We start from the raw sequence: 126,571 nt of genomic DNA on the forward strand, positions 1-126,571 counted from the left end.
GATTACTTTCTCACACTAAATCGCCGACACGGACGTGTCAGCGATTCACAGTGTGAGTAAGTAAGGGCAATTAAGGGGAAGCAGCGCTTGTATGAGCGCTGCACCCCCTTCAAAACAGCTGATTGGCGGGGATCTCAGGAGTCGGACCCCGACCCATCAATGTTTAGGGACTGGACAACCCCTTTTAAGCCTACCATGTGGTAGGCTTGGATACAGGGTCCAACAAACCGTATCACACATGCACTTGGGTATCTAAGCCTACCATGTGTGTTAAGCTGTTTCACATAAGGGTTGCTCTTCCATTGAGGGGTTCCGTCTGAGGTTTCTGTCAGGTAACCCCTCAACAGAACGGCAAACTGAAACCTTAGCTTCCATTTCCCTCACCATTGATCTCCATGGTGATGGAAACGTTGCTAAAGGTTTTCGTTTGTCACCATTGTGACAGGGTTCCGTTGTTCTTGACGCAACCAATAGCGCAGTCGACTGTCACAACGGTGACAAGTGGAAACCTTTAGCAACGTTTCCTTCACTATTGAAATCAATGGTGAGGGAAACGGAAGCTGAGGTTTCAGTTTGCCTTTCCATTGAGGGGTTACCCGACAGAAACCTCTGACAGAAGGGCAGCGGTGATGTGAACAGGCCCTTATTAATCTTGGTTTTTATGTGTTTGTGTTCTTTTAAAGGTTTGGTTGCTGGACTACGTTGGATTCGAGGACTACTTCGATTATGGCCTTTTTTTATTATCAATAAAATGGTTAAAGAGGGTTGTGTTTGGGGTTTTTTCTATGTGCTTTTATTTTTTTTAAACTTTATTACTACTGCCTTATTAATAGCTGCTGGCTGATTGACAGTGTCCATTACTAAGGCAGGGCTTAGTGTTAGCCGGTGAAGAGGCTAACACTAACCCCCATTATTATCCCGGTACCCACCGCCACCATGGGTACCGGGAAGAGCCGGGTACGATCCTGTACCCGACCATCTGTAGTGATGGCCAGGCACTGGGGTGGCCGCAGGCTGGTATTATTAGGCTGGGAAAGGCCAAACACAGTGGCCCTTCCCACACTGGTAATGCTAGGCTGCTGTGCTGCTGCTGTGTTGTATCTGGCTGGTTATAAAAACCATCATTTAAAAAAACTAAAAAAATAATAATTGTAAAGAACGATGTGGGGTTCCCCCATTTTTATAACTAGCCAGATACAACATAGCAGCAGCAGGATAGCATTACCAGGGTGGGAAGGACCACTGTTTTGGGGGCTTTCCCAGCCTAATAATACCAGCCTATGGCCGCGCCAGTGTCCAACCACCACTACAGGTGGTCGGGTACTGGATCGTACTCGGCTCTTTCTGGTACCCCTGGTGGCTGTGGGTACCGGGCTAATAATGGGGGTTAGTGTTGGCCTCTTCATGTCTAACATTAAGCCTCGCCTTAGTAATGGACGTTGTGAATCAGCCAGCGGCCATTACTAAGGTGGTAGTAATAAAGTTTAGAAAAATACAAAAGACAGAATTTTTTTTTTATTTAAATAAAAATCCAACACAGTCCTCGTTATGCATTTTATTGAGAATAAAAAAAACTACGTCATCGAAGTAGTCCTCAAATCCGAAGTAGTCCAACAACCTAAGTTGGAAAAAAAACACAAACGCATAAAAATGATTAGTAACACATAAAAAAGCAAAACAATTATTATTCTTACCTTTCCTGGGTCCAGTGCTGGAGCCGCAACGTCAGCGAACTGGGCCCTATATCTAATCCTATCATGTGTGATACTGTCTACTGAGCCACTGTATCTAATCCTATCATGTGTGATACACCGCTGAGCCACTGTATCTGATCCTATGTATGTGTGATATGGCCTGCTGAGCCACTGTATCTAATCCTATAATGTGATGCTGTCTACTGAGTCACTGTATCTAATCCTATCCATAGCTATAGGGTCGTAGTGCTACAGATATGCTGTCTCCTACATACACATACATACACGCACACATTTTTTTGGGGGTATATGTTTTGGGGCTATTTCCCCTGACGTTTAACAACCTTAGTGACTCCCCTGGATGCTAGTGCTGCATCGTTGGGTCACTTAGGAGACCCAGCAATGCAGCTGAAAGCCATGAGAAGTTTGGGGGGGCCCAAGAAGAACCTTTGCATCTGGGCCCATGATCCTTTAGCTACGCCCCTGATTAGGCAGCAAGTGAACAGTCAGTTCTTGAAGTTGATGTGTTGGAAGCAGGAAAAATGGGCAAGCATCAGGTTCTGAGTGACTTTGATAAGGACCAAATTATGATGGCTAGAAAACTGGGTCAGAGCATCTCCAAAATGGCAGTTCTTGTGGGGTGTTCCCGGTATGCAGTAGGTTGGTACCTACCAAAAGTGGCCCAAGGAAGGATTATCGGTAAACTGGCACCAGGCTCATGGGTGGCCAAGTCTCATTGATGTGCATGGGGAGATAAGGCTAGCACGTCTGGTCAGATTCCACAGAAGAGGCACTGTAGCCCAAATTGCTGAAAAAGTAAACGCTGGCTACTATAGAAAGCTTGTTATGTTTAAAACTGTGTAGCCACAGAGTAGTCAGAGTGCTCATTCAGACCCCTTTCCACTTCCAAAAGCGCCTGCAATGAATAGATGAGCATCAGAATTTGACCATAAACCAATGGAAGAAAGTGGCCTGGTCTGAAGAATTATGTTTTTTCTCATACTTCATGAGGACGGCCGGGTGCATGTGCATCGCTTACCTGGGGAAGAGATTGCACCAGGATGCACTATGGAAAGAAGGCAGGCCAATGGAGACAGTGTTATGCTCTGAAGCAAAATAGTACGTGTAGTTCTTCAGCATACATTCAAGTTAAAAGCATAGAAGTTTGATTCATTAATGAATGGAGTGTACTCCCAAAGAAAGTTCCACTTACACGGTTCGAGCCTGTGTAACGCTCTGGACAACGGTTTACTGGGAAACCTTGGACCCTGGCATTTGTGTGGATGTTACTTAGACACGTATCACCTTCCCAAACATTGTTGCCAACCAAGTACACCCCTTCATGGCAATGGTATTCTCTAATGGCAGTGGCATCTTTTAGGCTGCAAAAATTGTTAAGGAAAGGTTTAAGGAACAAAGAGTTCAAGGTGTTTAGTTGTCCTCAAAATTCCCCAGATATTAATCCGATCGACTGTGCTGGAAAAACAAGTCCAATTTAAGAAATCCCACCTCGCAAGCTACAGGACATAAAGAGGTATTCACAGAATCAAAAATTATCACCTATCCACGGGATAGGGGATAATTGTCTTATTGCTGGGGGCCCCACCGCTGGCACCCCAAATGATCGGAGGTCCCGAACTTCTGTTCCTCTTCACTGCACCTCCCACACTGAGGAGAAGCTTGAATGGAGAGGCGGTCGAGCATGTGCCAGCCGCTCCATTTATTGCCTATGAGAATGATGGAAACAGCCGAGTGCTGTACGCTGCTTTTTCTATCATTCCCATAGACTTTAAATGAAGCAGCAGCACGCATGCCTGACCACCGCTCCATTCCATGTCCTCCTCACCCCGGTCAGACAATTATCACTCATACCATGGATGGATTATTATTTATTGTGTTACGACCTCTTTAAAGGATGAGCGCGACATTTAATATTAGAATTATTTTTGACAACCCTTTTCAACATATTAAGCTCATAGAAATGGGTCCTTAGCTAAAGAGCCCTCCCATTAACTAGAACGGAGTCCATTAATAGAATTGGACACAAATTACATTTGTGCTTTGCAATTTTTCATTTTTTCCACTACACAGTGAGCAAGACCGTTAGTCTATGCATCACTACAGTCCTTTTTCAAAATGTTGTGGTATTTTTAATAATATAATGTTCATTATGGGTCAGATTATACCATGCGCAAAAAGGGCTGACATAACCCTCTCCCTACTTGGTCTAAATCAGTGCTTCACAAACTGAGGCGCCCCCCAGTGGATGGTGAGGCACAGCTGGGGAGGCAGTTTTGACAGAAGTGATAATAATCTGCACAGTCCTTTCTGATTTCGTAACCTAATTGATTGCTTTTGTGCTTATTTGAATGTTATTCTAAGTTCAGGAAACAAATAAAACATAAATTGAGATCTACTTTTAATTTTGACATGGACTTGAGAATGACATATCACTGTTATTTTGATACTACATGGCAGTAATATGTGTCTGTTTATAGCTAACCAGGTAATAAGGCACAAAGACTTATAAACCATACTAAGAAAGTAAGAGATCTATAAGCAATTGTTGCGTGTTTCTTCCAAACAACTTTCTAAGGCTTTGGGTCGCTGGTCCCAGACTCTCCCTTCCATGTCCACTGAGGATCACGAGGTGCTATTAGACTCTCTGATTGGTCCTTTGATCTCAGCCATAGACCGTCTCATACAGGTTAATTTTTTTTCATCAGATTTACTACACTCCTAAATTATTTAGGATGGAAAGGGCCTCCTCCATCTTCCCTCAGTGTCTCCGGTTGGATGACTCTTTTTTTACACAAGTTCTACGGACTTGACTTTTGGGTGGAAGTTATGACATTTATAGAACTGAAAGTAGGTCTCCCGCAAGTTCTCAATCTCAAAGTCTGTTTACTTATGCTTCTAGGGGAGCTTATAAAGCCTCCAGCGTCCAGACCTCTCATGATGCTTCTCTTGTTTTACGCCAAGAAAACCATTCTCACACATTGGAAGAAGTCCAAGGTCCCTACGCTGCAGACGTGGAAAAAAAAAAGTACGAGATTGTACCCAACTAAAATCAGTAGTTTTAAGGCTGAAGTAACTTTGACTTGATGTTCAGTCTTTTAAAGTAAAGATATACCTTGGAGTTACTTGAACCCATTTATAGAAATCCATTTTCATTATAAGAACTGTGCTTTAAACAAATCAGGCATAATGATAACCCTGCAGGTCTTAAGTACGTTCAATTGCCTCTGTTATTAGCAGAATACGGACACCATTCCAAGCAGTCTGTATTCTGTTAAGGAGGCACTCAGAAGGGTTGTTGTTTGAGTCAATGCTTATTGATACTGCTTTCATGGGCAGTCTGCATCTGTCTTATTTATTTCCCAATGTATAGAACTAATATATACTAGAGCGCTGTACAGAGATTGTCACCATTCACGTCAGTCCCTGTCCCCAATGCGGCTCACAATATATGTTCCCTATCTCAGACATGCACACTTAGGTTTATTGGCTTCCTATGTAATTATACCATCAGTATGTTTTTGGACAGCAGGCGAAAATCTGAGATCCCAGCGGAACCCGTACAAACACAGGGAGAACAGACGCGCTCCATGCAGAACTTATCCTTGGTTGGATTTCAACCCAGGATTCCAGTGCTGCAAGGCAACAGTGATACCTTTAAGCCACAATGATGTTTGCACCTGAAGTTATCGTTGGTAGTTTCCTCTTGTAAAGGAGGAATAACAATAAACTAGGAGAGAAAATAAAATGTCATATGTAAGTTTGATTTCTATATTTAAAGTGTCTTTCTTGCTTGGTAGAACAGACATATTACACTGAACAATGAGGTGATACATATAGTGCGGGATAAATGAACTAAGCATTGAAAGTAACGACTAAGGGGCTGTAAGGGTAAGTTCACAGAACATCAGAAGCGTTTTCGCAACATAAATTGACATGCAGCAAGTCAATTCTCGCTTGTCTTTTGTGCTGTTTTTTTTTGCAGCGTGTGGATGAGAATTTTTGAACTCTCATCCACTTTGCTGCTACAGTAAACACTGCTGAATTTCCGCACAGAAAATTCTGCAGTGTTTACTCTACATGTGAACTGGCTTAAAAGTGACAAACACAGATGTGAGTCATTACTGTGTGGCTTTCGCTCCCCTCCCCCACATACTGGTAGAGAGGGTCCTAGTTTGGATGGCATAGTTTTAAGGTCTAAGAAAATTCCTGAACCATCATGTGCCAAAATCTTAATAATCAGAAATGCATTGTAAAGTGCTGGTTGCATTTCTCTTTAAATATCATGTAGGTGAAAACACGATTTAAGGCTATTTCGGCTGTAGGAAAATCTATAGAATGATTAAATGCGGTAAGAGCATTAATTTATATGGATGGATTATGAGGAGCAATAAAAAAAAAAGAGAATTAAAGCAGAGATTACTGCACATGAAGCAGTAAGAGGATTTCAAGGATGGGGGTTATATAGATAGAAGATACATCCTCCCAACTGGAAATATACCCTGCCAACAGAAATAATAACATATATGTGAGGGGGAGGGGGGCCTGCAACTTTTGATGCTCTGCAAAAGAGGCTGTAGTATCCACTGCTGGATAGGCCCATTTTTGTGACAAGCAAAAACCAAGTGCTGCATTAAAGTATACCTAAATTTTCAGAATAATCTGTCATATGTGTGTACATAAGGAATAACACTATTTCTGACCATAATATGACTTGTTTCCTGCATTTTTTGGCAGTTTTCTCCTCTGCAGGTTCTCTTTAACTCTCCGTTTTCTCTGAGCTAGTGGGTGAAGTATAATTGCTGTCATGTCTTCTATACACTGCACACATAGAAGAGAATCCTGCTCTCTTATCTCTATCACATATATAGAAGATGCAGCAGCATGGAGGAAATTATACAGCAGTAATGAGAGTATAGTTGAGAATCCAGCACTGGGATGAGATAGAACACTCTTTCCCCCTTTCTTCCCCATAGACTTCTATGAGCAGCGTCTGTTTCTCTCTCTGCTCCCTCCTCCCCTCTCCATAAACTTCTATGGGCTGTAGCATCTGTGTTTGTGTCTCATCTCTTAATGCTCTGGCTACCTCCCCCTGCTTCCCTCCCCTCCCCATATACTTTTATGGGCAGAATCTGTGTCTGTCTCTCTGCTCCCTCCTCCCCTCTATATAAACTTCTATGGTCTGCATCGGGTCCATGTCTCCTCTCTCTCTCTCTGCTCATTCCCTTCCTTCTCCATAAACTTCTATGGGCAGCAGTATCTGTATCTCTCGCTGCTCCTGCTCTTCCCTCCTGCACCCCCTCCCCTCTTGATACATTTCTATGAGCTGCATCTGTGTCTTTTCTCTACCCTCTACATAGACTTCTATAGGCAGTGTCTGTGTCTCCTTTCGGTCTCTTTGCTCCCCCTTTCATTTCTACAGACTTCTATGGGCAGCAGAGTCGGTGTCTCTCTACTCCTGCTCCCCTCTCCCTATAAACTTCTATGTTGAGTGTCTGTGTGTTGTTCTGTGTGTCATTCTCAATGCTCCTTCCTCCTGCTCCCCCTTTCCTCTCCATAGACTTTTATGCACAGCATCTGTGTTTTCTGCTCATGCTTCCTCCTACTGCTCCCCCTCCCCTTTCTATAGATTTCTATGGGCAGCGCATCTGTGTCTCTTTCTCTCCCTGTTCCCTCCTCCTGCACCCCCTCCTCTTTCCAAAGACTTCTATTGGCAGGCAGTGAAGAGACACACCCCTACTTTCTGTAGTCTGTCTCCAATGCTCTGTACCTAAAGATGGATTTTGCTTGACAACGGGGTGGAGGGCAGATTACAGTAAGGGAGACACATAATGGCAGTAACTTCACATAGAATTTGCATGGATAAAATGACTACATTTTAACAGTAATTAAATTACAAAGTTGATATCTATTAGGTATACTATTAGATTAGCAGAAGTTGCTTATTAAAAATGTAGTGTCAATTTAAATGTGATTTAATAATGTTTACTTGTAGGATGAAAATAATTGACAGATCTATTAGGCTATGAATAAAATTACAGATCTACAGAACTGCTAGAAATATGATGATGAGGGATAGCAGTAGAAAAAATCTTTTAGAGTGGCATGCAGATTAATATCCCACTTCGGCTTCGCGGAAAGCTGAGTAATAATGTAAAACGGCATAATAATGCCTGCCATTAGTGCAGGGCACCCAGAGCTAGCACAGAAGCGGAATTGCGAAACAATTTCATATAGGACAACACAGGGACTAATATTTCAGGTTTCATGAGGTACATGCCTATGGGCCACCCTTACAGAAGCTTATAGTTAATGCATTTAAAAGTTGGTGCTGTAGTCACTATTCAATACTTCTGTACATGTGAGGTAGTAGCCAGTTGTATAACTTAAAGCTCCCGGCCCCCAATGCAAAATAAGAGCCCTGCACCTACCATGTGCCATTTATAATAAAGATGTTTTCCTATGCCCTTGGAGGCAGCTCTATTTAAATATATCAATACAGGGAGATACAATAGATTACAATAGAGAGAGATAGCCATAGAAGCCTATCCCCAAGGGATCTGATTATCGAACTCAACCTAAATAATTACATGTTAACATGTTTTAGAGCCCAAGGAACCTATTCGATTCTCAGTGCCAGGGAAAAAATACTTTTTTAATGAACCTACATGCTAAGTACTGGTCTTCTATTTGTATATTTTGGTAATGTATTAGTCTATAAAATCTAATATTTTAATAGTTTTGCCTTGTTGATCTAACAAACTAAAAGGTTCTTGGGAGTGCTGCTTGGTTGTGCTAACACTTGACTATAAGACTGAAGTGTGAATACATTGGCCCACATCAATTAAGCAGTTTACACAATTGGTTAAAGAGGCTCTGTCACCAGATTATCAAATCCCTATCTCCTATTGCATGTGATCGGCGCTGCAATGTAGATAACAGTAACGTGTTTGTTTGTTTGTTAAAACGATCATTTTTGGCCAAGTTATGAGCAATTTTATATTTATGCAAATGAGCCTTTCTAATGGACAACTGGGCGTGTTTTCTCGTATTTCCAACTGGGCGTGTATTGTGTTTGTAACATGTGGGCGTGTTTACATGTTTTACTAGCTGGGCGTTGTGAATAGAACTGTATGATGCTGACATATGATGCTGACAAACACTTCTATTCACAACGCCCAGCTAGTAAAACAAGTAAACACGCCCAGTTGGAAATAAGAGAAAACACGCCCAGTTGTCCATCAGAGAGGCTCATTTGCATAAATATAAAATTGCTCATAACTTGGCCAAAAATGATCGTTTAAAAAAAAAACAACACGTTACTGTTATCTACATTGCAGCGCCGATCACATGCAATAGGAGATAGGGATTTGATAATCTGGTGACAGCCTCTTTAAGTGCAACAAATTTGCAGTAAAATTTGCTACTTTTCTTTTCACCAAAATTGGAAAGTAAGGCTTCGTTCACATCTGTGCTAGGGCTCCGTTCCGATGTTCCATCTAAGCTTTCCATCTGAACGGGACCCTGACTGACACAAATGGAAACCAAAAGTTTCCGTTTCCATCACCATTGATTTCAATGGTGATGGATCCGGTGTCAATATTTTCCGTTTTTCTCAGATGTTCAGGGGTTCCGTCGATTTGACGGAATCAATAGCGTAGTCGACTACGATATTGATTCCGTCAAAACGACGGAAAACATTGGCACAGGATCCGCCACCACTGAAATCAATGGTGATGGAAACGGAAACTTTTGGTTTCCGTTTGTGTCAGTCAGGGTCCCGTTCAGATGGAAAGCTCAGATTGAACATTGGAACGGGAGCCTAGTGCAAATGTGAACGAAGCCTTACTAGAAAAATGGGCATGGTTTCCAAGGAGACATAGTTTTGGCCACATTCATTAAATCTGTACCTGCTCATAGCAGGCAAACAATTTATTTTCTGTCTTTTAATTAGTTCAAAATTCGCCAAATTTAATAAAAGGTGAGCACCTTTTAATAAATCTGGCGCAAATTATTCCCATTACCTCCGTTACTAAGACTGGCTTAAAATTAGTCAGTCTTAGGCCCCATGCACACAACCGTAAAAAATCTCAGTAATTGCGGACCGTAACATGGTCCGCAATTACGGACCCGCCCGGTTCTATTGGCCGCAGACATCTTTCCATATCGCTACGGAAAGGTGTCTGTGCCGTAGAACCGTGCGGGGAATTATGGAGCATGTCCTACTTTTATTCTTTTATGGGCGGTGCTCTTCTACTTTGTATGGGAGCATGGCCCGAAAATCCGGCCTGCGGCGGCCAGCCTTGCCCGCAATCGTGGGCTATGATTACAGCAGTGGCGTAACTACCGCTATAGCAGCCGTAGCGGCTGCTACGGGGCTCGCGGCATGAGGTGGTCCGTGTCGCCCGCCGGCACGGGCCCCCACCATGGCCGGAGGCTCCGCTAGCAGCCGCTATGGCTGCTACAGTGGGACGCCACTGAACACTACGGCAGAGCAGGGAGGTATCTCCCCGCTCTGCCATTAAAAAAAGACATGTATCCCCTATCCACAGGAGAGGGGATACATGTGTGATCGCTGGCAGCGATAGGGAGAACGGGGGACTGAAAGTCCCCTGAAGTTCTCCCTCACAAACCTCGGACTTCCGGGGTCTGTGTCGGCAGCTCCGTAGAAATGAATGGAGCGCCGGTCGCGCATGCGTGACCAGCGCTCCTTTCATTTTTATTGAGCTGCGCAGACGCCGGAAGTCAGAGGTTAGTCATGGAGAACTTCGAGGACTTCCGGTCCCCCGTTCTCCCTATTGCTGCCAGCAATCACACATGTATCCCCTATCCTGTGGATAGGGGATACATGTCTTTTGTCTTTTCACACTGTAGGTCGCATTTTTTTGGGGGGTTGGGGACGCTGTATGGCGTTCCCTACAGGGGGGGGCTGTATAGCGTTCCCTACAGGGGGGGCTGTATGGCGTTCCCTACAGGGGGGGTGTATGGCGTTCCCTACAAGGGGGGGGGTGTATGGCGTTCCCTACAGGGGGGGCTGTATGGCGTTCCCTACAGGGGGGGCTGTATGGCGTTCCCTACAGGGGGGGCTGTATGGCGTTCCCTACAGGGGGGGCTGTATGGCGTTCCCTACAGGGGGGGCTGTATGGCGTTCCCTACAGGGGGGGGCTGTATGGCGTTCCCTACAGGGGGGGCTGTATGGCGTTCCCTACAGGGGGGGCTGTATGGCGTTCCCTACAGGGGGGGCTGTATGGCGTTCCCTACAGGGGGAGCTGTATGGCGTTCCCTACAGGGGGGGCTGTATGGCGTTCCCTACAGACCGCCCTGTAGATAACGCCATACAGTCCCCCCTGTAGATAACCCAATACAGTCCCCCCTGTAGATAACCCAATACAGTCCCCCCTGTAGATAACGCCATACAGCCCCCTCTGTAGATAGCGCCATACAGCCCCCCCTGTAGATAACGCCATACAGCCCCCTTTGTAGATATCTACAGTGGGGGCTGTATGGCGTTATCTACAGGAGGGACTGTATGGCGCTATCTACAGAGGGGGCTGTATGGCGTTATCTACAGGGGGGACTGTATGGAGTTATCTACAGGGGGGACTGTAAAAAAGGCACTATCTACAAGGGGGGGGGGTTGTGTGACACCCAGGAGAGGGGGGGCCCCAGTCAAAAGTTTGCTATGGGGCCCAGTCTTTCCTAGTTACGCCCCTGGATTACAGGCAAGGCCGTGTGCATGATGCCTTAGTAAATTTGGAAAGCTATTAACACAGAATTCAGTAGGTAGTAGCAGCTTAGCATTTCTAGGGTGTGTGAGATGTTTAATGCTCAATTTATACATGAATGTGTGATTGACATGAGGAATAATGCTCACACCCCATCACATGTGGTACAGTATATATGTACATGGCAGGATCGATTCAAAACTTTTTGATTTTCAGTATTCTCTCTGCTTATGACACCCATCTGTAGAATTCCTCTGAATATTTTCCTGCAGTGAAAAATACTGTTGAGTGTCCGATGTCCTGTCCTTCCAAAAATGAAGCCCCTATGGTTTTCTCGTTCTTCTAAGCTCTCCTAAACCTGTTGTTTCTATTTGTGTGAATGCTGCAATCCTACCAAGACACTAAATTCAATGTCCTGGGTTATATTGGACTGGAATCTACCTTTTGTAGCTTACATTTAGACCATTGCCAAATAGTATAGCCTTTACCGAAAGAACATGCAGCCTTACATCACTATTATGACTGCTAAAACAGTAATCCAGCTCCTAATATTTTCTCGCCCTGACTAACTCACTACTAACTGGCATTCCACTAAAGAAACTGTCTCTGCTTCAATATATCATGAAAGCAGCCGCCAGGGTTATCTCTCTGTCTGCAATTATACTAACGCCAGTGCTCTATGTCGCTTATTACACAGGTTACTTATTTCTACAAAAGAATTTAAAACTCTGATAATTATCTACAAAGCGGTCTACCATGCTGCACCTTCCTCCACCTCTTCTCATCTGTGCGTACCAATTTAGTTATGCTCTCTATTCAGTGACCTAGCTATAATCCTCTATCACAACCTCTCAGGTCACCAGACTAAGGGGGGATTCACACGAGCGTGTATTCGGTCCGTGCGGGCCGCGTGGTTTTCACGCGGCACGCATGGACCAATACAAGTCTATGGGGCAGTACAGACAGTCCGTGCTTTTTGCGCAGCGTTTGTCTGCTGCGCAAAAAGCGCAACAGGTTCAATAACTCTGCGTATTTCGCGCATCACGCACCCATTGAAGTCAATGGGTGCGTGAAAATCACGCGCACCACACGGAAGCACTTCCGTGGGACGAGCGTGATTCGCGCAACAGCAGTGAAAAGGATGAATGAAAACCGAAAAGCACCACGTGCTTTTCTGTTTCCGAACATCCAAACGGAGTGTCTTTGCGATGAGCGAAGCCGGACAAGCGTACCGAACTTCACCGGGTTCGGCCAAACTCGTTTTGGCCGATCCCGGCAAAAAAATTATCGGTACGCGACGTCGGGAGAGATTCACTGTGCATGGTGCTGAAAGAGTTAAACTGTTTCAGCACCATGGACAGTGACTTGCGATCCCAAAATACATGAACCTGTAAAAAAAACCGAAGTTCTAACTTACCGATTACTCCTGTCTCCTTCCTGCAGTCCGACCTCCCGGGATGACACTTCAGTTCAAGTGACAGCTCCAGCCAATCACAGGCCAAGCACAGGCTGCAGCCAATCACAGGCTAATAACAGGCTGCAGCAGTCACATGGACTGCCGCGTCATCCAGGGAGGTGGGGCCCGATGTCAAGAGAGGCGCGTCACCAAGGACGCGTCACCAAGGCAACGGCCGGGAAGTTCTCGGTAAGTAGGAACTTTCTCTTTTTTTTTACAGGTTTTTCGCTGTTGTGTTCGGCATTCACTGTCGAGGGTGCTGAAAGAGTTAGCTCTTTCAGCACCTTGGACAGTGACGGGCGTCGACAAGCCTCATCTCTATGATGCCGGCTGCGCGAAAATCACGCAGCCGCGCATCAGACACGCATGACACACGCAGCTGTCAAATGGTTTTTGCGCTCGCAAAACGCCGCGTTGTTTGCGCGCGCAAAAACGCAACGCTCGTGTGAATCTCCCCTAAAGCCGAATAGTAGCCATTTATGATATATGCCAGGAAAGCAAACAGATATCATAAAAAAGGAAGCCTAGACTGCGCCATCAGCAGCATGTGTCAGCTCTAACTTCCTGGCTGCTTAACCCCTTATAATGTCATGGACAAAAACCCCTCTCTCTGCAAGACCATCAGCGCACCAACGATGTGTTTGCAGGTATTGGCGGAAGTTTAGTCTCCCCTTAAAATGTGCACAGTACTCGTCTATTGCAATGTTCTTTTTGGGGGTGTATGACTGTTCAAATGTGGTGCAAAAAGGATCAATGACTGGCCTGATTTTGAATAGACAGTCATATGTGGCGTCATCATTAGAATGCAACAATTTCAGATTTCAAGACGTGTACGGGTCATTGCCATGCGGTAAATGGGGTGCTGTATAAAATGTCTGTACTCCAGTATTGCCTAATCTCTGGCTTATTTACTAGGCCCATATGTAGTACAAAGCCCCAAAATGTCATCATCTCCACTACTTCTATGGGGGTCCACCTAGCAAATGAGGACGTGGGGTTCTAGGCTAAAAATTGCTGGGCGTATAAATTTGTCTGGGCCAACATTAAATTAACAAAATCCGACTTCCAGTGGGCGGGACATCCAGGATGGCCACGTTTTAGAAGGGCTCCCTGCTGCCGTGGCTGGATTCGGCTGACTGCCTGGACACAGGGGACGCGAGTTGTCCCCGAAAGTCAACCACAACACAAGCAGGTCCGGTCAGCCCCGGGAGCGATCATTTGGCCACGGAAGCCTGCCCAGAGACAGGGCACAAGGACGCCGCTCGTGGAGGAGGGGCTGGATCCCGCCATCTTGGAAGCCAGGACAGGAGACACTTGGAGCTTCCACCCCAGATTGTCTGCTGTTTGTGGTGAACGGAAGTGCCGCACCTAAGCCTGGCAGCCAGACAGAGTCTGGAGATACCGCAAAAGTCCTCCTTGCTTGCTCCGGTAGGAGAGCAGAGAGGAGGGAGAGCCCAGAAGTAAAGCTAGCTGGCCTGCAGATCGTCGCTGAGACCTGGGAGGCCTGGCAGGCATTCTGGAGAGAGTGGAGGAACGGGGGACCGCCTGATACTGCTCGACACTGTCAGATAAGTCTCACAAAATCTCCCTGTCCCTTCTATATAGGCGTAGGCGAGAAAGAAGAAAGCACGGCGCCACATAGTGCAAAATAAATGCTAGTAACAAATTAACCAGCTGCATCCAGATCCAGTCCGGTAAACCATAAAGGTTACCGCAATTGATGAGAAAGATTAAAACAAACTAAAACTAATACACATATAAGCAATTATGTGTATGAGGACCAAAAAAGGAGGCGCTGCTGTAGGTGGGAGATAACGATGATGACCAATAGGTAACGATAAATAAATGGATTTAATAATGATAGGCAGGCAACGCGTTTCAACGTTGGACTAACGTCTTCATCAGGCCAATAATAGCAGGACACAATGGGACCTCTATTTATAGAGGTTAAACATACAAACAGATACCAAAAAATGGAGCAAAAGACCATGAGGTCAAAGCTCACCCATGACGTCACAGTAATACATGGAATTACTCATAATAGAACAGCAGTGTAAAAAAAAACATACCATAAAAGTTAATAAAATCTTAGATAGTCCAATTTTGATAGAAGGGAGAAAAAAATAAATGAAAAAATGAATGGTAAAAAGAGATTAAGATTTAAAAGGTTGTCTACACAGTGGATGTCAGTATCATGCATCAGAACGCCTTACAGCCCCCCCTGTAGGGAATGCCATACAGCCCCCCCTGTAGGGAATGCCATACAGCCCCCCCTGTAGGGAACGCTATACAGCCCCCCCCTGTAGGGAACGCCATACAGCCCCCCCCCCTGTAGGGAACGCCATAGAGCCCCCCCTGTAGGGAACTGACATACGCTCCATGCTTTGCTTATGACGGTCTCCTGGACCTGCAGTGGCAGAATAATCTTCCATATCATCTTCTGTTGTGTGATGTTTCCCCATGGTTGAACTCCACGTATTACATGATGGACAGATTGTGCAAATAATGCACAAATATTGCAGAGCTGTCAATTATTACTTAACGCAGAACCGCAGCAAAGTAGTGAAAGCATTCTGCAACTATGGTTGATTGTGAGAATACCTCCTGAAAGCTGGCCATACACATCAATTGAATATTTGTTTGGCCAATAGCTGGGTGACTAGTCGGCTAAATGTCCCAGCTCCAGAACTCTGATGTGAATGATAATCTCTGTACAGCACTGTGGAACAGGTTGGCGCTATAGAAGCAATAAGAAATAGAAATAAAAAACTCCAAAATGACTGACTATTGTCTTGACTTCCTATCTCCATTTGGAGAAGGATGACCAAATTTACATATAAACAAATTTTCACCATAAACCAAATGTATTTTAATATTATTGGCTTTATAGAATATGTTCCTGGATGAATATATAATTGATATGAAGACCCAGATTTGAGTCTCTGGGCATTTGCCCCATGAACAATTCCCATTTCATAAGAGTACTATGAAGTACAATATATTTGTTTGTTGCTCAAATATGGAGGTTAATGGAGGGATCAGAATGTTGTAACAAATGTTTCCGTTTACACGGCTTTAAATATTTCTACTGAAATGCTAATAGTTATAGTTTTACCAGTTTCAAGCCCATATTAAAAGCATGCAGTAAAGTCATCCAGTTTAGAAAAACCATCTCCAATACAACATACATAGGGAATTCTGAGTTAGTAGAGGGGGTCCCCTGTTCAGGATCCTGATCTCTTGGGTACAAAGAGAATCTTTCACTGTGGAGAACCTATCCTATATTACACGGACAACCCATTTAATTTAATTGGCACTGTGTAATGCAAAAAACTCCCCTGTGTTGGCACTGAAGGGAAATTGAATTGTTACAGCCAGGTTTCCCCACAGATTACAAATGATCACTAGTGGTCAAAGTATTGTCAAGGGACCCTTGTAACAAGTCAAAATTTACTAGAACAGACAACCCCTTTAAGTAACAACAAAGTTCTCAATATGGTGGAGTGGAAGTCTTCCATGACTAGCTACATAATTCTGTTTTGCATGTACGAATCTTGGAAAGGACTGCTCCTGTTTTTGTAGTCTTGTTCCAGGAAGATCTTTTCAGATCTAGATGCTGCATTCATTTATTTCCATCTTCAGTAGAATTTCTTAGTGGCTGATTTTGTTTGGCTTCTAATAAAGAAAAAAAACATTAATAAACAAGATTGTCAAATTTATTCCACAAAACAGATCTCTTTAAACATTAAAGTGAATGTTTATATTTGTACATCTTCTGTATTATCCATAGCATATTACTTACTGATTCTGGGGGGTTCCGACTGCTAGGACCCCCAGCCATCGTTAGAGTGAAAGGGCTGTATCAGTAGTCAACCGCTGCTGCACTTTCACTGATTCTACCTCTTGGACACTCAATGTGTAGGAAACTGCAACAGAGCCCTCACTCACTTCATTCCTGAGGTTGGACCCCCACTAATCATAGTGTTATGGCATAGTCTAGCGATATACCATAACATTACATGATGAGAAAAGTCCTTTAGTGCATAATTAAATGTAAACTTATGGCTCACCTTTATTCAGCAGCATGTATCACTGTATGGGTATGTTCACACAGAGCGTATACGCTGCATAAAAGCACAAAGTATATCCACCCCGATCTCCGCATGGAATTTCCGGCCGAAAAACCGCACCAAATTGTGGTGAAGTCTTTCTGCCAGAATGTCTGCACGTAAAAAGAAAAAAAGTTTCAAACCTACCCGTAGCCATGGCGACATGTCCCTCTGCCATCCTGCAGCCTGGCCTACTGAGATGACGTTTCATCCCATGTGACCTCTGCAGCCTACGACTGCAGCGGTCACATGGTATAAAACGTCATCCCAAGAGGCCAGCCTAGACGAAGTAGCACAGAATTCTGGTTAAGTATAAGATTTTTTTTTTTTTCTGAGTTGCGTTTTTGCAGCAAAATCGCAGCTTTTCTGTTGCAAAAGTCGCAACATCTGCTAATTGTTGCGTGTTTTATGTCCCTGTTGAATTCAATGATGAAAACCTGCAACAAAAAAGCAGTGATTCCGCAAATACAATTGACAGGCTGCGGATTAAAAATACACACCGCAGGTCAATTTCTGAGCATTTTTTCCGCTTATCATTTACGCAGCGTGTGGATGAGATATAGTCAAATCTCATCCACTCTGCTGCTACTGTATTATACTGCGGATGCCTAAATCAGTTGCGGAAAATCGGCAGTATTTACGCTACGTGTGAACACGGCCTATTAAGTAAGTTGTTCAGCATATTCCACGGACTCCTGGAGTGAAGGGATTCTTGTGTTGCTCATCAATTTCCGCGACTGAACACGCCTCCAGGAGCGTGACGCTGAGAGGCGTCGCACATTGCCCAGCAACTCCGTGGCCGGACCCGCCCCTACGAATGTGACGTCGTGATTCAACGTCATCGACGGGTGCCGGAAGTGAGGAGGACCTTTGAATGTAATAGACCACATGCAAGACTTAGGCTGATAGTCCCATACGCTTATCACAGCCCGTCACTACTGGGAGCTAGTTAACAGGTTCCTGGTTGAATCTGCCTATTGTACCTAGATCCCCTGATGAATCCAGCGACATGGCTTGGAGGAAACGCATTGGTACAAAGCGAGAGAGTTAAATGTATAGGGCTTTTTAAGGGATCAGGTTCCTGGTGGGTTCGTCACTGAAGGGATGGGCACCCTATATGGATGAAAGCATAAAGTTAGCGCTCAATAGGGAATTATTGATTCCCCCTCCAGCTGTGACACCATACCGTTGCACTTCCTAGGCGATCTGAAAAAACTGGTAAGACTATTCCTTGTTTTTGCCTAAACATGATGTTTAAACATGTACATGATGTTTAAACATGTACATGTTCCCTTCATTCAGGAATATAATTGCATATGATGTTTAAATAAGGACATTGTAGCTATTGCCTAACTTTTAAAGTGAGAAATCCTCATTTATTTTCCCCACTTGCACTTATGTGTTATTAGGACTATACACTCTTTGGACTATTATATGCATTATCAATGAAAAGTTTAATTTAATAATAAATTTCATTCACCCCCTTAGTACTGTGTTTATATTTGGGGAATTTTGGGTGGTATGTATTACAAACAGACGCATTATTGGTTGTTTCTCACTGTTATGGGATGCCACCTTTGCCAGTCCGTGAAATTTCTGATCTGCTAAATCTTCTCTTTGTCAACTGTTAGGGTCCTTTAACACCGGCCCATTTTGGCTGTAACAATGAGCGCCGATCAACAAGACAGCTCGTCGATCGGCGCTCGTTTGCTCCTTTCACAAAGCGCTATTATCAGTAATGTATGGAAACGAGAGCTCATTACTACGATCGTTCATCCCCATACATTTCTATCATGTCAGCAGCACATCTCCCGGTTTACACAGGAAGATATGCTGCCGACAACGGTAATATTTTAGGATGCATAAACGATACAATCAGCTCATGAACAAGTGTTTCCCTGTTTACACAGGGCAATGATCAGGAACGAGCGTTCTGTTAACGCTTGTTTGCCCGATAATTGCCCTGTGTAAAAGGGCCATTAGTGCGAATATCGTATTTGTGATAGGGTTAGACATCTTAGTTCCAGTAAACTGTAATACAGCATACAAAAACATTTTGGTCAATTGTATGCTACCAATTTTGTAGCAACGGTTAGGGAAAGGGCCTTTCCTGTTCCAGCATGACTGTGCCCCTGTACATAACGCAAGGTTCATAAGGACATGGTTTGATGTGGAGGAACTCTAGTAGTCTGCTCAGAGCCCTGACCTCATCCCCCATCGAACACCTTTGGGATGAATTGGAATGCCAAATATGAGCTCATCAACATCAGTTCCTGACCTCACAAGTGTTCTTTTGGCTAAATGGGCACAAATTCCCATAGATACACTCCTTAAACTTGTGGAAAACCTTCCCAGAAAAGTGGAGGCTATTAAAGACACAAAAGGGGCCCCAACTCCATATTAAACACCCATGGTTTTTGGAATGAGATGTCCAACGAGGTCATATGGATGTGATGTCAGGTGTCCACATACTTTTGGCCACATAGTGTATTTGAATCTACTGGAATTCCAACCAAGGAAATCATTCTTAGCCATCCATATAGTAGTAAAAGTTTATTGCTTTAGTTTATTGCAGCGAATATTAATCATCATACTACAGTAAGGGGCCGTTCACATATGCACAGCGTCCGCTTCAGTTTACCTCCGGTGTGTTGAAGAACAGCTGGTGGCTAACTGATGCTAGAACGGATCCCATAGCTTTCTATGGGATCTGTTCTGGCATAGGGGACATCCGTTGTGGCGCCGTACGGCGCTGGACCTCCCTGGGAGCCGGATCAAAAAATGTTACCTGCAGTGTTTTTGGTTCCGGCTCCCAGGGAGGTCCGGCGCCGTATCTACTTTAATGGTGGCTGGATGTACACCGGGTGCTGCCGCATCCACCTTCCGGCAGCACCCGGCGGGAAGTTGGATGCGAGTGTAAAGGATCTGCCAGGCACAGCGGGGTTAACTCCCAGAACTAATCAGTCAGCACCTGAGAATACATCCCTGAGACTGACTCCTGCTTCCACCATTCAGGCTGGCAGGCTTAGGAGTGGGAGAGCCTATCGTAACCTGGCCAGACTCAGCTAGCTCCCGCCCTCGGTCTATTTAAGCCTGCACTTCCTGTCCCTCGGTGCTTGTTATTGCTTGTGTTTCCCTCCTTGTGGTTTCCTGGCCCAGCTACAGCTCCTGCTATTTTTGATCCTGCTCCATACAGACCCTGGCTTACCGACTACTCTTCTGCTTTTCGTTTTGTACCTCGCACACTCCTGGCTTGACTCGGCTCGTTCACCACTCTGGTTGCTCACGGTGTTGCCGTGGGCAACGGCCCCTTTTCCTTGCTTGTGTTCCTTGTATGTTTGTCGTGTTTGTCGTGCACTTACTGAGCGCAGGGACCGCCGCCCAGTTGTACCCCGTCGCCTAGGGCGGGTCGTTTCAAGTAGGCAGGGACAGAGTGGCGGGTAGATTAGGGCTCACTTGTCCGTCTCCCTACCCCCTGCCATTACAGCGAGCTAGGAGCTGAATCCCCGGTCATAGCATTGCCGGGGATTCCACTCCAGAGCCCCTGAAGACTACCCACCCGTCCCGTATTTAGAGGGACAGTCCCGGATTACAGGCGGTGTCCTGCTGCTCTGTGTGGCGGGGGTATGTCCTGCTGTCAACTGTGTTTGAGTTCTCAGGACGCAGACACAATTGAACTTAATGATGAAGCAGGGAATGATCAGGTGCCTGCTTCAGCATGAGTTCAGAGTGGAGGAGCAGAGTGAGCTCCCCCGCTCGCCAAGAATACCCCGGGCACAGTGCTGTGCTCGGTGAAGCCCTTGACAGGCTAGAGGGAGCTCTGAAGCTCCCTCTAGCAGAGGAATCCCCGGCCAGAGCATTGCCGACGCCGTGGCCGGTGATTCCCTCACGGAGGACCCCTTTACTCAACTGTCCATGTATGGACAGTGACGCCAGTGGCTACTCCTTGAGCGGAATCCCCGTTGCCGACTCTGGCCGGGGATTCCGGCCAGATTATCGGCAACGGGAATTCCACTCAATCAGGCGGGCTGTGTGACATTATCTACAAGGGGTACTGTGGCATTATATACAGGGGGTACAGTGGCATTATATAGAGAGGGCATTGCGGCATTATCTACAGGGGGTTGTGTGGAACTATATACAGGGGGTTACTGCGCTATTGATTCCGTTGAAAAAACGGAAACCTGCCGGAACGGTGACAAACGGAAACCATTAGCAATGTTTACGTCACCATTGAAACCTCCGACGAACCCCTCAACGGAAAGCCAAACAGTTAGGTTTCTTTACTCTTACAATGCAACACTCACAATGTTTTAGGGGCGCGCTTACATCAGGAATTACATCAATTTAAATAAAACAAAATAAAGAGATAATACTTATGAAAACATTGGAGGCTAATGATCCTGTACTCAAGCTTAAATCCCTTGTAAGACCATACGGAATGCAGTTTTGCGCACCACATTGTAAAAACGATATTGGAGAGCTGGAAGGCGGGCAACTATATTATCAGATGGGATGGTAGGCCTCTCTTACCATAAAAAATGGAAAAATTGGGCTTGTTCGACTTGGAAAAAAAACGCCTTAGAGGTGATGTCATTAATATAAATATATATGGGGTCAATACAAAGAACTAGCACATAATTTATTCTACCTAAGCAATTATGTAACTCTATTATTATTTTTATATGTAATTTTTTCTGAGTCTCCATTTTTATCATTTTATATTATGTACCTTATTATCTTGCCCGAGCTGCTGCTCTGGGCTGTGAACAGCCGTTCCAGATATTTGCTTTACAGAATATGGACATAGAAGTCAATGAGTCTTTTGATTAAAGTTTCCTATGGGAGAGTGTTGTGGGCATACTATTGTCAATGGTGTGATCATGTGATATCTGCCTCCAGCTATATAATAAAGGTGTTACCTTTCATTTTAATCCTGCCTGTGGTGATAATGAGATGAACTCTGAACAGAGATCTATACAGAACAAGAAGTGTCAGTCTATTGGGAGAAAACACTATTTGCCTATAAGGCAGCTAACCCTATTTTCCACACTACTAACAGAAGGTATTGAGTTGTTCTACCTTTATTAAAGGCACGTAGCCTACATTCTAAAAACAAACCATGAGCCCAGAAACGCTCATATAGATATAATGGTCAGTCTCTGCCAACAGCAGTTGAATTAATATACTGTCTATACTAGTGGGAAGCGTCTGCAGATCGCTATCCCAGAATTGACTATGAGCGGATATGTTACCCCTTCCTGACATTTGACGTATCCATACGCCAAAGTCGGGTAGGGGAAGAACCCGCTCCATATGATGCCGGTGTCGGCTGTATGTTACAGCCGACACTTCAGTGTAACGAGTGGCATCGCGCTCGAACGCGATTACCGCTCGTCTAACTCGTTAAAGGCTGTGGTCAATACCGACCGCAGCATTTAAATCGTTAGAAAGTGGGGGGCGACACCCTCTAACAGCTCATCGCGCCCCCGCAACGCGATCGCGGGGGGCACGGGCGATGGTTGGTATGGCTGCCTGGGGGCCTAATGAAGGCCCCCAGGTCCGCCATCTTTGTGCACCTATTATGCCCTGCCTCCAGCAGGGCTTAATAGAAGCCTGTCAGAATCACAATATACTGCAATACATTAGTATTGCAGTATATAGTGCAAGCGATCTAACGAGCGCTGGTTGAAGTCCCCTAGGGGGACTAATAAAAAAAGTAAAAATGAGTTGAATAAAGCTGTTTGTTTTTTTTATGTAAAAAAAAAATGAAAAATGAAGTTAAAAAACCCCCCTTTTCCCATTTTCCCCCTAGAGCATAGTAAAAAAATAAAATAAACATAATTGGTATCGCCGCATCCGTAAAAGTCTGAACTATTACAATATATCATTATTTAACCCGCCCAGTGAGCGCCGAAAAAAAATTGTTAACGCCAGAATCTCTATTTTTTGGTCACCTAATCTCCTACAAAAAAAATAAATAAAAAGTGATCAAAATGTCGCCTGTACACCAAAATGGTATTAAAAACTACAGCTTATCCCGCAAAAAATAAGCCCTCATACCACTTAATCGACGAAAAAATAAAAAAGTTATGGCTCTCGGAATTTGGCGACACAAAATACATTTTCTTTTTTACACTTAGGTTTTTACTTGTAAAAGTAGTAAAATATAGAAAGACGATGTATATTTGGTATCGCCGTAATCGTACTGACCCACAGAATAAAGTTAACATGTTGTCTTAATTGCACAGTGAATTCCGTAAAAAACTAAGCGCAAAAAACAATGGAGGAATCAGTTATTTTTTTCATTTTCTACCCCACAAATAAGTTTTTTCCCGTTTCCTAGTACATTATATGGCACAATAAATGGTGCTACGAAAAACTACAACTCGTCCCGCAAAAATCAAGCCCTCATAGGACTAGATAGACGGAAAAAGAAAGAAGTTATGGCTTTTGGAAGGTGGGAGGAAAAAACGAAAATTAAAATCTGAAAAAGGGCTGCGGCGGGAAGGGATTTAAAACATTCAATAAAGCCCCCCCCCCCCCCCCCGGCATGGGATAGAATAGGACTGCTAGAAGAGACCGGCCATTACATCTATATGTGATAATTCTCAGTGTCTAATTGGAGTTAGGCTTATACATAAGATTCCATTGACAGGCACAAAACTAACGTTAACGAATTAACCTGTAACATTAATGTGGGCGTTCTTTACAATATGGTGCCTGTGGACTAGTTTACACTTTTTTATAGGGACTATGCATACTCCTTTTGACTTATTTGGCTGATGAAGTAAAATGCTTACAATGGTACAACACCCTGGATAAGTGTTTAAATATGGTAAAATGATCTCCATTTGTTATGTATTATTCCTCAACATCTGCTTTTAGGTGTTATCATAGGTTTATTCAGACATGTAACAAAAATGAAGGAAAATCTTTCCCAAAAAAAAAACCTTTGGAAAAGCTTCCCTCATCCCTAGGATGGGATCTGATACGGTTTTTGGTTCTGAATATAAAGATTCCACAAGGTCTTAAGTTCATAACTAGGTTGCGGCTGTTATTCGGTGTGAGTTTTGCCCTTTCTTATGCTACTAAACGTGTACGTTGTTCTTCTCATTTGATAAAAGGTGTAATATGGCTAAATCAGTTCCTAATATTTTAGCTTTTAAATATAAAGTAACATTTGTGATTTCATCTTTCTAGCATTCAAGAAGTCTTGATGTCTACTAACTTGTTATTCCAAGACCATCTGTCACATTGTGTCATATGCAGTTCCATGAATACATTACTTGTGTCAAGTGGTTCCGTTCATCGGCTTACTTGTGTTTATTTGAACAGTAGATCTAATCTTGTACTATTTTTTTTTTATTCTCATATAATTCACATCACTTCAATATACAGGTAAAGGGAACCGCACAGCTTAAATTCAGGTCTACAGTATATTTTGACTTTTTCATCATTGGAACATGTCACCCTTTTATTTTTATTTTTTTACACTTAAGATATTACACATATTCCTGACACCTACAATTCTTAGCTCCTGCTAAACTGAAATTTCTCACCAATCTATTTCCTACCGTATTTATCTCAACCTTTCAGTTATAAAATGCTGCCAATAAAAGCTACTCAACCCACAAGGGTGCTCCAGCAACCATTCAGGCTATGTCTTTTTTGCCTTGTCTGAATACTTTTCACAATATTATAGTAACATTGTAGTTGTTCTAGTTACTCTTTAAACCACAAATCTTCATGAGGGGCAATTCGCCATTAAGATCAGCTTCGGTTTTCAGGAGAGCCGCCTTGTGTGCATTGAAGTCAGTGCACGTTGACGGATTTCAATAGGCCCTCTATAATACTTTATCATGCCTGCACATGAAATAAACATTTAAAGGGATTTTCCATCGAAGACATTTATAAATGTCTGATAGATGGGAATCATACCTCTGCAATCTCCACCTGTTGGGAGAATGTGGTCCACTGACCCCCGTTCCGTCAGGCAAGGTGGGAAGCAGCAACCTCATCCAGCTAAAGGCTTAATGGTGAGGTGGCAGCGCATATGTACTTCTCTCTCCATTCAAGTCTATGCGAGTTACAGAAAGCCAAGCAATCTTTCTGTAACTCTCATAGCTAAAATAGAAAGTGCACGTCGACCACTGCCACCATCAGTCTACGACTCGACGCATCCATTTTGCCTAGGAGAGCGAGGGTCAGGAGACCCTAGTTCTCACGATTTGTGGAGGTTCCAAATATGAGCCATCTACCTACCAAACATTTATGGCATATCCTGCGGATAATGGAAAAACCCTTTACGGCCAGTTTGAGATGGCCATGTTAAGGTCACATTTTACCATCTGTGATAGTCACAAGGCCCAGACCTGCCAGCTGTACTGAACTGAACTTGGGTTACCATAAGATTCATAGGGCTTGCAGTCATAACAGAGATGTTAAAATGGGTCCGTATTACTGCAGTATAAAACTGGCCTAACTTGTAGTTCCCCACCAATAACAGATGATGCCACCTCCACAATCATCTTGAAGGGATTGTACAGGATAAGAAAAAACATGGTGGCTTTCATCCAGAAACAGCGTCACACCTGTCCATGGGTTGTGTCTGGTATTGCAGATCAGCTTCATTGAAGTGTATAGGGCTGAACTGCAATACCACTGTCAACCTGTGGACAAGTGTGGCACTGATTTTGGAAGTAAGCAGCAGTGTTTTTCTAATTCTGTACAACCCCTTTAATCTGGGGAACCATCATAAGGTCATTTTGACAAATTATCAGCAAGATTCATTATCAGACAGAAGCTTTAGAATGACTAGAACTCATCTGATAGGGTTAAACTTTATTTTAATCCAGTTTCCTGAGAAACAGATGTATGTATGATGAAAAATACCTGTGTCTAGTACTACACAAGACTTTTAACAGGTAGGTCGGGTCTGAAATTTCACATTTAGGGTAAATCTGAAGGACAAGCCGATGGAACTTGAAAATCAAGTCATTATTTCTAACAGCTAAACAGCATTTCTGATAACATTACATTAGGAATTGCTATTTATGCAAAGTTTACTTTATTTAGTGATAAATGTGCAAAAGGGAAGTAGTTAACATAGACTCTCAAACTAAAATGGTATGGATGATAGGGAGGGAGAAGGAAATGTGCGCTCTCCAGATGGAACCCCTAAATAAAACACCATCTGTGACCAGAATACATTAATGACAGCTCTGGCGGGTGTCTATGTTGAGCAGTCGCTTACTTATCACTTTGTACAGATTGTTTTAGGAATCCAACAAGATGTGCGTTATTGACAGGGCTATACTACAATCTTTCTGGCCAACCGACAGCGTAACAATTCCTGTGCCACATCACAGAATGGTATAGAATGGAACAGTCTGTCATCAGGAGAAAAACATGAGCATGTGGTATAATAAAGAAACATAGCTCTGATCATTATGGCTTATGCTACATGAGGACCTATAGCAGATGGGTGCAGAACTGACTAGAGGCCCAATCTCAGTGTTTAATCCTAAAATTGAGAAAGTCACCACTTTCCCCTAATAGAAAAATAAGTTAAAGAGAAATTAACGTGCATTACAACAGAAATATCACATGCCACATACCAGCACAATATATTTAATATATAATAATAATATATAGGCTACATAGCAGAGTACCCTCCACACAGCCGTACCATAGAACATATTAGAGACCTACACTAGCATCATGCAGTGCACTGGTCCAGTACAACAAACACACTTAACATGTTTTCCACATATCGTAGCAGCCATCTATCATCTGAGCTTTATAGAATTTCTATACCCAAATTTAAAACAAGTATAAGGGCTTTGAGAAACACAAATAAAAGTATAGGTTTACCTTTCATGTATTCCCTCAAGCAGAAAGTCATTGCTAGTGTACAGGCGTTCATTACCATATAGCAATGTTTTACAACTAGGGTTTACTGCAACACTAAGGTTTCTTACAATCTGGTCAGGGGTATCCCAAAACACAGCAGCGAGACCTATCACTATACAGCAGAGATAGCAACTGATTTCACCCTGCTTAAAAATGCTTGGCAAAACAGTAAACACATCTAAACAAGATGAGAGTTCTAGGCAAGAATTATAGAACGCTTTACTCACACCTAGATTATCTTCCTTGAGGTAGGAATGGTCATAGTATTCCCTGGGAATGGAAAAATTGTACAGTAGTTTTAAGTTTGGGAATCACTGCCATAGAGAGCTGTTTATAGCGTGATCCTGGGTTCTATTACAAACATATTGGCGGTAGTACAAATTATTAGGGCATACAAAATATTAAGGGCATACACAAAATATTGTAAAGGGGAGTTCTCACTATTCCCCAAGGGAGAAGCCATACACTTAGACAGATACATACGTGGATGCACAACACATACACTTGCCCCTCACGATCATTGCCCACATAATAAAGCTAACAAAAGTGACAACGATGACTCCATATCAACACCAGCCATACTGCTCTCTATGCTCAAGGGAGGGCATACCTTCCAACTTTCTCATGGAGGAAAGAGGGGTGGCTTATTTTTTAGACTTTGTCTGTGCCCTTAAAACGGATATTATATATATATATATATATATATATATATATATACATACATACACACACATACATACATACATACATACATACACACACACAACCGTTCAAAAGTTTGGGGTCACCCAGACAATTTTGTGTTTTCCATGAAAACTCGCACTTATATTTATCAAATGAGTTGCAAAATGACTAGAAAATATAGTCAAGACATTGACAAGGTTAGAAATAATGATTTTTATTTGAAATAATAATTTTCTCCTTCAAACTTTGCTTTCGTCAAAGAATGCTCCATTTGCAGCAATTACAGCATTGCAGACCTTTGGAATTCTAGCTGTTAATTTGCTGAGGTAATCGGGAGAAATTTCACCCCATGCTTCCAGAAGCCCCTCCCACAAGTTGGATTGGCTTGATGGGCACTTCTTGCGTACCATACGGTCAAGCTGCTCCCACAACAGCTCTATGGGGTTGAGATCTGGTGACTGCGCTGGCCACTCCATTACAGATAGAATACCAGCTGCCTGCTTCTTCCCTAAATAGTTCTTGCATAATTTGGAGGTGTGCTTTGGGTCATTGTCCTGTTGTAGGATGTTGTTGGCTCCATTCAAGCGCTGTCCACAGGGTATGGCATGGCATTGCAAAATGGAGTGATAGTCTTCCTTATTCAAAATCCCTTTTACCTTGTACAAATCTGCCACTTTACCAGCACCAAAGCAACCCCAGACCATTACATTACCTCCACCATGCTTGACAGATGGCGTCAGGCACTCTTCCAGCATCTTTTCAGTTCTGCGTCTCACAAATGTTCTTCTGTGTGATCCAAACACCTCAAACTTCGATTCGTCTGTCCATAACACTTTTTTCCAATCTTCCTCTGTCCAATGTCTGTGTGCTTTTGCCCATATTAATCTTTTCCTTTTATTAGCCAGTCTCAGATATGGCTTTTTCTTTGCCACTCTGCCCTGAAGGCCAGCATTCCGGAGTCATCTCTTCACTGTAGACGTTGACACTGGCGTTTTGCGGGTACTATTTAATGAAGCTGCCAGTTGAGGACCTGTGGGGCGTCTATTTCTCAAACTAGAGACCCTAATGTACTTGTCTTGTTGCTCAGTTGTGCAGCGGGGCCTCCCACTTCTCTTCTACTCTGGTTAGAGCCTGTTTGTGCTGTCCTCTGAAGGGAGTAGTACACACCGTTGTAGGAAATCTTCAGTTTCTTGGCAATTTCTCACATGGAATAGCCTTCATTTCTAAGAACAAGAATAGACTGTCGCATTTCACATGAAAGCTCTCTTTTTCTAGCCATTTTGAGAGTTTAATCGAACCCACAAATATAATGCTCCAGATTCTCAACTAGCTCAAATGAAGGTCAGATTTATAGCTCCTCTAAACAGCAAAACTGTTTACAGCGGTGCTAACATAATTGCACAAGGGTTTTCAAGTGTTTTCTAATCATCCATTAGCCTTCTAACACCATTAGCAAGCACAATGTACCATTAGAACACTGGAGTGATGGTTGCTGGAAATGGGCCTCTATACACCTATGTAGATATTGCATTAAAAACCAGACGTTTACAGATAGAATAGTCATTTATCACATTAACAATGTATAGAGTGTATTTCTGATTAATTTAATGTTATCTTCATTGAAAAAAAACTGTGCTTTTCTTTAAAAAATAAGGAAATTTCTAAGTGACCCTAAACTTTTGATCGGTAGTGTGTGATTTTATATATATATATATATATATATATATATATATATATATATATATCAGACAAAAAATGGCGACAGCACCCTGCGACACTAATGCCACCTAAACCACTAAATATAAATAAATATGCACTAAAGCTAAATCTACTTACAAATAGGGAGGTTCTTAGTGCACATTTTGATCAAAAAGTGTTAGCCCACCTGCCACGACAAGGCGACCTCTGTAAGGTGGGAACCTACGCTGCACATACACCCAGAACTGGGACTAAGCCTACATATATACCTGGGGATGGTAGGATCCAGCATTGAACTGATTAAAATCACCCAGGGCAGAATGGGAGGAGTGCAAGAACAACAAGTGGAGGCAGTCACTAACCCCACATATATGGATCACATAAACACAACAAAAATTGAACAGCACATTCCAACTAAATGATACAAAATGTATGCAGGTGCAAGAACACCTATGACTGCAGAAATACAGCAGACAAAAAATGGCGACAGCACCCTGCGACACTAATGCCACCTAAACCACTAAATATAAATAAATATGCACTAAAGCTAAATCTACTTACAAATAGGGAGGTTCTTATATATATATATATATATATATATATATATATATATATATATATATATATAATAAATGTACATAAAAATATACTGCAATATTACCACACTGTCCCTGGATAAATAGTTAACACATTGTGCAGATTCAAGTGTCATACAGGTGCCAGCATCCATGTAAAGCAATGATAGTAGATAGCACATCCAGTTAGTGTCATACAGTGCCCACATAAAACCATCAATAGTAACATGCTTTGCCAACATAAAACTAAACTGTGCCCGGAGAGTGCCATATTTTTTCAACAAGAAGCCTAACACTGCAGAAATAGACCCAGTGTCCACTCAGTGCTACATACTGTGCCAGCCAAGAGCCAAATGGTGGCCAGAGAGGGTCATACTTTGGTATTGTATGGGCACTGTTTGGCACTATGTAGGCAAACAGTGCACACACAATGCCAAACAGGGCATATCTTCATTGCCAAGATACTAAGTGCATTATAGTGCCCATTTAGTGCCTAAAGTAGGGGCGCCAAAGTTAAACTTATAATTAATAGTGTTTAAAGAGGCTCTGTCACCAGATTATAAATGCCCAGATTATATTTTGAAAAACTATAATTTTTGAGCAAGTTATGAGCAATTTAAGATTTATGCTATTGACTTTCTTAATAGACAACAGGGCGTGTTTTTAATTTTTACCAACTGGGCGTTGTACAGAGGAGTATATGACGCTGACCAATCAGTATCATACACTTCTCATTGTTCCAGCCGAGCTTCTTTCACTGCACAATCACACTGTAACAATGGGCTGGAACAATGAGAAGTGTATGACGCTGATTGGTCAAAAATGATAGTTTTTCAAAATAAAAACCACTGTTATCCACATTACAGCGCCGATCAGATTATGTAGGAGATAGGGCACTTATAATCTGGTGACAAAGCCTCTTTAAAGTCCTACATACAGCCCATCACAAAGCAGATACCACTTACCTGCACAGCAGGAGAGTTATGCTGCCGTCTGCTGGCAGCAGTTGGTAAAAGTAGTAATGCCTCATTGAAAATACTAGTCTTTTTGTCCCAAAGTTTCTCTGAGCTATTGTGACGTTTAGTACCTTCCAACATGGCGGAGGGGTCACTTGTGAGGGCCCTTAAAGGCTACGTAAACTTTTGAGCACATTTTTAAATATATATATATATGTATTTCAGGTAAGGAGCGGGGAGCAACTAGACAAGGATTGCTACCCAACTGCAAGAATATGACACGAGAAGAATTTTTGATAGCAGCTATAGGTCCAACAAAACCAAAAATTACCAACAGCATTGTGCAAACATATAATATACAGAAAATAGTCTTTTTTTTTTTTTATTATGTACAAAATTTCTTTAAATCTGAATCTTTACTAAAAGACCAGAATCCCTCACAGTTTTGATGCACTTTTTGTGTCAGTTTTTTTAGACAAACACAGAAGTGGACACAAAAGAAATGAGGTTCATCAGTCTTTTCTTCCTTTTGAATCCACTTCTGGCTTTGGCTCCAATCACTGACCCAAATTCGGCCACAAAAACTGCATCGTGTGAGTGTGTGTGTGTGTGTGTGTGTGTGTGTGTGTGTGTGTGTGTGTGTGTGTGTGTGTGTGTGTGTGTGTGTGTGTGTGTGTGTGTGTGTGTGTGTTTTAATTAACTCACCTCTTCAAAAAGGACACGAAACCCCTCTGTACAAATAGTTGTTTTTTTTACCATAGATGATGATCAAGTCCACGCACTGGCGTAGCTATAGGGGTCGCAGCGGTCGCAATTGCGACCGGGCCCCGAAGCCAGGGGGGCCCACGGCCCCCCGCACCACATCAATAAAAAGTTTCTATAGTAACTCGGGCCGCGGGCCCCTGTTACTATAGTAACATACTTTACTTACCTTCCTGGTTCCGGATCGCAGCGGAGGTCCTGACGTCACAGTGCTATGCCGCCGCGCACAGCAGCGAGACTACAGAACTCCCGCCGTGGCCGAAGAGGAAGGTAAGATTAGCCCTGACTGGCGGGGTCCGACTCCCGGGACCCGCCAATCAGCTGTTTTGAAGGGGCCGCAGCACTCGTACGAGAGCTGCTCCCCTTCATTCCTGTCACTTCATTCCGGTCACACTGTGAATCGGTGTCGGCGATTCACAGTATGGGCGAGTAGTGAAATGAAGGGGAAGCAGCTCTCGTACGAGTGCTGCGGCCCCTTCAAAACAGCTGATTTGCGGGTCCCGGGCGACACATCAGCTATTGATGGCCTATCCTGTGGATAGGCCATCAATGTTTAGGGACTGCACAACCCCTAAGCCTACGATGTAGCAGGCTTAGGGGGCCCATGAGACAGGATCACAGATTGTGTGATCCTGTCTGCTGGGCCCTGTATCTAAGCCAATCACATGGTAGGCTTAGATACATGGCCCATGCGTGATCCTGTCTGCTGGGCCCTGTATCTAAGCCTACCACACTGTAGGTTTAGATACAGGGCCCCAGCACACAGTAATCTTATACTGTATAAGATTACTGTCTGCTGGACCCTGTATCTAAGCCTACCTTGTGGTAGGCTTAGATACAGGGTCCCACAGACAGTATCACACATGGGCCCTGTATCTAAGCCTTAGGGTATGTGCACAGACACTAATTACGTCCGTAATTGACGGACGTATTTCGGCCGCAAGTACCGGACCGAACACAGTGCAGGGAGCCGGGCTCCTAGCATCATACTTATGTACGATGCTAGGAGTCCCTGGCTCGCTGCAGGACAACTGTCACGTACTGAAAACATGATTACAGTACGGGACAGTTGTCCTGCAGCGAGGCAGGGACTCCTAGCATCGTACATAAGTATGATGCTAGGAGCCCGGCTCCCTGCACTGTGTTCGGTCCGGGACTTGCGGCCGAAATACGTCCGTCAATTACGGACGTAATTAGTGTGTGTGCACATACCCTAACACATGTGTTACTAATCATTTTTTGTGTGTTTTCTTACAGGTTCGGTCGTTGGACTACGGCGGATTCCAGGACTACTTCGATGACAGCTTTTTTTTTTATTAATAAAATGGTTAATGAGGGTTGTGTGGGTTTTTTTTTATTTCAATAAAATATTTTTTCTATGTCTTTGTGTTTTTTTTTTTTAAACTATATTACTACCGCCTTAGTAATGGCCGCCGGCTGATTGACAGCATCCATTGCTAAGGCGGGGCTTAGTGTTAGCCGGTGCAGAGGCTAACACTAACCCCCTTTATTACCCCGATACCCACCGCCGCCAGGGGTGCTGGGAAGAGCCGGGTACCATCCAGTACCTGACAATCTGTAGTGATGGTCGGCCACTGGGGTGGCCGCAGGCTGGTATTATCAGGAGGGGAAAGGCCAAAAACAGTGGCCCTTCCCATCCTGGTAATGCTGCCTGCTGCTGCTTTATTGTATCTGGCTGGTTATGAAAATGGGGGGGACCCCACGTCATTTAAAAATAAAAAAATAATTGGAAAGAACGATGTCGGGTCCCCCCCAAATTTCATAACCAGCCAGATACAACACAGCAGCAGCAGGCAGTATTACCAGGGTGGTAGGTGCCACTGTTTTTGGCCTTCCCCAGCCTAATACTACCAGCCTGCGGCCACCCCGGTGCCTGCCCGTCACTACAGATGGTCGGGTACTGGTTTGTACCCGGCTCTTCCCAGTACCCCTGGTGGCGGTGGGTACCGGGGTAATAATGGGGGTTAGTGTAGCCTCTGCATCGGCTAACATTAAGCCTCGCCTTAGTAATGGAGGTTGTCAATCAGCCAGCGGCCATTACTAAGGCGGTGATAATAAAGTTTAAAAAGATACAAGCACATAGAAAAAACACAACCCTCATTAACCATTTTATTGAGAATAAAAAAAACGCCGTCATTGAAGTCCTCGAATCCGAAGTCCAACAACCGAACCTGTAAAAAAAACACAAACACAAAAATAATCAGTAACACATAAAGAAGCAAAATTATTATTCTTACCTATCCTGGGTCCAGCGCTGGAGCCGCAATGTCAGCGAGCGGGGCCCTGTATCTAATCCTATCATGTGTGATACAGTCTGCTGAGCTGTGTATCTAATCCAATGATGTATGATACTGTCTGCTGGGCCCTATATCTAATCCGATCATGTGTGATACAGTCTGCTGAGCCACTGTATCTAATCCTATCATGTGTGATACTGTCTGCTGAGCTGTGTATCTAATCCTATCATGTGTGATACTCTCTGCTGAGCCTTGTATCTAATCCTATCATGCGTGATACTGTCTGCTGAGCCACTGTATCTAATCCTATCATGTGTGGTACTGTCTGCTGAGCCACTGTATCTAATCCTATCATGTGTGGTACTGTCTGCTGAGCCACTGTATCTAATCCTATCATGTGTGATACTGTCTGCTGGGCCACTGTATCTAATCCTATCATGTGTGATACTGTCTGCTGAGCTGTGTATCTAATCCTATCATGTGTGATACTGCCTTCTGAGCCACTGTATCTAATCCTATCATGTGTGATACTGTCTGCTCAGCCACTGTATCTAATCCTATCCATAGTTTATAGGGTCGTAGTGCTATAGATATTCTATGCTGTCTCATATACACACTTTTTTTTGGGGGCGGACACATATGTATTGGGGCTATTTCCCGGACATTTTAAGCCCTGAGGGTATGTTCACACGGCAGCGTCCGTTACGGCTGAAATTACTGTGCTGTTTTCAGGAGAAAACAGCACCGTAATTTCAGCCGTAATGGCATGTGCAGGCGTCTTTCGCTGCGTCCATTACGGAAGTAACTGAAGCTGGTTTTCCATGGAGTCCATGGAAAACGGCTCCATTTACGTCTGAAGAAGTGACAGGCACTTTTTTACGCGCCACCTTTTGACAGCGACGCGTAAAAAAAAATGACCGTCGGCACAGAACATCATAAGACCCATTCAAATGAATGGGCAGATGTTTGCCGACGCTTTTGAGCCGCATTTTCGGACGTAATTCAATGCTAAAACGCCCGAATTACGTCCGTAAATAGTGTGTGTGAACCCAGCCTTAGTGACGCCCCGGCTGCTAGTGCTGCATTGTTGGGTCACTTAGGAGACCCAGCGATGCAGCTGAAAGCGGACCGTCGGCCATGAGAAGTTTGCGGGGGGGGGGGGGGCCCAGTAAGAATTTTTGCATCGGGCCCATGAGCCTCTAGCTACGCCCCTGAGTCCACGGTACAGTTTAGTATTGAAATATTTCCAGAGGCAGAGATATCCCATGAAAAATCTTTGACTAAATATTGTTACAGGAGGAAACTATTCTAATCCCATTTGTCACTCTTGCATTATTCAAAATACGGTGTAGTAATAGTTACAAGTTTATTCAAGCAAAAAAGATACTATGAACGTATAACCTTGTCTGATTGGGCTAAAACAACATGAAATGCTCCTCCGGGAGAGAGAACTAAATATATAAATATATATATATATATATATATATATATATATATATATATTAGCTACGGTGGGGCTTTTAGAGTTTGTATATATATACAAACTCTAAAAGCCCCACCGTAGCTAATAAGTCAGTACAAGGCCTCACGCACGTAGATCGTATGGCGGCACAAGGTGCTTCTGCGGTTTCTTATTATGGAGTCAGAGCCCCTTCAAGTGCCACAATATTCTCCCCTAAAAGGCAATTCTTCTAGGAGAGAATATCTCTCTGTATTACAGCATCGTGGTGGAACATGTTATGGTTTACGGAATTAGCGCGAAAAAAACCTGTGTGTGCCTCCATATTAAATTAATGATATAACATACGCCCAAAAATTTCTATGGGTGCTATATTACAGATCCATATCACATGAATCTGTAATAAGGTCGTGTGATTGAGACCTAGATTTATTAAATATAATGGTCATACTGGTTTAGGTTATTAAATGTTTTGCAAACAAAGTGAGAAATAAATTGTTCCTCTTCAACTAGAATTATTTATAGAAAAGTGTTAACGCCACAGCCCGAGATGAGGAATGACATGGAGAGACTGCAGCCTAGTTGCATTTCCTCGCCTCTGCTGTCAGTATAGTTCCAATCCAGCATATCTGTCTGTTTCCTAGGGATGCACTGTCTACCAATCTTTTATTACACTGTCTTTAAAGATGCATTTTAGTGTTTCTGACTGGAGAAATGGGTTGGGACTATTATTGGCATGTGAGTTATTGTTTTGCGTCATCAGGAGTATCTGATTCAGTAGAAGAAACTCGGAACTCAGTGAGTCACCATGTCCACATGACAGGCGCATAGTCTGAGGATGTAATGTTGTTATATTGGAAGTCCAATACAAAATAATAGTAAATGTGTGTATACAAGTTGGCGCTTGTAGTGAATGCACCCCATGTGTCCAAAAGTTGCAGATGGTGGAGATATTTTTAATTTCTGTGAAGATAGAAGAACATATAAAACCCATGCAGATGTTTCTCTTGGTTGGATTCAAACCCAGGACCCCAGTCCTACAAGGCAACAGTGCTAAACCCTTTGGGTTAAATGAAAAGTGAAAATCTCCTCCAATATTCTGGTAAAGGACGAAAGGTACAAAAATGGAGGATCTTGCAAGGCGCTGCTACGTGGCTCCCTCTCTCGGGCAGAGCCCACAGCGACTGTGGGCTCGGCCCGAGAGAGGGAGCCACGTAGCAGCGCCTTGCAAGATACTCCCTTTTTCTACCTTTCGTCCTTTACCTGATTAAGCGGTGACCGTATGGTTTACCGGTTTGGATCCCGGCAACAGAACTTGTGGATTTTCTTACAGATCACCTTTCCAATTACTTTATCCAAGTATTACCTGGGTGAGCATGGTATATTACCATCGGTAGTTTACCTAACCCGATTGACCTGCACTATGTGGCGCCGTGTTTTTTGTTTTTATTTCCTCCAATATTCTGCAAAGTCTTACATTATATTTTATTTTTAATTTGTTTCTGGTTCAGTTCCAATGTTCACTATGGTGAATCTACATTTATTCATATATATATATATTATGTTATCTGAATTCTAGTATAGTGTCTTGTGAGAAGACGGAATAGCCTGCTGGTTACATAGAGGAAAGTGGATTCTATAAAGCAGTAATACTGAAAAGTCATTAGAGGGGTTACAAAACTCATACTGGGACCACTAATAATAGTTTGAAGTGAACATTTGTTTGGCTTAGGCTGAATAATCAAAACACACATACGTATGTTGAGATCATTCTGTTTTGCCGTCTGTTCCCCCTAAAATCATGGTCTAGTTTATTTTCAGCTGTTTAAAAAAGAAAAACAGGAATAGGGAGAATAAATTATAAATGATTGGGAATTTTTGCCAATACAGGTTGTCAAAGCAATCTGTTATACTAAAAGATAAGCTGGACAAACACTTGAGGCAACTGTTGGCCGAACAGCTATTTCTCCCGTCTCCACCATAAACATACAAACTCGGTGGAGCGTGCATGTTCAATTCAATGAGCAGAGGGAATGAAGCCACTGCCAGACACCTCCCGCAGTGGTTTATCTTCCTTCGGGACAAAGATTTGGGTATGTTAAAATCGAACAGGCCCCATCTCTTTCCAACCGACATATGTGATTAAGGGGACCCCATACCCCTGAGATTGTCGGCCCGCTAAGCATGTGGCAAACTTTAACTTCATAATTCCCTATACATTAAATTGTGTGAAATTCTACAAATCCATAGTTGGTTGATGGTCGATGAAGACAGAAACCCATCGAGTTCATTCTATTACTTTCTTGCTTTGTTGATCCACCATTTGTTCTCAGGAAAAGGGAGGAATCCTTCCTGACCGCAAAAATGGCAATTACAAAACATTTCTAGGTCATTGACCCGTGTCTCACTTTCAGTGTTGATGATGAATCCGTCCTCCTTCTAGATACAGAATATGCCCCTTGTTATTGTTGAAACCCTGGATATAAAAAATATAATTGCCTGTCTCCTGGTGAATCATCATTGTTTATAGGGCTCACACGAATACCGATTTAACAAGCGCCTTGGGACAAACGCACTTTACAGGAAACTGTATAGTGCGAGCACTTGGAACCAATTCATTCAAACTATTTGGACATATTTTCAACATCTGTGTTTAAACCGTATCTGTCTCATCTATTTAATAAGGATGTCGACTTCTGAACCTTTTAAATCCTAATAGGACGTGTCCTGGAACATGAATTGCCTCGTACACGTATGTGTTTATTGTTTTATAGTGGTACAGTTATGGTAGGTATGATGTTGGCAGCAAATATAGAACTTTTTTTCACTTAGTATGTAGCACATTTGTCAACATAACCCAGGCACATAACCTTACATATAACCACATTAAATATTAACACTAATAGACAAAAGTATTGGGACACCTACCGGAGCTTTATTGACATCCCATTCTAAATCCATAGGCATGATTAGTCACTCCACAGAACACGTTTCCATTGCTCCAGAGTCCAATGGCGGCGTGCCATCAAACGCTTGGCATTGTGCTTGGTGATGCAAGGCTGGCATGCAGCTGCTTGGCCATGAAAACCCATGCTATGAAGCTCCTGGCGCACAGTTTTTGTGCGGATGTTAATATCAGAAGAAGATTGGAGTTCTGCAGTTACTGAATCAACAGAGCGTTGGTAACTTTTATGCACTATGCGCCTCAGCGCGACCCCGCTCTGTAACTTTATGAGGTCTGCCACTTCGTGGCTGAGTTGCTGTGGTTCCTAAACGCTTCCACTTTGCAATACCACTCACAGTAGATCGTGGAATATCTAGGATAGAAGAAATTTCACAAACTGACTTGTTGCAACGGTGGCATCCTATTACAGAACCACGCTGGAATTCAGTGTGGCAATGGGACTAAACGAAACACCGGAATTCAATGATTAAGAGGTGTGTCCCAATACATTTGGCCATAAAGTGGATATATTTTCCTGCCCAGCGTGGAAAGTTCTCGAAATCCTTCTTTAGTATATTATCTTCTGTGTTTATTTTCCTATATTTCTGTATCTGCAAATATGGAAATGTACTCTCTATGCCATCTACAATGTCATTAAACAGACAAGACCAAATAAAATAACTGTCTCTTCCCAGCTGAGTGCAGGACTAGGTCTGAAGAGGTTTTTAGTCTCTGTATGTGTACACCAATATTTTCATCCGCTGACATCAAAGAGATCTTAAAAGGATGAGGAATTGGAACAAATACAAAGTATATGGAAAGTTGTAGAACGATTCATAATGTAGGGATTAAGCGGTGTCGGCATATAACCAGAAAACTCCTTAAAGCCACATTAGTACATTTATCAATGTATAAGAATAATTACTATTATTTTACCTTTAGTATTATTTTATATTCGCAGTCTATGAATCAACTTTTTTTGTGGAGATTTAGCAAATGTTTTTGAAAAATGCTAAATATATTTACATTTTCTTGCCTAGTGTACATCTAGTTTACAACGTAAAGTACCTTTTTTCCAGGTAGCTGTGTTATCAATTCATTTTATTTTCCTTGAGTTAAATGCAATTTTGTTGACTATGACTAAAGGGCCTTTTACACTGGGCAATTATCGGGCAGACAAGTGTTCAATAAACTCTCGTTCCCGATAATTGCCCTGTGTAAACAGGGCAGCGATCAGCAGATAAATAAGCAAACGCTCGATCATCTACTGATCGTATCGTTTTAAAAAAACTGAAATATTATTGTTGTTGGCTGCACATCCCCGAGTAAACAGGGAGACGCGCCGCCAACATGATGATAATGTATGGGGACGAGAAATTGGAGTAACGAGTGCTCATCCCCAAACATAGCTCCTTGTGACAGGAACAAACGAGCGCCGATCAATGAGCTGTCTCGTTGATCGGCGCTCGTTGCACCGGCCAGTATTAGCCGGTGTAATATGGTCTGAAAGGTCTACCAACAGTCGTATAAGACGTAGCTGAAGCTGTTATGAAGGCCTAGGGTAATCGGGATCCCTTGAATCTTCTGCAGTGAGCCCCTTGTACTTATGGCCGGATTACGACTATTCAGATGATGTAATCACTAGGAAGTAAAGGAATAAAATCACTGTAGACCAAGGTATTTAGAGGTAAACCGAACTCACCTGTAGAACAGGAAAGCCACTGTGCATACACTCTGAAGAAAGAGAAATGTGAGGAAAACTCCACTGGACACACAGGAAGAGTGAGCATTGCTTGTGGGACATGGTGATGTATGTGAACTAGCCTAGAAGAATAAAAGCTGTTAATCTTCATACATTCAGAACACTATACAATTTATTCATTGTAGGTTTCTAATATAATCTAGACCAATAAATGACAAATTAATTGCCCTAAAGGGAACCTGTCAGCAATATGTAGGCAGAATTATTTAGGGACAGGTGCCCTGAACCTATTGAACAATGTTTTATTCTGAAGCGCTGTAGCTAGGGAGAGACCTGTCAATCATGCTGAGCTGCCTAGTTGACACTTCTTCTTGAGCATGGCTTAATACGGCTGCTTACTAGTGTTTACCTGTTTTCTCTAAAAGCCCACAGTGCATAAAGCAGCAGTAAAACATAGTTCAATAGGATTGGGGCACTTGCCACTAAATCATGCTACTTGTGGTTGGGGTAGCATGATCTTGTCAACAGGTTCCTTTAATTACAAAAGTAATATTTTCACTATCTCTCAATATAGTCGATAAGATTTCCACAAAACGTTAATATATCAGTTACTCTATACAGCAGATTCTCAGCATTATGTTCAAGAACTACAACTCTAAGTTTGCAAGGAGACGGCTTTAAAAATAAGTCAATGAGTTAAATAACTGTAGGCGGTCTGCTACTTTTTAGAAGACCGCAAAGGACATAAAATGAAAATTAGGGGCTACTAGGAAAGGGAACTGGCCAAGGAGAGTTAAGTGGCATCCAGGGCTACCCAGTATAAGAATCATGGATTTCGACTGCACAAACTGCCTAAAGTTACCGCAGGCTACACGACATTCGGCACCTTGAAGTCTGGGGGTCTTTTGTGAGGCGTACAAAAAGGCATGCAACATTGAGAAAAAGGGTGATTTTTAGAAGGGAGAGCCGAGGAAGGGCAGACTAACTTTAAGAAAGTGATGAAATCTCCCTGCCATCTTGCATTTCTACTTATTTCTAACAGTATTTATAAGGTTTGTATTGCAACATTTTACAATCATTTTTTTGTAACATTATTATACCGTACCATTTTCATTAACGCGATTCAATCATAAAGAAAAATAAATAAATACACTCTATCCGTCTATCACTGGACGGCATAATTTAATATATTTAATACGAGTTTTCTTTCCCCGCCATATTAGTTCATTTACTATTGATTCCAGCATGTTAAAAATCTTACCTGGAACCCAAACTGGGGAATTGCCAACTATATGCAAAACCATAGGAAGTATAACCATTTTTATCAGGGTAATCCCCGAGGCCCTGGACAGAGGGAGACAATTCCAAGGCCTTACCTTACTTCTTAAAGTACCCATTAGGGGGAGAATATTTAAAGATGTATAATCCTCAATTAAAAATAAAATACTCAAATAGCAAATATGATCCACAATTTGGAGATCTCTCTGCACTTGATTGACTGAATCTACACTTGAGAAGCCGAGGAATATTGATTTGGAACAGTTTATCTGGATGCCCAACAGGGCCCCAAACTCCTGATACACACAAATGAAATTCTCCACATCCGACGATTGCCTAATATACGTCAGGAGCATACAATGAAAATTTTTGCTCCTCACCCCTGAACAGAAACCCCCTGATATAAGGTTCTGCCCTTATCTTTAACGCAAGACATTAAATAACAACTGCAAATAAAAAGGGGATAAAAGGACATCCCTGTCGGGTACCTCTGGCTAATACAAGAAAAGGTGAATTTATCTTACTCACATCCACCTGAGCCCTGGGAGTCTTATACAAGAGCTTAATCCAGGAGACCAAATTTTCCCCAAACCTCTGGAGAATTTCCCACAAAAACTCCCAGTTGACCGAATCAAACGCCCTTACTGAATCCGTTGGGAGAAGTCCTCCTTCCAACACATAATTGTCTCCATATTGCAAATTAGTAAAAACTTTACGCAAATTGTAGTTGATCGCTTTTCCTGGAATAAATCCTGTCTGGTCTGTATGTATAATATTCCCAATAACAGAGGGCAACCGATTTGCCAGGACCTTCGCTACCAATTTCATTTCACAGTTTAGGAGAGAAATCGGACGATAGGACGATACAAGAAGCGGTTCTTTGTCTTCCTTCAAAATTACCTGCCACTCTCCTAGCTTGACGTCTCTCACCTAGATTATACAACACGACCTTACCTAAACTGAGGTTCTGTGATGGGTCCCTATCCTAAAACCACAAAAGAGGCTGAGCGAATTTCACTCCTATTACAGACTATACGATACACCCCCTTCTTTTACAGAATCTAACGCAGACTCTTTCCTCCTACATGCACTCCGAAACATCTAACGCAATCTGAGAAAGATAAAATGGACTCTGCGTTTACACAGGAAGAAATAAATGAGGCGATCACATCCCTCCCCCCTAACAAGGCCCATGGGCCAGATGGCTTTACCTTAGCATATTATAAAAAAATCTAGAGACATCCTAGCGCCCCATTTGACAAGCCTTTTTAACGCTTACAGAGTGGGTATCCCTTGTCACGATGCGGGGTGTGGACCCACTGGGCCGTACCGCGTAGCGGAGATGGCAGCTGGCCAAACCGGAAGGTACACAGTTCAATGGTTCAGCGAGAGTACCTGAGGCAATCGTAGGCAGTGGCGAGGCGGACACGTCCAGAACCAGGCGGTGGGAAGTCGTTCGGTGAGGCGTAGCAGGGTAGCGTAGACTGTAGCACAGCACGGCAGGAGCACTAGGTAGCACGGAAACAGGATACGGGATACGGAATACAGGAGCAAGGTACACTGGGAGGCTGGAAGACACTGGGAGACCATGAGCAATACGAACAATGGGAAAACTAACAACGCTCTGGCAAAGGGCAAGAGGGCAGAGCTCTTTTTATAGCCCAGGGCATCCTGGGCCAGATTGCAGTTTTTCGCAAAACGCGCGCACTTGCCCTTTAAGGCCGTGCACGCGCGGGCGCGCGCACCCGCCGGAGACACTCGGAACCCGGAAGAGAGTGCCGGCGCCTGACTGGGGGACGACGCTGCAGGCAGGTAAGCTGTACATGGCCACGGCCGTCGGGGTTAACGACCGATCGACGGGCCGTGGCCATAGACGTTACATCCCTGTTGCACACACAGCTGATATGGCCTATATACACAAGATCATACGGATGTTGCGAACTACAGGCCCATTTCGCTTATCAATGTGGACCATGAAATAATGACAAAAATACTGGCAACACGTTTGAATACTTTTATTTTGGCTTATATACACAAAGACCACGCTGGTTTTACTCCACTTAAACAAACGTGATCAGACCAGACGAGCGATAGACATCATTACAGCAAAACATTCCAAATGGGATGGGAAAGGTCCCTGCCAGGGTGTGTTGCTGGGTCTTGATCTTCAGAAGGCCTTTGATTCTCTCTCCTGGGACTATTTGTTCTACATACTTATTCATATGGGATTTGGGCATAACTTTCTTAACCTGTTACAGGGATTGTACTCTTCTCCTAAAGCACAAATATGTACCAAGGGATATCCTATCCTCATTCCATATTAAAAGAGGAACGCTACAGGGATGCCCTCTCTCCTCAACCCTCTTTGCAATAGTGATGGAACCGGTGATGAACCTTTTTAGACAAAACCAAAACATAAAGGGCATTACGATGGGTCCAATTGAACATAAATGCGCGCTATTTGCGGATGACATCCTGCTGTTTAGAGTCTCCTCTTACCTCATTACTCAATTTATTCCATACTTTAACCCCTTTGCGCTCAGCGACGTAATATTCCGTCGCGCCGACCGCCCCGTTCGCGCTTAGCGACGGAATATTACATCACAGGGAAAATGCATCGCCATTTTCCACCGGCGCGTGCACGAGCTGTGACAGCTGCTGTTTCCGACCGCAGGCTATCACAGCTCAATACGCTGGGACCTGTCGCGATGGTCCCGCCTCCACGATCGCCACTATTGGTCTGTCAGTGAATAACTGTCCAATAGTGGCGATCGGTCTCTTCACTTCCTCTCCCTGACATCACATCCTGCCACACCCGCCCTGAACGCCTCTGTTGGAGATAGCGAGGCGTTCAAAGCAGAGAGAAAAAAAGAGTGAAAAAAACACTTTTTTCTGCTTCCCACCTCCCCAATCCACTACCCAGTCCTGTACCCTTCCTCCTTGTGTTCCCCCCACGTTTTTGGTCAGTGATCTCCTATCACTGACCACTTCTTAGTCTTCAAGACCAATTTCTTGGTCCCTGGGGATTATTTTTTTCTTTTTTTTCTTTATAAAACAAAAAAATATATAAAAATTAAATAAAATAAAAAAACTGTTAATTTAGACAATTTAACTGGTTAGTTTAGTATTAGGGTTAGTGTCAGGGAACTGTCAAAAAGCGTAGTTAGGTATAGTGTCAGGGAATTTAGCGTCAGGAATCCATCACCGTAGTTAGATCTAGTGTTAGGGGTCCATCACCGTAGTTAGGTTTAGTGTCAGGGAAACTCGGAATAATCTAGATAGGTTTAGTGTCAGGCACCCGTCACCGTAGTTAGTTTTAGTGTTAGGGAAGCCTGGAATAATCTAGTTAGGTTTAGTGTCAGGGATAAGTCGCCGTAGTTGGATTTAGTCTCAGGGAAGTTCAAATAAAATCTAGTTAGGTTTAGTGATAGGAACCCTCGCCCAAGTTAGGTTTAGTCTCAGGGAAGCCCACTCGTTCTATAAAAACACTAATTTTTTGGGCTGGTTTAGGTGGGAAGCAATCAAACATGTCCCAACAGACATTTAGTGCCGAAGAGGGATATTAATTTCTTCCCTCCAACTCAGAGTTGTCGGATGGTGAGACTCGGTTTTATTTATCCACCTCCTCATCCAGTAATGAAGAAGAGGAACCCCCTAGGAGACGCCCCAGGACCACCACTGCAGTTGAAGCCAAGCGAAATGACCCCGCCGCAGTTCAAGTCCCCGAGCGAAGTGACTCCATTTGGACCCCCACACCAGACATTTACGAACCCCAAATCCCAGAGTACATGGGCAGCTCAGGGATAAAATTTAATACGGCAGGGCTCAGTGAAATTGACTTTTTCAAGTTCTTCTTCACTGATGACTTTATAAATCTTATGGTCTCCCAGACGAATTTATATGCCCAACAGTATATTACGAAGAACCCCACATCATTTTATGACCAATCCCACAGGTGGACCCCTGTAGATGCAGCAGAGTTGGGCAAGTTCTGGGCACTTGACTTGAACAAGGGGCTTCTGAAAAAGCCGTCCATTAGAACCTACTGGAGCACGGACATCTTATACCACACCCCGATGTACCGTATGGCCATGTCCAGGATGTGTTATGAGGCAATACTTCGCTTCTTACATTATACGGATAATGAGCAGTGCCCACCCCGAGATGACCCCAGTTTTGACCGTTTGTACAAACAGAGACCCCTATTAGAACATTTCAGTGCCCGGTTTGCCCAAGCATACACCCCCGAGAAGTGTATTTCTGTCGATGAGTCCCTGGTCCATTTTAAAGGGAGGCTTCAATTCTGCCAGTACCTGCCGAGTAAGAGGGCAAGGTATAGCGTGAAGATGTATAAGCTGTGCGAGAGTGCATCAGGGTATACGTACAAATTTAGGATATATGAAGGGAAGGACAGCAGTATTCAGCCCCCAGAATGCCCCCCCTTACTGGGAATTAATGCAAAAATTGTGTGGGATTTGGTGCACCCACTGCTGGACCAGGGTTACTAGACCACCTCTACCTGGATAATTTTTATACCAGTGTCCCACTCAAGTGCCTTGCTTCCAGAAGTACTGTAACATGTGGCACTGCTTGAAAAAATCTGAGCGGCCTCCCTAAGACTCTGCTTGGGCAAACACTCAGAAGGGGTGAGAGCAGGGCACATTCTAGCAGCAACATATTGTGTGTCAAGTACAAGGACAAGAGAGATGTCCTTGTATTGACAACAATACATGGCCACACCAGTACCCATGTAACTGTATGAGGTACCAGTACAGAGACTCTCAAACCAGACTGCATCCTGGACTACAATAGGTACATTGGAGGGGTTGACTTGTCAGATCAAGTCCTGAAGCCCTACAGCGCCATGCTGTGTGGTATAAGAAGCTGGCCATGCACATCATACAGATGGCATTGTACAATGCGTACGTGCTACGTCGATGTGCAGGCCAGAGGGGAACTTTCCTGGAATTTCAAGAGGTGGTTATCAAGAACCTAATCTTTAGGGACCAAGAAGAGGGAGAACCCAGTACTTCTGGAAGCGAGGCAACACGCATCGTACCAGGGCAAAACTTTCCAGGAGAAGTTCCCCAAACTGGCAAGAAGGGAAAAAGTAAAAAGAGGTGCAGAGTCTGCTCAAAGAGGGGGATAAGGAAGGACACAATATACCAATGCGACACGTGTCCCGAAAAACCAGGGCTCTGTATGAAAGATTGGTTTAGAATTTATCATACATCCCTTAATTTTTAATTTACCCTGATGCACTCCGAACAGCTTATCCCCCTCATCTTTCCCTTCTGAGCCCTGCCGTGTGCCCAGGCAGCTGATAACAGCCACATGTAGGGTATTGCCGTACCCGGGAGAACCCACATTACAGCTTATGGGGTGTATATCTCCGGTGGTACATGCTGGGCACACTATATCTGACACTGACATGCCATATATATATATAGAAAATTGCAAATCTCACTCTGCACCATCTGCTGTGCATTATCTTTTACACAGTACCTGTGGGGTCAAAATGCTCACTACACCTCTAGATGAATGTCTTAAGGGGTGTCGTTTTTAAAATAGGGTCACTTCTCGGGGGTTTCAATTGTATTGGTACCTCAGGGGCTTCTGCATACATGACTTAGCACCAGAAAAGCTTCAGTAGCCCAAATGGTGGTCCTTTCCTTCTGAGCCCTCCCATGGGCCCAAACGGCAGTTTATCACCACAAATAGGGTATTGCCGCACTAAGGACAAATTGGGCAACAAAATGGGGTATTTTGTTCCCTGTGAAAATAAGAAATTTTGATCAAAAATGACATCTTATTGGAAAAAATTTCATTTTTTTAATTTCACAGCCCAATTCAAATAGGTGCTGTGAAAAAACTGTGTGGTCAAAATGATAACAACAACCATAAACGAATTCCTTGAGGGGTGTAGTTTCCAAAATGGGGTCACTTATGGTGGGTTTCCATGGCTTTGATACCTCAACACCTCTTCAAACCTGGCATGCTGCCTAAAATATATTCTAATAAAAAAGAGGCCTCAAAATGCACTAGGTGCTTCTTTGCTACTAGGGCTTGTGTTTTAGTCCACGAGAACACTAGAGCCACATGTGGGACATTTCTAAAAACTGCCGAATCTGGACAAGACATATTTAGTAGTATTTTTCTGGTAAAACCTGTTACAGAAAAAAATTTGAATAAAATTGAAATTCAGCAAGAAAAATGAAATTTGCAAATTTCACCTCCACTTTGCTTTAATTCCTGTGAAACGCCTGAAGGGTTAAAAATTCTAAATGCGGTTTTGAATACTTTTAGGGGTCTAGTTTTTAAAATGGGGTGTTTTATGGGGGTTTCTAATACATAGGCCCCTCAAAGACACTTCAGAACTGAACAGGTACCTTAAAAAAAGGCTTTTGAAATTTTCTTAAAAATATGAGAAATTCCTATTTATGGTCTAAGCCTTGTAACGTCCAAGAAAAATAAAAGAAATTTAAAAAAAAACGATGCCAATCTAAAGTAGACATATGGGAAATGTGAACTAGTAACTATTTTGGGTGGTATAACAGTCTGTTTTACAAGCAGATGCATTTAAATTCTGAAAAATGCTGTTTTATTCAAAATTTTCTCAAAATTTTGCAATTTTTCACCAATGAACGCTGAATATATCGACCAAATTTTACCACGAACATGAAGCCCAATGTGTCACGAGAAAACAATCTCAGAATCGCTTGGATAGGTTTAAGCATTCCGACGTTATTACTACATAAAGTGAAATATGTCAGATTTGAAAAATGGGCTCTGAGCCTTAAGGCCAAAACAAGGGTGCGCCCCTAAGGGGTTAAACCACTTTAGTAAGTTGTCTGGGTTGATAGTAAATAACCATAAATCTGTGGCGTTGAATTTGGGCTTATCAGATAGGTTGATAAAACTCCTTAAACTTAATTTTGATTTTCAATGGCCACTAATTCCATCACTTACCTGGGAATTAAATTGATGTCCTCCATATATACTGTCTATAAAGCAAACTGTCCTCCCAAGCTTAGAAAGTTGGAGGCAGACTTACAATCGTGGTCGCATTACTCGCTATCTTGGTTTGGCAGAATAGCTGCAATAAAAATGACGGTTGCCTAAAATCTTATATCTTTTTCAAACCTTACATATAAGGATTATTACCAAAGATATATTGGCTCTACAATCACATATTGTGTCTTTCATATGGGGCAATAAAAGTTCCAGAATAGTGAAAAAAACAATGTATACCCTGCAGATCTCTGGGGGACTGGGGGTACCACGCCTTCTACACTATTTCCATGCTGCATGTCTAGTACAAATGACAGACATTTATCTAAGTCCCACTTCCCCCAATGGGTACAGATTGAAGCCACCCTTTCCCTCTTGAAACAATTCTTTGGCTTCGACCTCAGAATAGGCCTACAATACTGGCTCCTGTCCTTTCTCAGATGCTGGCTCTGTGGGACACCCGATTGAAGGTACATAAATGTGTCTCTCCTCCTGCACCGCTAACCACTATTTGTTATAACCCTGATTTTCCACCAGGCCTTCAGCCGGTAGCCTTTCAGTGGTGGATTAACAAAAGCTTCTACAGAATTAAGGACTTTTTTTGAGTGGCGACATGAGGTCCTTAGAATATTGTCAGCAGTCTCATGCACTCTCTTTATCTGAAGTCTAGTGATACCAACAGATTAGACACTTCCTCCAAGCCTGGAAATCCAATCATGACGATATTTCTACTATGACACCCTTAGAAAGGTTATGTTGGACCTCTTCTACTATGGGGGAGAATATCTTGTTTATATGCTGAACTGGTCACCCCGGGAGGTAAATTGCCCAATATATTAACACAACTTTGATTGAGGCAGGATACAAAGTTCTTCTCCGTTGGTATATGGTCCCACTTAGGTGCCGTTCACATATGTCCGGCGTCCGCTTCAGTTTAGCTCCAGCGTGTTGCAGAAAAGCCGGAGGCAAACTGATGCTAGAAAGGATCCCATAGTTTTCTATGGGATCTGTTCTGGCACGGGGGACATTAGATGTGGTGCCGTACGACGCCAGACCTTCCTTGGAGCCAGATCTAAAAACATTACCTGCAGCGTTTTTGGTTCCGGCTCCCAGGGAGATCCGGCTCCGTATCATATCTATTAGCGCCACTGTAGCTCCCTGAAGGAGCGGATGCCCCGTGTGGCCGGGGATTCCACTCCTGGATTGAGCGCTTGATGTCTCTGTCCATATATGGACAGTCACATCAGGAGCAACTCCTAAAGCGGAATCCCTGTACACAGCGTTGCCGACTCCTGGACTGAGCGCTTGATGTTTTTGTCCATAAATGGACACAGACGACAGGGGCTTCTCCTGGAGTGGAATACCCAGTCACAGCGTCGGCAATGCGGTGAATCCGCTTCAGGAGTTGCCCTTGATGTCACTGTCCATATATGGACAGAAACATCAAGCGGAGCACTCTAGGAGCAGAATCCCCGGCCAAAGGGGGATTTCGCTCCATCAGGGAGCTACAGTGGTGCTATCTACAGGAAGGGGGGGTGCTACCTACAAAGGGGCTGTGGGCTGTGCGGCACTGCCTACAAGGGGGCTGTGGGCTGTGCGGCGCTGCCTACAAGGGGGCTGTGTGGCGCTGCCTACAAGGGGGCCTGTGTGGCGCTGCCTACAAGGGGGCCTGTGTGGCGCTGCCTACAAGGGGGCCTGTGTGGCGCTGCCTACAAGGGGGCCTGTGTGGCGCTGCCTACAAGGGGGCCTGTGTGGCGCTGCCTACAAGGGGGCCTGTGTGGCGCTGCCTACAAGGGGGCCTGTGTGGCGCTGCCTACAAGGGGGCCTGTGTGGCGCTGCCTACAAGGGGGCCTGTGTGGCGCTGCCTACAAGGGGGCCTGTGTGGCGCTGCCTACAAGGGGGCCTGTGTGGCGCTGCCTACAAGGGGGCCTGTGTGGCGCTGCCTACAAGGGGGCCTGTGTGGCGCTGCCTACAAGGGGGCCTGTGTGGCGCTGCCTACAAGGGGGCCTGTGTGGCGCTGCCTACAAGGGGGCCTGTGTGGCGCTGCCTACAAGGGGGCCTGTGTGGCGCTGCCTACAAGGGGTCCTGTGTGGCGCTGCCTACAAGGGGACCTGTGTGGCGCTGCCTACAAGGGGGCCTGTGTGGCGCTGCCTACAAGGGGGCCTGTGTGGCGCTGCCTACAAGGGGGCCTGTGTGGCGCTGCCTACAAGGGGGCCTGTGTGGCGCTGCCTACAAAGGGGGCTGTGTGGCGCTATCTACAAGGGGGCTGTGTGGCGCTATCTACAAGGGGGCTGTGTGGCATTATATACAGAGCGCACTGCGGCATTATCTACAGGGGCATGTGTGGCACTATATACCGGGGTGTGTGGCACTATATACCGGGGGGTGTGGCACTATATACAGAGGGGTGTGGCACTATATACCGAGGGGTGTGGCACTATATACAGGGGTGTGTGGCACTATATACCGGGGTGTGTGGCACTTTATACCGGGGTGTGTGGCACTTTATACCGGGGTGTGTGGCACTATATACCGGAGGGTGTGGCACTATATACCGGAGGGTGTGGCACTATATACCGGAGGGTGTGGCACTATATACCGGAGGGTGTGACACTATATACCGGAGGGTGTGACACTATATACCGGAGGGTGTGACACTATATACCGGAGGGTGTGACACTATATACCGGAGGGTGTAGCACTATATACCAGGGGGTGTGGCACTATATACCGGGGGGGGGGTGGCACTATATCCCGGGGGGTGTGGCACTATATACCGGGGGGTGTGGCACTATATACCGGGGGGTGTGGCACTATATACCGGGGGGTGTGGCACTATATACCGGGGGGTGTGGCACTATATACCGGGGGGTGTGGCACTATATACCGGGGGGTGTGGCACTATATACCGGGGGGTGTGGCACTATATACCGGGGGGTGTGGCACTATATACCGGGGGGTGTGGCACTATATACCGGGGGGTGTGGCACTATATACTGGGGGGTGTGGCACTATATACCGGGGGGTGTGGCACTATATACCGGGGGGTGTGGCACTATATACAGGGGGTGGCACTATATACGGGGGGAGGGTGGCGCTATATACAGGGGGGGGTGGTACTATCCTTTAGAGGGGACTGCGGCATTATCTACAGGTGGTGTGTGGCACTGTATACAGAGGGCACTGTGGCATTATCTACAGGGGGTATGTGGCATTAAATACAGGGGGGTGGCACTATCAACAGAGGGCACTGTAGTATTATCTACAGGGGGTGTGGCACTAACTACAGAGGGAACCATGGCATTATCTACAGGGGGTGTGTGGCACTATATACAGAGGGCACTGTGGCATTAGCTACAGGGGGTGTGTGGCACTATCGTGTGAATCCCTGCATGGTGTGGGGTGGGTAGGAGATGCAGGATGGTATTGGGTAGCTATAAAGGTGCCAAAAACGATCTACTCACTGAAGTTAGGGCTAGTGTTTGGCGTCTTTTCAGGCTGCTTCGAAGATTTGATCTGAGGTCAGTGGACCGCAGCTGCCTACTGGGCTCTCTCTATTGGCGCCGGCCTTGGCGATGCGCTGAATATGACACACGTGAAATTACAATGTGTGTGTCAGACTTCAGTGTAGCACCAAGGTAGGAGCAGAGAAGGAGAGCCCCAACATGGTACACAACAAGTATCTAATCTATCATGTATAAAATAGATCACAAACTATCCACCACACTATCCCGCACATTTTCAGACCCTAGACTACCTTTTTAGTGGACCATTGTGGTAAAACGGATGTTAAAAACGGATTGTAAAAACCGTTGACAACTAACGACAACTGATGGTTTTGTAGTAAAAATCGTGAAAAAGCCTGATGGCAACTGATGCATTTTTTTAAACAGTTTTTGCATCAGTTGTAATCACATGAGAGACAAAAAAACTGATGTGGACACAACTGACATATGCGAACACACCCTAAGGGATGGTTCACATCAGTCGACTGCACTAATGCTTGCATCGAAAAAACGGAAACCTGCCAGAATGAGAAACGGAAACCATTAGCAATGTTTCCGTCACCATTGATATCAATGCTGATGCAAACGAAAGCTGTGGTTTTCATTTGACTTTCAGTTGCGGGGTTCCACGACGAAAACCCTGGACAGAAAGCGACCGCTGATGTGAACCAGCCCTTAGGCGGGATTCACACGACCGGGTCGTTCCCGAGCCCGAGTGTCGGCCGGTAAAATCGGCCATTTTGCCCGGCCGGTTTGCATAAAGTTATGCATCCGTGCCGGGCCGGGCAGATCCGGACAGTGACATCAGCGGCAGCTCCTGAAGGGGAATCCCCATGTGTTCGGGGATTCCGCTTCAGGTGTTTCCCCTGATGTCACTGCCCAGATATGGACAGAGACATCAAGCGCTCTGTCCAGGAGCGGAATCCCCGAACACACGGGGATTCCGCTCCTTCAAGGAGCTAAAGTGCGGCTAGCACATAGCAGAGCGGGGAGATACCTCCCCGCTCTGCTATAGTGGCGTCGCTACAGTAGTAGCAGCCGCAGCAGCAGCAGCTGCTGCTACTACTACTACTAGCGGCGCCATCGAAGGTGTCGCCGAGCCAGGGTGCTTTTAACAAGCAGGGGAAGGGAGCCAGCGCAGCGCTCCCTTCCACCTGCTGTACACCCCGGCCCTGCAACACAGTGTACAGCGATGCCATTCGTCAGAATGGCATCAACTCCTCCTCCTCACATGCACTCTGCGCTGTGAGGAGGAGGAGATAGAGCGCAAGCGCCGGGAAACCCGGCCATCACTCGGAACACATTCCGGTGATGGCCGTGTAATACCCGGCCCCATAGACTTGTATGGGAGCCGGGCGGCCGGGTGCCCGGGCAAAGATAGAGCATGTCCTATTTTTTGACGGCCGGATTTTCCGGCCGTCAAAAAAATCGGTCGTGTGAATAGCCCCATTAGGGGTCTATCATTCCTAATGCAGCCGGGTGCCGGCCGATTTATGAACGGCCGGCACCCGGCCGGGAAACCCTGCCGTGTGAATGAGGCCTTAGACTGTCACGCATATTTCAATCCAGTGATCCAACTTGCTTTAGACAATGCGGACAGATGGGTTCATTAGTTTATACATGGTGGGAAGGCCCAACAGTGACCAAATTCTTGTCGGAAATCCAAACAATCATCTCCTCTCTTACTGGGATATCCCGGACTCTTGATATAGCTACTTGTCTCCTAAATGGTCCTATATCATCAGCTCCTAAATATACACACAAGCTTATACAATATATTATTTTGGCTGCTAAGAAGACAATAGCGAGAGCTTGGAAAACTCCCATTATTCCATTTCCCCTTGTTGAGTCCAAGCGGACGTGGATTATGGTTAATGACCATCTGAGTAGTATACTTTCAGGCTCTCGAGAGCAATTTGATAGGATTTGGGACCCATGGAAGTCTCATATGCCACCTTGATTCTCATTTTATATGTCTTTCCCCCTCTGAAGGGGTAGCCAGATACTTGGAGCACCCTCCCCCCTTTATCCCTTCCCTTTTTCCTATTGTTCTACTTTTCTCTCTTCTTCTTTATTGTATCTTTTTTGTGATAGGTTCCTGAGTTCCTTGATTGCATATCACTACCTATTATGCAATATAGATATTCTGAATGTATTTCGGTCATCCTCCCGGCACATACAGGAGCTGTGACAACTGCTGTCTCATACAGCAGTTGCCGCAGCTCCTTCAGCAGGAACCTATCACAGTGTCCTCGCTGATTAACCCCTTAGAAGTCACGTTCAATAGCGATCGCAGCTTCTTAAGGGTTAAACCACCATCGACGTGCCGCTACATGATAGCGGGCATTGATGGTTGCTATGACAACCAGAGGCCTAACAATGGCCTCCAGCTATGCCACCTACGGAGCTTTCTGTCAGTGAGTAGCCGACAGCTCTAATACACTGCACTACACATGTAGTGCAGTGTATTAGAATTGCGATCAGGGCCTCCTGCCTTCAAGAGTCCTGGTGGGACAAAATAACAAAAAGTTTAAAAAAAGTTGTGTAAAAATAAAAAAATAAAAGTTTTAAAGTAATAAAAGTAAAAATCCCCCTTTTTCCCTTATCAGTCCTTTATTGTTACATTTTTTTTTAAAAGAAATAAACTATACATAATTGGTATCGTCGCGTTCGTAACGGCCTGGGCTACAAAAGTATTTCATTATTTACCCCGGTGGTGAACGTCATAAAAGAAAATAATAATAAACCATACCAGAATCACAATTTTTTGTCACGTCAGGTTGCAAAAAATGAAATAAAAAGTGATCAAAAAGTCGCATGTACCCAAAAATGGTACTGATCGAAACTACAATTCGTTATGCAAAAAACAAGCCATCACACGGCTTTCTTGATGGAAAAATAAAAAAGTAATGGCTCTTAGAATATGGTAACACAAAAAGTAAATGATTTTTTATAAAAAGTATTTTATTGTGCAAAAAAAACAAAAAAAAACATATGGTATCGCCCCGCAGAATAAAGTGAATATGTAATTTATAGCGAACAGTGAATGTTGTAAAAAAAAAAAAAAAAAAAAAGGAATTAAAATTAATAGTAGAATTGCTGTTTTAAAGTCACCACTCCTCTTAAAAAAATAGAGCACCCCATGAAAACAACAATGAATACCTCAAAGGGTCTAGTTTGCAAAATGGGGTCACTTTTAAGGGGTTTCCCCTGTACTGGTACCTCAGAAGCTCTGCAAATGCGACATGGCATATAGACAATTCCCCCTTAGCCGTGATAGAACTTGGCGAACATGCTTCCGATGTATCAACAAATCAGGTGAGTAAATCAGGATGTCGTCCAGATAGACCACCACACAGACATACAGTAGATCTCGGAAAATGTAATTTACAAACTCATGGAACACAGCCGGGGCGTTACATAATCCAAAAGGCATCACAAGGTATTCATAATGGCCATCTCGAGTGTTAAATGCGACTTTCCACTCGTCACCCTTGCGGATACGGATCAAGTTATAAGCTTCGCGTAAATCCAGCTTTGTGAACACCTTGGCCCCACGGATTCTATAAAAAATTTCTGAGATAAGTGGTAGGGGGTACTTATTCTTTACCGTAATTTGGTTCAGACCTCAGTAGTTGATACATGGCTGAAGAGATCAGTCCTTTTTCTTCACAAAGAAGAATCCAGCTCCTGCCAGAGAGGCTGACATGCGGATGAACCCTCTCTCGAGGTTCACCTTAACATAGGCAGACATGGCTAGTGTCTCTGGGAGGGAGAGAGGATAAACTCGACCTCCAGGTGGCGAGGCATCAGGAAGTAATTCAACAGGGCAATCGTAGATGCGATGGGGGGGGGGGGGAAGAGTCTCTGCCTCCTTCTTACTGAAGACGTCTGCAAAACTGGCATATTGGGACGGTAGACCGGAGAGTGACTAAGGCAGTGGAGGCAAAACAGGACGAACCTGTGGCAGACAGCGGGCAAGGCATTTGGGGCTCCGTTGGAGGACCTCTCCAGAACTTCAGTCGAGAACCGGAGCATGTAGGCGAAGCCAAGGCAGGCCCAGCAGGACAGGGTTGATGGCTTTAGGCAGGATGAGGAAGGTGATCTGTTCCAATTGAAGAACACCGATTTGTAATGTCAGTGGTTTAGTGATAAACACAATAGGATTGGGCAATGGTAGTCCAGTCACAGAGGCAACAGCCAGGGGTCTCCCTAGAAGAACTGTGGGTAGACGTAGGCGGTCCACTAAATCCTGCTGGATGAAATTTGCTGCTGCTCCGGAATCAAGATAGGCAGAGGAGAAGTGTGATGTCTCTTCAGAGATGATGGTCACAGGAATAGACAATTTGGAAGAGGTTTTGACGTTTGGCGTTGTCCCACCGCAATACAGACACAAACCTGAAGAGCGTCTGCGCTGTTTCTTCTGCTCGGACAAACTTGACTGTCTACCTGCATCGGTTCTTCAGGTAGAGCAACAGGAAGGGCAATAGTGGTTTCTGGAACGAGGGTGCTAGTCTGTGTAAACGTCTCTCCTGCTGAACCTCCTGAGTGCGTTCCTGGATTCTCATATCGACCCGGGTGGCCAACAGGATCAGAGCATCCAAGGAAGGTCGCGGGCAGCTAGCTCATCCTTGATGTGGGAGGACAGTCCCTCCCAAAAGGTTGCCACAAACGCCTCATTGTAACATGCCAACTCTGCTGCCAGGGTACAAAAGGAGATGTTATTCTCTCCTACTGTGGACCCTCCTTGCTTGATGATTAGCAGAGTGGCCGCGGCAGAAGGTTTTCAACCCAGCTCCTCGAACACAGCACGGAAAGACTGTAAGAACAAGGCTAAGTCCGAGAATTCAGGTCCCTGTCGTTCCAAGATGGGGTTCGCCCATGCAAGGGCCTTGCCAGTGGAGAGGGAGATAATGAACGCTACCTTGACCTCATCAGAAGGGAAGAGATGAGCTCGTAGTCTAAAATGAATAGTGCATTGATTTATGAACCCTCTACAGGCTCTAGGGTCGCCATCATAGCAAGGAGGAAGAGGCAGTGAAACCGTGGATCTGGAACAAACAGGAGGAGTAACGGGCAGTGGAACTGCAGCAGTTTCTGGAAGAGGAGCTGGGAGTTGATCCAGATGGCAATGATGGAGTTTACAGCCTCGAGGAGTTGATCCTGCCGTGAACATAGGTCACGCATATCCGTCTGTATCACCTGAACTGTGGTCTTAGGCTGGCCAGCGGGTTCTATGGCCTGAGCGTACGGTCACGATCTAGGGGTATGTGGACTTACTAGGCCGCTCCGCCGTAGTGGAGAGGCAGCTGACCAACTCACAGTCTATGCAAAGTCTATGGAAGGAGTGTAGCACAAGGGTACCTGGGATAATCCAAATGGCGGCAAGGGCTCTGGCACAGATGGGGCTAGATGTGGCGGGTTGCGCCAGATGTAGCGGATGGTATCCGAGATGGCAGATGACACCAGATGTGGTGTATTTCAGCAGGCGTGGCAGGTTGCGCCTACAACGTCCTTGGTTGCTGACCACGAACTCCTTCCATCCGGTCTACGCCCTTCTCTCCAGAAATGCTTGCACATGCGGCCGTCCTGTTCCACAGTGACCACCAGGGTGCGCTCGCGAGCACAGTCCAGACAAAGAGCCAGGTCGCACACAGGTGGGTGCCCCTCCCTCCAATGGCTGAGCCTTGTTGCCGTTATCCTAGTATGTCTATACAAATGGTCTCCTGAGTGTTTTCCAGTTCCCCGTTCCTGCTACCTGTAACCTGTGCTATAATGGTCAAGTGCCGTGTTAAGCTGAAGTCGTGCTGTGCTGTGTACCACGCCTGTCCATCTACGCCACGCCTACCTGCTGCCTAGTCCGAGCCGAGCATGTCTTGCTACTGTCTGAGCTACCACAGGTACACTATACAAACTATAGACTGTGACCTGTGTCCTGTTGGCCAGCTGCCATATCGTCAAGGTGGTAGGGCCCAGTGGGTCCACATACCCTAGGTGACACCGCCAGATGTGGCGGATGGTATCCGGGGTGGCAGATGACACCAGATGTGGTGTATTCTAGCAGGCGAGGCAACGCACGGCTCCGATACTAAACAGGCTCAGGAACTAAACACAGCACGGGGTACAGGAGATAGGAGTCAGGGCACAGGAACACTGGGAGCAGGAAAACACTAGGGAACCATTTGCAATACAAACATGGGAATATACAACACTCAGGCAAGGAGTGGAAGGGCAGAGCCCTTCTTATAGTCCAGGATGAACAGGGGTTAATTAGGGAACTTTGTTTCCCATATTCAAAATTTTTATTGGTTTTAATACAAACAGGTACAAACACAGTTGGGGAGATATGTCCCCACAATAGAAAGAACATGACAAATGAGGGCACAGCCCAAACATGAGGGTGAACATCACATCCTATAGAAAGCGCAAAATACTACAGCAGTCTGAGGAAGCATAAGAGAGAGGAGCATTGCTTAAGAAAGAAAATAAAAATACAGTTCAGCGTCTCATACGTCCTAAAATGAAATGACAATAGTGGGTGAACACAATCACAGGAAGCCAATGACCACTTGAGACTGATACAAGAAGGGAAGGAGAAGATAGAATAGGAAACAGACAAGGGCAAAGAAGAGGCAAGGGAGACGGGGGATTCATGGTGTACCTGGACTCCAGTTCCGGATTATCATGAGTAAATTAGAAGCAGCTATGCACCTTGCAGAGACTTGTTTAGAGCAAGCAAATCCCCACACATCTGTATGTAGTCCCCGCCCCGAGGAATCTCCACGGGAGAGGATATGCAGTGTATCGCAAATCACTGCATTACGGTAGGTGGAAGAAGAAAGGAACATAAGCCATGGAGACCAAGTGTCTTTGTATCTGGCAGAAGCAGCCGCAGCATGAGCCAGAAGGTGCTCCATTCATTGTAGTAAGGCAACCTCTTGGAACCACTTATCAAACAGTGGAGGGACTGCCCTTTCGCCACCTGTGGGGAATAACGGATTTGGCAGCTTGGAGGAGGTGTCTAAGTAGAGAGCGTTTGTAAATGGATAATGCCATAGGGAAAATGAATAAAATGTCCGCCTCGGGTGAGCTAGGGACCGAGACCCGAGTAACTTCTAATATAATTTGGAGAACCGTCTCCCAAAAACTCCGCAAGGAGGGACAACTCCACCAAATATGGTACATTTTTTCCCCTGTCGCCACACAACGCCAGCACGTGTCCGGTACAGACCGGTACCATTTATGTAGGGCAGTGGGGACCCGATACCACCTAGAAATAATTTTATAGCTAGATTCCTGAGCTCGTATGGCTATCGAAGCTTTCTGGGAAAGGGAAAAACATCGTCCCCATTGTGCGTTGGAGAATGTCGCGTTCAATTCTGTCTCCCAAGCCCTGCAGAAGGAAGGGAGAGGAGGGGATCGCTGGGAAAGGAGTATTTTATAGAGTATGGAAATGGCGTGCGTAGGGGACAGGGTGGAGACACATAAATGCTCAAAGTCAGCAAGCGGCCGGTGAAGGTGAGCACGACGCTTAGAACTATAGAAAGGTTTTATCTGGGAGTATTCAAATATGTGACATGGTGAGGGCATATCAGCTGGGCAGATAGTGGCTAACGGGAGTAGAGAGGAATCGGATAGGACTTGAGCGAAGTACATGGGATTGGCAGGATACCTACCCAGGAAGGAAAGACACGCCTCCCCAGCAGGAAAGGCAGGGCTGTCAGTAATAGGGGTCAGTGGACCCAGTGGGTCAACCAGTGAGCCCCCCACCTCAGAGGACTGCAGTGCCAAGAGGGTATGGAGAACAACAAAGGAGATGGGAGTCTGTCCATTCCCAGGCAGGGTCCATGGCAGAGTAGATAGGGTACGAGTACAGAGGTGTTGAGCTAGACGAACACAAAGTTTAGAGTCACAAGTATGAAAGAAGTCAATGACATGAGCGTGAGTCGACGCCAGATAATAAAGCAGACAGTCCGGCAGACCAACCCCACCCGCCTCCCTGGAGCGAGTAAGAATTGTTCTACTCAGACGGGGACGACCCGTAGGCCATATGCAGGATCCAAAACATGGTTGGATACGTAGCCAATAAGAGGATGGAGATGGGGATCGTCTGCAGGAGGTACAGCAACCTGGGGAGGAGTGACATTTTAATAATGTTAATACGGCCAAACCAGGAGAATTCCTTTTTATTCCAAGAGGCGAGATCTGTGCGAAATTTGGCTAGTAAAGGGGTGAAGTTATTGGCACACAGTAGTGAGAGATCAGAGTTTATACGTGCACTGAAATATGTTATACCCATAGCAGGCCAGGAAGAGGGGAAATTACTTTTGAGGAGTGATAGCATCGAGGGTGGAAGGGATACATTCGAAGCCTCAGACTTGGAGAAGTTAATCTTAAAATTGGACCATGTATATGCGGGTTTGTGAGATAAACCAACGGGTCATCAGCAAATGCAGAGCACTTATATTCTGTCCCGCCTATGAGAACACCCTTAATATCCGTGCTGTTCCGAGTGGAGGCCATGAGATGCTCCATAACCAGGACATACAACAATGGGGACAAAGGGCAACCCTGCCTGGTGCCATTATGAATAGCAAATGGCGCAGAGAGGTAGCCATTTATTTTTAATTGGGCAGATGGGGAGTGATAAAGGGCCATGACCTTACTCAGAAAGGAAGGCACGAGTCCTATGTGTTGAAGAGTTTGGTGAAGGGTGGGCTGTGATATCCTGTCAAACGCCTTTTCGGCATCAAGAAACAGAATCATGATGGGGATGTGGTGAGTGTGGGCATGATGGATAATATCAAAGTTTTTAAGGGTATTATCTCGTGCCTCCCGGCCAGGCACGAATCCCACCTGATCTGGATGTACTAAGTTAGGGATATGTTTATTCAATCTGTTTGCTAGCAATTTGGCATACATTTTTAGGTTGACGTTGAGCAAGGAGATGAGGGGATAACTGGAGCAGCGCTGAGGATCCTTGCCCGACTTAGGGTTGACCGTAACATGAGCCAAGGTGGAGCCAGTGGGTAACAAGACTTCAGGGGAGACAGAATTAAAGGCTTGGAGCAAAAGTGGCGCCAAACAGTCAATCAATGTTTTATAAAATTTGGCAGTGTACCCATCCGGTCCGGGACTCTTTCCCCACGGGTGGCCCTCGATAACTGCAAGGATCTCTGGTGAGGTAAAATCAGCCTCCATCTCCTCAGCCATCTCACTAGACAAAGGCGTGAAAGGTGAGGGGAGACAGGCCCGGACCAGGGAGGAAGAGGCAGTAGAGGGCCTAAGGTTATAGAGGTCAGAATCAAATTGGTGAAAGCAGTCCACAATCTCGGGAGTCATATGGACCACGTGGCCAGAGGAGGATTTAATATTTGGTATATGGGATTGGGCCAACTGAGCCTTTAATGCTCTGGCCAACATGTGTCCGCTTTTGTTACCAAGTTCACAAAATTTGCTCCAACAAACTTGGAGGGCACGCTTTTGAGCAGAGTCTAACAGACACTGGGCGTCTTGTCGGGCACTTTGTAACTCCCGTAAGAGTGGAAGAGAAAACAAACATTTGTGAGCCAGTTCCAGGGAGCTAATTTTTTGGAGAGCAAGTTTCAGGGAATGGGCCCTTTCTCTTTTAAGTCGTGCTCCATATTTTATGAGGACACCTCGGAGCACTCATTTAAGAGCCTCCCACGGCATCATAGAAGTGGTATCATGGGCGTGATCGGACGTGAAGTGCTCAACTGTTTGCAACAGGTTAGAACTGCAGGCCGCATCAAGTAATTAGGGAACTTTATCACATGCGCGCACACCTTAGCACACATAGCAGGGCTGGGCGGCCGTGAGTGCTGGCATCTCCTAGGAGAGAGACACTGGTGCCAACACTCTGTGGTCTCCTAGGACAACACTGCCTTCAGGTCTCAACAAGCAATAGTGAATAGATGGACAGGTCTCTTGCTTTATATTCTACCCTCCTAAATAAACCCATTAATTGTTTATTGGCCAATGCTAAATCTATTCTGGATAGGTATTACTAGGTCTTGCAATAACAAGAAAACTGGGACATATCTGGGTATAAAATTATCCATGTATCAAAAAAATCCCAACTCCATATAGAGCCCAAAAGAGTGGGAGGTCACCGATTTCAGGGGGGGACCTCCTGTGCCAATCTTTTATTTAAACTGGAACCTTATTAAAATCCCCAATTAAAAGGAAAGGGACTCCAGATTTATTAACCAGTTTTGGGGGTGTTTCTCTGCTAAGGGCAAAGGACTACTTCACCGTATCAATGGGAGAATGGATGGAGCCATGTACCGTCAAATCCTGAGTGACAACCTCCTTCCCTCCACCAGGACATTAAAAATTGCTCATGGCTGGGTCTTCCAGCACGACAATCACCCGAAACATACAGCCAAGGCAACAAAGGAGTGGCTCAAAAAGAAGCACATTAAGGTCATGGAGTGGCCTAGCCAGTCTCCAGACCTTAATCCCATCGAAAACTTATGGAGGGAGCTGAAGTTCCGAGTAGACAAGCAACAGCGTCGAAATCTTAATGCTTTACAGATGATCTGCAAAGAGGAGTGGGCCAAAATGCCATCTAACATGTGTGCAAACCTCATCATCAACTACAAAAAACGTATGACTGCTGTGCTTGCCAACAAGGGTTTTGCCACCAAGTATTAAGTCTTGTTTGCCAAAGGGATCAAATACTTATTTCTCTGTGCACAATGAAAATAAATATATATAATTTTGACTATGTGATTTTCTGTTTTTGTTTTTTTATATAATCTATCTCTCACTGGTAAAATTAACCTAGCCTAAAAATTCTAGACTGTTCATGTCTTTGACAGTGGGCAAACTTACAAAATCAGCAAGGGATCAAATACTTATTTCCTTCACTGTATATACACACACACACACACACATATATATATATATATACATATAAAAACCCCCCCTAGATAGCCTACCAGACGTTGCAGCAAGAAGATGGGTCTCCTGCAGACAAATTACCGCTGGTAGAAAATTTTGGTTAAAATTAAACACCGCCAGCCTCTGAAGTTTATTGCCCAACCCCCTAACATTCCATGATAGGATTTTCATACTTTTCCAGAAAAAAAATAAAAAAAGATACAAAATTGATCATGAACAAAAAAAAAACAACATACCCTCCTCCACCAGGTCCAGCCCCTATCCTCCTACAGACATGAGAAAGAAAAGCCTAATTTCCAGGGAACTCCTATACCTAGCATTACTCCCCCCCCCCTACTCCCCAACTCCATATCAAAGTACATCATTATGTACATCTATACAGCCTGCATAGGCACCATCCTACATTTTGATTTGTCCCACCGGTATGTCACAAATCTTCACAGAAAACATCCCTTTCTATATGGCATATCCCACCAAACCATGATGTATCTATAAATATACCACATAAACAAACGACCCCCCCAGGCTCATATTATTATCCTCCGCAAAGCACAAATCAACTCAGTACTGAAAGCAGTCCCTTAAAGTACATCTGGGCATTAGACAAATCTTCTCATCATTTAGGGCAGTCCCATAGAGTCCATCCTTGTGCTTGCCTCCTCAGGAGAGGAAAAAAAAAAAAAAAAGTTTGACCCTCGTATATCACCCATAACTTTGCCAGAAATAACAATGAATATTGCAACTCTGCTTGTCTCCAACATTTCTTAATTTCAACAATCTTAAACCTATTTTGGAGGTGACCATTCAGTAATCCGGAAAGAGCATTATCTGGGCTCCATTTACCGCCATATTCTCCCTTGAATGTGCATTTCTTAGGATTGTGTACCAAACTCCTGCACATAACTTGGCCAAGATAGGTCTTGGGGTCTGGCCTACAGGTCTGGGTTTAAACGGGACTCTGAGCCCTTTCCACAGAAAAGACTTTGGACAACACTGTCTCTCTAAACTTCTCCAGCAGCCAATTCGTGATATATCCACAACAATTTTCTCCTTCTGTCCCCTCAGGGCAACCCCATACAGCGAATATTCGCTCTCCTGGATCTAGCCTCCAATTCTGCCAATTTTATTAGCAGATTCTTTAACGTCCTTCTCCAAAACAGCAACCTTAGATTGCAAAGAAATCACTGTATCCTCAAGAGAAGAGATTCTTTCCTCTACTTCCTCCATTCTCTCTTATCTTAGAAAGATCTTGTTTGATTAGACTCGTATCCACCTGTACTCTCCCTATTTGGATAGTTAATCCCACCATGGACCCCTCCAAATTTTTAAGAGTCTGCAATATTGCTTTCATAGTTGGAGTCTCAGATAATGGACCATGACTCTCACCCTCTCCATGCACAACCCCGGACTCCTCTTATACAAGAATATATTGCTTTTCCTAGTTGCACTGTTTCACTCTAGAGGTCACAGGGCAAGGGGAGGATAAGAACTTATCCATCTTAGAAGAAGCATCTTTACCTCCAGAAGCCCCACTATATCTTTTGCTTGCCCCATAATTATTAATTGTGCAAATGGCCACAGCGGGTAAACCTTGGCTTGTACAAGCCCAGATGTGAGAAAACACAGAATGGTATGATGAGTTTCCACTGATTGGCCTGGGTAGCTAAAGATGTTGGCACAGAGGAGTTCCAATGACAATCAATGGACAAGCTAGGTGCAGGCAATCTATAACTGCTTTATGTAAGGTGCCCGGGTACCAGGTTAGTAACCTGAGGGCAGGCCCCAGCTGTTAGAAAAAGGTGTCGGGATTGGCTAAGCTCCCGGTTATGTTTTTCATATTATTTCTAAAATAATGGTGTCCACCACTGTTTGCCAAGTTGCAGGATGTTATATGTTTATTATTCGGGGTTTGATGGTAATATGAAGGTTGGTAGGTATGCATTTTAAGAAGCAACTTGCTAAACTTAAAGGTTTACAGCCCAAGTTTTGCATAATACATGTGCTTCAGTATGAAGGAAAAAGATGTGTGGTCTTGGGGGCTCACCATGCAAATGTATAGTAGTATCAGCATTTTTTTTTAATGCAAAAATCAAAAAGGATTTCTACGAGTCTTACCGGACTTTTCACAAGGCTCTGCAGACTTTTCCTAATCTTGCGGAAATCATCCTTCACTTCACTGGCATTGCTTGGACTAAGGTTGGCACGGACTACCCCCTCAGATGAAGAAAGGTCTTTGACCATGTTGTTAATGTCTTTTCTGTGAATGTAACACAGATGGTATTATAGTTACATAGTAAGATAGTATTATTTGTAGTCTTTATATAGCATTATAAAAATAATACAGAACATCTAAAAGAGAATGGATCATGATTGTAGCCTAGAGTAAAACTAATTACTTTCATGTCTGTGTACCTACTATCACTCATTTGTCTAGTAGGGTGCATGTTAATGGTGCGTTTAGAAGCAGCAGAATCCGCACAAAAATCCACTACAATTCTGCCATGTTTGAACTTGCCCTAAAGGCTCTCCATTTAAACAACCTGTCAAAGTAAAAATGGCATATTACATGTATATCTTTGGCAACCAGGTGTATTGGAGACCTGTAGACCAGCAGTTACGCTTTGGACAAGTAAGAAATATTGGAATGCTTTTTGCTAGGTTTTCAACCAATTAACGCTGAGAAAAAAACAAGCTGCAATTTCCTGATATTAAGACACATGCACTGTATGTAGGTCTAAAGTGGATACCTTTCTGAAACTCATTCAAGAGGGAAATACCAAAAAGTCTGTACAACTATAATGTTCCACAAGGTCAGCACTGAAAGTCATTTATCAATTAAATTGTAATTCTCCCCCAAGCTTTGACGTGTAGATTCATTAGTAAGAACTAGAACTACAAAACAAGCCATAGATCTGATTGCACACATCTAAGATTAACTGAGGCCTGTGGGTCAAATAATGCCCAGATACTTGGAAAGGGCAATCCAGTGTATGCCAAGACAGCGCCAGGGGAAAAGTCAGCGACCCAAACATTACTATGTCAAAACACATTACACAGATTTTGCCACCAAAGCATTATTAAATGAGTAACAATGTTTTTCTTAGGGCTTAATGAACCCATGTAGATTACATTTTCATCTATAATTTGTCTTCTACATTTATATATATTGTGCTGTTCTTTAAATGGACCATAGGATACTGCACTGCCAAAATACCAGCCACAGGACATGACTATATGATAATTTTGCATTCTAAATAACTATAAAAATGTTTAATATATGCAGTACACAGAAAAGAAACATAATAGCACCCAGCAAACAGAACAACCCATATGATAATGATCAGAATCCAACAACAGGAACATTTTACTGATGGACCTAGAGCCAGAAGTTCTAAGACAATTATTATATAGCCGAAAAATATCAACTTATTCCCCCATTTAATAATGTTAATGGTTTCTAGAAGAATTTAGAGCTACATTTACTCGTGATTTACCAATGTAATTACAATGTGGTCAGTAATGCTTGTATACAGATGACAATACTCCAACTTCATACCTCTGCAATGGTATATACAAGCCACACTTGTTTTAACAAAGGCCTAACCTGCTCATGCTACTACTGTTAGTCAAAAAGTAGGACATTACTCACTTGAGATCCTTTATCATGGCGAGAAGATCTGGCATTCCATTCATGACCGTTTCCAGGCTACTGTGCATCTGTGAAACATGGGAGGGGAATCGTGCATCACTGGATAGGCAATATTATACATAGAAAGGGATCCTGTTTAGAATGTTTTTAGATGCTACAACAGTGTAGGGTTGCACATGCATCTAAATATCGATACTATTTCGATGCCGTGCACCCTCAAAAGGTTCAATACTGTTAATTCATGTATTTTGATACTAAGCTGTGCGGCCACACTTTGTATTGTAACACATGAATGTAGTCAGAGTGGGGCCGTGGGTGTGTAATACAGCCATCGCCCTGCTCCTGACAAGAGGGCGCGCGTGGTCAGCACGATGTGGCCGGCACTGCACTAATAAGCGCCGGCACTGAAGACAGAGAACATAGCGGGCACACTGCAAAACACCCCCATATTCTCCGTTTTCACTGCCAGCACCGCCACTCATTAGTGCAGCGCCGGCCGCATCACATCATGCTGACCGCGCTACACACACACTTGTTGTCAGGAGCAATGCAATGGCTGTACTACACAGCCACAGCCCCACTCTAATGGCAAAGATCAGTGAAACCTCTGATCTCTGTCACTACTCCCTTGAATGCTGCGATCAAAGCTGACCGCATTCAAGGGGAATATGACAAGGGGGATGCCCTTTGGATCGCGTCCCAGGAAATCCCTGTGACGTGATCGAGGGACATACCAAATATAGGCAGACAGCCCAGGGTCCGTTGAAGGACCCCAGGGCTGTCTGACCATATTTCCTGTTGTTAGGGCATACTTAGGTATGTCCTAACAGCTGCTTGTGTACTATCAGTACACAGGCTAGTGTACTGGCATATAGATAAAGTAATGTTAAAAATGTTAAAAAATAAATATAAAGTAATGTTAAATTAAAAAAAATGAAAAAAAAATACACATACATCTTTAACAATAAACACTAAAATAAAAGTCTTAATACATGAAATATACACCCATTCGGTATCGTTGCGACCGTAATAACCTGCACAAGTGTCATTTATGATGTATACACTGTAAAAATATGAAAAACTGCTTTCTTTCACTTTCTCACACATTAACCCAATGTGTCCATAATGACTGAGAAACATGATGGGGTTTATTACTATTAACCCGTTGGTGACCGCCAATACGCCATTTAACGGCGGCCACTAACGGGCTTTATTCTGATGCATATGCCTTTTTATGGCACTGCATCAGGATAAAGTAAACAGAGCAGGGAGCGTCAAATCTCCCTGCTCTCAGCTGCTAGAGGCAGCTGAGGGCTGGGAGCGTCCCTGCTCTGCCGTGTGAGATCGATATCAGTATCGATCTCACCCGTTTAACCCCTCCGATGCGGTGCACAATAGTGTGCGCCGCATCTGAGTGGTTTTGGAGAGAGGGAGGGAGCTCCCTCTCCCACCGACACCCGGCAATACGATCGCCGAGTGTCTGTAATGGCAGCCGGGGGCCTAATAAAGGCCCCCAGGTCTGCCTGGAGCGAATGCCTGCTAGATCATGCCGGAGGCATGACCTAGCAGATGCCTGTCCGTTTTAAACTGACAGGCAGTAATACACTGCAATACAAAAGTATTGCAGTGTATTATAATAGCGATCGTAGAATCGCATATTAAATTCCCCTAATGGGACTAGTAAAAAAGTAAAAAAAAAGATTAATAAAGTTAATTTTAAAAAAAATCATGTGAAAGAAAATGAAAAACCCAGCTTTTCCCCTTACAAAATGCTTTACTATTAAAAAAAACAAAATAAAGTAAAAAAGTTACACATATTTGGTATCGCCGCGTCCATAACGACCCAGACTATAAATCTATTACATTATTTAATCCGCACGGTGAACGCCGTAAAAAATGTAACAAAAAACTATGGAAAAATTGCCGTTTTCTGTGAATCCTGACTTAAAAAAAATGTGATAAAAAGTGATCAAAAAGTCGCATCTACTCCAAAATCGTACCAATAAAAACTACAAGTCTTCCCGCAAAAAAAAAGCCCTCATACAACCGCTTTGGCAAAAAAATAAAAACGTTACGGCTCTTCAAATATGGAGACACAAAAACAAATAATTAAAAAAAAAAAGTGTTTTTACTGTGTAAAAGTAAACAGCGTAGATTTAAGACGCGAAAAAGAGTGGTAATAAGTTGATAATTTTGTACGGCCCGCGAATGGTTTTATAAATATCCAAATGGCCCTTGGCAGAAAAAAGGTTCCCCACCCCTGATCTATGCTCTAGCTAAACAGCAGGATTCCTAATCTATTATAAACCACAAGTACTGTGTTTCTTGAATCAGGCTTTTCACACTATCCTTGTGTGGATTCCAGGGCTCTGACCCTCTCTACAGTAACTGCAGAGCTTTTATAACTCAGTAAGGAGCCCAGTAGCTTCATTTGAGCTAACTGATCTAGGGTAACGCCCTACTTGAATGTGTAAGGGAATGACAGGTCCCACTACCAATCCTACCTGCATTCCATAAAAATACAGTCCCAGAAGACACACTTAACAAAAGCCTCAGCAAACTAGGTTTATGGAGTAAACTCAGCGTTCCTGGATTCCTTTATCTCACCCATCTCAGAACACTAAGCGAGATATACACCTCCTCCAGTACTTTCCTGCTGCCGGCTTACAATAGTTATTTATTTCCAGATTTGAAATTCATACCATATCTAATTTGTAGCTGTGCTGATGCCCAGAAAATATCTATGTGGATGCCTTTAACAATAGGTGAAATATTAACCAAATAATGAGCGTTAATTTTAAAAAATAGATGTAAATTCTGATACAATCAATATTTCTAGCCATACTTGGATCTGCCATATCTAGCAGGCTAAATATTTTATCCCTCTAGTATTGCACCATTTAAACAGAGTACATGTAACATTATACGTATGTGTCATGCGTTGTAATTATTGAGAAATCATTTTTCCACAGATACGTTTCTTTGAATGATGTGTTATCTTTTAATGCAAGCAGCACATGAAAAAACGTTTACACTTAAAAACATTTTATCCTGTTGAAAGAAACAGGAAACAAAAACAAAAAACCCATTCTCTAAGCTCTTAATCCTCAAAATCATAAGCGGTTTAAGAGCACAGCATCTAAGTAATGAATGAATAAGTGGATGGGAGGGGGCATAAGCCGGAAACAGGAAAAGAGGCAGTCTGTTGTTGTTCTGTGTTTACCTGACAAGTTCTATAAACATTTTATATATTTAATAACAGTATAAACCACATCAAAAAAATGAATGTAGGAATATGTGTAATACTCGGTACTCTGCCTTATACTCACATGTTTCAGGCTTACAGTTGTGGTCTCATTGGCTATAGAGCGACTTAAAATGTCTCTGTGTCGTATCTGTTCTTCTAGAGTCATGTTCAGCCTGGTCCTCAATACTCTCATCTCCTCCAGCAACCGAGTATGTCCAAAAAATATCATCTCGAGCTCTCGTTGACTGTCTGATTCAAACTCATCCTCATCTGACCAAGGATGAACAGCAACATGCAGGAGTGAGGTTATAGATAAGGGAGTCACAGATATAGGTAAGCAGCAAAAAACAAAAATCAGCAACAAGAAAATGGCATAATCTGTGTCAAACAGTATTCTAATGCAGGTTGGATAGATTCCACAGGTCAAACAGATCTCCTAATGGAGGATCACCATAACCTGCAATCCTAAGGCCTCATGCACACGACCGTAGTGTTTTTCTGGTCCGCAAATTCCAGGACCGTGTTCCGTGAAATGTCATCCGCAGTTCATCCGTATGTCCTCCGCAGTTCATCCGTATGTAATCCGCAAAATGCGGATGAAAAATAAAAAGCCTAGGTAAAACATGATGACGACAGAACTCATTCCCGGTCGTCGCCTAGCAACACTTCCGCAAATCCGCAAAACTGCGGATGACACACGGCGGTGTATCCGCAATTTCCACGGGCCCATTGACTTCTATTGGCATGTCCGCACCGCATTTGCGGCCCATAATAGGACATGTCCGTAGTTTCTGCGGCACGGATGTGCGGACATGCGGAGAGCCGTGAAAACACGGATAGTGTGTATGGGCCCATAGAAATGAATGGGTCCGCAATTTACCCGTGGATTTGCGGTTGAATTGCGGACGCAAAAACACGGTCGTGTGCATGAGGCCTTACTGTTCCTTATAGACTATAAGAGTATAGTGACCGCACACTGCAACAAAAAGCCTTGCTAAGTTATATCAACAGTGCCCAATATAGATCACGCTCCATTCATTTCAATATGGGGAAGTAGGAGTCATTACTGTAGACCTTTACTTCCTTCCTGCTGAAGTCAGCTGCAGGGTTGGTTAGTTGGCTGGAAGGATAGATTACTAAACAGGAAAATACAAGCCGTCTGTGTGTCTGTAAAGGGCACATGTTAGTTAATAAAGTCTGGTGATTACAGCAGCCTCGGCACTGGGTCAAGCAGTGTGTAAGAATGTAATGACAGGTAAAGGGGGGAGGTGGCAAGTGTAATCAGACTTGTAGAAACAGTAACTGGTGACCGTATGGCAGCTCTACTGGATCCGTAATATCGCAACTACCTCTTTTTAGTAAGAGAGGTCTGCAGCACAAACAGCTGAGCTTGGAGGAGAAAGCCTCCACATGTACTGCACGTAATGATCTAATAAATGCAGTGTGAAGTTTTAAATGAATCCTCAATCTTTCCGATTGGGTCAGAAAATAAGGAGTATGACATGCAGACCATGTGTATTATTGCAATTATTAATGCAGTCCCCAAGTTGTGAGACATATATGAATTGTCCGTCAATTTCTTATTCTCTATTTATATCTGCATCGGAGACGATGTTAGGAGCCTCCATTGCAGATTCTATAATATTTCCTGGGCAAACTAGGACAGCATGCTGCGCTATTTTGTTTGGCAAAACGAAGGACACCATGTCGGAAACCCATTAAAGTCAATGGGTTCTGTTGGGCGCCGTTGGTTTTCGCCAAACGACGGACCCAACGGCTCCTTTTTTTGTTGCTCTGCTCCGATGATGGAGCAGGACAACGGAATGCCCCAACGCAGATGTGAACAGAATTTTAGAAATTTGCTGCAGCTGCCTTCACTTTCGATACATGCCCCCGTTGAACAGATTAGCTGAGATAAAATGACATAGTGAGAATGTTAAGATTCAAACCTTGTACGGGATTCTTCTTCTGGAAGTCTTGCATGTTTTTTTCCAGTTCCTTCTGAAACTCCTCAAATTCTTTCTCAAACCTTTCACTCTCAGCTTTTGGGATCTGAGATCCTGGAGACTTTGAGAGAAAACATTTAGTTTACACAGCCCAATTACATTAAAAAGAAGATTAGAATATATGTTTCTTAATTTTCTAATATGACACATATCCTAAAACAGTAATAATTCCAGATTTCTAAAGAACTGGCAAATGTTTCCAGCACAAAGTATTTTATTTTGTGATTTCTCAGATGTTCTCTACCCTAAAAAGTAACTTTCAAATACTATTTTATACAAAAGTATAAAAGCGGTATACAGCTGATAAGAGGCCCAAGTTTTAAGATAGGCCAACGGAGGAATGATGTTGCTTGAGAAAAGCATCCACACAAGCTTCGTGCACATCTGCTTCGGGACTCCATCCATGGGTTTTGTTGGACTTTTCCATCAGGGGAACCCATGAACGGAATCCAAACTGATCCAGTGCAAATGGTTTCCGTTTGTCACTGTTGTGTAAGGGTTCCATTGTTTTGGCGGAATCAATACTGTAGTCGACTGTGCTATTGATTCCGTCAAAACAACGGAACCCTTACGCAACAGTGACAAATGGTTTCCGTTTGTGTCAGTTTGGATTCTGTTCTTCGGTTCCCCTGACGGAAAGGTCAGATGGAACCCATGAATGGAGTCCTGACGCAGATGTGAACGAAGCCTAAATTAGGAGCAAAAGGTCTGCCTTCAGCTGCCACTAGGGGAGCTCCTTACTAACAGCTTCATACACTTAGTATTGAGTACAATGGGAGCTGTATACATTTGTATGGTATGAGCTCCTCTTGTGGTGACTGTACTTCGCCTGACATTTATCATTTAACTCTATGGCTGTAAGGCAGTAAAGGGCTAAAATGTACATACTTTATTTTATTTATCTTAATAGGTCCAAAATTATAAGCCGACTAATTTCATATATCTATATATCTTTCTGTTACAGAGCTCAAAGTCCCCTTGCTTTTTTTCCACATAGCAAGTGTAAAATGATAAAATTCTAGATTCCTGCCACCATAAGGGAGAGTTCACTGCATATGTATTTATCCAGCTCCCACTAAACTCAATACTAGTTGTATAAATACCGTACATAAGTAAGGAGCTCCCCTTAGTGGCATAAGAAAGAATTTTATTATTTAAAGGGTTTTTCCAGCCAATAAAAAATGATGGCCTATCCTTAGGATAGGCCATCAATAGCTGAGGTTCGACTACCAGGACCCCCACCGATCAGCTGTTTTAAAGGGGGCACAGCGCTTATACGAGCACCGCTTCCCCTTCATTTCTTCTTGCTCAATGTGAATGTTTGGCACGCATTTAGCAGCGTTTCACAGGTATGGCAGCCTTTTCTCCCATAAAAGTCAAAACAGCTGATCGGAGGGGGTCCCGGGAGTCAGACCCCCACCCATCAGCTATCGATGGCCTATTCTGAGGATAGGTCATCAATTTTTATTGGCTGGAAAACCTCTTTGACTCAATAGCTGAGTGACTGCTTCTCCTGAGCTTTGACATTCCTGCAGCTGAGTGGGCCCTCCTCAGTTCCAGGGTCTCGTAGCAACTGCAATGGCTACTACAGCTGTAGTTACACCAATGATAAGAATCAATAGTCATAGCCCCGCCGGACAGAGAAACGCTGCTGTCAGCAGAAGTGTAGCTAGGTTCTCCTGCACTCGGAGCAAAGATTACGTTTGGGGGCCCCCATCTTCTTTCCCGACATCATCTTCCCCCTCGCCATGTTTGCTTTCTCTACCAATCAATAAGATGTAAAAAAAATTCCACAATTTTTTTTTATGTAACTCGAGCATAAAACCTTTAGTATATTTTACAAGCAATATAGTTATTTAATATGTAGATAGTGCCACACAGCCCCCCTTGTAGATGAAGCCACACAGCCCCTCTTGTAGATAAAGCCACATAGCCCCTCTTGTAGATAAAGCCACACAGCCCCTCTTGTAGATAAAGCCACACAGCCCCTCTTGTAGATAAAGCCACACAGCCCCCCTTGTAGATAAAGCCACACAGCCCCCCCTTGTAGATGAAGCCACACGGCCCCAAACAACAATTTAAAAAAACTTGTACTCACCTAGCCCTGTTCCCGCGGCGAATGGAGCAGCTCCACAGCCTCCTCAGCTGCCTATGAAACGGGATCCTTGCATATGCCGGCGTGATCCATTGTTCTCATTGTGCTGGCCTGCACATGGATCCTGTCCCAGCGCCGTAGTGAATAGCAGAGCAGGGAGCTAGCTCCTTGCTCCGTCATAGAATTCAATTGTATCTGCGTCCTAAGGACGCAGATACTATTGAATGTGGCAGTCGCCTGGAGACCCGAATGCCCGATGCAGGCGACGCACCCGTCGCCCGAAACGGCACAATGTGGGACCAATAGCAGCCGCTGTAGCACACCCCCTTCCTCCCCTTCTAGTTTCTCCTGGGGCACATGCCCCGCCTGCCCCCCCCCCCCTCCCTAGCTATGCCCCTGCTGTCAGGGACAAAGACTTCCATAACACATAACTTTTATTTCAAAACAGTTCCCATTGAAAACAAGAAAGGGAACAGACAGTAAGGGTATATAGGTCAGAACTAGCCCTAAAAATAGACATTGTTGCCTAAAGTATCCAATGAAATTTCAGTTTCTATTTTCTGACTGCACCTAAAAAATGAGATGCGGATGCTAATAGAGTTGTTATGAGCATCAATTCTCTATTAGTATGCTTTCATAAATGAGGGCCATTAAACTGATGCACACATTTAATAGACTGAAAATGTTACCATATAATGATAAAGTATATACAGTATCTGAATGACCCTGCTATGGTCAAACGTTATTTCATTTTTGACCAGAGCCAGATTAAGGGTGTTCGTGTTAAGGAACAGTTCATTTTGGGACTCGCCACATACAGTGAAGGAAATAAGTATTTGATCCCTTGCTGATTTTGTAAGTTTGCCCACTGTCAAAGACATGAACAGTCTAGAATTTTTAGGCTAGGTTAATTTTACCAGTGAGAGATAGATTATATTTAAAAAAAAAAAAAAAAGAAAATCACAGTCAAAATTATATATATATATATATATATATATATATATATATATATATATATATATATATATATATATATATATATATAGAAAGAAGCATAGAACACAGCAACGGCACCAGGACTTCAGAGTAGATGAAAGCAAAAAGTGGATTTATTCACCTCAGTATAAGCAACGTTTCGGTTCAACAGGAACCTTTCTCAAGCCATAACAAACTAAACAAAGTGTCAGGTATTTATAGGAAGGGTATACATAAATTGGCAATCACATAATTAAATGCATAATACCATCAAAACATATACATACAAATGTGTCAGTTATATAAAAAGACATATGAAACATGTGCATAGTTCTCCCACTGTGAAGCATATAAATATCGTGAAATACATGCAACAGTGTAGTGGTAAATAAACAAAGTGTTATGATTAGGGGCAATTATGGATAATTGGAAGCAGGCAGAGACTCATTAAATCTAAATAGAAGTGTACTTACTGTACAGACGTTAATCCATGCCGAGAATTGGGGATTGCGCCCGACACACACGTGTGTCAACTGCGCATGTCCCAAGATGGCGCCCAAACCGGATATTAAGTCCGGTGGAACGCATCTGGCAATAAATCACCACTGCGCATGCGCCACATCGGAACATGCGTTCCACCTCTATTGCGCATGCGCCAGCTGGAATTTATAAAAAACGCAGAGCAGAGATTACTTAGTGATAAGAACAAGACTATTATTTGTCATGATACACATGATATCGTGGATTACCAGGTTCAACCCCCACAAAGTTATATGGGTTTTGAACCAAATTTCCACACATCGGGAGATTTTGGATAAAGGGAGCTGAAAGGACACTAATGATAGTGTACTCTGGCGCCCCCTGCTGATAGAAACGAAAAATTGTATGTCATAATGGATCACTGTTGTTAACTATGATCACCAATGGGGCAAAAAATAAAAAATAAATAAAATAGAGATATTATACTATAAGGAAGGTTGGTACTCCAACAGGGATAAAACATATTCCCACGTGAGTGTCACCTTCAAGAAGAAACGCATCTGTCTGAATAAGACAGTATGCGTTAAATATTAATGCTACGCCCACATTTAAAAAAAAAAAAAAAAAAAATAAGACATCGATACAAATACCCAAAATGCAGATACGAACGTCCACAGTATAAGGCCAAAAAATCTAAATATAAAATTCTCCACGACCCAGGTTATTTTTAATAAGCTATCTCATATGGCTCAGTACATATATATAATCCAAACATGAATTTGTCTTTTTTGTAAAATAGAAACAAGACTTCTGCCGCTTTCCAATATCTCTCAAAAATTGCTTGACATGTGATTGTGTATCTGAAATATACAAGAAGAAAAAACACAATGTATATGACATATAAAAACAAATTTAAAAATGCATGCTAGAAAGAGGTCAAAATAGGACCTCAAAAAACATACATCAAAAACACACAATTACACCTTTGGGAACGTTAACCAATCATATCTCTATCGATCTTAGGGAGAGAATAAGTGGCCCATCCTTATATATGTGGACCACAAGGATATTCTATATTCAATCCCTTAGGAGACATGGTCTCTAATTTAAAGATCCACTCGAGCTCTTTTCTTTTAAGCATCCGGCCCCTATCACCGCCACGTCTCAGCTGAGGCACAGAGTGGGGGTTGAACCTGGTAATCCACGATATCATGTGTATCATGACAAATAATAGTCTTGTTCTTATCACTAAGTAATCTCTGCTCTGCGTTTTTTATAAATTCCAGCTGGCGCATGCGCAATAGAGGTGGAACGCATGTTCCGATGTGGCGCATGCGCAGTGGTGATTTATTGCCAGATGCGTTCCACCGGACTTAATATCCGGTTTGGGCGCCATCTTGGGACATGCGCAGTTGACACACGTGTGTGTCGGGCGCAATCCCCTATTCTCGGCATGGATTAACGTCTGTACAGTAAGTACACTTCTATTTAGATTTAATGAGTCTCTGCCTGCTTCCAATTATCCATAATTGCCCCTAATCATAACACTTTGTTTATTTACCACTACACTGTTGCATGTATTTCACGATATTTATATGCTTCACAGTGGGAGAACTATGCACATGTTTCATATGTCTTTTTATATAACTGACACATTTGTATGTATATGTTTTGATGGTATTATGCATTTAATTATGTGATTGCCAATTTATGTATACCCTTCCTATAAATACCTGACACTTTGTTTAGTTTGTTATGGCTTGAGAAAGGTTCCTGTTGAACCGAAACGTTGCTTATACTGAGGTGAATAAATCCACTTTTTGCTTTCATCTACTCTGAAGTCCTGGTGCCGTTGCTGTGTTCTATGCTTCTTTCTATTTGGATGTTGGGGAATGGATTCACCCCCAGGTAACGAGCACATGGCCTGATTTTTTGGAAACCATTGGAGTGCTGTGTTCATCTACCATTGGACTGTGTTTGTTTGAATCGAACGCGTGCACCCAGTGCTAATCATGTCTACTGAAGATGAGCAGGACATAGGTGTGATGACACCTCAAGTTTTCACTTACACCAGAGAGGACGCCGACCGTATCCTACAGGGTCTATCGGGGGATGTGGCCTTCCTAAGTGTCCCTACCGTTGAAAACGTAAGGAGAAAATGGGAGGCGGATTCTAAAAGATGCATTTCCCTTGAGCTACATCTGTCAACACTTGGCGAGTATTATCGGTGTACCCGTATACCGCGTGGCATGCGTTCTCATCTGAGACCCAACCTCTTCCCTGCAAATATAGCATTTAAAGAGAGGTTTGAGGCTATCTCGAATAAATATTCACAAGATCTTCTGTTGCTGAACCTGGAGTTCTTACAGAAAGAGATTGACCTGGTTAAAGCACACCTGAGCGAAAGAGAGGCTCAGCTGAAAGAGATGATGTCTACACAAGATTTCTCAATTTTGAAGGAAAAAGTTGTTTTATTTCTACAAAAATTTCGTAGTGACATCGAGAAGACCAAACGCCAGAAATGGCAGCGAGATTTGGATGACTACGCTACTGGTAAAATCTATTGCTGGCAGGGAGAAGATGCTGACCCAAGGGGTTCCAGGAGGATCGAAAAGGGACCCAGGAGAAGATACAGAGGAGCTGAACCATACGTCACTGATTCGGAATTCTCGGATGACCAATATAATGTTCCTTTTTTAGGGGACAACATGGACACCCCTACTATGGGAGAAAGCGAACCCGCAGGGGCGGGAGGAAATATAGGAGGAAGAATGAATGCCAACAGAACCAGAGGCAGATCGACTCCAGCACGGGGGATACGGCAATATCCGACCAGGAAGAAAAACCCCCAGACCTAGTGGTGAATATTTCGTCATGTATATTATCTGACCCACAGGTCAAAGTGCTTAATCGTGGTCTGTCTTTTTGTCCAGATAACCCTATAGATTGGTTTAAATTAAATTTAGATCTTGAATGTTTTTTTAGGTCATTGAGACTTAAGGTACATTTTTCTGAACAGTCTCCACCTGACAATGATAATTCTATAATTCCAGGTAGTGATATGTTTCATCTTAGGGATTATGGGTTGTATAATAAAAGTAAATTTCAACCTCCCCAAAATATACATGCTGTTGAAACATATATCTCACTTGTTAAAGAACAGATCAAATTATTACGGGAAGTGCAGAGGGGTAGTTTCAGTCAGAAAAATTTGACACGTATAGAACACATGGCACTTAAAGAACTAATGGATAATAAGGATCTTACTATCAAACCGGCAGATAAGGGGGGTGCCATAGTAGTTATGGACACCTCCCTTTATCTGGAAGAAATGACAAGACAACTGAATGACATTAATGTTTATGCTGTTCTGTTGGGTGATCCTAAGTTCGCGTATTTACGTGAATTGGATAACCTAATAGATAATGCATTTAAGAGCAAAATCATTGATAGAAATCTGCATGATTTTTTACAGGTGAAATTCCCTGTAACTCCTGTCCTTTATTTATTGCCCAAAATTCACAAGGATCCCATTCGGCCCCCTGGACGTCCGATTGTTTCAGGGAGCGATTCCCTTTTTGTCCCAGCAGCAGTATTCCTAGATAAAATTCTTAGGCAGTTTGCCATTGGTGCAGACTCCCACATCAGGGATACCTCGGACTTCCTGGTCAGAATCCAGGATCTTTTGATCCCTGACCGGTCGGTTCTGGTTACCCTTGATGTGGGTAGTCTGTACACCTCAATTGCCCATCAGGAGGGGATTGATGCCTCGCTTTTCTATTTGGAAAAATCTGGCTTTTCTAAGGATAAAATTGGTTTTGTACGATCATTACTGAAATTCATTTTGGAAAAAAATTATTTTCTGGTGGGTGATACATTTTACCTACAGAAGAGAGGAACGGCAATGGGGTCCAATATGGCCCCCACATATGCCAATATTTTCATGCGGCGGATTGAGGAGGATCTTGTCTATGTGTCCCACCACTTCAGTCATGTACTGCGGTGGTGGAGATACATAGACGATGTCTTCCTCATCTGGACTGGCTCAATAAGTCAACTACAGGAATTTGTCACATTTCTTAACGGTTTGAATTCCACTATTCAATTTACGATGTCATTTTCTACATGTTCTGTTGAATTTTTGGATACTCGAATTTCCATTGTCAATAATAGATTGATTTCGGATCTGTTCTCTAAGAAAACGGACAGAAACAATCTCTTGCACTTCACCAGCAGCCATCCAAGCACGCTGCTAAAATCACTGCCATACAGTCAGTTAATTAGAGTTAAGAGGGTGGTTAGTCAGGAGGATGAATTATCGCCAAGACTTGACCAAATGTGCAAAAAATTTTCTGATCGGGGTTATCCGGACCATGTGTTGGATTTTAATAGACGGAAGGTTGAACTACTGAATAGACAGGATCTCCTCGCCGGCCAGGTGGCTGTGAACAAGAATGTTCGCTTACCCTTCATCTCCACTTTCTCCTCATTAAGCCCACAAATTGGTGGGATTCTGAGGAGAGATTGGAAGATGTTAGAGAGGGCCTTTCCAAAGGTTACTGAATTTCAGGAGGGGCCAATGATGGCGTATAGGAGAGGCAATACCATCAAAAATAGTATAGTCAAAGCCGATATTGGGTCACATCGCAAAAAGCAGATGTTTTTGGCACCTCCGAAACATGGATGTTTTCCATGTCTTGGTTGTAACATCTGTGACAATATGATTAAGGGGGGTATGTTTAATCACCCACAAACGGGTCGACCAATTACCATAAAAGGTTTTTTTACGTGTCAGTCTTCATATGTCATTTATTTGCTAACCTGCCCATGTGGGCTCCACTATGTGGGTGAAACCACTACAGAAGTACGTCTCAGGTTGAGAAACCATAAATCAAACATCAAAACTAAAAGGCAGGATTTACCAGTGTCGAGACACTTTGTTGAGAAGGGACACAGTCTGTCACAGTTGAGATTCAGAGTCATTGACTCTGTGCCTCAGCTGAGACGTGGCGGTGATAGGGGCCGGATGCTTAAAAGAAAAGAGCTCGAGTGGATCTTTAAATTAGAGACCATGTCTCCTAAGGGATTGAATATAGAATATCCTTGTGGTCCACATATATAAGGATGGGCCACTTATTCTCTCCCTAAGATCGATAGAGATATGATTGGTTAACGTTCCCAAAGGTGTAATTGTGTGTTTTTGATGTATGTTTTTTGAGGTCCTATTTTGACCTCTTTCTAGCATGCATTTTTAAATTTGTTTTTATATGTCATATACATTGTGTTTTTTCTTCTTGTATATTTCAGATACACAATCACATGTCAAGCAATTTTTGAGAGATATTGGAAAGCGGCAGAAGTCTTGTTTCTATTTTACAAAAAAGACAAATTCATGTTTGGATTATATATATGTACTGAGCCATATGAGATAGCTTATTAAAAATAACCTGGGTCGTGGAGAATTTTATATTTAGATTTTTTGGTCCTTATACTGTGGACGTTCGTATCTGCATTTTGGGTATTTGTATCGATGTCTTATTTTTTTTTTTTTTTTTTTTAAAATGTGGGCGTAGCATTAATATTTAACGCATACTGTCTTATTCAGACAGATGCGTTTCTTCTTGAAGGTGACACTCACGTGGGAATATGTTTTATCCCTGTTGGAGTACCAACCTTCCTTATAGTATAATATCTCTATTTTATTTATTTTTTATTTTTTGCCCCATTGGTGATCATAGTTAACAACAGTGATCCATTATGACATACAATTTTTCGTTTCTATCAGCAGGGGGCGCCAGAGTACACTATCATTAGTGTCCTTTCAGCTCCCTTTATCCAAAATCTCCCGATGTGTGGAAATTTGGTTCAAAACCCATATAACTTTGTGGGGGTTGAACCTGGTAATCCACGATATCATGTGTATCATGACAAATAATAGTCTTGTTCTTATCACTAAGTAATCTCTGCTCTGCGTTTTTTATAAATTCCAGCTGGCGCATGCGCAATAGAGGTGGAACGCATGTTCCGATGTGGCGCATGCGCAGTGGTGATTTATTGCCAGATGCGTTCCACCGGACTTAATATCCGGTTTGGGCGCCATCTTGGGACATGCGCAGTTGACACACGTGTGTGTCGGGCGCAATCCCCTATTCTCGGCATGGATTAACGTCTGTACAGTAAGTACACTTCTATTTAGATTTAATGAGTCTCTGCCTGCTTCCAATTATCCATAATTGCCCCTAATCATAACACTTTGTTTATTTACCACTACAATGTTGCATGTATTTCACGATATTTATATGCTTCACAGTGGGAGAACTATGCACATGTTTCATATGTCTTTTTATATAACTGACACATTTGTATGTATATGTTTTGATGGTATTATGCATTTAATTATGTGATTGCCAATTTATGTATACCCTTCCTATAAATACCTGACACTTTGTTTAGTTTGTTATGGCTTGAGAAAGGTTCCTGTTGAACCGAAACGTTGCTTATACTGAGGTGAATAAATCCACTTTTTGCTTTCATCTACTCTGAAGTCCTGGTGCCGTTGCTGTGTTCTATGCTTCTTTCTATTTGGATGTTGGGGAATTGATTCACCCCCAGGTAACGAGCACATGGCCTGATTTTTTGGAAACCATTGGAGTGCTGTGTTCATCTACCATTGGACTGTATATATATATATATATATATATATATATATATATATATATATAGCACATCTCACGCAGCTACATGCGACTGACACCTCACCAGGTGAGGCAGGGATAGGTGACCATGTAGATATGCCAAAAATGTTTCAGTTGGGGACACCCCTTTACATTCATACAAGGCAAATAAAATAAATAAATGACTAATGTATGGAAAAACTTAATGTTACCTCTTCCCAGGTTGTGCTGAGACTGTACACCAAAAAAGAGTGAACATCATGGTCATCTGCAAGATATAAGGTAGCAGGTGCTTGTCGGATCTAAATAATTACAGGACTATACTATAAAATATCCTTGCAAACTACTGCACAAGTTATTAATAGAATAATAACACAACCATAATAGTCAGCCTTTATATGGAAAATATATACAAAGTTTAGTGACACCATCCGGTCTAGTGTACTAAACATATTTCAGTATCAAGGGAAACAGCGCCCCCTAGTGCCACATTCATCAAGATTTAGATTAAGTCACTGTAAGAAGCCCCATATTCTTGAATTTTTGTGAGTTAAAAAAAACAACTCACAGTTTCTGTTTCTCCCTATAGTATCTATCTAGGAAAAATATTTTTTAGTAATTTTATTATGTGTTTTTTTCTACAAATATGACAACAATTTAATCTAAACTAATGTGGACCTTATAACACTTAGGCTAGGTTTACACAGCATATGTTCAGGCCTAAAAAATACAAGGAAGATTTCAAGAGAAAACACCTTCTGAAATCCTGGTATTTACTAGCTGATTTTCAAACCATTTTACATTTTGCAAGTATTTTTGAAGTGTATTTTGAGGTGTATTTTTGAAGCGTTTTTTTGAAGCAAATAAAAAAAAAAACGTGATCAGAAAAATTAACTCAATAAACATTTCATGAAGTGACGTCACTTCTTTTTTAGATAGTGTAGTTTTCCACTTTTTTTTTTTTTTTAAATTGGCGGTGTGAAAATATGCCTCGAATGAACCTCACCGCATATTTCCCATTGAAATCAACGAGAAACTGTTTGCACACGTTTTAAAGGCTATGTAGACCTTTGAAAAAGTTTTTTATTATTATTATTAAATACAAATGTCTATCAATGTTTTTGGTGCAACTTTGTAAATACTTTTTCTTAAAAATTATTTTTACTTTTTGAGATACAGCTGCTTTATATCCTGTAAACAGAGCAGCTGTGTATAGCGCTGAGACTTGAATCCGTCAGGTCTTCGGCACTGGCTGGTTCAGTGACAGCGGGTCCTACGCATCTCTGACTTAGATGTGATGGATAACAGTTAGCTCCTGCGTGTCAGAGGCACGCAGGACCCGCTGTCACTGAACACGTCAGTCTCGCTGACCTGACGGATTTACGTCTCAGCGCACGATACAGCTGCTCTGTATACAGAATACAAAGCAGCTGTATCTCAAAGTGTAAAATCATATTTAAGAAAAAGTAATTTAGAAAGATGCACCGAACACACTGATAGACCTTTTTATACAAAAAAAAACGATTTTAAAAGCGTACATGGCCTTTAAGTATATTTCGGTGCCTAATATGAGTATGCCGTATAAACATGGCCTTAGGCTCTGTTCACATCACACCAGGGCTATATGTTTGGGTAATACTCCTGACGTATTCCTCCATGTATGCCTCCGATGTATATTACTGTATAGCCAGACATTGGCATATGTCGACCATAGGGCAAAATGTCTTTACGGTGTCCATTAGGATAAAATAAGTGTTTTTGTTTACTTAGCATTTATCCATGCTGATGGCTTTTATGGGGTAACATGTTGATAATTACGTCAAATCCATTATAATGTGTTAAGGATACAAACCGAAAGCATAAAATGCTAGTGATAATTGAATAATTTTTTTTCTTCATATACAGCTCCTGCATGATAGTATCATTCCAACATAGTCTCTGTAACTTTCCACCCCCACAATGGTGCTCTACAGATGCTGTAAAGCAATGGCTCTTTATTCTAAGGGGGCAGGTTATCTCTCATGACAGGGACAGAAGCCATGATGCCACACTGACTTGTTACCAGCTCATCCCTATGGACATCTAAAGGATTCAAATGAATTCTTCCATTATAATAAACTTATAATATGTAATACTTAATTATATTAACTAAAAAACTACAAACATAAGCTATAAACATAAAAATATCACAGTACATCAAGTCTCACCTGCTAGTGCTGATGTAGCTGCGGAGATTCCGAAGTATCCAGTGGATGGGATCACCATATCGGGCACCTCAGCACAGAGCTCAAAAGCATTGCTACTAGGAGAAAACCCGGTTTGTACAAAGATCTAAACAAATAAAAAACAGACAAGTTAATACGGAGTAAGGACAGCCAATCAATTATCAGTTATCATTGAGATTTGTACAGAGTTTTGACTTATATTTTATTCATTCATACAAGAATCAAATACCATTATGTATCTAATATGTTTATATAACTTGTGCACATAACATTGTTGTGGTTATATGATTGGATGATTTAGTGTCTTGTCAAATAAACTATTACACAGCAAAATTACAATACAGTTTTAATATAAAATTTATTTATACCATGGATAAAATACAACCATTTACTTTTGTCACCACTAGGTGGCAGGATATGGAATAACTACATAATCAACAACGACAACAGAGCCAAGCAGCATCAACAGAGGCAAGCAATATGGTTTATGTTTATCAACCAACATATTTTTATTACTCAATTGTATAACATTACTGTTGCATGGATTACACCAGCAACATTTGCTTCTTAGAAAATTTTAAAATATATGATTTAGGTCTAATAAAGGGTCAGACACATGAACCAAAAAGATAATAAACAGGGATACCAAAAATTTCTGCCATAAAGACCTAACTGCAGCCTGGGTAACAAGGCTTGGAGAAAGGCTAAAGTCTTATAAAAAAAAGCGTGATATTCAGGCTAAATGGTCCTAATGGAACATTAACATTTGCAAGAAAAGTAAATTCTATCCTTGGGACTGATGAGCCGGACTTGTAGATTTCTTTGGGTAACCGGAAGCTTTCACAATCAAATCAAATTTCACTAATTTTAAATATATTTTGTTCACCTTCAGCTCATGTATAGCTCTTATATAGAATTAAACATGTTCTAGTGCTTCCCACAGCATCATTTCTGGAATTATGCTTGTTCTGAGTACACTACAATACTACAGTGTTTTATGTGTGGTTTGAGCAGAAATCTAGATTTACACAGTACACCTATAGACAAGTAATAATGTGTTTTATAGAAAGGTTTTGTCTGGGGCACTTACTCGTAGAGTTCTTTTATAATATGTTATCTTTGTCCTGAATGGGCGGATTGTATTCCGGAAATGTTCCACACAAGTTCCTAGTGCTTGATTTGAGCCATCTCTAAAAAACAAATAAAAAAAAAAGTCCTGAACACCTGGTATAGAACAATTCATGGCAGAGTAAATGTAATCATGTTTATCACAAGGAAAATAAACATTGTTGAGGAGTTGAAAAATGTTTCTTGAAAAAGTAAAATCCAAAAATAACATTTTCAACTATAGGTTGGATTCTAAGTCTTGTGTACACTACAAATTCAGTCGTGCAAATGTTACATACATTCTTGCGGTAATCATACAACTTAAATGTCACCACATTATAAGTGCCCTATCTTCTACATAATATGATCGGCGCTGTAATGTAGATTACAGCAGTGTTTTTTATTTAGAAGAACAATTTTGACCAAGTACGACCTATTTTAGATTTATTCTAATGACTTTCTTAATACACAACTGGGCGTGTTTTAGCTTTTGACCAAGTGGGCGTTGTAAAGAAAAGTGAATGACGCTGACCAATCAGCATCATACACTTCTCTCCATTCATGTACTCAGCACATAGTGATCTTGCGAGATCACGATGTGCTGTCACTTACTCACAAATTAACATTACTGAAGTGTCTTGAGAGTGAATAGACATCGCTTCCAGACATGACGCGATGTCTATTCACAATCCCGACACTTCGGTAACGTTTGTGTGTCACTTACTCACACAGCACATTACTGAAGTGTTGGGATCGGAATAGACATCGCATCCTGGCTGAAGGCAATGTCTATTCACTCTCAAGACACTTAAGTAAAGTTAATGTGTGAGTAAGTGACAGCATCGTGATCTCGCAAGATCACTATGTGCTGAGTAAATGAATGGAGAGAAGTGTATGACGCTGATTGGTCACTGATTGGTGAGCGTCATACACTTCTCTTTACAATGCCCACTTGGTCAAAAGCTAAAAAACACCCAGTTGTCTATTAAGCAAGTCATAAGCATAAATCTAAAATAGGTCATAACTTAGTCAAAATTGATAGTTTTTCTAAATAAAAACCACTGCTGTAATCTACATTACAGCGCCGATAATATTATGTACAAGATAGGCCACTTCTAATGTGGTGACAGAGCCTCTTTGACACTTCTGTAAGAGGTAGATGCACGGAAGAGTAAAAAAAACAAGTGTCACACAAAGGTTATGCAACTTTTTCCTATATATTTATTCAAACAGGGTAAAGTTAAACGCATTATTGCATTATCTAGTTTCTAAGTGGTAGTGCAGCCCTAGTTTAAATCAAGAAGGAGAATCATGAGAACAATGATGCTAAATATCTGAAGAGCCATTCAGATAAACTTAAAGGGGTTGTTGTCTGCTTTGGACAATACATACTTGTTAGAAGAGCCCCTTGGCAATAAGCAGATCACAAATTATACCCCTGCTGTGCCCCCCAGAAATAAGCTGATATCTGTGGGGAAATCTGTCAGAAAAGGCATGAACACTGGGGCGGCAGATGCACGTGACCGAAACCATGCCCCCATGCGGTGGCGACTAGGAGTGAATGGGTGAAAACTGATACTGTGAACGGCTGATACAAGTGTGTCAGCGTTTCACAGTACTGAGCAGCGTGAGGGTAAGCAGCACTTGCAAAAGAACTGTGATCTTTTTAAAATGGCTGATCGGGGAGGGGGTGATGACATGGGTTGGACGTCCACTCATCAAATATTGATTTCCTGTCCTGAGGATAAGCCACTTTTCTCTCTCTGAAAAACCCCATTAAGGGGTTTGACCATAAGGGACATTTATGAAATATCCACAGAATATGTCACTATGTCTTAAATGTCAGATAGATGCGGGTCCCACCTCTAGAGATAGGTGCGGGTCCCAGAGGTGGGACCCACGTCTATCTGACATTCATGGCATATCCTGTGGATATGTCATAAACGTCCCCGATAGTAAAACCCCTTTACGTTTAATGCATCAACAGTATGCCGTAAACTCCCTCTAGTGGTTGTTGCAGGTAGCCAGAATGATAAATTCAAAGGGTTGTCTCATGAAGTCAACCCCTTTACCAGTGGAGTGGCCATAGGGGTTGCAGTTGCGATCGGGCCCCTAAGCCTTGTACTGTATTGGGCAGCTATGAGGGACATTATACTGTATGGGGCATTATAGTGTATGGGGTGCATTATACTGTATGGTGCAGCTATGGGTGGCAATATACTGTGGGGGCAGCTATGGGGGGCATTATACTGTGGGGGCAGCATTGGGGGGTATTATAATGTGTAGGGGCAGCTATGGGGGTTATTATACTTTGTAGGGGTACAAAAAGGTAGAGAGACAGCAGCATACGCAGTTATCCAGGTATCAAGAAACGGTTTCTTTATTTCACCATAAGTAGCGATGTTTCAACCCAAGCGAGGGTCTTTCTTTGCTTGAGAAAGACCCTCGCTTGGGTCGAAACGTTGCTACTTATGGTGAAACAACGAAACCTTTTTTTGATACCTGGATAACTGCCTGTGCTGCGGTTGCTCTAACTTTTTGTGTCCATTTTGGAGTTGGATTGGCTACGACTCGACACGGTTTGAAACTTTCTCCTGTTTAGATGCCCCCTGTGAATGCTCTCTGGGACTGTGATGTGCTGCTGATCTCTCACTGTGTAGGGGCTGCTATGGGGGCTTTATACGGTGTTTGAGCAGTTATGGGGCATTATACTGTGGTGGCAGCTATGGGGAGCATTATACTGTGGAGGTATTCATGGGTGCTGTCGGGCAAAGCGGCTGGGCATAAGCGTGCGCAGGGGTCTGGTGGCGTTGGGGAGGGGTAGGGGGATGAAGCTGAATTCTTGCAACAGGGCCCATGAGCCTTTAGCTATGCCCCTGCCCTTTACATATGCCCTATTAGTACATATAGACATAATTAGAGGGGGCATTCACTTTGGCAAACTTCTCGGCATATACTACTACATTTACAGCCGATGCAGGGGAATTGTATGGCTGGCTGAAGGCTTTTGAACCCATGGCCATAAGTTGATTGCTGGTCCGGCTTCAATCTGAAGTGGGGTTTTCTTCATGAGGGGTTTTTAATGTGATTTGGACCTCAGTGTCAGATCAGAAAGATTGAGAAATTCATCAGTGCAGAATTTTGGACCTATTTGAATAAAAAAAACAAAAAAAAAAACTATCCATAATTGAGCTTTAAATATTGGCTGGAATTTCTAATGTTCTTGCTGCAGGTGAAAGAGGACCTGGCTGAGCATTTAAAGGAAGACACTGGGCCAGATTTACTAACGATGTGCGAACACATAGAAAGTGTCAACTTAGACTAGAAAGACCGAAAATGCGCCAAATTTATCAAAGTGGCGCATGCTGTATGAAAAATTGAACGCATCTTGCTGTTCGACATTTTTTCTTCCTTATACCACCCTTTGGTTGGCTTAGCGCTAATTTTTTTTCACACTATCGGTGCATGTTGGTGAATTTAAGCCACGTCCCATTTTTACACACTTTTTAAAAGTGTCTAGTAAGTTGCAAACGTCTTATTTTTGGGGCAGATCAATAATAAATTTATACAACAAAAAGCGCAACTTAGGCCAGTATTCTGGCACAACAACAAATAATAAATCTGCCTCAAAATCCTCATCCTCAGTATTGTGTGGGATTTCCATTCAATATAATTCTACTAATGATTGGATAGCAGCAAATTATTGCTTCAGGTTTAACAATTCAGTTAAAGGGTTATTCCCATTTTAGACATTTATGCCATATCCACAGAATTCATTCTTCAGTATAAATTGGGATATACATGGGACCAGCAGAATGAAGCGGATTTCTCTTGCGTGGGTTAGAATGTGTCTTTAATATTGCTTTCCTTTGAGAGCGTGAAAAGACATAACTTGTGGAAACTGTGGTACTTCCATAAACTCCTCATTAATATTCCAAAAATTGCATTAAATGTTAGCCTAGTTAATAGTAAACGGTTCTGTGCATAGAGGGATGCACTTAAAAGGGCTCCCATAATTCCAAAAACTAAATATCAAACAGCTGTAAATATACGTTAGGTGTAGTGCAGCCAGAAATTAACCTGTGTTTGGAGTCTTCCATTCCTCTGCATGCCTTCTTAAAATACATATTTTTGGTCTACACGTCTACTGAGTGGCTGGCTCTTCCTAATGCGATACTAAGGCTTTATTCAGACAAACATGTCAAATTGGCACTGAAAAACTGCCATTTTTCATGGCCGATTTGCACCCGTGCGGTACCCATTTTCACGGATCCATCAAAACAGACAAAAATAGGACGACCTATTTTTCAACGGTCGTTCACACGTTCCGTTAAAACAATGGCCGTGTGATTAGCCCAATAGAAATACATTCCGTCACACTGACGATTTCATTGTTCATCTGGATAAAGCCTAATCCTGTGCTTTGTGTTCTAGTCTCCCATATATATATATATATATATTTCTTCTGTTTAAGTTCCGCTTCTGGTTTTGGCTTGAAAAATAAATGCAAAATCTGCGCTGTGTGAACAGGGCCTTACAGAAAGCCTGTAAGCAACCACAAGCTGCTAGACAACACTAAGATGTCACTTTTGTCTAATCAGACGTATTACAAAGTTATATATGTTTTCATGCATACTAACAATTTATGATAAATCCAAATTATAATGGTAGGTACACTTTAAAAGTAGGTTAAAAAAAAATAACTCAAAGTGCAACGTGTTTGCGATGTAAAGAAGCCCCTAATTGGGTTCATGACCAGCAATCAGGAAGTGGTATAACACAGATCCTAGTTCTTAACAGAATAGTGTTCCCAGTAAATGTTTTCAGATACTGGCAAATAGGTTTGTCAGAGAGTAAACACAATCTATAATCTGTAGATACAACACATATAGTACACTAGTAATGGCTTGATGAAAAAGACACAATAACCAGGAGGTCACGGATCTATCCTTTATGAATAGAAAAGTCCTACATGCATATACTAGAAGATGACAAACCCCATGGACAACGTCTTCAGTTTTTTCACGAGCACAGTGATGCTGTGTAGCAAGGGTTAACAGATGTTCTTAATTTAAGGCAAGGAAGACACTGCGCATATGTGCGTGGGGACATCATAACTTGGAGGGGATGAAGGGAACCATATGGTGTGTGTGCTACTCTCTCTTAGGAGGGGGTATAAAACTGCACCTATCAAATACGTACAAATAAACAGAGAAACAAGGAGGAAATATTGCCAAAATGCTAGAACTTTTTTTCTCGCCATCCCTGTGTTTGTATTATCAAATATTGTATAAAAATAATTTGTTGTATTCTTTTAGGTTAGCAGAATGCTACTAATGTAACTTGTTTTGTCACAAGCTAGAAGGAAATGAAGGGTGTTACCATTCTGAAACAGTTCCAATCCTGTTTTGGAAAAAAAAATACAAAACGGAAATACAGACCACAAATGCACAATGTAGTAGCAGCCCTATAAAAGTAAACTTTTTCATGGGCCAATGGTTGGTTGAACGAGCGCTCGTACCCGATTATTACCTTGTGTAAACCAGGCAAAGACCAGCTGATGAACGAGCAAACGTTCAGTCATCGGCAGATTGTACCTTTTATGCGAATGAAAAAATGCCCGCTAGTCGGCAGCATGATGCAAATGTATGGGGTTGAATAAAAAGAACCTTAACAGATTCCCGACCGCTGGCTGTGTTTTCACGGCCAGAGGTCAGGGTCTCTGAAGTCCGCCGTATAGACCAATTACGGCGGGACTTCAGAGACTGTGCACGCGCGATCGCGTGCACACAGCCCTGTGCCCTGGCTGTTGCTAACAGCCATGGGCACTGTGCAGAGTGTCAGTGGCCAATCTTTTGGTCCCTGAACATGTGATCTCTGTGACAACCAATCACAGCGATCACATGCATTTCTATGTAAATATAGTGTGAACGCAATCGCGTGCACACAGCCCTGTGCCCACGCTGTTGCTAACAGCTCTGGGCACTGGGCAGAGTATCAGGGACCAATCTGATGGTCCCTGAACATGTGATCGCTGTGAAAACCTATCACAGCGATCACATTTGTTTTTATTTTAAAATTTCTAGCAGCAATTCTCCGGCCTCTTTTCTTCTCCTCACACATTGTTTCAGTGTGAGGAGAAGAACAGACTTGAGAGAATTGCTGCCGGAAGAATACTGTGGGGGAAAAAAATACAGTGTTACATATCAATACATTCTCTGTAAAGATAGATTTCTATCTATCCATACAATCTATCCATCTATCTTTTATTATATTAGAATAGGCAGGTAGGGAATATAGAATTGCATATATATCCACATATATACATTACCGTTCAAAAGTTTAGGGTCACTTAGAAATTTCCTTATTTTTGAAAGAAAAGCACAGTTTTTTCAATGAAGATAACATTAAATGAATCAGAAATACACTATATACATTATTAATGTGCTAAATGACTATTCTAGCTACAAACGTCTGTTTTTTAATGCAATATCTACATAGGTGTATAGAGGCCCATTTCCAGCAACCATCACTCCAGTGTTCTAATGGTACATTGTGTTTGCTAACTGTGTTAGAAGGCTAATGGATGATTAGAAAACACTTGAAAACCCTTGTGCAATTATGTTAGCACCACTGTAAACAGTTTTGCTGTTTAGAGGAGCTATAAAACTGACCTTCCTTTGAGCTAGTTGAGAATCTGGAGCATTACATTTGTGGGTTCGATTAAACTCTCAAAATGGCTAGAAAAAGAGAGCTTTCATGTGAAACTCGACAGTCTATTCTTGTTCTTAGAAATGAAGGCTATTCCATGCGAGAAATTGCCAAGAAACTGAAGATTTCCTACAACGGTGTGTACTACTCCCTTCAGAGGACAACACAAACAGGCTCTAACCAGAGTAGAAAGAGAAGTGGGAGGCCCCGCTGCACAACTGAGCAACAAGACAAGTACATTAGAGTCTCTAGTTTGAGAAATAGACGCCTCACAGGTCCTCAACTGGCAGCTTCATTAAATAGTACCCGCAAAACGCCAGTGTCAACATCTACAGTGAAGAGGCGATTCCGGGATGCTGGCCTTCAGGGCAGAGCGGCAAAGAAAAAGCCATATCTGAGACTGGCTAATAAAAGGAAAAGATTAATATGGGCAAAAGCACACAGACATTGGACAGAGGAAGATTGGAAAAAAGTGTTATGGACAGACAAATCGAAGTTTGAGGTGTTTGGATCACACAGAAGAACATTTGTGAGACGCAGAACAACTGAAAAGATGCTGGAAGAGTGCCTGACGCCATCTGTCAAGCATGGTGGAGGTAATGTGATGGTCTGGGGTTGCTTTGGTGCTGGTAAAGTGGGAGATTTGTACAAGGTAAAAGGGATTTTGAATAAGGAAGGCTATCACTCCATTTTGCAACGCCATGCCATGCCATACCCTGTGGACAGCGCTTGATTGGAGCCAATTTCATCCTATAACAGGACAATGACCCAAAGGACACCTCCAAATTATGCAAGAACTATTTATGGAAGAAGCAGGCAGCTGGTATTCTATCTGTAATGGAGTGGCCAGCGCAGTCACCAGATCTCAACCCCATAGAGCTGTTGTGGGAGCAGCTTGACCGTATGGTACGCAAGAAGTGCCCATCAAGCTAATCCAACTTGTGGGAGGGGCTTCTGGAAGCATGGGGTGAAATTTCTCCCGATTACCTCAGCAAATTAACAGCTAGAATGCCAAACGTCTGCAATGCTGTAATTGCTGCAAATGGAGCATTCTTTAACAAAAGCAAAGTTTTAAGGAGAAAATTATTATTTGAAATAAAAATCATTATTTCTAACCTCGTCAATGCCTTGACTATATTTTCTAGTCATTTTCCAACTCATTTGATAAATATTAGTGTGAGTTTTCATGGAAAACACAAAATTGTCTGGGTGACCCCAAACTTTTGAACGGTAGTGCATATATATATATATATATATATATATATATATATATTTATATATATATAGCAATAGCGGTTTAGATATATATATATATATATATATATATACACACACACATACATACATACATACATACAGTGAAGGAAATAAGTATTTGATCCCTTGCTGATATTGTAAGTTTGCCCACTGTCAAAGACATGAACAGTCTAGAATTTTTAGGCTAGGTTAATTTTACCAGTGAGAGATAGATTATATAAAAAAAAAAAAAAAAAAATCACATTGTCAAAATTATATATATTTATTTGCATTTTGCACGGAGAAATAAGTATTTGATCCCTTTGGCAAACAAGACTTAATACTTGGTGTCAAAACCCTTGTTGGCAAGCACAGCAGTCAGACGTTTTTTGTAGTTGATGATGGTTTGCACACGTTAGATGGAATTTTGGCCCACTCCTCTTTGCAGATCATCTGTAAATCATTAAGATTTCGAGGCTGTCGCTTGGCAACTCAGATCTTCAGCTGCCTCCATAAGTTTTCGATGGGATTAAGGTCTGGAGACTGGCTAGGCCACTCCATGACCTTAATGTGCTTCTTTTTGTGCCACTCCTTTGTTGCCTTGGCTGTATGTTTCGTGTCGTTGTCGTGCTGGAAGACCCAGCCACGAGCCATTTTTAATGTCCTGGTGGAGGGAAGGAGGTTGTCACTCAGGATTTGACGGTACATGGCTCCATCCATTCTCCCATTGATGCGGTGAAGTAGTCCTGTGCCCTTAGCAGAGAAACACCCCCAAAACATAATGTTTCCACCTCCATGCTTGACAGTGGGGACGGTGTTCTTTGGGTTATAGGCAGCATTTCTCTTCCTCCAAACATGGCGAGTTAATGCCAAAGAGCTCAATTTTAGTCTCATCTGACCACAGCACCTTCTCCCAATCACTCTCAGAATCATCCAGATGTTCATTTGCAAACTTCAGACGGGCCTGTACATGTGCCTTCTTGAGCAGGGGGACCTTGCGGGCACTGCAGGATTTTAATCCATTACGGTGTAATGTGTTACCAATGGTTTTCTTGGTGACTGTGGTCCCAGGTGCCTTGAGATCATTAACAAGTTTCCCCCGTGTAGTTTTCGGCTGAGCTCTCACCTTCCTCAGGATCAAGGTGAGATTTTGCATGGAGCCCCAGATCGATGTCGATTGACAGTCATTTTGTATGTCTTCCATTTTCTTACTGTTGCACCAACAGTTGTCTCCTTCTCACCCAGCGTCTTACTTATGGTTTTGAAGCCCATTCCAGCCTTGTGCAGGTCTATGATCTTGTCCCTGACATCCTTAGAAAGCTCTTTGGTCTTGCCCATGTTGTATAGGTTAGAGTCAGACTGATTAATTGAGTCTGTGGACAGGAGTCTTTTATACAGGTGACCATTTAAGACAGCTGTCTTTAATGCAGGCACCAAGTTGATTTGGAGCGTGTAACTGGTCTGGAGGAGGCTGAACTCTTAATGGTTGGTAGGGGATCAAATACTTATTTCTCTGTGCACAATGCAAATAAATATAATTTTTACTATGTGATTTTCTTTTTTTTTTTTAAATATAATCTATCTCTCACTGGTAAAATTAACCTAGCCTAAAAATTCTACACTGTTCATGTCTTTTTAGACCATACCGAAGAAAAATAGAGCTAATAGTCAAAATATATAAGAATATAACACCTTTATTGTACAAAATAACATACATTTAAAAACACATAATAGTAAGACTCTAGTACTAGTACTGTAGTGATATAGATTTCAGCACGATAATAACTGAATAGAACGATGTAAAAACATAGAGTATAAACTGCATATACTTCCCACAAGAATTGTATATAATATTACATCCACAGTGATTTACAAACTGATAGTCCACAAAGCACTCCAAATTATATAAGTATAAGGACAATTACCGTCAGAAGAGAGTAGCATATGGAAAAATCAGTATTTTGTAGTCAGTAGTTAGATGATGCAGTCTTACCCATTGTAATGATCAAAAGATGTTGTACAGGATCGTGCTGGATCCACCACAGATCACCCCAACGCGCGTTTCGCTTTATCAGTTGCTTCCTCAGGGGGTACATAAGGTACCAACTATATCTGATGCTTATATAGTGTTTGAATGGGGCCATATCTATCCGCTGCATCGCCGAGATGACTGTCGGCGCATGTCCGCCGACGCGACAGGAAGCGAGGCAGGCCCCACTTCCGGCTCCACATGCTGGAGCGCACGCCCGGATTCCCGACGCGTAACGGGAGTTCCGGACATGCCCAGTGCATGCCATGAAGCCGGAGGGGGCCGTGCAACGCCGTCCGCCGCAACAACAGACATGCGCACGTCATCTGGGGGATGAGCGGATTAGAAGGTAAGTGGATGCAGGTCTAAAAAAGAAATACATATGTGACCAACGTTTGGGGCAGTTCTATAGATGCAGCAATATAATTATCTCTTAAAGGACAATTATTGATCTGGTGGCATAAGAGAAACTAACAATAATGTGAGAGAAAGTGGTAGGTGCACAAAATAAAATATGCCTGTGTTATATGGCAGCCCAAATATAAAAGTTCCGTTAATACAAATTTAATATGAGCAACGTGACATAGCAGTGCCGAATATATGACAGCACGAAAAATGGGATTAGCATTAACCCAGATACGGTATAGTGTCCATACAGAAGTATAGATATATATACCCTAAATACTAATGTGAATAAAAAATACAGAATGAATGAATAAAAAGAATGAAAAAAAGTGAAAAAAGTGAAAAAAATATATAATAATAACTGTGAATGAAGACATCACGAAATAAGTGATGATATATTTTATGAATTGCAAATAAATACATAATATTAAAGAAAAAGACACATTCATAATAGCAATAATAAATGGCTACATAAATAAGGGGTTTAAAAGCCCAATTATAAATCACATAAACCAACAGATCAAAAAAGCAATTTGCATAACATGTTGCCCTAATAGAAAAATTATCCCTACAAACCACCATGTTTATTGAATAAGGACATTCCATAGATAGAAATAAATAAGGAATAAATAAATGAAAAGAAAAGTACAAAAATATATATAAAATATATATATATTGGCGCCATCTATAGGCCATAATACAGAGTAATATAACAATAATTCTATCAGGAGAAATTGATGTATCTTCGTTTTCACAGTCTTCTGTTTCTCCATAGTGTTCCAATGGCTCAAATAACACTCCCACCATACAAGACAAGCAGACAGAGCGGACCAATAGAAGGATACCTAAAATAATATCACAATACAAAAACATAATTAATAACAAAATACACTTAGCAGTAGGGATTATAAGAAGGGAACAAAGCTCTGTGTCTCATTGAGTCCATCGGGTTTCATCGTTCCCAGCAGGACGATCCACTTGCACTCCTTTTGTGCCAAAATCCTCTTCATATTGCCCCCTCTGATGCCACAATGGACTCTCTCAATCCCCCGTATAAGTAATGTTTTGGGACTACAATCGTGATGCACTTTAAAATGTCTCGGTAGTGTCTTTAACTGTGTAAGGTCATCTATCTCTCTTGCCCCCATAATGTCACGCACGTGCTCTCTCGTGCGGACCCTCAGCTCTCTCGAGGTGAGTCCTATGTAGATTTTGGGGCATCCACATGTGGCATAGTATACCACATGTGTTGTACTACATGAGATATACTCCCTAATTTCGAACACCCTCGTTCCATCGACCGTGGAGAAGTCAATTGCACGGCAGATGTTGGCACAGGATTTGCAGTCTCCACACGGGAAACATCCCTTTCTGGGTCCTCGTGACCCAAATGGGCAATTGTGTTGAGGTAGGTAGTGGCTCTTCACAAGGAAATCTTTAAGATTTCTTGCTCTTCTGGCTGTCATCAAGGGTCTTTCTGATAGACCCTGTGCCAGCTGTGCCAGTGGCCCATTCTGAGATCCGAACCGCAGCTGGCACAGGGTCTATCAGAAAGACCCTTAATGACAGCCAGAAGAGCAAGAAATCTTAAAGATTTCCTTGTGAAGAGCCACTACCTACCTCAACACAATTGCCCATTTGGGTCACGAGGACCCAGAAAGGGATGTTTCCCGTGTGGAGACTGCAAATCCTGTGCCAACATCTGCCGTGCAATTGACTTCTCCACGGTCGATGGAACGAGGGTGTTCGAAATTAGGGAGTATATCTCATGTAGTACAACACATGTGGTATACTATGCCACATGTGGATGCCCCAAAATCTACATAGGACTCACCTCGAGAGAGCTGAGGGTCCGCACGAGAGAGCACGTGCGTGACATTATGGGGGCAAGAGAGATAGATGACCTTACACAGTTAAAGACACTACCGAGACATTTTAAAGTGCATCACGATTGTAGTCCCAAAACATTACTTATACGGGGGATTGAGAGAGTCCATTGTGGCATCAGAGGGGGCAATATGAAGAGGATTTTGGCACAAAAGGAGTGCAAGTGGATCGTCCTGCTGGGAACGATGAAACCCGATGGACTCAATGAGACACTGAGCTTTGTTCCCTTCTTATAATCCCTACTGCTAAGTGTATTTTGTTATTAATTATGTTTTTGTATTGTGATATTATTTTAGGTATCCTTCTATTGGTCCGCTCTGTCTGCTTGTCTTGTATGGTGGGAGTGTTATTTGAGCCATTGGAACACTATGGAGAAACAGAAGACTGTGAAAACGAAGATACATCAATTTCTCCTGATAGAATTATTGTTATATTACTCTGTATTATGGCCTATAGATGGCGCCAATATATATATATTTTATATATATTTTTGTACTTTTCTTTTCATTTATTTATTCCTTATTTATTTCTATCTATGGAATGTCCTTATTCAATAAACATGGTGGTTTGTAGGGATAATTTTTCTATTAGGGCAACATGTTATGCAAATTGCTTTTTTGATCTGTTGGTTTATGTGATTTATAATTGGGCTTTTAAACCCCTTATTTATGTAGCCATTTATTATTGCTATTATGAATGTGTCTTTTTCTTTAATATTATGTATTTATTTGCAATTCATAAAATATATCATCACTTATTTCGTGATGTCTTCATTCACAGTTATTATTATATATTTTTTTCACTTTTTTCACTTTTTTTCATTCTTTTTATTCATTCATTCTGTATTTTTTATTCACATTATTATTTAGGGTATATATATCTATACTTCTGTATGGACACTATACCGTATCTGGGTTAATGCTAATCCCATTTTTCGTGCTGTCATATATTCGGCACTGCTATGTCACGTTGCTCATATTAAATTTGTATTAACGGAACTTTTATATTTGCGCTGCCATATAACACAGGCATATTTTATTTTGTGCACCTACCACTTTCTCTCACATTATTGTTAGTTTCTCTTATGCCACCAGATCAATAATTGTCCTTTAAGAGATAATTATATTGCTGCATCTATAGAACTGCCCCAAACGTTGGTCACATATGTATTTCTTTTTTAGACCTGCATCCACTTACCTTCTAATCCGCTCATCCCCCAGATGACGTGCGCATGTCTGTTGTTGCGGCGGACGGCGTTGCACGGCCCCCTCCGGCTTCATGGCATGCACTGCGCATGTCCGGAACTCCCGTTACGCGTCGGGAATCCGGGCGTGCGCTCCAGCATGTGGAGCCGGAAGTGGGGCCTGCCTCGCTTCCTGTCGCGTCGGCGGACATGCGCCGACAGTCATCTCGGCGATGCAGCGGATAGATATGGCCACATTCAAACACTATATAAGCATCAGATATAGTTGGTACCTTATGTACCCCCTGAGGAAGCAACTGATAAAGCGAAACGTGCGTTGGGGTGATCTGTGGTGGATCCAGCACGATCCTGTACAACATCTTTTGATCATTACAATGGGTAATACTGCATCATCTAACTACTGACTACAAAATACTGATTTTTCCATATGCTACTCTCTTCTGACGGTAATTGTCCTTATACTTATATAATTTGGAGTGCTTTGTGGACTATCAGTTTGTAAATCACTGTGGATGTAATATTATATACAATTCTTGTGGGAAGTATATGCAGTTTATACTCTATGTTTTTACATCGTTCTATTCAGTTATTATCGTGCTGAAATCTATATCACTACAGTACTAGTACTAGAGTCTTACTATTATGTGTTTTTAAATGTATGTTATTTTGTACAATAAAGGTGTTATATTCTTATATATTTTGACTATTAGCTCTATTTTTCTTCGGTATGGTCTAAATTAACATGGAGTAGTCTTTATGGTAAAATATGGGGGGGAGTTGGTACTCTAAACTTCACCTAGCCTGTAACCAATTTGCGTCCAGAGTCTATCTATCTATAATCACTGTTCATGTCTTTGACAGTGGGCAAACTTACAAAATCAGCAAGGGATCAAATACTTATTTCCTCCACTGTATATACCAGTTAGTTTGTGTGTTTATAAAGAAAAAAAATTAAAAAAAATTTGTTTGTTTAGTGTTAGTGACGTTATGGCGAGGAAGTTATTTAGCGGTGAGGAGGCATACGCCATGCTGTGGTCTGAGTCTGAGACCGCATCAGAGATGGTGTCGGAAATGGAACCTGTTGTAGGCGGTGACGATGATAGCGTTACTTCAGATTCATCTTCAGGGGACGTTATCCCTGACGCAGTTGAAACTGCAGAACATGGAAGCGCAGGGCCTAGTAGCGCTGTAGCATGGGGCAGCCTGGTCCCTCAAGTTCAGGCTCTTGTATGGGCACCTGCTCCATCTTTTGGGCCTAGAATCCACAGATTTACTGCCACTACTGGCATAACTGTGGACAATACAAATTTTGTCCAAATGGATTACTTCCATTTATTTATTACTGACGACCTCCTAAATATCATTGTCCACGAAACTCATTTATATGCCGCTCAGTATATAAGGCAGAAACCTTCATCCACCCATGCCAGAGATTGGACGCCCACCAATTTGCAGGAATTAAAAAAAAAAATTGGGGCTCACCCTAAATATGGGAATTGTCAAAAAGCCCTCCATAAGATCGTACTGGTCAACAAGACCCGCCCAAGCCACCCCAGTGTATTCTGCAGTAATGCCCAGGTCTCGTTAGGAGACAATAATGAGGTTCCTCCACTTCAATGACAACGCACAGGCCCCCCCAAGTACCGATGCAAACCGTGATCGGTAGTTCAAAATAAGACCGCTAATAAATTCCCTCAATAATTAATTTCTGCAACTCCCGAGCCGAATGTAAGCTTGGACAAATGCCTCCTCAACTTCCATGGAAGACTTAGGTTTCGCCAATATCTACCTTCCTAAAGGGCAAGATGTGGCATTAAGCTTTACAAATTGTGTGAAAGCGGGTCAGGATATACCACCGCCTTCAGGATTTATGAAGGGCGGGACCGCACAATAAATGTTCCTGAATGCCCCCCTGATCTTTCCACCAGCAGTAAGATCGTGTGGGAGATCATGCAGCCTCTGCTTCACAAGGGGTACCACCTGTGCTGCGATAATTTTTATTTGAGTGTGCCCCTGTTTAGGCATTTGCATGCTGCAAGGACTGGGGCATGTGGTACCATGCTCAAAAACCGAATTGGTTTTCCGCAGCAATTAGTGGGGAAGCGCATGGTAAAGGGGGACTCCTGTGCTTCTGCATCTGAGGAATGGCTGGCGGTCAAGTACAGGGATCCCAAAGATATATATGTGCTAAGCATGATTCATACCGCAGGAACAGTGGCAGTGAGGGAAAGAGGGGCAACATCGGACAAGCACAAACCAGTGAGCGTGTCCGAATATAACAAGTACATGGGAGGGGTGGATTTAAGCGACCAGGTTTTACAACCCTATTTAGTAAAACGCAAAACAAAAGCCTGGTACAAAAAAGTGGCCATTTATCTTTTACAGGTGGCAATCCACAATTAATTTGTGCTCTATAAAAAAAAACAGAGGCAGAGACACATACCTGGATTTCCAGGAGAAAATTATTGAAGGCCTCATTTTTGATGTTCAGGACACCAGAGAATGCCCCCAGTCTGAGGATGTCAAGTGACTGACAAAGACATTTCATCACTCGCATTCCCTCAACACCAACTAGAAGCAACCCCCAGAAAAAGTGCCGCGTCTGCAGAAAAGACGGGCACCGCAAAGATTCCCGATATTTCTGTCCCTTATGTCCCTCGCAACCAGGCCTGTGCATTGACTCATGTTTTAAAAAAACACTACACTTCTGAATTATTAGATTTTAGTTAATTAGTTGAAAATATATTTGCCCTACATTACATTTTTATTTTTCCCCTGATTTTACTCCAAGGGTGAGGGAGGGAATGGGTGGGTGGGGGGTGGATGTCATGTTTGCATATTCTCTAAAGTTCATCTGCTGGAGAGCTCCATTTGCATAAACCTGCAATTTCTTATTTTAGGAACCCAAAAAAAGAAATTCTCATTATACCCCTAGATGAATATTTTGGGATTTCTGCTTCAAGAGCAGATATTTTGGAAGTGTTCTAGAAACTCTGTTGAGGTTTGTAAAACCAGCTTAGAAAAAAAGGCGATTTGTGAAATAATCTTCTTCTATCGTATGCCGTCCTAGATCTCTATGTGATAAATAAGGTACACATATTTGGTATCCCCATGCACAGGAGTGGCAAAATGTGAAAGGAGATTAATTTTGTCCGTGGTCTATACTGTGTGTGAAAAATGCTGGCATAAACTGACGCATTTGCTAAAAAATTGCTAATTTTATTTTGTTCCATCTTATTCAAGAATCTTTCAGAAGAAAACTGGACTGTCTAAAAATATGATAAACCCCTTGAAGAAAACCTTGTGGGGTCTACTTGTGTGAATGAAGTAATTTACGGGGTGTTTCTAATGTTTAAGCAGCATTAGCCCCCCCAGAATACAGTATGCTGCTATAAAATAAAATGCAGAATTTCTGGACCGAAAAAGCTAAAAAGCCTCCTTTTATGCCAAGCCCTGGCACATGCCCGCACAGTGAATAAAGCACACATATTTGGTATCCCCATGCACGGAAGTAGTGGAAGAATGTGAAAGGAGATTAATTTTGTCCGTGGTCTACACTGTGTGTGTGTGAAAAATGCTATCATAAACTGACACAATTGCTAAATTCTTGCATTTTTTTCCAATTTTGCCCACTTTAGAGAAGAAAATTAAAATGCTGTATACTGACAAATACCACTAAAACAGCCCTATCTGTCCTTTAAAAAGTGTGTAAAATTCAAAGATGAACTTTAGTCATCTGCACAGTTATAGTCATCTAAAGAAGCGCATAGCAAAATTGTGAAATTTGCTCTGCTCATTTAGCTGTAAAACAGCCTAGTCCTTAACCGGTTAACACACAGTTTCACAGATGACAAGAAAAATTGGCTTATATTTATACCCAGAGGCGTAGCAAGGTTCCCCAGCACCCGGGGCAAAGATTCAGTTTGGCGCCCCCCCTCCCTCCGAATCTCTTTCCCGACATTTTCTTCCCCCTAGCCATGTGTACTTTCTCTACCAATCAATGAGATGTCATTTTTTTTCACCATTTTTTTTTATGTAACTCGAGCATAAAACCATTTCTACATTTTACAAGCAATATAGTTATATAAGGGAGTTACCATAACAATAAAAGAAAATAAAGTGGTCTAAAACAGATTACATAATTGAGGCTAATGAGACTATACGGTGATATAATGAACAGCTTCCTCTTGTAGGTAGCGCCACACACAGCCCCCTGTAGATAGTGCCACACCACACCCCCTTGTAGATACTGCCACACATTCCCCCCAGGAGATACTGCCACACACGCCCTCTTGTAGGTACTGCCAGCCCCCCTGTAGAAAGTGCCACACAGCCCTCCTTGTAGATATTGCCACTCTCCCCCCTTGCAGATAGTGCCACATACACACACCCCACTAGTAGAGCGTGCCACACACACCATCCTGTAAATAGCACTACACCCCCCTCCTTGTACATAGCGCCATTGGAGCTCGTGATGTCACTGTCCATATATGGATAGTGATGTAAGGGGCTTCTCCAGGAGCGGAATCCACAGGAAGAGCGTTGGCAATATTTTGGCCGGGGATTCCTACATACCTACCAACTTTCAAGTACCACAAAGAGGGACCGATGTGGTGCGCATAGTAACACAGTATAATGCGATCTAGCTGCCCCCACACAGTATAATGCCCTCTAGCTGCCACCATACCGTATAATGCCCCCCATAGATGCACCCATATAGTAAAAGCCCACACAGATGCCCCCATACAGTATAATGCCTGCACAGATTCTCCCATGCAGTATAATGCCCACACAGACGGCCCATGCAGTATAATGCCCAATCAAATTCCCCCATATGGCATAATGCCCCTATAGTTGCACCCATTCAGCATAATGCCCCCATATAGTATAATTTCCCCATAGCTGTCTCATACAGTATAATGCCCCATAGAGCTTGATGCCCCCAAAGCTGCCCCCATACAGCATAATGCCCCCATAGCCGCCCCATACAGTATAATACCCTATAGCTGCTGCCATACAGCAGAATGCTCCCACAGCTGTCACCATACAGTATAATGCCCCTATAGCTTCCCCCATACAGTATAATGCCCCCATAACTTCCCCCATACAGTATAATGCCCCCATAACTGCCCTCATACAGTATGCCACCTTAGATGCCCCCATAGAGGCCCCTAGTGCAAGTGCTCTTGTAGATAGCACCAGTGTCCCCTGTAGATAGTGCCCCTATATTGTGCCACAGTGCCCATGTAGTGTCACACCCGCCTTGAAGTTAGCGCCACCGTCCCTGTAGATCGTACCATTGGGACCCCTCTAGGAGCGGAATCCCCAGCCAGAGTATAGGCTGGGGATTCTGCTCCTAGATGCTACTGTTCATATAAATCACAGTGACGTTAGGGGCTACTACTGGAGCGGAATCCCCTGCCAGAGCGTTGGCAATGGGGATTCTGCTTCAGAGGAGCCACTGACATTACGGGCTTTCCCGCGCACAGCGCTTAAAGTAGTTTCTGTGCCCGGGGAGTCCTCGGTGAGTGGAGGAGCTCCCTCTGCTCCTCCGCTGTAAACTAATGCTGAAGCAGGAAGCGGACTATTCCTTGCTTCATCATTAGGTCCAATGGTATCTGCGTCCCCACTGCGGGACATACCTCAGGCCGTCCGGGACGGTTGGGTGGTATGATTCCTCTCCTGGAGGAGCCCCTGACGTCACTGTCCATATATGGAGGAGTATTTAATTGTATTTGCACCCTGCCTGGAGCCTCCTCTACCTTCTCTCTCAGTTGCGCCCGGGGGAAACAGGGTCCCACCTGCCCCCCCCCCCTAGCTATGCCCCGGTTTGCTCCTAATAAGGAATCTATGGTGAGAACTAGAGCTTCCCATGTAAATTGTTATCTGAAAGTATGATGTTTGAAATCTTGTTTCTTCTGCATAATAAAACATTGACAGGAATTTGTATGGTTTGCTGCATGCACTAGCCTATGCGTGCATCGGGTGACAACAGCAGAACTCCATTGTCCACTAAGGGATCCCCGAGGCCCATGTATGGCCATTGACATAGATATCGATCTCGCTTCTTACAGACAAGTGATTTCATATATTCCATTAAACATGTTACTATATTTCAACTCTGCCAGATGTGAAAGTGAAATATTTGTTACATTTCTTGCTTTTAGTAAATATATTAATTAATGGAGGACAGAAAAAGAAATATGCTTTTGTACCAGACCTGCACTTACCGCAAGTGGTCATAGTGAAGCTTGCCGTTGTTGCCCACAATGACTATAGCTGGATTATTTCCCTGGAAGAAGCAAAATATTCAATGACCAATTTTTGTTCAGACAAAGGATCTATGAAACACATAAAGCTAGAGTTTTGAAGCGGCTCAAATATACACTTGACTCTAGCAGAGGGGCAAAGGATGAATATATACTTCTAGTTAGATGAGCAAATACTAATATTTTAAAGGCAAACAACATGGTAACGTTTGACGTTTAGCAGGCATATTGGCTCAGTGGTTAGCACCCAAGCACTTGGAGAACTCTGGTCAAATATTGAATCTGAATTGGCATGGTCTATTTATGTGAGGCTAAATATCCAGTCAAGGTACAGATGGGTGAAATTGGCTGAATAGTCAATCATATCCAGGCTCAAAACACAGGTAATAGCAGTCACAAACAAAACGAGGTAAAAAACTAGGTACGGCAGATCCTAGCCGGCAGAGAGCAGAGTGGCAGCTAGGACAGAAGGACATCACTGGAATGTGGCAGGGTAACTTTATTACAGACACACGCAATAGGTAAGCATTGAACTATGCCGATATAGGACAAACGTGTGAGGCTGGATTCACACGGGACGGAAATGCTGCAAATTTTGTGTGTGTAATTTCTGAACAGAGAAACCGCAGTGGCTTACACTGATTTTTAACAAATCTCATCCACATGCTGCTTAACAATTTCTGGACAGAAATCAGAGCAAGCTACACATTTTTTTAAATCCGCAGTATGCTCATTCTGTTCTGGACGTTCACTGCGGATTTAACCTTTTCCAATGTAGAAGGGGTGAAATCCGCAGCACAATCCAAATGTAACACGTGTGGATTTTGTTGCAGAAACGCTGTGGAAAATCTGCCGCATTTTCATCATGTGTGAATCCAGCCTTAGTGTACCTGTAATTCTTGGAATTACCTTAGAATCATGATCAAATGTGTCAAAGATGATGGCGATTCCATCCCAAAGATCCGCAGAGCCATATACTGTGCCTAGTTCTCCTTTTTCCCTGGTATACCAGAAGGCCTGAAAGAAATGTTGTATCACTATATATCCAGAATACCACAATGACACTTCTAATACTTTTGGGGTATAAATAACAAATTTCTGTGGCTATTTACTTAAAGGGGATGCCCACGAACGGACAACTGACGTCATCAGTATATGATCGCTGGGAGTCCGGAATAGTGACCATTCTGCAGAATTGCAGCTCGGCCGCTATTCCGTGACCGGAGCCATCTGCTTCCTGCTCAAACTACTGCATACCGTTCAAAACATCTGGCACACTGAGGCAGCCGTAGCAGTTGATCGGTGTGGGGTCCAGGTGTCGGACCACCACTGATCATAGGTCATCAGTTGTCCAGTCGTGGACAACCCCTTTAATTGAAATAGGCGAGAAATATAAAGCTAAAATTTAATAACTTAGATGTGATAGTTAACAGGTGGACCCTCTGTGTCAGAGACATGCAGGACCCGCTTAGGGCATGTTCACACGCAGTGTTTTCAGGCGTATTTCGGGGCGGAAAAAGACGCTCCATAAGGCTGTGTTCACACTGAGTATTTTGCAGGAGGAAAATTCCTCCTGCAAAAACTGCTCCAGACGTTTTTTGCACAGTGGTTTGACAAAAACTCATCAAAACACTCGTCGAGGTGTTTTTTTACCCTTTCTGACTGATTGAAATGGGGTTTTGGAGGCAGAAACCGCCTCAAGATGGGTCATGTTGCTTCTTTTTACCGCGATGCGGTTTTTTTGCTTGCGGTAAAAAAACTCGTCCAATTCCGATTGAAATCAATGGGAGCCATTTTCGGGCGTTTGACGAGTTTTGCGGAGCGGTTTCCGTGCCAAAAAACTCGTTAAAAAAACTCAGTGTGAACAGGGTCTAATAGAAGTAGCATGTCAGTTCTTGAGGAGTTTTTTGGAGCTGATTTTCCATTGAACACTATGAAAAACGCCTCAAAAGAAGCCTCAAAAGAAGGTCCAAATTAAAAGAAGCTTCATATTCTGCTTCAAAAACGCCTGAAAATCAGAGGCTATTTTCTCTGAAAACAGCTCCGTATTTTCTGACGTTTTTGAGTTTGTGTGTGCACATACCCTCACACTGAACCCGTCCATGTCCCGCCAGGTCTGGCTGATTTAGTGAATAGCGCTAGATACAGTTGCTATATATAGAGAATACAGAACAGATGCAACAGATCTCAAAAAGTAAAGCAAATTTTTAATAAAAACTATTTACAAAGTTTATTAACACACATTTTTATAAAACAAAACCAAAAAAACACACTTTCAAACATTTACATAGCCTTTAAAGGGGTTTTCCCGGAAGCAATTAACTAATTTCTATTCACTGCACATATAAAAAGAATGTAATTTGTAATATACTTACGTATTGATTTAATCTTCTAACACCAAATTCCAGCGCCGGTCACGTGATGGTCTCCAGTAGCAAAATCCTTACATTCCAGCGCTAGCCCGTCCATGATCTGAGTTCCGTTTTCCGGCTGGCTCAATGTATGGGTATGTCATTCCTGACGTCACTGTACACTGAGGGAAGTTTTTGACCGGATACTTCCTTTCTTCTGATGGTTTCCAGTCTGCTGCTAGGGGAGAGAAAATGACACGCAGGGGCTGTGATAGCGCAGGAGTGGGCATGCGTGGTAAGCACTGCTAATCTCGGAGCACACATTGTTTCTACACTAGCAGTGTTTACCACACATGCCCACGCCTGCGCATCTTTTTCTCCTCCCTAGTAGCAGACCGGAAAAATATCAGAAGAAATGTCAGTAGCCAGTTGCTAGTAGCGCTCTGACAAGGGCTCCGGTGCGGAAGTTAGGAGATTCCACAGAGTCCCGGAGCAGAGCCTATACTAGCACTCTGCCCAGGACGCCGGCTCTGGGGAAGACCCTGACAACACTGTCCATATACGGACAGTGATGTGAGGGATTTCACAGAGTCCCGGAGCAGAGCCTATACTAGCGCTCTGCCCGGGACTCCAGCTTTGGGGAAGCTCCTGACAACACTGTCCATATATGGACAGTGATGTCAGGGGATTCCACAGAGACCCGGTGCACAGCCTATACTAGCGCTCTGCTCTGTTCTGGGGTCAAATTAAGTTTTTGTGTTTTTTTTTTTAGCATTAAGTAAGAGAGTGTTGTTTGGTACAGCACTGATCTGTTGCATGTTTATCATTAGCTCTCACTGATCTAAGGAGAGCAGTGAAATGGCAACGGATATTAGAAAATGAATACCTATACTGATCTAGACCAACGACAAAACGTCTCAATATAAGTCCGCACAAAGTTAATACCCATAACTGTATGTGAGGATATATCAAACATCCAAAAAGGAGGAAATATCACAAAGTACAAATATGTACAATGCAAAAATATGAATACTTTATTACAATAATCATAAAAACATATTGGCCATCAAGACCTGAAATAGACAGACAATTAAAATACAATAGTGTGGAGATAGAGGAGAACTACGCAAGTACCATGCACTTAACATATAAACATCATAAGATGTAATGTCATGCAAAAGAACTATTCAAAAGGACATGCTGTATATACATGGATAAATTTAGGAAACACAGGTATACCATAAGGCAAAATGCCGTAAAAATCAACTACACAGAAAGACAGGTTATTTATACAGAAAATCGGTCAAAGAGGTACAAGTGTAATTGTAGTTACATGGGCACCAGGGAATCACCAGAAATAAAAGCCCCAGAACCTATACCAACAAGTTTATTGCATGGTGCGCCTATACAAACAATCTCCACACTAAGAGCCCCGACGCGCGTTTCGCCGTCAGCTTTTTCAAGGGGTAATCAATTATTGTAATAACGTATTCATATTTTTGCATGGTACATATTTGTACTTTGTGTTATTTCCTCCTTTTTGGATGTTTGATATGTCCTCACATAGTTATGGGGGTATTAACCCCTTAATGACCAGCGTATTTTAGACGTTAATGACCAAGCCATTTTTTACGTTTTTCCATCGTCTCATTCAAAGAGCTATACACTTTTCATTTTTGCGTCGACAGCTGTATTAGGTCTTGTTTTTTGCGGGACAAGTTGTAATTTTTAATAGCACCATTTTGGGGTACATATAATTTATTGATTAACTTTTATTAACTTTTTTTTGGGGGGGGGAATAGAAAAAAACACTGCAATTTCGCCACACTTATTTGCATCCTAAATTTACACAGTTTACCGTGTGGTATAAATAACACAATAACTTTATTCAGCGGTTTGTTGCGATTGCAACGATACCAAATTTGTATAGTTTTTGTATGTTTTACTACTTTTACACAGTGAAAACACTTTTTTGTTTCAAAATTATTTGTTTTTGTGTCTCCATATTTGAAGAGCCGTAACGTTTTTATTTTTTCGCCGATGCAATTGTAGGAGGGCTTTTTTTTTGCAGGACGACTTGTAGTTTTTATCGGTACCATTTTGGAGTAGATGCGACTTTTTATCACATTTTTTTTAAGGCTGAATTCAAATAAAACAGCATTTTTTGCATGTTTTTTTATTTTAGTTTTTACGACGTTCACCGTGCGGGTTAAATGATGTAATAAGTTTATAGTTGGGGTCGTTATGGACGCGGTGATGCCAAATATGTGTAACTTTTTTACTTTATTTTGTTTGTTAATAATAAAGCAGTTTGTAAGGGGGAAAAAGTGGGTTTTTCATTTTTTTTTTTCACTTTTTATTAAACTTTTTTTGAAAACTTTTTTACTAGTCCCACTAGGGGACTTCACTATACGATAATCCGATCGTTAGTGATCGACGTAGAAACACAATGGGCCGGTCACTAACGGGTTAAGGAGATTAGAATAGGATTATAGCTGGTTGTAGTAGGCATAAACAAACCTCTCAATGTAAACAAAAGAGAATAATGGTAAATTCAAAAATAAAAATTGAGATAACTATATTCAGGGGGCATTAATAGATAAATTGAGAAGCGTTGTAGTGATTAAAAAAAAAAAAAAAATATTGGAAAACCCCTTTAATTGGTAAAAACTGAAAAATACTCATATCTTGTGATTTTCTTAACAGTTCATGACCGTGTAAATTTTGGTCTTGAGGAGCAGAAAAACGTTTAGATTTTTCCTCTATGCATTCCGACGGCCATAATGTTTTTATTTTTTGTTCGACGTAGCTTTATCTAAGGCTTTATTTTTTTGCGGGACGAGTTGTGCTTTATGTAGGTGCCATATTTTGGTTCATATACATTAGCGTTTCATTTCTATACATTTCCATTTTGGTAAAAATGCAGAAAAAAAAAGAAATTTCAATGTAGTTCTTAATTTTTTTTTTATGGCATAGACCAATCATTACGGTCGTGACGATACCAAATGTGTATATAATTTTATGTTATGGAACATTTAAAATTTATTGTAATACGTGGTAATTTTTTACCATATATTATGCCAGTACTTTAGCCTGTTTACTAATAGGCAGTTCTTAGGGCATACTTTAGTACAGTTGCAAGAAAAAGAAAGTGAACCCTTTTGAATTATCTGGATTTCTGCATTGATTACTAATAAAATGTGGTCTGATTATTTCCAAGTTACAATTATAGACAAACACAATCTGACTAAACTAATAAACACACAAACCGTTGTACTGTTCTTGTCTTTTGAATATCCACAAGGCAGGGAGAAATAGTAACTGAAGATTTGAATTTAAAGAGAACTTTTCACCTATGGTTTCAGTCAGGGTTACATTCATGGGTTCCCATTACAGAAAGCTCAGACGGAACCCATCAATGGAGCCCGACGCAGATGTGAACGAAGTCTAACCTGTAGATTCCCCTTTAGCAGCAATCACCTCTACTAAATGTTTCCTGAGGCTGCAAACAAGATTTGCACAACGTTGAGAAGAAATTTTGGACTATGCCTCCCTGCAAATGTTTAGCAATATTTATCAGTTTATCAATATTTCTGGGATGCCTTGTGTGCACAGCCCTCTTTAGGTAACGCATCAGCATCTCGATGGGGTTAAATTCCAGTGGCAGATCCTCATGTGGGCGGTTCGGGTGGCCGCCCGGGGTCCAAGGCTGCCCAAACCGCACATAAGTTAAAAAAAACAAAAAAAAACTATGCAGGGCTGCTGCCTGCCACATTCTCACACTCATTGGTCCCACCTGCTGATAAAGAGGTGGGGGGTCATGTGCAGGGGGAGTCAATTGCGGCCAGGGAACAGTCTGCCGGCGGCACAGCACATCAGCTGTAGAGAGCGGACTGTCAGAGATAGTGATGGGCAGGTGCTGGAGTCTCCCTGACAGTCTGCTCCTCTGTGCTGCTGTGCACTGTCCCTCCTGTCTTCACCTCCAGCAGCTGCTTGATAACGGCAGGACTGCAACCAGGAGATGAAGGACCTGTGGTGACATCACAGTCATATAATTAAGATTCTGGAGGCTATACCCAAGCACAAACACCGCAGAGGAAGAGGCTCTGGTAAGTGTGGTGTGCGCAGTCAACATAGTGTAAGTCTATATAGTGTGTAGTGTGTGTGTATAGTGTATATAGTGTAAGTCTGTGTAGTGTACATAGTGAACATAGTGTAAGTCTATATAGTGTGTAGTGTGTGTATAGTGTATAGTGTATATAGTGTAAGTCTATATAGTGTGTAGTGTGTGTATAGTGAACATAGTGTAAGTCTATATAGTGTGTAGTGTGTGTGTAGTAAACATTGTGTAAGTCTTTATAGTGTGCTGTATGTATAGTTTATAGTGTAAGTCTATATAGTGTGTGCTGTGTGTAAAATGTAAGTCTATATAGTGTGTGTGTGTGTGTATAGTCTTTATAGTGTGTATAATATAAGTCGATAGTGTGTGTATAATGTAAGTCGATATAGTGTGTATAATGTAAGTCTATATAGTGTGTGTATATAGTGTAAGTCTATATGGTGTGTGTATTGTGTATATAGTGTAATTCTATATAGTGTGTGCTGTGTAGAGTATATAATGTGTATAATGTAAGTCTATATAGAGTAAGGCCTCATGCACACGACCGTAGCCATGTGAATGGCCGTGATTTTAGGGTCGGCCGGGGGGCGGAGTGTCACCCGTGAGCCGCCCGCAAAATCGCGGGCCGTGCACATGGCCGCGGCCATTATTTGCTATGAGCCGTAATAAGACATGCCCGTTCTTTCTGCGGTCCGGGCTCCTGGGCCATGCACGGTCGTGTGCATGGCCGCATAGGAATGAATGGGGCCGCAATTCTCCCATGGATTTTTGGGGGAATTGCGGCCGCAAAAGCACGTTCGTGTGCATGGGGCCTAAGTTTGTACGTGTAGTGTGTGTATAACGTAAGTCTATCTAGTGTGTATATAGTGTAAGTGTGCGTGTAGTGTGTGTGTATATATATATATATATATATATATATATATATATATATATATATATATAGTGTGTGGTGTTCGTGTGAATTGTATATAGGGTGTTTATTTTCTACATTTTTGTGTGTGAAATAATTTCCCACCCATAGAGCCCTCTGCAGTCAGTCAGATGCTCAGAACCCCCTTGCAATATAATGTCCCCCATAGAACCCTCAGTAGTTATTATACTTGCATCTGAATGACTGCTGAGGTGTCTATGGGGGGATAACTCCTTCCCCCCCAGAGCCATGAGTCAGATGCTCAGATCCTCCCATAGAGCACTGTCAGACGCACTGATCCCCACTTGCAGTATAATCCCCACATATAGCCCTCAGGAGTTATTTTACTGCAAGGGAAGGGGTGTCTGACTGCTTAAAGGGTATTTTTTTTTTTTTTTTAATTGACATGTCGTAGTGACATGTCAAAAGTTCTGATCGGTGGGGGTCCGAGCACGGAGACTCCCACTAATCGCTAAAACAAAGTGGCAGAAGCGTTCAGATGAGTGATGTGCCACTTTGTTTCTGATCGTCTTTCCTCTGATAGCTGAGCAAGCGGTGTACGGGCTCAATAGAAAGTCTATGAGTCCGTACAACTCTGCGAGGAAAGACGATCAGAAATTAAGTGGAACAGTACTCATCCGAGCAATTCTGCCACTTTGTTTTAGCGATCGGTGGGGGTCTCCGTGCTCGGACCCCCATCGATCAAAACTTCTGACATATCGCTATGACACGCCAAATGTTTTAAAAAAAAGTTTAGTTACCCCTTGGGGACTGAATTTATTGGTCTGCGTTAATGTATGGGCCTGGGGTCTTAATTTGCTTAGGGGCCAGGGGTATAAATCAATTTAGTGTGTTTAATTTCTGAATTGTGTGATGCTATAGACGCTGAAAATGGCTGCTGAATCGAGGGGCAAAGATTTCTCATCAGGAAACTTCAGTCATCAGGAGAAGTTGCCATAACGCTCTGTGTCAGATGGAGAAGAGAATAAAAAAAGAGAACGACCCCCATCAGAGAAGAAATCACTTATGAGTCATTGGATTTATAGATTTGTCCCCACTCCTGATATCTCTGTTATACGAAATCCTTGTATTCCACATAAAATTTTTGTGTACCCAGGACTAATAGACAAATGCGTGTTACCATTCCCATCGTCAAGAGGATGTGTGATACACAGTGTGATACTGTCAGCGATAGTTGGAGACTGTCAGTATGTAGGGACACAGCAGTTTGACAAGGGGAATTGTAACACCCATTTGTCAATGCTCACACAGAAAGGTGGTGTTTAATAAATACACGACGTGGCAGGGCGGTGGTTGAGAAGGGGGGGGGGGCAAGCTTGTGGAACAGCCCAGGGCCTATGGTCTACTTAATCCGCCACTGTTAAGGTCAGTACTCGGACTTGGCCATTCCAAAACACAAATCATCTTTTTCAACCATTCTTTTGTTGACTTCATGTGCCATTGGTCACGGTCTTGTTGGATCACCGAACGTCTCTTCAGCTTGAGGTCATGGACTGCTGCCCTTACATTCTCCTGTAAAAATGTTTTGATACACCTTTAAATTCATTGTCCCACAAATGATAGCAATGCGTTCAGGTCCTGAGGCAGCAAAGCAGTCCCCAACCATGATGCTCCCTCCACCATGCTTCACAGTTGTGATGAGGTGCTGTTGGTATGCATTGTTTTTTTTTTCCTCCAAACATACGTAGCAACGAGAATTTGTGCTAAAAAGTTTAACTTTTGTCCAATCAGTCCATATAATATTTTCCCAGAAGTATTATGGAACATCCAGGTGGTCTCAGGCAAATTTGAAACAGGCCACAATGTGTTTCTTGGACGACAGCAGCTTCCTTTGTGGCCTCCTTTCATGAACCAGGTATCAGGTTTTCGACCTTCATACTAAACTAACCTGTGGGTGAGGCAGTGCAACAAGAGGTGCTTTCAACCTCTGAGATATAGCGTATAAGGAAATAACCACAAACACAGCAGAGGAAGAGGCTCTGGTAAGTGTGGTGTGTGTGCATAGTTAACATAGTGTAAGCCTATATAGTGCAAGTCTATATAGTGTGTAGTGCAAGTCTATATAGTGCATAGTGTGTGCATAGTGAACATAGTGTAAGTCTATATAGTTTGTAGTGTGTGTATAGTGTAAGTCTATATAGTGTGTCCTGTGTGTATAGTGTAAGTCTATATAGTGTGTGCTGTGTGTATAATGTAAGTCTATATAGTGTGTGTGTGTGTGTGTGTGTGTGTGTATAGTCTTTATAGTGTGTATAATGTAAGTCGATATAGTGTGTGTATCAGACTTTTCCTCTGAATGCCATCAGTGTTGATCGCAGTATTCAAGGGGTTAACAGCGAGATCGGAGGCTCTTCTAATCTCCACCTTTAGGCTGAATGCACACGTTATAGAATTTGATGTGGAAAATTGGCATCAAAACCACAGGTAATTCCGGAGGTAAAATCCACAATAGTACGTTTAGTTGTTGCAGTTTTAGGTGCGGTTTTTACATTTTGATGCATTTGTATTCTGCGGATTCCGATTAGCTTTTTTCTAAACTTGTCAGATACAATTCTGAGGCGGAAAGGCATGGTAAGTTGACATGCTGCAGATTTTGAAATACACACTGCAGGTCACCTTACGCCTAGAAAATTCTGCAGCGTGTAAATGAGATTACTTGCTGGTACTGTATTATGATGTGGATTTGCCGTAGGAAAATCCGCACGTAATATGCATCACCTGAGGGTGCGGCTACTGCTGTGTTTCACAGCGGCTGCTCAGCTTCCGATGACAAAGGCACACTCGCAGTGCCCGCACAATCAGCAGGAGAGGTAGTCTTGTCTTGATATGGCAATTTACTGCCGCTCATGTCAAGCATATTCATACGGTGTCAACCAGTTAGGAAAAAACCCTAACTGGTTGACTGGTAAACCCTTTTTTTTTTTTCTCATTTATACACAATTGACAGCAGAGGGATTGTAAAACTCAATTTACCTAAGAATTTACATGATCCAATCCCAGCCTGTAGAACTACAAATATGGTAATTTAACAGTCATGACTATAATCCGTTTTTATAGTAACAAAAGAATTGATTCTGAATTATTGAAATTCTGCATCAATTTGAAAGTGTAATGAAACATTTACTTTCATGTGAGTGAATAAAAAGCATTTCTGTCTTTAAAATGTGGACTTTAGGTTTATTTCTCATTAACTAAGGTGTCCAGTTTACTATCATTTGCTATATAGATTCAGTATGTTAATTTAAAGGGGTTGTCCAGGTTTAGAAAAACCTGGCTGCTCTTTTCCAGAAATAGCGCTACTCCTGACCATAGGTTATTGTTGGTTTTGCAGCACAGTCCAATTTAATGGAACTGAGCGGCAATACCACACACAATCCATGGACTGGTGTGGCACGGTTTTTGAAAGAAAGCAGCAATGTTTTTTTCTAATCCTGTACAACCCCTTTAATCGAGAGTTGGAAAGTGTGTTCAAACATAATGCAGCTGTCTTAAATTGACTGTCTTCTTGTGAGATATAAAATTATATAGTCAGTTCCTAAAGGTGAAGCTTACCAGCCATTTCTTTCCCGCAGCGCTTGCTGGCTGGCTGCTTTTTAGCTCAGCTCCTTTAGGGTAGAGCTGTGACCTATGACTACAGCTTAACTACAATGCCTACAGGGAGTCAGAGGTAGTCTAATATCCACCTCCTGTCTCATCATTGGTTCAGGTTGCTGTTATCTCCTCCGCAAGGCAGCTCTACCTCTTCTGGTAGACTTATGTTTATTTCACAGCAGCCAATCAGAAGCCGATTTCTATTACAGCATGGGCAGAATGATTATAAAGTGCAGATTATCAACCCACCAGGGAGAAAAATATTATCAGGTAACTGGCACACATGCACTGAGGCAAATGAACCTAACTCAACGGGAACCCCGAGAATCACTTTAAGACTTGATTCCCCCAGACTTCTATTTTTTAGTTATATTTAAATAAAATATTAAAATTCTGTTTATTACCAGTCCCTCAGCCCCTTCACGTCCATGACCCGAGATCCTAATGGACATCTCCACCTCCCAGTGTGGAAAAGAGGAAATATTCTTAGTCCACATTGAGCCCTTGTGATTTTTCAGTGATGGAACAAGGCGAACTTCATCAGGACCAGATATCGCATCTACAAAACATATATATGTACATGAGACACTTAACCAAAACAATTAAAATTCTGCTATTTTAAGCATCTGTTAAATAAGCTAGTTAAACCTAAATTCTAGGATATTATTGAATCCCAAATTACAATATCTTCTAATACACAATTTTAAATATCTCATGTTTATATATTATTTATGTATTGAAATAAGTGTTTTAATATGAGGTTCTTCATTTAGTCAGATGTCGTTTTTGCAGACTAGGCATATACACACATAATATACACATTGACCGTAAAGGAACAAAATGAGGGTAAACTGTTGGCATGATGCATCATTTACACAGGGGGGTTTGACCTTCTGTGTCACATTTAAAATTAGTTATAGAACATCCATGCCAAAAAAAAGGGCTATGTTTTCATTCACAATATATCCTTATATTTTTCTACAGTGTAAAATGACATTACCTCCATATGTTCCCCAGAAGGGTATCGTTCCATCCGGAAGGGTGACGTGAGGCCCCTTGAAACTGTACTTGTATTCAAATCTGCGATGAGCTGGCACATCCTGTGCTAGGAAACAAGGTGCAAGAAGGGACAGAAGCAATAGCCACACGGGGAAATACATCTGTTGGTCAATCGGGACAATTAGTTGATGACCAGAGGACAACCAGACTAAGCAAACAGGACAAGGAGGAGGAATAGAATTGAAGCAAACCCGGCATGTGCTGATTGGGTAAAGGACGGATTGATCAGTTATCAGAAATGGGGCAGCTGGATATTCCCACACGTGGAAAGGTTCATTAATAAACTATAGCTACTAACTTCAAGGTAAAATGAAAGCATTACGTATACAAACATTGTATATTAGCCAAACATAGCCACAAACTTGCACCATTTTCTTATACGTAAATAAGGATTAGACTAAGTCCTTTATAATATACAAAAATAGACACTGCAATTACTGAATTAAATGAATGAAAACGAGCTTAACCAAGTGTTTTTCTAAATTTGGTGGATGAAACAAACCGAAGTGAATGATCAAATTCAGTAGTGTTTGAAACCACTAGTAATATTACATTTGTATTTCAAGCAATTCCGTAATATACTGTCAGAATACGTACTGCAATCTTTAGAGGATAATAAACCTGCATGGAAATCAAAATCTCCACCGTTGTCCGGCAGGCATATCGTGAGCACTTCAGAAGGGCAGCAGCAAATTAACCTGAAAAAGTAATGGATGAGAAGTGGCGTCGTGGCCCCCCCTTTGCACCAGTTTGGATGGTGTATGTGTGCAATATCCAGGTTTGCACTTTGGCGGATACTAGATCCTGCATACCTAGTGGTCTCCATTGTGCCACGTTCAGTAACCATTTTAGTTTTGCCCATTTTCAAATGTAATTGAGCAAGAAACACTCAACATGTAAGGTTACTAGATGTAGAATTCATTTCTACACTGTTTAAGGCTATGTTCACACAGAGTATTTTGGGGGAGGAATATCTGCCTCAAAATTCCGTTTGGAACTTTGAGGCAGATTTTCCTCTCCCTGCACGCCGATTTTCGGGGTGATTTTCGCGCCGTTTTTCGCCCGCGGCCATTGAGTGCCGCGGGCATAAAACAGCGAGAAATACGCTTTCTCTGCCTCCCATTGAAGTCAATGGGAGGTCAGAGGCGGAAGCGCCCGAAGATAGGGCATGTCGCTTCTTTTTCCCGCGGCAGTTTTACTGCTCGCGGGAAAAAGACGCCGACACCTCCCATTGAAATCAATGGGAGGCGTTCTCGGGCCGTTTTTGCCGAGTTTTGCGACGTGGTTTCCGCGTCAAAAAACTCGGCAAAATACCCTGTGTGAACATAGCCTAATTGTCCACGTTTGGAGCAGTCTTTTCACATTTTAGGTTTAAAAAAAATTAAAAATAATCAGTGGCTTGAGGATCACAACATAATATTATTGGGAAAGGTTTTCCTGCCATCCAACCCCATTTTGTAACTAAATATATGGCTGAACTTTTACATCTGTCCAGGCACCATGCAGTTAATTTCAAAAGGAAAATATCAGGACATAAATCACTGGCACTACTCATATGAATCGTTTCAATGAGGAAGGATATTTTTTTTAACCCCTTAGTGACCAGCCCATTTTAAACCTTAATGACTAAGCTATCTTTTTTTTGCGTTTTTCCATCGTCCCATTCAAAGAGCTATAACTTTTTTTATTTTTCGTCGACATAGCTGTATAAGGTCTTGTTCTTTGCGGGACAAGTTGTATTATTTAATAGCCCCATTCTGGTACAAATATTGATTAACTTACAAACTTTCTGGGGGACGGAAAAAAAAACAAATTTCCCCACCCTTTTTTGCATCCTAAATGTACGCCGTTTACCGTGTGGTATGAATAACACAACTTTATTTAGCAGGTTGTTACAACGATACCAAATTGATATAGATTTTATATGTTTTACTACTTTTACACAATAAAAACACTTTTTTTTCTTCAAAATTATTTGTTTGTGTGTCTCAATATTTGATGAGCCATAAGTTTTTTATTTTTCTGTCGATGCAGCTGTAGGAGGGCTTTTTTTTATTGCGGGATGACTTCTAGTTTTTATTGGTACCATTTTACATGCAACGTTTTGATCACTTTTTTAACGCCTTAAAGATGAGCGACGGATATATCCGTCACCAGGTGTTCGTTCCCGCATAGCGACGGATATATCCGTCGCTCTGATCGGGTGGGTACTGCCAGCATACCCACGCAATCAGCGGCAGGAGCACGGCTGTTATATACAGCCTGGCTCCTGACAACTGCCGGAATCGAAGCGCACTCCGATTCCAGCAGTTTAACCCATCAGATGCCGCTGTCAAAAGAGACAGAGGCTTCTAAGGTGCTTGACAGAGGGAGCGAGCTCCCTCTGTCACCCCATCGGCGCTCCCGCAAAGAAATCGCAGGGCGCCGTCGAGTTTCCATGGCAGCCGGGGGCCTAGCAAAGGCCCCCAGGTCTGCCTTCAGCATCCGCCTATTAGCCCATGCCAGAGGCATGGCCTAATAGATTGCTTGTCAGTTTTAGGGTATGTTCACATGCAGTGTTTTCAGACGTAATTTGGGCGTTTTACGGCTCAAATTACACCTGAAAAAAGTCTCCATTACGGCTACAAACATCTGCCCATTGCTTTCAATTGGTTTTACGGTGTTCTGTTCCCATGAGCCTTAATTTTACGCGTCGCTGTCAAAATACGACGCGTAAAAAGACACTCGCGAAAAAGTGCATGTCAATTCTTGGGACGTTTTTGGAGGCGTTTTTCATTGACTCCATTGAAAAACAGCTCGAAAAAAGGGCCGTAAAATACGCCGTGAAAAACACGAGCTGCTACAAAAACGTCTGAAAATCAAGAGCTATTTTCGCCTGAAAATAGCTCCGTATTTTCAGACGTTTTTGGTCACTGTGTGTGAACATACCCTTACACTGACAGGCAATAATGCTTTGGTATACGAAGTATACCAAAGCATTATATAAGCGATCAGCAGATTGCATGGTGAAGTCCCCTGGTGGGACAGAAAAAAAAAAAGAGTAAAAAACACAGTTAAATAAAGTTTATGGGAAAAAAAAGCTTACAGTAAAAAATAAAATAAAACCACTTTTTTCCCCAAAAAGTTGTTTTAAGTGTGTAAAAAAAAAAAGGTAACACATAAACACATAAGGTACCACCGCGATCGTAACGAGTCGAACAATAAAGTTAACTCATTAATTAAACCGTCGGGTAAACGGCATCCAAAATAACCGCAAAAAACAATGGCAAAAATCCTTTTTTTCTTACATTCCCACTATAAAAAATTAAATAAAATAAAAAATCAATCAATAAGTCTCATGTACCCCAAAATACTACCAAAAAAAAACGACACCTTTTCCCGCAAAAAACAAGCCCACATATGGCTATATCAATGGAGAAAAAAAAAAAAAGTTACGCCTCTTGAAATGCGGCGATGCAAAAACAAGTAATTATTTTTTTTTTCTTAAAAGGGTTTTTGTTCTGCAAACGTAGGAAAACATAAAACCTCTACATATTTAACGTGAAAAACAATGCTGGAATTGCCGTTTATTTTCAATTCCTTCCTAAAATAAAGTCAATCAATATATTATACGCACTCAAAAATGATGCAATTGAAAAATACAACTCGCCCCGCAAAAAACAAGCCCTTATACGGCTATGTCGACTGAATAAAAAAAAAGTTACGACTCTTGGAATGCAACAGTGAAAAAATAATCCTTGGTCATTAACGCACAAAATGGCCTGGTCATTAAGGGGTTAAAGCATGATGCACAGAAAACAGCAATTCTTGCATTGTTTTGTTTTTTTTACGCGTTGGCCGAGCGGGTTAACTCCTTAACGCCGAAGGACGGATATATCCGTCCTCAACAGCTGCTAGTTCGCGCAGGAGGACTGATATATCCGTCCTGTGATGGCGCGGGTACTGCCACTGTACCCACGCGATCAGCGGCAGGAGCACGGCTGTTATACTCAGCCTGGCTCCTGCTGCAACTGCCGGAATCGAAGCGCGCTTCGATTCCGGCAGTTTAACCCATTAAATGCCGCTGTCAATAGTGACAGCGGCATCTAATGTGTTTGATAGAGGGAGGGAGCTCCCTCTGTCACCCGATCGGCGCCCCCGCAAACAAATCGCGGGTCGCCGTCGGGTTTCCATGACAGCCGGGGGTCTAACAAAGACCCCCAGGTCTGCCTTCAGCATCTGCCTGTTAGGCGATGCCGGAGGCATGACCTAACAGGTTGCCTGTCAGTTTTACACTGACAGGCAATAATGCTTTGGTATACTAAGTATACCAAAGCATTATATATGCGATCGGCACATCGCATAGTGAAGTCCCCTGATGGGACTTAAAAAAAAAAAAATGTCAATCAGTTAAATAAAGTTTGTAGAAAAAAAATAATAATTATTACAGTCAAAATCAACTAAAACTACTTTTTTTGTCAGTAAAAGTGTCAAAGTGTCAAAACAAATCACACATACACATATATGGTATCCCCGCGATCGTAACAACTTGACCAATAAAATGAACACATTAATTAAACCGCCGGATGAACGGCGTCCAAAAAAAACGCAAAAAACAAACGGCAAAATTCTCTCTTTTCTCCCATTCCCCCCATAAAAAATAAAATAAAAGTTAATCTATAAGTCCTATGTACTCCAAAATAGTACTAATGAAAACTACACATTGGCCCGCAAAAATCAAGCCCACATACGGCCACATCGACGGAAAAATAAAAAAATGACGGCTCTTGGAACGCGGCGATGCAAAAACAAGTAATTTTTTTCTAAAAGGGTTTTTATTGTGCAAACGTAGGAAAAACATATAAAACCTATACATATTTGGTATCCCCGTAATAGTGCCGACCCATAGAATAAAGTGAACATGTTATTTACGCTGCATAGTAAACGGCGTAAATTTATAACGTGAAAATTAATGCTGGAATAGCTGCTTATTTTCAATTCTCTCCTAAAATAAAGTTAATAAAAGTTAAACAATATATTGTAAGCATCTAAAAATGGTGCAATTACAAAATACAACTCGTCCCGCAAAAAACAAGCCCTTATACGGCTATGTCGACGGAATAAAAAAAAAGTTACGACTCTTGGAATGCAACCGTGAAAAAACTAAAAATAATCCTTGGTCATTAACGTGCAAAATGGCCCGGTCATTAAGGGGTTAAAGAACAACTTTATAGTTGGGGTTGTTACGGACGTGGCGATACCAAATGTGTACGTTTTTTAATAAAGCATTTTCTTAAGGGGAAAAAAGTGGGCTTTTCTTTTTTTCACTTTGGATTTTTATTTATTTTTGACTTTATTAAACTTTTTTTTTACTTTATTAGTCCCACTAGGGGACTTTACTGTGCGATTACCTGATCTCTTTTATAATACACTGCAATACTTCTGTATTGCAGTGTATTACTGCCTGTTCGTGTAAAACGGACAGGCATGGCCTAGCAGGCATTAACTCCAGGCAGACCTAGGGGCCTTTATTAGGCCCCCAGCTGCCATAGAAGACACCGGCACCCTGCGATCCTATCGATACTTATTTAGATCTCGCCCGTTCGAGCAGGTCTGCTCCCAACCCTCAACTACCTCCGGTAGCTGAGAGCAGGGAGATTTACCTGCTCACAAGTGTGTTTATTTATTCCGATGCAGCATCGTAAAAGGCAATTGCATTGGAATAAAGGCCGTTAGTGGCCGCCGTAATAACACTAATGGGCGGTGACTAACGGGTTAATATAATAAACATTGGCAAACTCAAGGGATAGCTCTGTTTCCCATAAACATAAATCCTTGGATTATTTTTTCACTAGTATAGTAACAGTTCAGCTCATATTACACAGTCATGTCAAAATATTTCAAATAACTCCTGCCTGGAGATTCAGGTGTCTTAACTTGCTGAAGAAACCGATTTGAAGCTCTGAATTGTGCTCGCAAACAAATCTTTAAATAGAAGCATTATTCACGTGGTCCCACGTGTAAAAAGTCAGGTTTTTTTGGAGGAGGGGGGTTTGGCTGCTTTTAAAAGAAAGGTACTTGTGAAATTCAAAAGTTTAGACAAATTTGTCAGCTCTTTATCCAAGTTAAAGATGGTCTGTCCGGTAACAGGACACATAACTATAGTAAACTTCTGATCTGGCAAGTTGTAATTTTTTTTTTTGTTACAAATGGGGTTCTGGTCTGGAAAAAAGCATACAGAATCATAGATGTTACACAAGAAGAAAGAAGAATTGGCTCCGGAGATGCATTTTTTTTCTGAAAAATCAGACGTTACCGTTAAATGCTCTGACCAATACAGCACATATTTAGTAAGCTATTCTAAACTTGTTCAGATTATTAAAAAGACCAATTGTTCTCACCTATATTCCCCAACAAAGCGCAGTACAAGTAAAAAGGACATCAAAAACCAGCAGCGGATACTAGGCATGCTACCGATTTTTAGATCTTAGGGTATGGTCACACGTAAACGTCCGACTCGCCTGAAATTACGGCGCAGTTTTCAGGAGAAAACAGCTCCTGAATTTCAGACGTAATGGCAAGTGCAGGCGTTTTTCGCAGCCTCCATTACGGACGTAATTGGAGCTGTTTTTCTATGGAGTCAGTGACAGGCACTTCTTTGACGCGGGCGTCTTTTTTACGCGCCATCTTTTGATAGCGGCGCGTAAAAAAAATGACCGTCGGCACAGAACATCGTAAAGCCCATTCAAATGAATGGGCAGATGTTTGCCGGCGCATTGGGGCCGTATTTTCGGATGTAATTCGATGTTAAAACGCCCGAATTACGTCCGTAAATAGGGTGTGTGAACCCAGCCTAAAGCATGCCCTGTTGCATATTTTTGCGGTGGATGTTGCAATGCACCCTTTGCAAAATCCACATCAAATCTGATTGTCGTGGATTTTAAGGATCGTTCTGTCTCGTACATTAATGCGTGTAAATTCACCCGCTCAAAGTACAGCCATAAATTTTGCAGTAGTAGTACCATATGGTCCAAAACGAAAGGTTTTCAGACTTCCCTCTGCCACGATCTACCGTCAGTTTTACGGTTAAAAAAAAGTAATAAAAAATTACAAGGAAGGAACGCAGACTCCAAATACGATTGTATATGTCCTGGCACATATGGTCAGTAACAGATATGTCAGAAAGTCAGATCAGGGGCTAAAGCGCTAATAGACCAGTAGTGTCCTGTCTTTTCCTGTACGGAAAACGGACAGAGATGTTACCCCTCATTTTCAACTATATTACAGATTATTTCTTCTCCAATAATAAGAATTCAAATATTGGGATCACATGATCAGTTGTTAAAGGCAACCGCTCCACTTTATACAAGAGAGCGTCTGGACCAGATATATTAATGTTTTTTTTCTGGAACTTTGATATTGATGACATCTGCTTAGGATAGGCTATAAATGTCAGATCGGCGAGGTTCTCACTCCCAGCACTACCACTAATCAGCTGTGCCGCATCCCTTTCATTTCTTACCAGGCACAGCACCGTACATTTGGAGGAGCTGGCATTAGGGTAAGTTACATAGTTAGTATGGTGGAAAAAAGACACATGTCCATCAAGTTCAAGCAAGGGATGGGAAAGGGAAGGTAAAAATTTCTATACATAAGGCCTTATTCACACGGACATGTCAGTTTTGCGCACGCTGCATGATTTTCACGCAGCCGGCATCATGAGGACACTCTGGTTTTAGGTTTACAAACAGAAAAGCACATGGTGCTTTTCATTCATTGTTTTTACTACTGTTGCGCGAATCACGCGTGGCACCCAGAAGTGCTTCCGTGTGCCGAGCGCGATTTGCACGCACCCATTGACTTCAATGGGTGCGTGCAGCACGAAACACAGGCAAATATAGGACATGTCATGAGTTTCACGCAGCGCACATACGCTGCGTGAAATTCACTGACAGTCTGAACGGCCCCATTCACTAACATAGGTCCTGCGACGCGCATGAAAATCACACGCTTTGCACGGACGTATAACATGTTCGTGTGAATAAGGCCTTAGAGCTTATATATTTTTTTTGTTTTAGGAAATGATCTAAGCCTTTTATAAAGCCATCTACTGTCCCTGCTGTGACCAGCTCCTGCGGTGACTATTCCATAGATTCACAGTTCTCACTGTAAAGAAGCCTTGTCGCCTCTGCAGGTTGAACCTTTTTTTCTCCAGACGGAGGGAGTGCCCCCTTGTTTTTTGAGGGGGTTTTACATGGAACAGGATTTCACCATATTTTTTGTATGTGCCATTAATATATTTATATAAGTTAATCATGTCCCCCCTTAGTCGTCTTTTTTCAAGGCACATGTAGTGTAAATACTGCCTATTTTTTGCAACGGATTTCATTGTGGAAAATCTGCAGCGCAATACAGTAGCAGCAGTGAAATCTCATCCATAAAAATAGGCTGAAAATAAATGTTCATAAATGGACCTGTGGTGCAGTTTTTTGATCTGCAGCATGTCAATCTATGCTGTGAAATCGCTGGTTTTCTGTCGAGGGTTTTCCCCATTTAATTCAATCAGGAGGTAAAACCCGCAACAAATAACAGATGTTGCAATTTTTGGTCTGGAAAGGCTGCTTTTCTGCCGCACAAATCGCAACTCAGTAAAAAAAATAAAAATCTTTTGCTTAGGCAGACCTCTATGCTCCTGCGTCCAGCAGGGATGAAGCTTCATACCATGTGACTGCGGCAGCCAGTCACTGGCTGCCGCACTCACATGGGATAAAATGTCATCCCAAGAAGCCAGGCTGCAGAACGTCAAAGGGGCGCGTCGCCATAACTATGGGTAAGTATAGGCTTTTTTTTACCTGTTTTCCGCAGCGGACATTCTGGCTGAAAAACCAACACGATTTGACATTGTTTTTCGGCTGTATATACACGGGGGGGGGGGGTTGAGGGCGGATACGCTGTGTAATTTTACGCAGCGTATCTGCCCTGTGTGAACATTCACTGTAATGAGAAAGAGGTGGAGAAAGTTGTAGTACCAGGCACTGCCACTACAAAATGTGCGGTGCGGTTCCTAATAAAAGGGGCACCGGCGTGTTACATGAATACAGTTTGTTAGTAGTTCTGCTGCATGGACTTCAAGGAGGAAGACTGCAGCACTATAAAAACCAGGCTTCATCAACAATCCCATTTTTCACTGGACTGTCTTGCAAAGCCAAAGCACAAAGGAGTGCGATTTACACAAACTTGCATTAAAAGAGGCATTTTGTCCGTTTTGGGGGCATTTCTGAAGAGAGTGGGGCTTACAGTTGTCCTGCAATTTTAAATTCAAATGTTGAGGAGTATGAAAAATCACATGTAAAACCACAATTCTAATTTTAGATAAAAGCAGTACGGCTTCTTAAACAACAAAATTGTAGTTTTGTTTTTCCTATGTGGTTGTGGTGAATCTGGTCTAAGAGGATCTTGAAAACAGTTTCAGGTGGTGTGTGCCATATAAACCATATTTATTTTGAGCCATGACACATTTCAATTTATATAATAAGGTCATCTCATGTCCTTGTAAAATTGATACATCTACAAACCAATACATGTAGATCACAAATATCAATTTTGTAAAGCAGAACATTTGTTTAGCACAAGAGAACTACCAAGAGCCATTACTTGACTAATGG

At 42.5% G+C, this 126,571-nt stretch overlaps 1 protein-coding gene across 1 annotated transcript; it reads right to left on the bottom strand.

The window, feature by feature from the left end:
• Positions 1-15,776: 15,776 nt before the first annotated feature.
• LMAN1L (lectin, mannose binding 1 like) lies at positions 15,777-117,774 on the bottom strand. Its single transcript, XM_075859426.1, has 14 exons — positions 117,525-117,774; positions 116,869-116,973; positions 116,273-116,427; positions 105,785-105,892; positions 104,837-104,898; positions 85,118-85,217; positions 84,010-84,133; positions 82,015-82,070; positions 71,522-71,639; positions 69,655-69,842; positions 66,326-66,393; positions 64,792-64,933; positions 39,956-40,077; positions 15,777-16,568 (listed from the first exon to the last, which is right to left on the bottom strand). Exons 1-14 carry the CDS (start codon positions 117,772-117,774, stop codon positions 16,532-16,534), a joined length of 1,635 nt encoding a protein of 544 aa, XP_075715541.1. The 3' UTR covers positions 15,777-16,531.
• Between the last annotated feature and the right edge of the window lie 8,797 nt (positions 117,775-126,571).

This window comes from Rhinoderma darwinii, chromosome 3, assembly GCF_050947455.1.
Source record: "Rhinoderma darwinii isolate aRhiDar2 chromosome 3, aRhiDar2.hap1, whole genome shotgun sequence".
Lineage (NCBI taxonomy): Eukaryota > Metazoa > Chordata > Amphibia > Anura > Rhinodermatidae > Rhinoderma > Rhinoderma darwinii.

Coding starts and splice junctions, on each gene's coding strand:
- LMAN1L (XM_075859426.1), bottom strand. CDS start 117,774: ATGGTTACTGAACGTGGCACAATGGAGACCACTAGGTATGCAGGATCT. Junction 116,428..116,868: donor CTTCTGGGGAACATATGGAG/GTAATGTCATTT, acceptor TATGTTTTGTAG/ATGCGATATCTGGTCCTGAT. Junction 84,134..85,117: donor ATTATAAAAGAACTCTACGA/GTAAGTGCCCCA, acceptor TTATTTGTTTAG/ATCTTTGTACAAACCGGGTT.